At 43.9% G+C, this 126,907-nt stretch overlaps 1 protein-coding gene across 1 annotated transcript; it reads left to right on the forward strand.

Moving 5' to 3' along the window:
• The first annotated feature begins 4,158 nt into the window (after positions 1 to 4,158).
• On the forward strand, positions 4,159 to 108,669 carry LOC106591847 (pituitary adenylate cyclase-activating polypeptide type I receptor). The gene is made up of 15 exons (XM_045714366.2): positions 4,159 to 4,293; positions 44,907 to 45,054; positions 47,140 to 47,245; positions 52,880 to 52,990; positions 53,116 to 53,216; positions 56,525 to 56,622; positions 70,542 to 70,674; positions 71,290 to 71,443; positions 77,652 to 77,712; positions 78,354 to 78,423; positions 83,754 to 83,845; positions 85,810 to 85,893; positions 103,214 to 103,343; positions 103,745 to 103,786; positions 103,966 to 108,669. The coding sequence occupies exons 2-15, from the start codon at positions 45,013 to 45,015 to the stop codon at positions 104,182 to 104,184; spliced, it is 1,443 nt and encodes a 480-aa protein (XP_045570322.1). The 5' UTR covers positions 4,159 to 4,293; positions 44,907 to 45,012; the 3' UTR covers positions 104,185 to 108,669.
• Positions 108,670 to 126,907: the final 18,238 nt, after the last annotated feature.

The following is a 126,907-nucleotide window of genomic DNA, read 5'->3' on the forward strand; positions in this document are numbered from 1 at the left end:
GTTTTGGTGTTTTTGGTTTCGGTTCTATGTTTTCTATTTCTGTGTTTAAATCTAGTTTTCTATTTCTATGTTGGGGTTTTGGCAATGACCTCCAATTAGAGGCAGCTGGTTGTCGTTGTCTCTAATTGGAGGCCATATTTAGTGGGGTTTGTTTCCCTTGTGTTTTGTGGCTGGATATTTTCTGTATAGCCTGGGAGCCTTATGGAACTGTTATCGTCTTTTGTTTATTTTGTTTAAGTGTTTTCTTTAAGTAAATTAAGAAGATGAGCACTTTACCCGCTGCGCCTTGGTCCAATCCTTACGACACCCAGGACAATATTGCTCAAATAAACAGCAAACCTGGTTTCAAAAAAACAGATAAAGCAACACCTCACGGCACAACGCCTCTCCCCTATTTGACCTGGATAGTTTGTGTGTATGGATTGATATGTAGGCTACGTGTGCCTTTTTAAACATGTATGTAGTTCTGTCCTTGAGCTGTTCTTGTCTATTGATTTTCTGTATTATGTCATTCTGTATTACGTTTCGTGTTTTCTGTGGAACCCCAGGAAGAGGGGCTGCTGCTTTCGCAACAGGATCCTACTAAAATACCAAATGGAAACACCCTGAGTTTCGAGTCTCATAGCAAAGGGTCTCTGAATACTTATGTAAATAAGGTATTATTTTTAATACATTTGCAAACATTTCTAAAATCCTGTTTTTGCTTTGTCATTGTGGGGTATTGTACGTAGATTACTGAGGACATTTTTTTTATTAATCCTTTTAAGAATAAGCCTGTAACGTAACAAAATGTGGAAAAGGTTGTCTGAATACTTTCCAAAGCCACTGTAGTTGTTCAGCTGTAGCTACTGTACTACCAGTCAAAAGTTTGGACAGCTACTCATTTCCTACATTGTAGAATAATAGTGAAGACATCAAAACTATGAAATAACACGTCTTAACAATGTCTTAACCAAAAAAGTGTTATACAAATCAAAATATATTTGAGATTCTTCAAATTAGCCACCCTTTAACTTGATGACAGCTTTGGAAAGTCTTGGCCTTCTCTCAACCAGCTTCACCTGGAATGCTTTTCCAACAGTCTTGAAGGAGTTCCCACATATAATGAGTACTTTTTTTGCTGCTTTTCCTTCACTCTGCGGTCCAACTCATCCCAAACCATCTCAATTGGGTTGAGGTCGGTGATTGTGGAGGCCAGGTCAGGAGTCATCTGATGGATTACCAGGACGTGTACTCAAAGCATGCGCGGAACGACTGCCAAGTGTCTTCACTGACATTTTCAACCTCTCCCTGACTGAGTCTGTAATACCTACATGTTTCAATCAGACCACCATAGTCCCTGTGCCCAAGGAAGCGAAGGTAACCTGCCTGAATGACTACAGACCCGTAGCACTCAGGTCTGTAGCCATGAAGTGCTTTCAGAGGCTGGTCATGGCTCACATCAACACCATCACGCCAGAAACCCTAGACCCACTCCAATTTGCATACCGACCCAACAGATCCACAGATGACGCAATCTCTATTGCACTCCACACTGCCCTTTCCCACCTGGACAAAAGGAACACCTACGTGAGAATGCTATTCATTGACTACAGCTCAGCGTTCAACACCATAGTACCCTCAAAGCTCATCACTAAGCTAAGGACCCTGGGACTAAACACCTCCCTCTGCAACTGGATCCTGGACTTCCTGACGGGCCGCCCCCAGGTGGTGAGGGTAGGTAGCAACACATCTGCCACGCTGATCCTCAACACTGGAGCCCCTCAGGGGTGCGTGCTCAGTCCCCTCCTGTACTCCCTGTTCACCCACGACTGCGTCGCCAAACATGACTCCAACACCATCATTAAGTTTGCTGACGACACAAGAGTGGTAGTAGGCCTGATCACCGATAACGATGAGAGCCTATAGGGAGGAGGTCAGAGACCTGGCAGTGTGGTGCCAGGACAACAACCTCTGTCTCAATGTGAGCAAGACAAAGGAGCTGATCCTGGACTATAGGACAAGGAGGGCCGAACAGGCCCCCATGAACATCGACTGGACTGAAGTGGAGCGGGTCAAGAGTTTCAATATCCTTGGCACAGACGCATTAAGAAGGAAAGAAATTCCACAAACTAACTTTTAACAAGGCACACTTGTTATTTGAAATGCATTCCACGTGACTACCTCCCAAGCTGGTTGAGAGAATGTCATGAGTGTGCAAAGATATCATCAAGGAAAAGGGTGGCTACTTTGAAGAATCTCAAGTATAAAATATATTTTAATTTATTTAACACTTTTTTGGGTTACTACATGATTCCATATGTGTTATTTCATAGTTTTGATGTCTTCACTATTATTCTACAATGTAGAAAATAGTAAAAATAAAGAAAACCCCTTGAATGAGTCAGTGTCCAAACCTTTGACTGGTCCTGTATATTTATTTTTCGTAAACCTCTGTGCTTGGTTATGTTCTTTGCTAAATATGCATTTTGAGTGTATAATTGAACTTCTGTAGAATTTGAAAAGTAAAATTTTTTGTTGTTGCTAAAATAATATAATATAAAATAACATTCGGGACTAGCATTCCTAGGCGTTAGCCACTTTAGCATGGTGATGAAAAATGATGTTTCATAAAGAAAGTACGCATATTTTCCCCTGTTTTTTCCCCTCCGTGAAATCTAGTTAAGGAGGAAATCAAGTTCTTTGCAGCAGACTGGATGGAGAATGTTTTAGGTACGAACCAGTCCACTGGGGATACGAGTTTATTGCCGGTAAGACTCATAATATGCGGATTCACATCAACCCAACGGACTAGTCAGAGTTTTGTCTTCTCAGTCTCCTCAACCCCGCTTCCCTAAAATACCGTATTTACATTTATGCAGCAACAAACAGGGTTTGCTACCGTAGCCTACAGTTAGCCTACAGTTAGCCTCCTACAGTTAGCCTACAGTTAGCCTACAGTTAGGCTACAGTTAGCCTACAGTTAGCCTACAGTTAGCTTACAGTTAGCCTACAGTTAGGCTACCGTTAGCCTACAGTTAGGCTACAGTTAGCTTACAGTTAGCCTACAGTTAGGCTACAGTTAGGCTACAGTTAGGCTACAGTTAGCCTACAGTTAGCCTACAGTTAGCCTACAGTTAGCCTACAGTTAGGCTACAGTTAGCCTACAGTTAGGCTACAGTTAGGCTACAGTTAGGCTACAGTTAGCCTACCGTAGCCTACAGTTAGGCTACAGTTAGCCTACAGTTAGGCTACAGTTAGCCTACAGTTAGCCTACAGTTAGCCTACAGTTAGGCTACAGTTAGCCTACAGTTAGCCTACAGTTAGGCTACAGTTAGGCTACAGTTAGGCTACAGTTAGCCTACAGTTAGCCTACAGTTAGCCTACAGTTAGGCTACAGTTAGCCTACAGTTAGCCTACAGTTAGGCTACAGTTAGCCTACAGTTAGCCTACAGTTAGGCTACAGTTAGCCTACAGTTAGCCTACAGTTAGGCTACAGTTAGCCTACAGTTAGCCTACAGTTAGGCTACAGTTAGCCTACAGTTAGCCTACAGTTAGGCTACCGTAAAGATCTGAGTAGGATCTGTCCTGCTGTCTCCTCTCTGTCCCGCTGTCTCATGTCTGTCTGTCCCGCTGTCTCCTCTCTGTCCCATGTCTGTCTGTCTCCTGTCTGTCCCGCTGTCTCCTGTCTGTCCCGCTGTCTCCTGTCTGTCCCGCTGTCTCATGTCTGTCTGTCCCGCTGTCTCCTCTCTGTCCCATGTCTGTCTGTCTCCTGTCTGTCCCTCTGTCTCATGTCTGTCTGTCTCCTGTCTGCCTCTCTGTCTCATGTCTGTCTGTCTCCTGTCTGTCCCTCTGTCTCATGTCTGTCTGTCTCCTGTCTGTGAAGGTAAAGACGTCTCCTGTCTGTGAAGGTAAAGACGTCTCAGGTCTCCTGTCTGTGAAGGTAAAGACGTCTCAGGTCTCCTGTCTGTGAAGGTAAAAACGTCTCAGGTCTCCTGTCTGTGAAGGTAAAGACGTCTCAGGTCTCCTGTCTGTGAAGGTAAAGACGCCGGCTCCGTCGGGGAGCGTCTCCTGTCTGTGAAGGTAAAGACGTCTCCTGTCTGTGAAGGTAAAGACGTCTCAGGTCGAGCTGGAATATCTGGTACCGTCTCCCCTCGTGCGCAGCAGGGTGCACGTTGAGCGCGTGCTGCGGCTGCAGTGATTAAATATCTGTCATCTCGCTGCGCTGCGTGCTTGATATTACCGACTGAAACGGAAGATTTACTGGGAACATACCGGATAAAACCCCTCCGACCGGACACCGATGGCTTCATGGTAAGAGAGAGAGGGTTTTTTATAGTTTTATTCTGCGCTGGGATGTTTACTCTGCGTGATCACGGCTGGAAGGGGCTACATGGTCAATCCGATTTCTGCATTGGCCATCCAGCATTTAGTGGTACGGCCTCTGCAGAAGTCTGGGCATGAAATACCTGCTCTTTTTGTCGAGCAGCACATTAGTGTTGTGAAGGAAGATGTCAAGGAAGTGAGTTTGCGTTTATACAGGACCTCCCGCCCTCACCTACGGTCAACTAACGAATCATGTCAATGCGGAGCTATACGGAGCCCTCCACATTGATACAACATTTGAGAGGCGCATGGTCCGGAGCTCAATGTGGCCTCTGCTTTCCTCTGGAGGCTCCGCTTTGAGTCAAACCATCCATCCTTCGACCACATTTCGGATCAAGCATAAGTTGTCTCTTACCTACACATGCTATCTATATAGTTTAGGCATGGCTGTGTGCGCGCAACGTCCATAGGGTGATACATGGGAGGTAGTGTAGTGCGTTGGATAGTAGCCTATAGGATGCTTATATACTACATAGTTACTATTACCTGATTGGTTAAACTGATTGGTTATTATAGCCTATTTACCTAATAGTGTAGCTTCGGGAATATGCTCTCTTCAGTTCAATTTCAATCTCTCTCACAATTCAATTTCATTTAAGAGCTTTATTGTCATGGGAAACATATGTTAACGTTGCCAAAGCAAGTGAAGTAGATAATAAACACAAGTGTAATAAACAAAAATGAACAGTAAAACATTACACTCACAAAATGTAAAAAAGAATAAAGACATTATAAATGTCATATGTGCAAATAGTTAAAGTACAAAAGGAAAAATAAATAAACATAAATATGGGTTGTATTTACAATGGTGTTTGTTCTTCACTGGTTGCCCTTTTCTTGGGGCAACAGGTCACGTATCTTGCTGCTGTGATGGAACACTGTGGTATTTCACCCAATAGATATGGGAGTTTATCAGAATTGGGTTTGTTTTCGAATTCTTTGTGGGTCTGTGTAATCTGAGGGAAATATGTGTCTCTAATATGGTCATACATTCGGCAGGAGGTTAGGAAGTGCAGCTCAGTTTCCACCTCATTTTGTGGGCAGTATTGCACATAGCCTGTCTTCTCTTGAGAGCCAGGTCTGCCTTCGTAGGCCTTTCTCAATAGCAAGGCTACGCTCACTGAGTCTGTACATAGTCGAAGCTTTCCTTAAGTTTGGGTCAGTCACAGTGGTCAGGTATTCTGCCACTGTGTACTCTCTGTTTAGGGACAAATAGCATTCTAGTTTGCTCCATTTTTTTGTTAATGCTTTCCAATGTGTCAAGTAATTATCTTTTTGTTTTCTCATGATTTGGTTGGGTTTAATTGTGTTGCTGTCCTGGGGCTCTGTGGGGTCTGTTTGTGAACAGAGCCCCAGGACCAGCTTGCTTAGGGGACTCTTCTCCAGGTTCATCTCTCTGTAGGTGATGGCTTTGTTATGGAAGGTTTGGGAATCGCTTCCTTTTAGTTGGTTGTAGAATTTATTGGCTTTTAACTGGATTTTGATAATTAGCGGGTATCGTCCTAATTCTCCTCTGCATGCATTATTTGGTGTTTTACGTTGTACACAGAGGATATTTTTTGCAGAATTCTGCATGCAGAGTCTCAATTTAAAAGGCAATGGGTTCTATAACTGATTCAATTATCCAGATCCGAATTGGTATGTCAAATTTGATGTTCCTTTTGATGGCATAGAAGGCCCTTCTTGCCTTGTCTCTCAGATCGTTCACAGCTTTGTGGAAGTTACCTGTGGTGCTGATGTTTAGGCCAAGGTATGTATAGTTTTTTGTGTGCTCTAGGGCAACAGTATCTAGATGGAATTTGTATTTCTGGTCCTGGGAACTGGGCCTTATTTGGAACACCATTATTTTAGTCTTACTGAGATTGATCTGAACATTCTAACCTCAAAACAGCAGTCAAACACCAGAGCTAACATTGGCTAGCTTGCTAGCTACTTCCAGACACATAATGAGAGAACACCCCACTCAGACCTTTTTACTCTCCCTAGCAGAGCTGGTTAGGCTGTTTTCATGTTATCCAGAGTGTTGGTGACTGTAACTGTGCTCCTGGCAACAATTTAATTAGCAATATTTTGCTGATGTTTACTGACATCGGCCATATTCAACGGGTGTTGAGCGTTCGTAAATTCATCAGTTATTCTGCACTCTGGTAGTCAGACGAGAGGGCTCTGAAATCGGAGTAGATGGCCAGACTGAATTTACGAACGCCCCCGAAACGGTTACTTGCATATTGGAGTATTTTGTTAAGACGTGTAGCTAGCTAGCTAGCTCTGCAGGTAACTAACCAACCAGGTTCAATATTAACTAGCTACACATTAGCTAAGCAAATGGCTCTGAGATACGAATAATGTCATACACGTAATGTTAGCTAGCAAGCCATCCAGCTAACGTTAGCTAGGTAAACAATGAACCATAATCACAACTCATGACGTTACTACCCTGCATGATTTTGCAGGTAGCTAACCAACCTGGTTAAATGTTAGCTAGCTAACCTTAGGCTATAGCTAGCCAAGCAAAGGGCTCTTTCTGTCAAAATTAGAAATGTGTAATATCTGGAAATATAGCTAGCTAGCTCTACAGGTAGCTAACCAACCAGGTTCAATGTTAGCTAGCTAGCTAACAGTACATTTTAACTTGAAATGAAAACAACTTTGTCAAATTTAGAAATGTGTAATATCTGGAAACATAGCTAGCTAGGCTATGGATGGACGTTTCTCCCTGTCACAGATGCCACGCTTTCCCTTAGTTTGAAGATGTAATCCGGAGACAGGTGTTTTCTCAATCTCCTTAGCTATCATACTCGAATTCCACTGATTTCAAAACTCAGTCCTCCAGAAAGTGGAGAGCAACACTTATGCAGTTTTAATACACAATACATTAAAAAAGCTGTGTTAGACAGGATTACCTAGAGATACTGACCAGCTCAAATAGACAGAAGTGTGCTACATGGCAGACCAATCCCAACTCATCTCTCGGCATGTCCAGCCCACTCATCATCTCAGCCAATCATGGCTAGCGGGAAAGTTGCTGTCCTTTTTCTGTGGCTAAACCAACTAGGCTCATAATTGAACAGTTGTATTCGTATTTACAGTTGGCCTACAAGTTTGTTATTAAGGCACACGAAAGTTCACATGTTTGAGAAGGCATTTCTGACAAAAAACGCATTTTGAAAAAAATGATATATGTTCAAATGGCTCTCCTGTGAAATAGTGACTCGCGACATACTCCTAGTTTCCTGAAACGGGTTGAATTTTCAATTCAATCTTTCCCCCTCTCTTAATTTTCAATTAAATCTGTCTCTCAATTTTCAATAAATTTTCTCTCAATTTTAAATTCAAAAATTCAAAATTCAAAGCTATACTTTGCCAAGGAAGGTTTTTCATACAAGTCTGATAATCAGAGCACAAACAAATAAGCACAAATAATCTAGCGAGCGTCCTTGGCTGCTATTAGCCAATTAGCTTCCCCAACTAATGTTAGCCAGTAGCTACAAGCCAATGTTACTAACAGTAGCTGTATCAAATCATGCACCACAACTCAATGTTGACAATATATCCCACATTCTTCCACAAAGCATAAGTAAGTTCAGTTCATAGTCAAGACCAAACTTTGGGAACTTTGGGAAAAACTGCCACGCTGCTAATTTATAATGCACACTCCAGGCAGACGTGTCACTGTTAGAAGTTCCAGAACAAATTCTTATCTTATGCATTAATTCATTCTGTTCCCTCCTCTCTCAATTACATGTTTTCCCCCTGTTGTCATTATAATCCAAAATGGATGCAAAATGGACACAGTCAGCGTACATTTGAAGTCGCTATCCACAAGTAAAAAGTAATGATCATTGCTTACTTGCGCGGCCTGTACGCAGTCAAAATAAAATGCCATGCTTGCTAACTTGGTTAGCTATGTGATAAAATGGAACAGTTCACAACACATCAACTGTTTTTAGACACAACATTTTTTTTTACCAAGCAAGTACTGCGTGAATGAACAACAACAACCATTTTGGAATAAACACATGCTGACATCATAAAATCCAATTAAATAGAGTGTTGATGTATTTATAACAGCGTTCAAGTCACCACCTTAAGATTGTGAAGGTCCTGGGTTCACCTACCAGTGGAGATATTTTGACTATTCTCTTTCGTGTAGAGGTTTTGACCCCCCCCCCCCCCCCCCCTTCCTCCCAGTATGCACGATGTGTGCTTATTTTCATTTATTAGGGGTCTCTCAAAAGAGCCTGGAAATTAAAAACAAAAAAATGTATGTTTTAAGTGAGTCTTGGTCTGAAGCTGGAAAAAAAGGAAATTCACATGAGGACAACAAGGCCTCTTCCACCCATGCTCTACCAAGGTTTATCAGCACCACAATGCCTCTTCCACCCATGCTCTACCAAGGTTTATCAGCACCACAATGCCTACTCCACCCATGCTCTACCAAGGTTTATCAGCACCACAAGGCCTATTCCACCCATGCTCTACCAAGGTTTATCAGCACCACAATGCCTCTTCCACCCATGCTCTACCAAGGTTTATCAGCACCACAATGCCTCTTCCACCCATGCTCTACCAAGGTTTATCAGCACCACAAGGCCTATTCCACCCATGCTCTACCAAGGTTTATCCGACTACAGCAGCCATCTTGTTCTATTATACTTCAGACTATATGTGGGCAGGTTGCTTAGGATTCAAACCTTCTCAAACAGCCCGTTTGAAGTTTTAATGTACAATGTAGAGTGAAATGCCTTTCTTGCTCTAAACCCAACAATGCACTAATCAATATCAATGTAATACAACAAATAGCATAAGGTAGAACAAAAACACAATAAGTAAAAATAAGCAATAAGAAAAACACGAGGGGGTAAGGTGACTATATACAGGGTCAGTACCATATTAACAATGGACAGGGATACTGGAGTGATGGAGGTCAGTACCATATTAACAATGTACAGGGATACTGGAGTGATGGAGGTCAGTACCATATTAACAATGTACAGGGATACTGGAGTGATGGAGGTCAGTACCATATTAACACTGGACAGGGATACTGGAGTGATGGAGGTCAGTACCATATTAACAATGTACAGGGATACTGGAGTGATGGAGGTCAGTACCATATTAACAATGTACAGGGATACTGGAGTGATGGAGGTCAGTACCATATTAACAATGTACAGGGATACTGGAGTGATGGAGGTAGATATGTATAGGGGGAAGGGGACAGGGATACTGGAGTGATGGAGGTAGATATGTATAGGGGGAAGGGGACAGGGATACTGGAGTGATGGAGGTAGATATGTATAGGGGGAAGGGGACAGGGATACTGGAGTGATGGAGGTAGATATGTATAGGGGGAAGGAGACAGGGATACTGGAGTGATGGAGGTAGATATGTATAGGGGGAAGGGGACAGGGATACTGGAGTGATGGAGGTAGATATGTATAGGGGGAAGGGGACAGGGATACTGGAGTGATGGAGGTAGATATGTATAGGGGGAAGGAGACAGGGATACTGGAGTGATGGAGGTAGATATGTATAGGGGACAGGGATACTGGAGTGATGGAGGTAGATATGTATAGGGGGAAGGAGACGGGGATACTGGAGTGATGGAGGTAGATATGTATAGGGGGAAGGGGACAGGGATACTGGAGTGATGGAGGTAGATATGTATAGGGGGAAGGAGACAGGGATACTGGAGTGATGGAGGTAGATATGTATAGGGGACAGGGGACAGGGATACTGGAGTGATGGAGGTAGATATGTATAGGGGGAAGGAGACGGGGATACTGGAGTGATGGAGGTAGATATGTATAGGGGAAGGGGACAGGGATACTGGAGTGATGGAGGTAGATATGTATAGGGGACAGGGGACAGGGATACTGGAGTGATGGAGGTAGATATGTATAGGGGGAAGGGGACAGGGATATTGGAGTGATGGAGGTAGATATGTATAGGGGGAAGGAGACGGGGATACTGGAGTGATGGAGGTAGATATGTATAGGGGGAAGGGGACAGGGATACTGGAGTGATGGAGGTAGATATGTATAGGGGGAAGGAGACGGGGATACTGGAGTGATGGAGGTAGATATGTATAGGGGGAAGGGGACAGGGATACTGGAGTGATGGAGGTAGATATGTATAGGGGGAAGGGGACAGGGATACTGGAGTGATGGAGGTAGATATGTATAGGGGACAGGGATACTGGAGTGATGGAGGTAGATATGTATAGGGGGAAGGAGACAGGGATACTGGAGTGATGGAGGTAGATATGTATAGGGGGAAGGGGACAGGGATACTGGAGTGATGGAGGTAGATATGTATAGGGGGAAGGGGACAGGGATACTGGAGTGATGGAGGTAGATATGTATAGGGGGAAGGGGACAGGGATACTGGAGTGATGGAGGTAGATATGTATAGGGGGAAGGAGACAGGGATACTGGAGTGATGGAGGTAGATATGTATAGGGGACAGGGGACAGGGATACTGGAGTGATGGAGGTAGATATGTATAGGGGGAAGGAGACGGGGATACTGGAGTGATGGAGGTAGATATGTATAGGGGAAGGGGACAGGGATACTGGAGTGATGGAGGTAGATATGTATGGGGGGAAGGAGACAGGGATACTGGAGTGATGGAGGTAGATATGTATAGGGGACAGGGGACAGGGATACTGGAGTGATGGAGGTAGATATGTATAGGGGGAAGGAGACGGGGATACTGGAGTGATGGAGGTAGATATGTATAGGGGACAGGGATACTGGAGTGATGGAGGTAGATATGTATAGGGGGAAGGGGACAGGGATACTGGAGTGATGGAGGTAGATATGTATAGGGGGAAGGAGACGGGGATACTGGAGTGATGGAGGTAGATATGTATAGGGGGAAGGGGACAGGGATACTGGAGTGATGGAGGTAGATATGTATAGGGGGAAGGGGACAGGGATACTGGAGTGATGGAGGTAGATATGTATAGGGGGAAGGAGACGGGGATACTGGAGTGATGGAGGTAGATATGTATAGGGGGAAGGGGACAGGGATACTGGAGTGATGGAGGTAGATATGTATAGGGGACAGGGATACTGGAGTGATGGAGGTAGATATGTATAGGGGGAAGGGGACAGGGATACTGGAGTGATGGAGGTAGATATGTATAGGGGGAAGGAGACAGGGATACTGGAGTGATGGAGGTAGATATGTATAGGGGGAAGGGGACAGGGATACTGGAGTGATGGAGGTAGATATGTATAGGGGAAGGGGACAGGGATACTGGAGTGATGGAGGTAGATATGTATAGGGGGAAGGGGACAGGGATACTGGAGTGATGGAGGTAGATATGTATAGGGGGAAGGAGACGGGGATACTGGAGTGATGGAGGTAGATATGTATAGGGGAAGGGGACAGGGATACTGGAGTGATGGAGGTAGATATGTATAGGAGACAGGGATACTGGAGTGATGGAGGTAGATATGTATAGGGGGAAGGAGACGGGGATACTGGAGTGATGGAGGTAGATATGTATAGGGGACAGGGGACAGGGATACTGGAGGTAGATATGTACAGGGGTAAGGTGACTATATACAGGGTCAGTCCCATATGTGACTGACCACTTCGATTTGGTTTTATGTAGCAACATTTGAAATTGTGTGTTTTTTTTTTTAAAATTGATAAAAGTAGAGACTCAAAGCTAGAAATGTGTATATCAAACACTACAGTTGAGGAACAATGGGAAAGTAATTCTACTTTGAAAAGTTTATTAACCTGTAACCTCACTTTTGAGAAAATGGCCCTTGAATATTTGTGGTGCACTTACTGGAGAGCTCTTTGTCTCCACCCATTCAGCACCGTTCACACCCTCTTAAGCCTTAGCCCCACCCATCTCTTTAAGGATTCACATGTGAGGCCATGTGCTAAACAGAGTGAGCAGTGTAGTAAACAACCAAAGATTACAAGACTAAAAGTGGTAAAAGTCGTAGTTTACAATAAGGAACAACTCCAGGTTAAAATACAGTTTATCTAGTTCTTGGCCTTGATCCTAATCTGACTTTGGTGCAGGTCATGCTGTTCTTCACATTACCGTCTCTGGTAAACACACACTATATCAAATAAAATCTACGTTTATTTGTCACATGCACAGGATACAGAAGGTATAAACGATACAGTGAAATGGTAACTTCCATATTTTCATGGTAGCAATATGAAAAATAGAAAGTGTCAATATATTTAAAAAAGAACAAAAAGTGTGGATGCCAGTAGAGAGAACAAAATAATATACAGTATTCCTATACCCCAGTCCTATACCCCAGTCCTATACCCCAGTCCTATACCCCAGTCCTATACAGTATGTACAAGAACAATATCAATAACCATATCAGTGATGCTGTGTAACGGTTGTCGTCGGATTTAGACCAAAATGCAGCTTGGAAATGTGCACTCATCTTCTTTATTAATAAACGGACAAGAAGGAGAACCAAAACAAACACGTACACAAAGAAAACACAACGACTAATCACAGGCTGGTCAGGCACAAGGCTATACACAGCATAATCTCCCACAAAGCACTCAACAAACACATACGTATATATAGGACTCTCAATCGGAGGCAACTAGAAAACACCTGCCTCCTATTGAGAGTCCAACACCCAATAAACAAAACATAGAAATACAAAAGACTAGACAGAACATAGAAATACACTAACATAGAACAGTGCCCAAAAACCCCCGGAATACATAAATCAAATACCCTACTAAACAAACCACCACCCCGAACCACATAAAACAAATACCCCTCTGCCACGTCCTGACCAAACTACAATAACAAATAACCCCTATTACTGGTCAGGACGTGACATGCAGGTGATAGATAACTTAGTTATATGGAGTTATACAGTATGCATACAATAAAGGGTGAAGTGGCTGAGCAGCAGGATAAACAGATCAACAGTAGCAGCAATGTGTGTGTGTTAGGAGAGAGCAGTGGCGATTTTAGCATGTAAATCTTGGTGGGGCAAAATAATAAAAAAATAAGTGGGATGCATGCCAGCAAAGCCACTACGCTAAACAAAACATGAATTGCACTATAACGGTGACAAACGGTGCCCACAAACTGTTAGGGCCTCTACATAAAGCTGTTAGGGCCTCTACATAAAGCTGTTAGGGCCTCTACATAAAGCTGTTAGGGCCTCTACATAAAGCTGTTAGGGCCTCTACATAAAGCTGTTAGGGTCTCTACATAAAGCTGTTAGGGCCTCTACATAAAGCTGTCCCAACAGCAGAGCTTTCTTTTCAGCACCATGGAGTGAATCCTTACCACCGCTACACCTGGTTATCAGCAGAGCCTCATCTGGCAGAGAAACAGTTCATTCAGCCTCATTTACTGCCTTTAAAAAAACATGGCTGATATGGCTGACTTGCTTAAACAAATGTGGTTTCTACTGACAATTGAGATGTACAAACTCTGGCATAAGAGGACGACGAGCAGATAAGAGGCAATCTGTAATTTCGATTAAGACATTAATGAGCGAGCTAGGATGGACGTAGTCAATAGAACTATTTGTTCAGCACTTTTGAAATGTACAGCGACATAATTCAGAACATGGGCCGGCCGTTCTTACAGTGTTCTCCCTGTACACCAAGTCAGACCCGTATGATAAATAAAGGGGGCATATAAGTAGTCAATGAAAGCTCTTACAAAATTTGATGATTACATTGCTCTAAAACAGGTTATAGGCTACATGTGCACCACCAAGTCAGAACAGTAGGTGAAATGAAGAGGTGTAAATAGACCAAATGATTAGGGTGAGGCACATGGGCTACTAACATCTTAATACACAACATACACTTAGTATTACTTTCTTAGCTACAGTATACATATCTCCTTCACTTGAAAAGGAAGGTGGCACGGCGGTCCTTCGTGGGAAAATTCTGTCATCAAAGTCTGTCGTTCTCTGGATTTATGGTGCTTTCAAGACAACTTACAATTCCGAGTTGGACGACCGTTCAAAACGTATTTCCCAGTCGGAGCTCATTTTTTTCTGGAATTCCGAAGTTCTCAGTTCCGAGTTAACAGTTGTTTTGAGCGCAGCACAAATCATGTTTCACTGACATCATGGCCAATGTTGAATGTTTATCATTTTAAACTAGCAGGCTTGTGATTGCTTTGCACTGCTTGCAGTTAGCCACTGATTCCTTCCAAACCACTCATTGTTGAATTTGTGATTCCCAACTTGTTGTGTAATGTTTATGTCCAATGGCCGATGAGCACTGATACGTTTTATCTACAATTTCTCTTCAATAATTTCTCTTCATATGACAAGGATTAAAAAGGATTTGCCAGTAGATTGTTGACTTGATAGATGCTAGCTAAGATTTTGAAAGTATAATGTTGACATGATCAGTCCAATCAAAGTTACAGTAGATATAACGTGATTTGATGTCATTTTATCTGTGGCCAATGACTTTGAGCCTTCTTGGATGGGCACTTCTAATTTAACTCTATGGCAGCACCCAAGGGGCTCTAATTTTCGAGGTCTACCCTTAGTCTTGGCGGTAACGTACTGTCCCGACGAGTGACAGAACACTGAGCCAATCACGGCGCAACTAGAGAAGATTACCAACCCCTACGCTCCGTATTGTCCGCTGGCTGCCCCTCCACCACAGAAAGCACTGAGCTGGGCTGAAACACCTGCATTATGGAAAGTAAAAAATATTTGTATCCGTCTTTATTAACTCAATGTTTCTGTCCTTCCCTTGACTTTGGTGCAGGACATGTGATGTCCCTGGCCTCTTTGTCTCAAAACTCCCTGATCTTCTCAAAAAATATTAGTTTGTCTAGTTGTGTCCAGTCCGGCGGTGGAAAAAGTACTCAATTGAAAAGTAAAGATACCTTAATAAAAAATTACTCCAGTAAAAGTGAAAGTCACACAGTAAAATACTACTTCAGTAAAAGTCTAAAGGTATTTGGTTTTAAATGTACTTAAGTATCAAAAGTTAATGGAATTGCTCAAATATACTTCAGTATTGAAAGTAAAAGTTAAAGTATAAATAATTTCAAATTCCTTATATTAAGCAAACCAGACAGATAGCCAGGGGCACACTCCATAACTCAGACACCCTTTACAAACAAATAATTTGTGTTTACTGAGTCCGTCAGATCAAATCAAATCAAACTTTATTTGTCACATGCGCCGAACACAACAAGTGTACAACAAGCGAATACAACATCCTACCGATCCTTGACTTCGGCGATGTCATTTATAAAATAGCCTCCAACACTCTACTCAGCTAATTGGATGCAGTCTATCACAATGCCATCCGTTTTGTCACCAAAGCCCCATATACTTTGCGCAATTTCTAGCTAGATACTATTTGTAACTGTGACGTGTGTGTCAGCCTGTCAGTCACTGTCTGACCTCGTACATTTGTATTTATACGTACTTTCAAAATATATGTTCCACAAGCGGTGGGAGTTAAATTGTTTCACAAAGGCGAGTATTCATTGGGCTGTTAATTTGAACAACAAATACGTTTTTCAAAACTTTAATATCGCAAATTCTTTATGTGATCTGAGCATGATTCTGCGGGCTGTATTGAATCAGGTCGCGGGCCTCATACGGCCCCCGGGCCTGGTATAGACAGAAGGTGCTACTATATATGAATTGACATGCAATTTTCTGTTCCTCCTGAAAGCCCCAACAGTCAAATGCATTCTCTGCGTTGCTACAGATGCTGGTTCGATACCCATGCCGGCCGTGACCGGGAGATCCATGAGGCAACGCACAATTGGCCCAGCATCGTCGGGTTAGGGGAGGGTTTGGCCGGCCAGGATGTCCTTGTCCAAAAACCAACAGATGGAGAGAACATACACCAGTTGAGCAATTCATTTCAACAATAATCTTCATTTTAATTTGACTTTACAAACAACAAGAGGGCTTGATTGGAGTCTATTTCTTTGGAGCCTAGACCTATATAAAATAACTGGCTGAGGTAGGCTATGAGGCTTAACAGTCTAATGGAAGTAGGATTTTGTTTTATTAGGCCTACTAACAATTGCAACTGATCAAAAATGTAGCATCCTACATAAAACAATTATTTAAAGAAAAAAAATACTGTCTGTGCCAGCTCCTCTAACGACCAGAACATTCTAACGACCAGAACAAACAGAACATACTGTCAGCTTGAGACGTAAAATATCCCTGGATAACCTCTCACAATAATATTAGAATTTACTAAATACAGTCATACAGGCCACTAAGTTACTTATTCAATGAGAAAAGTTGAATTTCCCCTCGGACACAATCTTGTGAATGTCGAGTTTGATGGATGGATGTGATTTTGAGGCAGGCAGTCCTCGATTGAAAGCCGTTTCCTGTCGTGAGTCTATATTATATATTTCATAGAGGAAAATGAGGACTCCCAGGTGTAAGTCAATCCAAACATTGTTAGCACATAAAATGCAAGTTTGTTTATTGTCCTCTGAGAATGCCACCCACAACGCACACAGGGACTCGGCATCCCTGATTTTGCTCGTTGTCTGGAATTCAATCAGCTCAGTTTGAATTGCGGCCTCATCTGTTTTCTTAGCAAAGGAGGAGAATTCTGTGAGAGGATCACGTACAAACGCAATGATATCCTTGGGCATGCTGTAGTCTTCAAATCTGTTGGAGAAGTTGTCTCTCAGCTGCTTGATGAAATCTTCCATCACCTCTGTGATAATGCTGCGGCCAAATCAAATCAAATCAAATCAAGCCTTCTAGCCTTCTAGCGAAGGCCTCAAATTTCCCCACCATGTCCATGAGTAATCAGATCAAAATGATTATCTTATTGTCACTGAATTTATTATGTACTAATCATATGTGTTAAACATGTTACATTTGTAGTGTAGGCCAATTAATTGGCCTAATATTATATACTTAATATATTCTGGCCCGCCGACTATTGGCTCAGAAACAATTTGGCCCAAGGCCAAACCTAGTTGACGAACCCTGATATATAATATATAGACCGATCGTAACAGGAAGTGGAATTCTGAATTGCGGACTCAACTTCATCACTTTGCCTATAAATCACACCGTGAGCAATGGTTCATTGAGCACTTCCTATTGCTTCCACTAGATGTCCCCAGTCTTTACAAAGTGGTTTGAGTCTCCTACTGTGAAAACTGACAGAATGAGACGCTGTGGAAAGTGGTCACATGGAGAGGGCCATCACCATTATGACGCCGGCACCCCTGGCTACCCTCCCCTTTCGAAACGTTTAGAAAGACAATGCAATCGTCCCCCTTGAATCTTATTGGAGCTCTGGTTGAAAAAGGCCCTAAAGATTTATGTTATACAACGTTTGACATGTTTGAACGAACCTAAATAAAAAAAAAAAGCATTTTATTGAAAGAGGAGTCCCACGTCCGACGGAACTTTTGGAGCAGCCTTCAGAACGCGCTAACAAGAACAAGCTATTGGGACGTAAAGGATTAACTTTTTCGAATGAAAATACATTTGTTGTGGACCTGGGATCCCTGGAAGTGCTTTCTGATGAAGATAATCAAAGGTAAGGGATTATTGACAATAGTATACAAGAGTAGATTTGATATGCGATTGTTCCAAGATGGCGCTGACCTGTAACGGTAGTCTATTTTTCTGAGTATCGCATCCCCTTTTATCGCAAAGTGTGATTACCCAGTAAAGTTATTTTTAAATCTGGCATTACAGGTGCTTTCAAGAGATATTCATCTATAAATCTTAAAATGACAATATTACATTTTAAAAATGTTTTCGAATAGTAATTTAGTAAATTGTAGCGCTGTTTCACAGGATGCATTTGAGGGAAAATAGTTAGTCAACGTTACGCGCCAATGTAAAATGCTGTTTTTATATATAAATATGAACTTTATCGAACAAAAGAATGCATGTATTGTGTAACATGATGTCCTAGGAGTGTCATCTGATGAAGATTGTCAAAGGTTAGTGCTGCATTTAGCTGTTTTTTGGTTATTTGTGATGCATGTGGTTGGTCGGAAAATGGCTATGTGGCTACTTTTACGATATACTCCTCTAACATAATCTAATGTTTTGCTTTTTCTGTAAAGCCTTTTTGAAATCGGACAACGTGGTTCGATTCAGGAGAGGTGTATCTATAAAACGATATAACATAGTCCTATATTTGAAAAAAAATATATTAAATTTTGTTATGCTAATGGAGATAGGATTTTTCGCTGGATGTCCGCTGGATGTCCGTACCGCATACGGGACGAGCCCGACAAGAGGTTAGATATTCTTACATACAAGAAGGGCACGTTTTGGCATTTGCTGTATGATTGATGAGAATCTCCATATTGCAAATGTACGGTCCCTTACTAGACGTCCGCGAATGTTTGTAAAATTCGCCGACAGCGGCGGGCCGTTTACCGGGGCCAGATTTTCCGGGAAGTCATCGAACAAAGTCTCTCGAACATTCGGTTTCCGTTTTATAAAATGTTCACATTTTGGTAATTTTTCCGCTGTCCCGGTAAATTCCAGCAGATGGCGAATGGAATCTTATTGCAAATGTACAAAACATCACCAATCACGACATGGCCATTTCTCCTAAATGGAAAAGACTTCGAAGACGAATCTTGGTGAGTGTAGGTTTGGCATAATGGGCTGTTAGCCCAGAAACAAGATGGCGTCGAGGCCTCAACGATTTTTGAGTTAAGGCCATTTTTCTGGGATTAAAGGTTCAAAAAACTAAAATAGAGTGCTAATTTGACCACTTCACGTCAAAGTACATGAACCTACGGTGTCAGGAAAAAAAGAACCAGACATTTATCTATCGTCATTTAAGAGAAATCGTACAATGTACAATTGGTGATAGTCAAACAAATGTTTTTTTCTAAAAAGTTACAGATCCAGCTGCAGTTGCAGCGTGTTCAGACGAATCCGGTAAGGCGGGATTCGGAGCTCTGCGAGATTTCTGTGATTTTCTGAAATCACACACACTCATTCAACCCTCTGTAAATCAGTCAGTTCTTAACGTAAAGACTTTAAACTCTGGATTCTGTAAAAGCTTACCACAGTGAGGATATGTGTTTACTTTAAGCTTCCTGTGCCAACTCGGAAATGCCTTTAATTGGGGTCACAGGGGCTGTTTCGAAGGGTTAAAAAGGTCAGATATTTTCAAAACTTCATATGTGTGATTAGGCAACCCTCATGAACTGTAAATCAGTCATTTCTCCCAACAGATGTCAAAGAAAAGCTCTCTCTCACACACACACACACACACACACACAGACACACACACAGCAAGGATGGAGTGACACAGTACTGGGCTTAAAGACACACAGAGCCTGCAATGGCATTACCATAATCTCTAGGCTGTGCCGAGATCAACGAGATGCCCCGCTGTGACCGTGAAAAAAAGTAGGCCCATAATGAAGCCTGGCCCTAAATTTCAGGTGCTTTTGGGTGACAGTGAGAGAACCGTTAGGGTTAGAAGCACATTTCGACCTCAGGAACGTTCCTGAGGTCCTCCAGATCTGTGCAAGCCTAATGTTGACCGTGTGGCATTAACCTGTAACAGTGAAAAGAATGTGTTTACATCAAACAGTTTGCATTGACTTCTCTCCCCATAGGAATACATTGCCTGCTCACCTAAATTCAACCTGAAGCCTATGTGGGTTATGAATGCCTTATGAACCTGTCTTCTATAACAATCCATCAGGCTACTGTGAGGTCTACCTGTGTTGATTCTAAGCTTCCTGGAGCAACCGGAAGTTGTTAAAAACACTCTAAAGGTGATTTGATATACCAAACCGGCAGATTCTGAAAATCACTGCATTCAACCCTGTGTAGATCAGTCAATACTTAACCTGTTGGGTCTAGGGGGCAGCATTTGCACGTCTGGATAAAAAAAATGTACCCGATTTAATCTGGTTACTAATCCTACCCAGTAACTAGAATATGCATATACTTATTATATATGGATAGAAAACACTCTAAAGTTTCCAAAACTGTTTGAATGGTGTCTGTGAGTATAACAGAACTCATTTGGCAGGCAAAACCCTGAGACATTTTCTGACAGGAAGTGGATACCTGATGTGTTGTATTGACTTTAAACCTATCCCATTGAAAAACACAGGGGTTTAGGAATATTTTGGCACTTCCTATTGCTTCCACTAGATGTCACCAGCCTTTACAAAGTGTTTTGAGTCTTCTGGAGGGAGATCTGACCGAACAAGAGCCATGGAACGATGATGTCCCACTAGACACCTGGCGCGCGAGTTCATGTTGGGTACCCTCGTTCCAATACGTTATAAAAGAGTATGCATTCGTCCACCTTGAATATTATTCATGTTCTGGTTAAAAAAGGCCCTAATGATTTATGCTATACAACGTTTGACATGTTTGAACGAACGGAAATATATTTTTTCCCCTCGTTCATGACGAGAAGTCCGGCTGGCTTACATCATGTGCTAACGAGACGGAGATTTTTGGACATAAATGATGAGCTTTTTTGAACAAAACTACATTCGTTATGGACCTGTGATACCTGGAAGTGACATCTGATGAAGAGAATCAAAGGTAATGGATTATTTACATAGTATTTTCGATTTTAGATCTCCCCAACATGACGTCTAGTCTGTATCGCAACGCGTATTTTTCTGGGCGCAGTGCTCAGATTATTGCAAAGTGTGATTTCCCAGTAAGGTTATTTTTAAATCTGGCAAGTTGATTGCGTTCAAGAGATGTAAATCTATAATTCTTTAAATGACAATATAATATTTTACCAATGTTTTCTAATTTTAATTATTTAATTTGTTACGCTGACTTGACTGCCGGTTATTGGAGGGAAACGATTTCCTCAACATCAATGCCATAGTAAAACGCTGTTTTTGGATATAAATATGAACTTGATAGAACTAAAAATGCATGCATTGTCTAACATAATGTCCTAGGAGTGTCATCTGATGGAGATTGTAAAAGGTTAGTGCATCATTTTAGCTGGTTTTATGGTTTTGGTGACCCTGTCTTTGACTTGACAAAACATTACACACAACTCTTGTAAATGTACTGTCCTAACATACTCTAAATTTATGCTTTCGCCGTAAAACCTTTTTGAAATCGTAAAACGTGGTTAGATTAAGGAGATGTTTATCTTTCAAATGGTGTAAAATAGTTGTATTTTTAAAAAATTTGAATTTTGACATTTATTTGGATTCAAATTTGCCGCTCTTGAAATGCACCTGCTGTTGATGGAGTGCACCACGGGTGGCACGCTAGCGTCCCACCTAGCCCCAAGAGGTTAACGTAAAGACTTTAAACTCAGGATTCTGTAAAAGCCTACCCAAATGAGGATATGTGTTTACGTTTAGCTTCCTGTGCCAACCGGAAGTGCCTTCAATTGGGGTCATAAGGGATGTTTCAAAGGGTTAAAAAAGTCAGATCTTTCCAAAACTTTATATGTGTGACTCGGTAACCCTCATGAACTGTAAATCAGTCATTTTTCCCATCAGATTTCCAAGAAAAGCTCACACACACACAGCAAGGACGGAGTGACAGTGTGGGGCTTACAGACACACAGAGCAGAGCCTACAATAGTTTTGTTCGAACTGTCAAAGAATCGTCAGACCTAGAGCTCTGAAACTTTAGAAACCTGTTCTAGAGCTCAAGTCGATATTGCACTTGAGGTCGACCGATTAATCGGAATGGCCGATTAATTAGGGCCGATTTCAAGTTTTCATAACAATCGGTAATCGGTATTTTTGGCCACCAATTTGCCGATTAAAAAATATAGATATATTATTATTTTATTTTTAATTTTTTTACACCTTTATTTAACTAGGCAAGTCAGATTAAGAACACATTCTTATTTTCAATGATGGCCTAGGAACAGTGGGTTAACTGCCTTGTTCAGGGGCAGAACAACAGATATTTACCTTGTCACCTCGGGGATTCATTTTTGCAACCTTCCGGTTACTAGTCCAACGCTCTAACCACCTGCCTTACATTGCACTCCACGAGGAGCCTGCATGGCAGGCTGACTACCTGTTACGCAAGGGCAGCAAAAATCCAAGGTAAGTTGCTAGCTAGCATTAAACTTATCTTATAAAAAACGATCAATCATAATATAAATCACTAGTTAACTACACATGGTTGATGATATTACTAGTTTATCTAACGTGTCCTGTGTTGCATATAATCGATGCAGTGCCTGTTAATTTCTCATCGAATCACAGCCTACTTCGCCAAACGGGTGATTTAACAAGCGCATTTGCGAAAAAAGCACTGTCATTGCACCAATGTAGCTAACCATAAACATCAATGCCTTTCTTTAAAATCAATACACAAGTATATATTTTTAAACCTGCATATTTAGTTAATATTGCCTGCTAACATGAATTTCTTATAACTAGGGGAGTTGTGTCACTTCTCTTGTGTTCCGTGCAAGCAGTCAGGGTATATACAGCAGTTTGGGCCGCCTGGCTCATTGCGAAATGTGAAGTCCATTTATTCCTAACAAAGGCCATAATTCATTTGCCAGAATTGTACATAATTATGACATAACATTGAAGGTTGTGCAATGTAACAGGAATATTTAGACTTAGGGATGCCACCCGTTAGATAAAATACGGAACGGTTCCGTATTTCACTGAAATAATAAACTTTTCGTTTTCTAAATGATAGTTTCTGGCTTCGACCATATTAATGACCTAAGGCTCGTATTTCTGTGTGTTATTATGTTATAATTAAGTCTATGATTTGATATTTGATAGAGCAGTCTGACTGAGCGATGGTAGGCAGTAGCATTCATTCAAACAGCACCTTCGTGCGTTTTTCCAGCAGCTCTTCGCTGTGCTTCAAGCATTGAGCTGTTTATGACTTCAAGCCTATCAACCCCCGAGATTAGGCTGGTGTAACCGATGTGAAATGACTAGCTAGTTAGCGGGGTGCGCGCTAATAGCGTTTCAAACGTCACTCGCTCTGAGACTTGGAGTAGTTGTTCCCCTTGCTCTGCATGGGTAACGCTGCTTCGAGGGTGGCTGTTGTCGATGTGTTCCTGGTTCGAGCCCAGGTAGGAGCGAGGAGAGGGACGGAAGCTATACTGTTACACTGGCAATAATAAAGTGCCTATAAGAACATCCAATAGTCAAAGGTATATGAAATACAAATCCTATAGAGAGAAATAGTCCTATAATTCTTATAATAACTACAACCTAAAACTTCTTACCTGGGAATATTGAAGACTCATGTTAAAAGGAACCACCAGCTTTCATATGTTCTCATGTTCTGAGCAAGGAACTTAAACGTTAGCTTTTTTACATGGCAAATATTGCACTTTTACTTTCTTCTTTCTTCTCCAACACTTTGTTTTTGCATTATTTAAACCAAATTGAACATGTTTCATTATTTATTTGAGGCTAAATTGATAGTATTTATGTATTATATTAAGTTAAAATAAGTGTTCATTCAGTATTGTTGTAATTGTCATTATTACAAATAAAAAATAAATAAAAAATTGGGTGATTAATCGGTATCGGCTTTTTTGGTCCTCCAATAATCGGTATCGGCGTTGAAAAATCCTAATCGGTCGACCTCTATATTGCATGGTGAGTTATGTGTCTCTAAAAGGTTCTCAGTCCGAGAAACAGCCTCTTACATTTTCAATAACTTACATTAATTTTGACCATCACAAAAATGACGACATTTAGAAAAGTCCCAGAGTCGCAAGACTAGGTGCATTGAAACCGCCTCGGCCCATAGAGACGGACCCCAATGTTTCTGTCCGATAGCTCATTCAATGACCCTGTAGCTGTGCCCGGAAAATGTGGATTTTCAGCACCAATTAAGGTCGCTGCTTGGGCTCCAAATGACCTATCGAGCCGAAACTTGGGATTCGGGGTCGCCTCAGCTAGACCTACACATAAAGTCAGAGCTGGACCCGCAGCTAGAACATAACTACGTGTTTTATGTTTTTATTATTGTTTAAACAGAAGGTGCTGTGAATTATGGGCCTGCTCTGAAATATGTGAGAGTTGGCTTCTAAACAAGTTGGAAAAAGTGGGTGTGGTATCAGTTTGTATCAGTTTGGTGTCAGAATGATATCTAATTGACTGATGGACAGTGACTTGCTGGCTGACTTTTTTTCCATTTGCAATATGTTTAAACAGTGATAGACCATCACCAAATTGACATTCTGAAATCAACACCAATGAGTGATGGAGAGGAACCAGAATCACTCCCAGGCCATCCCGAGTTCATCGGGCCAGTCAAGTTCGCATTCATGCAGTATATTTGAGCATGTAAAATTCATGAAGGTAAATGCCCATTGAAACATATTGCAAATGGACAGCCGTGCGCCTGGTGATTGGAACGGGTTACCAGGAGCATATTTTTTAAATGGTTTTGAATGCCTTTAGGGGGGAGCAAGGGGTCTACGTTTGGGTAGGGAGCACCTCCCACCCGTGCCCATCCAATAGGGGGCGCCCTCTGGTCATTTTGGATGTTTTTCAAAAAATTGGTAAAGAAACGACAGAGTCCCACTTCTCTCATCTCACCATCGAGCGATGGAGAGGAACCACTATCACTGCTCGGCCATCCCGTGTTCATCGGGCCAGTCAATGTTCCATTTCTGCAGTATTTCTGAGAATGTCAAATTCGTGATGGTAAATGCCCATTGAAACATATTGCAAATGGACAGTCGTGCACAGTGATAGACCATCACCAAATTGACATTCTGAAATCAACACCATTGAGCGATGGAGAGGAACCAGAATCACTGCCCGGCCATCCCGAGTTCATCGGGCCAGTCATCAGGATGCCTTTAGGTGATTGGAATGGGTTACCAGGAGCACATTTAAAAAAGTTTTTTTAATGACTTTAGGGGGGAGCAAGGGGTCTACGGTTGGGTAGGGAGCACCCCCCACCTGTGCCCATCCAATAGGGGGTGCCCTGGTCATTTTAGATGTTTTTCAAAAAATCGTTAAAAAACAAGAGTCCCACTTCTCCCTCATCATTCATGACAAATAGACCATCTAGGTTGATTCATGGCTTAACATAGGGCTATATATCATTTGGGCAGTATAAATGCCATTTGGACATGGTTCACTGACTTTTGACTTCGACTTTTGACTTCCTATGAAATTATATTGCAAATGGACAAAACATATGCCTTATGGACAAATAAAAAAGTTATGACAATAAAATATGACAAAAGTATGTTCATACAGATCTTAAACATGTAGAATTGACAAAAATAATCGAAAGAATTTCAAAAAAACGGTCCAGAAAGCACTTTTTTAAGGGTGTGATACGTTTTTGAATTTTTTAGTAGAGGACTGTAGAGTAGGGGACTGTAGAAGACTGTAGAGGACTAAACAGTAGAGTAGAGGACTGTAGAGGACTAAACAGTAGAGTAGAGGACTGTAGAGTAGAGGTTTATTATGTTTTTTACCTTTATACCTATGTTAGGTCTAATGGAAAAGTAGAGTAGAGTATACCCTATGTTAGGGCTAATGGAACAGTAGGGTATACCCTATGTTATGTCTAATGGCAGGTCCTGTAGAGTAGAGTATACCCTATGTTAGGTCTAATGGCAGGTCCTGTAGAGTAGAGTATACCCTATGTTAGGTCTAATGGAACAGTAGAGTATACCCTATGTTAGGTCTAATGGAAGTAGAGTAGAGTATACCCTATGTTAGGTCTAATGGAACAGTAGAGTAGAGTATACCCTATGTTAGGGCAAATGGAACAGTAGAGTAGAGTATACCCTATGTTAGGTCTAATGGAACAGTAGAGTAGAGTATACCCTATGTTAGGTCTAATGGAACAGTAGAGTATACCCTATGTTAGGTCTAATGGAACAGTAGAGTATACCCTATGTTAGGTCTAATGGAACAGTAGGGTATACCCTATGTTAGGTCTAATGGAACAGTAGAGTATACCCTATGTTAGGGCTAATGGAACAGTAGAGTAGAGTATACCCTATGTTAGGTCTAATGGAACAGTAGAGTATACCCTATGTTAGGTCCTAATGGAACAGTAGAGTATACCCTATGTTAGGTCTAATGGAACAGTAGAGTAGAGTATACCCTATGTTAGGTCTAATGGAACTGTAGAGTAGAGTATACCCTATGTTAGGGCTAATGGAACAGTAGAGTAGAGTATACCCTATGTTAGGTCTAATGGAACTGTAGAGTAGAGTATACCCTATGTTAGGTCTAATGGAACAGTAGAGTAGGTATACCCTATGTTAGGTCTAATGGAACAGTAGGAGTATACCCTATGTTAGGTCTGAACTGGAAGTAGAGTATACCCTATGTTAGGGCTAATGGAACAGTAGAGTATACCCTATGTTAGGTCTAATGGAACAGTAGAGTATACCCTATGTTAGGTCTAATGGAACAGTAGAGTAGAGTATACCCTATGTTAGGTCTAATGGAACAGTAGAGTAGAGTATACCCTATGTTAGGGCTAATGGAACAGTAGAGTATACCCTATGTTAGGGCTAATGGAACAGTAGAGTATACCCTATGTTAGGTCTAATGGAACAGTAGAGTATACCCTATGTTAGGTCTAATGGAACTGTAGAGTAGAGTATACCCTATGTTAGGTCTAATGGAACAGTAGGGTATACCCTATGTTAGGTCTAATGGAACAGTAGAGTAGAGTATACCCTATGTTAGGTCTAATGGAACAGTAGAGTATACCCTATGTTAGGTCTAATGGAACAGTAGAGTATACCCTATGTTAGGTCTAATGGAACTGTAGAGTAGAGTATACCCTATGTTAGGTCTAATGGAACAGTAGAGTAGAGTATACCCTATGTTAGGGCTAATGGAACAGTAGAGTATACCCTATGTTAGGTCTAATGGAACAGTAGGGTATACCCTATGTTAGGTCTAATGGAACAGTAGAGTATACCCTATGTTAGGTCTAATGGAACAGTAGAGTATACCCTATGTTAGGGCTAATGGAACAGTAGAGTATACCCTATGTTAGGTCTAATGGAACAGTAGAGTATACCCTATGTTAGGTCTAATGGAACAGTAGAGTAGAGTATACCCTATGTTAGGTCTAATGGAACTGTAGAGTAGAGTATACCCTATGTTAGGTCTAATGGAACAGTAGAGTATACCCTATGTTAGGTCTAATGGAACTGTAGAGTAGAGTATACCCTATGTTAGGTCTAATGGAACAGTAGAGTATACCCTATGTTAGGTCTAATGGAACTGTAGAGTAGAGTATACCCTATGTTAGGTCTAATGGAACTGTAGAGTAGAGTATACCCTATGTTAGGTCTAATGGAACAGTAGGGTATACCCTATGTTAGGTCTAATGGAACAGTAGAGTAGAGTATACCCTATGTTAGGTCTAATGGAACTGTAGAGTAGAGTATACCCTATGTTAGGGCTAATGGAACAGTAGAGTATACCCTATGTTAGGGCTAATGGAACAGTAGAGTATACCCTATGTTAGGTCTAATGGAACAGTAGAGTATACCCTATGTTAGGTCTAATGGAACAGTAGAGTATACCCTATGTTAGGGCTAATGGAACAGTAGAGTAGAGTATACCCTATGTTAGGTCTAATGGAACAGTAGAGTAGAGTATACCCTATGTTAGGGCTAATGGAACAGTAGAGTAGAGTATACCCTATGTTAGGTCTAATGGAACAGTAGAGTATACCCTATGTTAGGTCTAATGGAACAGTAGAGTATACCCTATGTTAGGGCTAATGGAACAGTAGAGTAGAGTATACCCTATGTTAGGGCTAATGGAACAGTAGGGTATACCCTATGTTAGGTCTAATGGAACAGTAGAGTATACCCTATGTTAGGTCTAATGGAACAGTAGAGTAGAGTATACCCTATGTTAGGGCTAATGGAACAGTAGAGTATGTATACCCTATGTTAGGACTAATGGAACAGTAGAGTAGAGTATACCCTATGTTAGGTCTAATGGAACAGTAGAGTAGAGTATACCCTATGTTAGGTCTAATGGAACAGTAGAGTATACCCTATGTTAGGTCTAATGGAACAGTAGAGTAGAGTATACTACCCTATGTTAGGTCTAATGGAACAGTAGAGTAGAGTATACCCTATGTTAGGTCTAATGGAACAGTAGAGTATACCCTATGTTAGGTCTAATGGAACAGTAGAGTAGAGTATACCCTATGTTAGGTCTAATGGAACAGTAGAGTATACCCTATGTTAGGTCTAATGGAACAGTAGAGTAGAGTATACCCTATGTTAGGTCTAATGGCAGGTCCTGTAGAGTAGAGTATACCCTATGTTAGGTCTAATGGAACAGTAGAGTATACCCTATGTTAGGTCTAATGGAACAGTAGAGTAGAGTATACCCTATGTTAGGTCTAATGGAACAGTAGAGTAGAGTATACCCTATGTTAGGTCTAATGGAACAGTAGAGTATACCCTATGTTAGGTCTAATGGAACAGTAGAGTAGAGTATACCCTATGTTAGGTCTAATGGAGCCGTAGAGTAGAGTATACCCTATGTTAGGGCTAATGGAACAGTAGAGTAGAGTATACCCTATGTTAGGTCTAATGGAACAGTAGAGTATACCCTATGTTAGGTCTAATGGAACAGTAGAGTAGAGTATACCCTATGTTAGGTCTAATGGAACAGTAGAGTATACCCTATGTTAGGTCTAATGGAACAGTAGAGTAGAGTATACCCTATGTTAGGTCTAATGGAACCGTAGAGTAGAGTATACCCTATGTTAGGTCTAATGGAACAGTAGAGTATACCCTATGTTAGGTCTAATGGAACAGTAGAGTAGAGTATACCCTATGTTAGGTCTAATGGAACAGTAGAGTAGAGTATACCCTATGTTAGGGCTAATGGAACAGTAGAGTAGAGTATACCCTATGTTAGGTCTAATGGAACAGTAGAGTATACCCTATGTTAGGTCTAATGGAACAGTAGAGTAGAGTATACCCTATGTTAGGGCTAATGGAACAGTAGAGTAGAGTATACCCTATGTTAGGGCTAATGGAACAGTAGGGTATACCCTATGTTAGGTCTAATGGAACAGTAGAGTATACCCTATGTTAGGTCTAATGGAACAGTAGAGTAGAGTATACCCTATGTTAGGGCTAATGGAACAGTAGGGTATACCCTATGTTAGGTCTAATGGAACAGTAGAGTATACCCTATGTTAGGTCTAATGGAACAGTAGAGTAGAGTATACCCTATTTTAGGTCTAATGGAACAGTAGAGTATACCCTATGTTAGGTCTAATGGAACAGTAGAGTAGAGTATACCTACCCTATGTTAGGTCTAATGGAACAGTAGAGTAGAGTATACCCTATGTTAGGTCTAATGGAACAGTAGAGTATACCCTATGTTAGGTCTAATGGCAGGTCCTGTAGAGTAGAGTATACCCTATGTTAGGTCTAATGGAACAGTAGTGGATACCCTATGTTAGGTCTAATGGAACAGTAGAGTAGAGTATACCCTATGTTAGGTCTAATGGAACAGTAGAGTAGAGTATACCCTATGTTAGGTCTAATGGAACAGTAGAGTATACCCTATGTTAGGTCTAATGGAACAGTAGAGTAGATTATACCCTATGTTAGGTCTAATGGCAGGTCCTGTAGAGTAGAGTATACCCTATGTTAGGGCTAATGGAACAGTAGAGTATACCCTATGTTAGGTCTAATGGAACAGTAGAGTATACCCTATGTTAGGTCTAATGGAACAGTAGAGTAGAGTATACCCTATGTTAGGTCTAATGGAACAGTAGAGTATACCCTATGTTAGGTCTAATGGAACAGTAGAGTAGAGTATACCCTATGTTAGGTCTAATGGCAGGTCCTGTAGAGTAGAGTATACCCTATGTTAGGTCTAATGGAACAGTAGAGTATACCCTATGTTAGGTCTAATGGAACAGTAGAGTAGAGTATACCCTATGTTAGGTCTAATGGAACAGTAGAGTAGAGTATACCCTATGTTAGGTCTAATGGAACAGTAGAGTATACCCTATGTTAGGTCTAATGGAACAGTAGAGTAGAGTATACCCTATGTTAGGTCTAATGGAACAGTAGAGTAGAGTATACCCTATGTTAGGTCTGATGGCAGGTCCTGTAGAGTAGAGTATACCCTATGTTAGGTCTAATGGAACAGTAGAGTAGAGTATACCCTATGTTAGGTCTAATGGCAGGTCCTGTAGAGTAGAGTATACCCTATGTTAGGTCTAATGGCAGGTCCTGTAGAGTAGAGTATACCCTATGTTAGGTCTAATGGCAGGTCCTGTAGAGTAGAGTATACCCTATGTTAGGTCTAATGGCAGGTCCTGTAGAGTAGAGTATACCCTATGTTAGGTCTAATGGCAGGTCCTGTAGAGTAGAGTATACCCTATGTTAGGTCTAATGGCAGGTCCTGTAGAGTAGAGTATACCCTATGTTAGGTCTAATGGCAGGTCCTGTAGAGTAGAGTATACCCTATGTTAGGTCTAATGGCAGGTCCTGTAGAGTAGAGTATACCCTATGTTAGGTCTAATGGCAGGTCCTGTAGAGTAGAGTATACCCTATGTTAGGTCTAATGGCAGGTCCTGTAGAGTAGAGTATACCCTATGTTAGGGCTAATGGAACAGTAGGGTATACCCTATGTTAGGTCTAATGGAACAGTAGAGTAGAGTATACCCTATGTTAGGTCTAATGGAACAGTAGAGTATACCCTATGTTAGGTCTAATGGAACAGTAGAGTAGAGTATACCCTATGTTAGGGCTAATGGAACAGTAGAGTAGAGTATACCCTATGTTAGGGCTAATGGAACAGTAGGGTATACCCTATGTTAGGTCTAATGGAACAGTAGAGTATACCCTATGTTAGGTCTAATGGAACAGTAGAGTAGAGTATACCCTATGTTAGGGCTAATGGAACAGTAGGGTATACCCTATATTAGGTCTAATGGAACAGTAGAGTATACCCTATGTTAGGTCTAATGGAACAGTAGAGTAGAGTATACCCTATTTTAGGTCTAATGGAACAGTAGAGTATACCCTATGTTAGGTCTAATGGAACAGTAGAGTAGAGTATACCTACCCTATGTTAGGTCTAATGGAACAGTAGAGTAGAGTATACCCTATGTTAGGTCTAATGGAACAGTAGAGTATACCCTATGTTAGGGCTAATGGAACAGTAGAGTAGAGTATACCCTATGTTAGGTCTAATGGAACAGTAGAGTATACCCTATGTTAGGTCTAATGGAACAGTAGAGTAGAGTATACCCTATGTTAGGTCTAATGGCAGGTCCTGTAGAGTAGAGTATACCCTATGTTAGGTCTAATGGAACAGTAGTGGATACCCTATGTTAGGTCTAATGGAACAGTAGAGTAGAGTATACCCTATGTTAGGTCTAATGGAACAGTAGAGTAGAGTATACCCTATGTTAGGTCTAATGGAACAGTAGAGTATACCCTATGTTAGGTCTAATGGAACAGTAGAGTAGAGTATACCCTATGTTAGGTCTAATGGCAGGTCCTGTAGAGTAGAGTATACCCTATGTTAGGGCTAATGGAACAGTAGAGTATACCCTATGTTAGGTCTAATGGAACAGTAGAGTATACCCTATGTTAGGTCTAATGGAACAGTAGAGTAGAGTATACCCTATGTTAGGTCTAATGGAACAGTAGAGTATACCCTATGTTAGGTCTAATGGAACAGTAGAGTAGAGTATACCCTATGTTAGGTCTAATGGCAGGTCCTGTAGAGTAGAGTATACCCTATGTTAGGTCTAATGGAACAGTAGAGTATACCCTATGTTAGGTCTAATGGAACAGTAGAGTAGAGTATACCCTATGTTAGGTCTAATGGAACAGTAGAGTAGAGTATACCCTATGTTAGGTCTAATGGAACAGTAGAGTATACCCTATGTTAGGTCTAATGGAACAGTAGAGTAGAGTATACCCTATGTTAGGTCTAATGGAACAGTAGAGTAGAGTATACCCTATGTTAGGTCTGATGGCAGGTCCTGTAGAGTAGAGTATACCCTATGTTAGGTCTAATGGAACAGTAGAGTAGAGTATACCCTATGTTAGGTCTAATGGCAGGTCCTGTAGAGTAGAGTATACCCTATGTTAGGTCTAATGGCAGGTCCTGTAGAGTAGAGTATACCCTATGTTAGGTCTAATGGCAGGTCCTGTAGAGTAGAGTATACCCTATGTTAGGTCTAATGGCAGGTCCTGTAGAGTAGAGTATACCCTATGTTAGGTCTAATGGCAGGTCCTATAGAGTAGAGTATACCCTATGTTAGGTCTAATGGCAGGTCCTGTAGAGTAGAGTATACCCTATGTTAGGTCTAATGGCAGGTCCTGTAGAGTAGAGTATACCCTATGTTAGGTCTAATGGCAGGTCCTGTAGAGTAGAGTATACCCTATGTTAGGTCTAATGGCAGGTCCTGTAGAGTAGAGTATACCCTATGTTAGGTCTAATGGCAGGTCCTGTAGAGTAGAGTATACCCTATGTTAGGGCTAATGGAACAGTAGGGTATACCCTATGTTAGGTCTAATGGAACAGTAGAGTAGAGTATACCCTATGTTAGGTCTAATGGAACAGTAGAGTATACCCTATGTTAGGTCTAATGGAACAGTAGAGTAGAGTATACCCTATGTTAGGGCTAATGGAACAGTAGAGTAGAGTATACCCTATGTTAGGGCTAATGGAACAGTAGGGTATACCCTATGTTAGGTCTAATGGAACAGTAGAGTATACCCTATGTTAGGTCTAATGGAACAGTAGAGTAGAGTATACCCTATGTTAGGGCTAATGGAACAGTAGGGTATACCCTATATTAGGTCTAATGGAACAGTAGAGTATACCCTATGTTAGGTCTAATGGAACAGTAGAGTAGAGTATACCCTATGTTAGGTCTAATGGAACAGTAGAGTATACCCTATGTTAGGTCTAATGGAACAGTAGAGTAGAGTATACCCCCTATGTTAGGTCTAATGGAACAGTAGAGTAGAGTATACCCTATGTTAGGTCTAATGGAACAGTAGAGTATACCCTATGTTAGGGCTAATGGAACAGTAGAGTAGAGTATACCCTATGTTAGGTCTAATGGAACAGTAGAGTATACCCTATGTTAGGTCTAATGGAACAGTAGAGTAGAGTATACCCTATGTTAGGTCTAATGGCAGGTCCTGTAGAGTAGAGTATACCCTATGTTAGGTCTAATGGAACAGTAGAGTATACCCTATGTTAGGTCTAATGGAACAGTAGAGTAGAGTATACCCTATGTTAGGTCTAATGGAACAGTAGAGTAGAGTATACCCTATGTTAGGTCTAATGGAACAGTAGAGTATACCCTATGTTAGGTCTAATGGAACAGTAGAGTAGAGTATACCCTATGTTAGGTCTAATGGAACAGTAGAGTAGAGTATACCCTATGTTAGGTCTGATGGCAGGTCCTGTAGAGTAGAGTATACCCTATGTTAGGTCTAATGGAACAGTAGAGTAGAGTATACCCTATGTTAGGTCTAATGGCAGGTCCTGTAGAGTAGAGTATACCCTATGTTAGGTCTAATGGCAGGTCCTGTAGAGTAGAGTATACCCTATGTTAGGTCTAATGGCAGGTCCTGTAGAGTAGAGTATACCCTATGTTAGGTCTAATGGCAGGTCCTGTAGAGTAGAGTATACCCTATGTTAGGTCTAATGGCAGGTCCTGTAGAGTAGAGTATACCCTATGTTAGGTCTAATGGCAGGTCCTGTAGAGTAGAGTATACCCTATGTTAGGTCTAATGGCAGGTCCTGTAGAGTAGAGTATACCCTATGTTAGGTCTAATGGCAGGTCCTGTAGAGTAGAGTATACCCTATGTTAGGTCTAATGGCAGGTCCTGTAGAGTAGAGTATACCCTATGTTAGGTCTAATGGCAGGTCCTGTAGAGTAGAGTATACCCTATGTTAGGGCTAATGGAACAGTAGGGTATACCCTATGTTAGGTCTAATGGAACAGTAGAGTAGAGTATACCCTATGTTAGGTCTAATGGAACAGTAGAGTATACCCTATGTTAGGGCTAATGGAACAGTAGAGTATACCCTATGTTAGGTCTAATGGCAGGTCCTGTAGAGTAGAGTATACCCTATGTTAGGTCTAATGGAACTGTAGAGTAGAGTATACCCTATGTTAGGGCTAATGGAACAGTAGAGTATACCCTATGTTAGGTCTAATGGAACAGTAGAGTATACCCTATGTTAGGTCTAATGGAACAGTAGAGTATACCCTATGTTAGGGCTAATGGAACAGTAGAGTAGAGTATACCCTATGTTAGGTCTAATGGAACAGTAGAGTAGAGTATACCCTATGTTAGGGCTAATGGAACAGTAGAGTAGAGTATACCCTATGTTAGGTCTAATGGAACAGTAGAGTATACCCTATGTTAGGTCTAATGGAACAGTAGAGTAGAGTATACCCTATGTTAGGGCTAATGGAACAGTAGAGTAGAGTATACCCTATGTTAGGGCTAATGGAACAGTAGGGTATACCCTATGTTAGGTCTAATGGAACAGTAGAGTATACCCTATGTTAGGTCTAATGGAACAGTAGAGTAGAGTATACCCTATGTTAGGGCTAATGGAACAGTAGGGTATACCCTATATTAGGTCTAATGGAACAGTAGAGTATACCCTATGTGAGGTCTAATGGAACAGTAGAGTATACCCTATGTTAGGTCTAATGGAACAGTAGAGTAGAGTATACCTACCCTATGTTAGGTCTAATGGAACAGTAGAGTAGAGTATACCCTATGTTAGGTCTAATGGAACAGTAGAGTATACCCTATGTTAGGGCTAATGGAACAGTAGAGTAGAGTATACCCTATGTTAGGTCTAATGGAACAGTAGAGTATACCCTATGTTAGGTCTAATGGAACAGTAGAGTAGAGTATACCCTATGTTAGGTCTAATGGCAGGTCCTGTAGAGTAGAGTATACCCTATGTTAGGTCTAATGGAACAGTAGTGAGTATACCCTATGTTAGGTCTAATGGAACAGTAGAGTAGAGTATACCCTATGTTAGGTCTAATGGAACAGTAGAGTAGAGTATACCCTATGTTAGGTCTAATGGAACAGTAGAGTATACCCTATGTTAGGTCTAATGGAACAGTAGAGTAGAGTATACCCTATGTTAGGTCTAATGGCAGGTCCTGTAGAGTAGAGTATACCCTATGTTAGGTCTAATGGAACAGTAGAGTATACCCTATGTTAGGTCTAATGGAACAGTAGAGTAGAGTATACCCTATGTTAGGTCTAATGGAACAGTAGAGTAGAGTATACCCTATGTTAGGTCTAATGGAACAGTAGAGTATACCCTATGTTAGGTCTAATGGAACAGTAGAGTAGAGTATACCCTATGTTAGGTCTAATGGAACAGTAGAGTAGAGTATACCCTATGTTAGGTCTGATGGCAGGTCCTGTAGAGTAGAGTATACCCTATGTTAGGTCTAATGGAACAGTAGAGTAGAGTATACCCTATGTTAGGTCTAATGGCAGGTCCTGTAGAGTAGAGTATACCCTATGTTAGGTCTAATGGCAGGTCCTGTAGAGTAGAGTATACCCTATGTTAGGTCTAATGGCAGGTCCTGTAGAGTAGAGTATACCCTATGTTAGGTCTAATGGCAGGTCCTGTAGAGTAGAGTATACCCTATGTTAGGTCTAATGGCAGGTCCTGTAGAGTAGAGTATACCCTATGTTAGGTCTAATGGCAGGTCCTGTAGAGTAGAGTATACCCTATGTTAGGTCTAATGGCAGGTCCTGTAGAGTAGAGTATACCCTATGTTAGGTCTAATGGCAGGTCCTGTAGAGTAGAGTATACCCTATGTTAGGTCTAATGGCAGGTCCTGTAGAGTAGAGTATACCCTATGTTAGGTCTAATGGAACTGTAGAGTAGAGTATACCCTATGTTAGGGCTAATGGAACAGTAGAGTATACCCTATGTTAGGTCTAATGGAACAGTAGAGTATACCCTATGTTAGGTCTAATGGAACAGTAGAGTATACCCTATGTTAGGTCTAATGGAACAGTAGAGTATACCCTATGTTAGGGCTAATGGAACAGTAGAGTAGAGTATACCCTATGTTAGGTCTAATGGAACAGTAGAGTAGAGTATACCCTATGTTAGGGCTAATGGAACAGTAGAGTAGAGTATACCCTATGTTAGGTCTAATGGAACAGTAGAGTATACCCTATGTTAGGTCTAATGGAACAGTAGAGTAGAGTATACCCTATGTTAGGTCTAATGGAACAGTAGAGTAGAGTATACCCTATGTTAGGGCTAATGGAACAGTAGAGTAGAGTATACCCTATGTTAGGGCTAATGGAACAGTAGCGTATAGCCTATGTTAGGTCTAATGGAACAGTAGAGTATACCCTATGTTAGGTCTAATGGAACAGTAGAGTAGAGTATACCCTATGTTAGGGCTAATGGAACAGTAGGGTATACCCTATATTAGGTCTAATGGAACAGTAGAGTATACCCTATGTTAGGTCTAATGGAACAGTAGAGTAGAGTATACCCTATTTTAGGTCTAATGGAACAGTAGAGTATACCCTATGTTAGGTCTAATGGAACAGTAGAGTAGAGTATACCTACCCTATGTTAGGTCTAATGGAACAGTAGAGTAGAGTATACCCTATGTTAGGTCTAATGGAACAGTAGAGTATACCCTATGTTAGGGCTAATGGAATAGTAGAGTAGAGTATACCCTATGTTAGGTCTAATGGCAGGTCCTGTAGAGTAGAGTATACCCTATGTTAGGTCTAATGGAACAGTAGTGGATACCCTATGTTAGGTCTAATGGAACAGTAGAGTAGAGTATACCCTATGTTAGGTCTAATGGAACAGTAGAGTAGAGTATACCCTATGTTAGGTCTAATGGAACAGTAGAGTATACCCTATGTTAGGTCTAATGGAACAGTAGAGTAGAGTATACCCTATGTTAGGTCTAATGGCAGGTCCTGTAGAGTAGAGTATACCCTATGTTAGGTCTAATGGAACAGTAGAGTATACCCTATGTTAGGGCTAATGGAACAGTAGAGTATACCCTATGTTAGGTCTAATGGAACAGTAGAGTATACCCTATGTTAGGTCTAATGGAACAGTAGAGTAGAGTATACCCTATGTTAGGTCTAATGGAACAGTAGAGTATACCCTATGTTAGGTCTAATGGAACAGTAGAGTAGAGTATACCCTATGTTAGGTCTAATGGCAGGTCCTGTAGAGTAGAGTATACCCTATGTTAGGTCTAATGGAACAGTAGAGTATACCCTATGTTAGGTCTAATGGAACAGTAGAGTAGAGTATACCCTATGTTAGGTCTAATGGAACAGTAGAGTAGAGTATACCCTATGTTAGGTCTAATGGAACAGTAGAGTATACCCTATGTTAGGTCTAATGGAACAGTAGAGTAGAGTATACCCTATGTTAGGTCTAATGGAACAGTAGAGTAGAGTATACCCTATGTTAGGTCTAATGGCAGGTCCTGTAGAGTAGAGTATACCCTATGTTAGGTCTAATGGAACAGTAGAGTAGAGTATACCCTATGTTAGGTCTAATGGCAGGTCCTGTAGAGTAGAGTATACCCTATGTTAGGTCTAATGGCAGGTCCTGTAGAGTAGAGTATACCCTATGTTAGGTCTAATGGCAGGTCCTGTAGAGTAGAGTATACCCTATGTTAGGTCTAATGGCAGGTCCTGTAGAGTAGAGTATACCCTATGTTAGGTCTAATGGCAGGTCCTGTAGAGTAGAGTATACCCTATGTTAGGTCTAATGGCAGGTCCTGTAGAGTAGAGTATACCCTATGTTAGGTCTAATGGCAGGTCCTGTAGAGTAGAGTATACCCTATGTTAGGTCTAATGGCAGGTCCTGTAGAGTAGAGTATACCCTATGTTAGGTCTAATGGCAGGTCCTGTAGAGTAGAGTATACCCTATGTTAGGGCTAATGGAACAGTAGGGTATACCCTATGTTAGGTCTAATGGAACAGTAGAGTAGAGTATACCCTATGTTAGATCTAATGGAACAGTAGAGTATACCCTATGTTAGGGCTAATGGAACAGTAGAGTATACCCTATGTTAGGTCTAATGGCAGGTCCTGTAGAGTAGAGTATACCCTATGTTAGGTCTAATGGCAGGTCCTGTAGAGTAGAGTATACCCTATGTTAGGTCTAATGGCAGGTCCTGTAGAGTAGAGTATACCCTATGTTAGGTCTAATGGCAGGTCCTGTAGAGTAGAGTATACCCTATGTTAGGGCTAATGGAACAGTAGGGTATACCCTATGTTAGGTCTAATGGAACAGTAGAGTAGAGTATACCCTATGTTAGGTCTAATGGAACAGTAGAGTATACCCTATGTTAGGGCTAATGGAACAGTAGAGTATACCCTATGTTAGGTCTAATGGCAGGTCCTGTAGAGTAGAGTATACCCTATGTTAGGGCTAATGGAACAGTAGAGTATACCCTATGTTAGGGCTAATGGAACAGTAGAGTATACCCTATGTTAGGTCTAATGGCAGGTCCTGTAGAGTAGAGTATACCCTATGTTAGGTCTAATGGCAGGTCCTGTAGAGTTGAGTATACCCTATGTTAGGTCTAATGGCAGGTCCTGTAGAGTAGAGTATACCCTATGTTAGGTCTAATGGCAGGTCCTGTAGAGTAGAGTATACCCTATGTTAGGTCTAATGGCAGGTCCTGTAGAGTAGAGTATACCCTATGTTAGGGCTAATGGCAGGTCCTGTAGAGTAGAGTATACCCTATGTTAGGTCTAATGGCAGGTCCTGTAGAGTAGAGTATACCCTATGTTAGGTCTAATGGCAGGTCCTGTAGAGTAGAGTATACCCTATGTTAGGTCTAATGGCAGGTCCTGTAGAGTAGAGTATACCCTATGTTAGGGCTAATGGCAGGTCCTGTAGAGTAGAGTATACCCTATGTTAGGGCTAATGGAACAGTAGAGTATACCCTATGTTAGGTCTAATGGAACAGTAGAGGATACCCTATGTTAGGGCTAATGGAACAGTAGAGTATACCCTATGTTAGGGCTAATGGCAGGTCCTGTAGAGTAGAGTATACCCTATGTTAGGGCTAATGGCAGGTCCTGTAGAGTAGAGTATACCCTATGTTAGGGCTAATGGCAGGTCCTGTAGAGTAGAGTATACCCTATGTTAGGGCTAATGGCAGGTCCTGTAGAGTAGAGTATACCCTATGTTAGGGCTAATGGAACAGTAGAGTAGAGTATACCCTATGTTAGGTCTAATGGAACAGTAGAGTAGAGTATACCCTATGTTAGGTCTAATGGAACAGTAGAGTAGAGTATACCCTATGTTAGGTCTAATGGCAGGTCCTGTAGAGTAGAGTATACCCTATGTTAGGTCTAATGGAACAGTAGAGTAGAGTATACCCTATGTTAGGTCTAATGGAACAGTAGAGTAGAGTATACCCTATGTTAGGTCTAATGGAACAGTAGAGTAGAGTATACCCTATGTTAGGTCTAATGGAAGCTGTAGAGTAGAGTATACCCTATGTTAGGTCTAATGGAACAGTAGAGTAGAGTATACCCTATGTTAGGTCTAATGGAACAGTAGAGTAGAGTATACCCTATGTTAGGTCTAATGGAACCGTAGAGTAGAGTATACCCTATGTTAGGGCTAATGGAACAGTAGAGTAGAGTATACCCTATGTTAGGTCTAATGGAACAGTAGAGTAGAGTATACCCTATGTTAGGTCTAATGGCAGGTCCTGTAGAGTAGAGTATACCCTATGTTAGGGCTAATGGAACAGTAGAGTATACCCTATGTTAGGGCTAATGGCAGGTCCTGTAGAGTAGAGTATACCCTATGTTAGGTCTAATGGAACAGTAGAGTAGAGTATACCCTATGTTAGGGCTAATGGCAGGTCCTGTAGAGTAGAGTATACCCTATGTTAGGTCTAATGGAACAGTAGAGTAGAGTATACCCTATGTTAGGTCTAATGGCAGGTCCTGTAGAGTAGAGTATACCCTATGTTAGGGCTAATGGCAGGTCCTGTAGAGTAGAGTATACCCTATGTTAGGGCTAATGGCAGGTCCTGTAGAGTAGAGTATACCCTATGTTAGGTCTAATGGAACAGTAGAGTAGAGTATACCCTATGTTAGGTCTAATGGCAGGTCCTGTAGAGTAGAGTATACCCTATGTTAGGTCTAATGGCAGGTCCTGTAGAGTAGAGTATACCCTATGTTAGGGCTAATGGCAGGTCCTGTAGAGTAGAGTATACCCTATGTTAGGGCTAATGGCAGGTCCTGTAGAGTAGAGTATACCCTATGTTAGGTCTAATGGAACAGTAGAGTAGAGTATACCCTATGTTAGGTCTAATGGAACAGTAGAGTAGAGTATACCCTATGTTAGGTCTAATGGCAGGTCCTGTAGAGTAGAGTATACCCTATGTTAGGTCTAATGGCAGGTCCTGTAGAGTAGAGTATACCCTATGTTAGGTCTAATGGCAGGTCCTGTAGAGTAGAGTATACCCTATGTTAGGTCTAATGGCAGGTCCTGTAGAGTAGAGTATACCCTATGTTAGGGCTAATGGAACAGTAGAGTAGAGTATACCCTATGTTAGGTCTAATGGAACAGTAGAGTAGAGTATACCCTATGTTAGGTCTAATGGAACAGTAGAGTAGAGTATACCCTATGTTAGGTCTAATGGAACAGTAGAGTAGAGTATACCCTATGTTATGGCTAATGGAACAGTAGAGTAGAGTATACCCTATGTTAGGTCTAATGGAACAGTAGAGTAGAGTATACCCTATGTTAGGTCTAATGGCAGGTCCTGTAGAGTAGAGTATACCCTATGTTAGGTCTAATGGCAGGTCCTGTAGAGTAGAGTATACCCTATGTTAGGTCTAATGGCAGGTCCTGTAGAGTAGAGTATACCCTATGTTAGGGCTAATGGAACAGTAGAGTAGAGTATACCCTATGTTAGGGCTAATGGAACAGTAGAGTAGAGTATACCCTATGTTAGGTCTAATGGCAGGTCCTGTAGAGTAGAGTATACCCTATGTTAGGTCTAATGGAACAGTAGAGTATACCCTATGTTAGGGCTAATGGCAGGTCCTGTAGAGTAGAGTATACCCTATGTTAGGTCTAATGGAACAGTAGAGTAGAGTATACCCTATGTTAGGGCTAATGGAACAGTAGAGTAGAGTATACCCTATGTTAGGTCTAATGGCAGGTCCTGTAGAGTAGAGTATACCCTATGTTAGGTCTAATGGAACAGTAGAGTATACCCTATGTTAGGGCTAATGGCAGGTCCTGTAGAGTAGAGTATACCCTATGTTAGGTCTAATGGAACAGTAGAGTAGAGTATACCCTATGTTAGGGCTAATGGAACAGTAGAGTAGAGTATACCCTATGTTAGGGCTAATGGCAGGTCCTGTAGAGTAGAGTATACCCTATGTTAGGTCTAATGGCAGGTCCTGTAGAGTAGAGTATACCCTATGTTAGGGCTAATGGAACAGTAGAGTAGAGTATACCCTATGTTAGGTCTAATGGAACAGTAGAGTAGAGTATACCCTATGTTAGGGCTAATGGCAGGTCCTGTAGAGTAGAGTATACCCTATGTTAGGTCTAATGGCAGGTCCTGTAGAGTAGAGTATACCCTATGTTAGGGCTAATGGAACAGTAGGGTATACCCTATGTTAGGTCTAATGGAACAGTAGAGTAGAGTATACCCTATGTTAGGGCTAATGGAACAGTAGAGTAGAGTATACCCTATGTTAGGTCTAATGGCAGGTCCTGTAGAGTAGAGTATACCCTATGTTAGGGCTAATGGAACAGTAGGGTATACCCTATGTTAGGTCTAATGGAACAGTAGAGTAGAGTATACCCTATGTTAGGTCTAATGGAACAGTAGGGTATACCCTATGTTAGGTCTAATGGAACAGTAGAGTAGAGTATACCCTATGTTAGGTCTAATGGAACAGTAGAGTAGAGTATACCCTATGTTAGGTCTAATGGAACAGTAGAGTATACCCTATGTTAGGTCTAATGGAACAGTAGAGTAGAGTATACCCTATGTTAGGGCTAATGGAACAGTAGAGTAGAGTATACCCTATGTTAGGTCTAATGGAACAGTAGAGTAGAGTATACCCTATGTTAGGTCTAATGGAACAGTAGAGTATACCCTATGTTAGGTCTAATGGAACAGTAGAGTAGAGTATACCCTATGTTAGGTCTAATGGCAGGTCCTGTAGAGTAGAGTATACCCTATGTTAGGGCTAATGGAACAGTAGGGTATACCCTATGTTAGGTCTAATGGAACAGTAGAGTAGAGTATACCCTATGTTAGGGCTAATGGAACAGTAGAGTAGAGTATACCCTATGTTAGGTCTAATGGCAGGTCCTGTAGAGTAGAGTATACCCTATGTTAGGGCTAATGGAACAGTAGAGGTATACCCTATGTTAGGTCTAATGGAACAGTAGAGTAGAGTATACCCTATGTTAGGTCTAATGGAACAGTAGGGTATACCCTATGTTAGGTCTAATGGAACAGTAGAGTAGAGTATACCCTATGTTAGGTCTAATGGAACAGTAGAGTAGAGTATACCCTATGTTAGGTCTAATGGAACAGTAGAGTATACCCTATGTTAGGTCTAATGGAACAGTAGAGTAGAGTATACCCTATGTTAGGTCTAATGGAACTGTAGAGTAGAGTATACCCTATGTTAGGTCTAATGGAACAGTAGAGTATACCCTATGTTAGGTCTAATGGAACAGTAGAGTATACCCTATGTTAGGTCTAATGGAACAGTAGAGTAGAGTATACCCTATGTTAGGTCTAATGGAACAGTAGAGTATACCCTATGTTAGGTCTAATGGAACTGTAGAGTAGAGTATACCCTATGTTAGGGCTAATGGAACAGTAGAGTAGAGTATACCCTATGTTAGGTCTAATGGAACAGTAGAGTAGAGTATACCCTATGTTAGGTCTAATGGAACAGTAGAGTAGAGTATACCCTATGTTAGGTCTAATGGAACAGTAGGGTATACCCTATGTTAGGTCTAATGGAACAGTAGAGTAGAGTATACCCTATGTTAGGTCTAATGGAACAGTAGAGTAGAGTATACCCTATGTTAGGTCTAATGGAACAGTAGAGTATACCCTATGTTAGGTCTAATGGAACAGTAGAGTAGAGTATACCCTATGTTAGGTCTAATGGAACTGTAGAGTAGAGTATACCCTATGTTAGGTCTAATGGAACAGTAGAGTATACCCTATGTTAGGTCTAATGGAACAGTAGAGTATACCCTATGTTAGGTCTAATGGAACAGTAGAGTAGAGTATACCCTATGTTAGGTCTAATGGAACAGTAGAGTATACCCTATGTTAGGTCTAATGGAACAGTAGAGTAGAGTATACCCTATGTTAGGTCTAATGGAACAGTAGAGTATACCCTATGTTAGGTCTAATGGAACAGTAGAGTAGAGTATACCCTATGTTAGGTCTAATGGAACTGTAGAGTAGAGTATACCCTATGTTAGGTCTAATGGAACAGTAGAGTATACCCTATGTTAGGTCTAATGGAACAGTAGAGTATACCCTATGTTAGGTCTAATGGAACAGTAGAGTAGAGTATACCCTATGTTAGGTCTAATGGAACGGAGTAGAGTATACCCTATGTTAGGGCTAATGGAACAGTAGAGTAGAGTATACCCTATGTTAGGTCTAATGGAACAGTAGAGTAGAGTATACCCTATGTTAGGTCTAATGGAACAGTAGAGTAGAGTATACCCTATGTTAGGGCTAATGGAACAGTAGAGTAGAGTATACCCTATGTTAGGGCTAATGGAACAGTAGAGTATACCCTATGTTAGGTCTAATGGAACAGTAGAGTAGAGTATACCCTATGTTAGGTCTAATGGAACAGTAGAGTAGAGTATACCCTATGTTAGGTCTAATGGAACAGTAGAGTAGAGTATACCCTATGTTAGGGCTAATGGAACTGTAGAGTAGAGTATACCCTATGTTAGGTCTAATGGAACAGTAGAGTAGAGTATACCCTATGTTAGGTCTAATGGAACAGTAGAGTAGAGTATACCCTATGTTAGGTCTAATGGCAGGTCCTGTAGAGTAGAGTATACCCTATGTTAGGTCTAATGGAACTGTAGAGTAGAGTATACCCTATGTTAGGTCTAATGGCAGGTCCTGTAGAGTAGAGTATACCCTATGTTAGGTCTAATGGCAGGTCCTGTAGAGTAGAGTATACCCTATGTTAGGTCTAATGGAACAGTAGAGTAGAGTATACCCTATGTTAGGTCTAATGGCAGGTCCTGTAGAGTAGAGTATACCCTATGTTAGGTCTAATGGAACAGTAGAGTAGAGTATACCCTATGTTAGGGCTAATGGCAGGTCCTGTAGAGTAGAGTATACCCTATGTTAGGTCTAATGGAACAGTAGAGTAGAGTATACCCTATGTTAGGTCTAATGGAACAGTAGAGTATACCCTATGTTAGGTCTAATGGCAGGTCCTGTAGAGTAGAGTATACCCTATGTTAGGGCTAATGGCAGGTCCTCTTCTCTCTGTTTCAGACTCTCTGTTTTCTAATGGCTGTTAGACTGCAGTCGAGCTGACAGGAGCTTTATCTGTGGATCACACACACACACACACACCTTGCTGTACACCTCTCTGGTCGAGATGCGAGGCCTCCTGCTGATTGCCATTCTCCTCCTGCCGGTGGTGAGTAAACCAGGACAGACACACACACACACACACACACACACAGTGGAGAAGGACTGGATCGGAAACACAGTGGAGAAGGACTGGATAGGAAACACACAGTGGAGAAGATAAACACACAGTGGAGAGGGACTGGATAGGAAACACAGTGGCGAAGATAAACACACAGTGGAGAGGGACTGGATAGGAAACACAGTGGAGAGGGACTGGATAGGAAACACACAGTGGAGAGGGACTGGATAGGAAACACAGTGGAGAGGGACTGGATAGAAACACGCAGTGGCGAAGATAAACACACAGTAGAGGGCTGATAATACGAGAGGGCTGATAATACAGTAGAGGGTTGATAATACAGTAGAGGGCTGATAATACAGTAGAGGGCTGATAATACAGTAGAGGGCTGACAGTACAGAGGGCTGATAATACAGTAGAGGGTTGATAATACAGTAGAGGGTTGATAATACAGTAGAGGGTTGATAATACAGTAGAGGGTTGATAAACAGTAGATACAGTAGAGGGCTGATAATACAGTAGAGGGTTGATAATACAGTAGAGGGCTGATAATACAGTAGAGGGTTGATAATACAGTAGATACAGTAGAGGGCTGATAATACAGTAGAGGGCTGATAATACAGTAGAGGGCTGATAATACAGTAGAGGGCTGATAATACAGTAGAGGGTTGATAATACAGTAGAGGGCTGATAATACAGTAGAGGGTTGATAATACAGTAGAGGGCTGATAATACAGTAGAGGGCTGATAATACAGTAGAGGGCTGATAATACAGTAGAGGGCTGAGAGATTCTCAGAGAGAACATGAATGATCAGCAGCACTATTTACTATTCTGCACATTATTGTTTCTGGGAAAGCCTGACTGGCTGATTGACTGGCTGGCTGGCTGATTAACTGGCTGGCTGATTAACTGGCTGGCTGGCTGACTGACTGACTGGTTGGCTGGCTGACTGATTGACTGGCTGGCTGATTGACTGGCTGGCTGATTGACTGGCTGGCTGGCTGGCTGATTGACTGGCTGGCTGATTAACTGGCTGGCTGGCTGATTGACTGGCTGGCTGATTGACTGGCTGGCTGGCTGATGAACTGGCTGGCTGATTGACTGGCTGGCTGGCTGATTAACTGGCTGGCTGGCTGACTAGCTGATAAACTGGCTGGCTGGCTGGCTGACTGGTTGGCTGACTGGTTGGCTGGCTGACTGACTGGTTGGCTGACTGCTTGGCTGGCTGACTGACTAACTGTCTGGTTGATTGACTGGCTGACTGACTGACTGGATGACTGGCTGTCTGGTTGGCTGACTAACAGGATGGCTGGCTGGCTGACTGGCTGGTTGGCTGACTGGATGGCTGACTGACTGGCTGACTGGCTGATTAACTGGCTGGCTGTTTAACTGGCTGGCTGACTGGATGGCTGGCTGGCTGACTGACTGGCTGATTAACAGGCTGGCTGACTGACTGGTTGGCTGGCTGACGAATTAGCTGGCTGGCTGATTGACTGGCTGGCTGGATGGCTGACTGGTTGGCTGACTAGTTGGCTGATTAAATAGCTGGCTTTTAACTGTCTGGCTGACTGGTTGCTGGCTGACTGGAAGGCTGACTGACTGGTTGGCTGACCGGAAGGCTGGCTGGCTGGCTGGCTGACTGGTTGGCTGACTGACTGGTTGGCTGACCGGAAGGCTAGCTGGCTGGCTGGCTGACCGGTTGGCTGACTGACTGGCTGGTTTGCTGACTGACTGGCTGACTGGTTGGCTGACTGACTGGCTGGTTTGCTGACTAATTTGGTTGACTGGTTGGCTGACTGACTGGCTGGTTTGCTGACTAATTGGTTGACTGGCTGGCTGGTTCCCTGCTTCTAGGCAATTTGCAAACTGTTTCCATAAATAGACAGATGACATTAACAACAGCTACATGGTTCAAGTCCATTTGAATTTACTCGGTGTGTGTGCGTGTGTTTGTATGTGTGCGTGTGTGTGTGTGTGTGTGTGTGCGTGTGTGTGTGTGTGTGTGTGTGTGCGTGTGTGTGTGTGTGTGTGTGTGTGTGTGTGTGTGTGTGTGTGTGTGTGTGAGTTCCAGGTTTGCTCCATGTATTCTGAGAACTCAAACTGTGTGGTCAAAAGACAGCAGGAGAGATGTATGGAGAGGATCGCCCTGCACAACCTAACACACTACCTGGACGATGGTAGGACTGTGTGCTTGTGGGGGTGTTTGTGCTTGCATGTGTATAATCACACTCCTCTGAGTGTCTCATCCTCCTCCACACTCTCCAGGTCGCATTGTCTCTCTTTCCCATGTTTCCCTTCCAAGGAACTCTGGGAGGAGAAATCTGGAAACAATCATGGAAGAGGAAAGGATGGTGGGAGAGAGGAGGAGGATGGGGAGAGGATGGTGGAGAGGAGAGGAGAGGAGAGGAGAGGAGAGGAGAGGAGAGGAGAGGAGAGGAGGGGGAGAGGATGGGAGAGGATGGGAGAGGATGGGAGAGGAGGAGAGGATGATGGAGAAGAGGATGATGGGAGAGGAAAGGAGAGGAGAGGATGGTGGAGAGGAGAGGATGGGAGAGGATGGGAGAGGAGGAGAGGATGATGGAGAAGAGGATGATGGGAGAGGAAAGGATAGGAGAGGATGGGAGAGGATGATGGAGAAGAGGATGATGGGAGAGGAAAGGATAGGAGAGGATGGTGGAGAGGAGAGGAGAGGAGAGGAGAGAAGTCTGACAGTCTGTTCTGCTTCCTGACTCAGTCTGAAAACAACCAATTTAAACAGGAAAACAGTCATTCTAAGAGCAGAGAAGGAGCAGTGGGGTTTGTCTCTATGGTTCTGTATATCCCATTAAATGGTTTCTCTAGATCAGTGTGGATCTTTATAGGAAGCCTGCGGTAAGCTGATCACGTTACCCAGTGAATATCACTGAGAGTTTATAGGAAGCCTGCGGTAAGCTGATCACGTTACCCAGTGAATATCACTGAGAGTTTATAGGAAGCCTGCGGTAAGCTGATCACGTTACCCAGTGAATATCACTGAGAGTTTATAGGAAGCCTGCGGTAAGCTGATCACGTTACCCAGTGAATATCACTGAGAGTTTATAGGAAGCCTGCGGTAAGCTGATCACGTTACCCAGTGAATATCACTGAGAGTTTATAGGAAGCCTGCGGTAAGCTGATCACGTTACCCAGTGAATATCACTGAGAGTTTATAGGAAGCCTGCGGTAAGCTGATCACGTTACCCAGTGAATATCACTGAGAGTTTATAGGAAGCCTGCGGTAAGCTGATCACGTTACCCAGTGAATATCACTGAGAGTTTATAGGAAGCCTGCGGTAAGCTGATCACGTTACCCAGTGAATATCACTGAGAGTTTATAGGAAGCCTGCGGTAAGCTGATCACGTTACCCAGTGAATATCACTGAGAGTTTATAGGAAGCCTGCGGTAAGCTGATCACGTTACCCAGTGAATATCACTGAGAGTTTATAGGAAGCCTGCGGTAAGCTGATCACGTTACCCAGTGAATATCACTGAGAGTTTATAGGAAGCCTGCGGTAAGCTGATCACGTTACCCAGTGAATATCACTGAGAGTTTATAGGAAGCCTGCGGTAAGCTGATCACGTTACCCAGTGAATATCACTGAGAGTTTATAGGAAGCCTGCGGTAAGCTGATCACGTTACCCAGTGAATATCACTGAGAGTTTATAGGAAGCCTGCGGTAAGCTGATCACGTTACCCAGTGAATATCACTGAGAGTTTATAGGAAGCCTGCGGTAAGCTGATCACGTTACCCAGTGAATATCACTGAGAGAATGAATATCACTGAGAGATACAGACTCTTGGATCTGATTTTGGTGTTTAAAAATGAAGAAAAATCCCAAGATTCATGTCGCTTCGGACAACAACAAAAAAAGCGTCTGTTTTCACTGTTTCAAACCATGTCCCACGTCTTCCTGTACACTGTAATCATCTCTCCTGTCCCTATGGTAGTGTTACTGTCTTCCTGTACACTGTAATCATCTCTCCTGTCCCTATGGTAGTGTTACTGTCTTCCTGTACACTGTAATCATCTCTCCTGTCCCTATGGTAGTGTTACTGTCTTCCTGTACACTGTAATCATCTATCCTGTCCCTATGGTAGTGCTACTGTCTTCCTGTACACTGTAATCATCTCTCCTGTCCCTATGGTAGTGTTACTGTCTTCCTGTACACTGTAATCGTCTCTCCTGTCCCTATGGTAGTGCTACTGTCTTCCTGTACACTGTAATCATCTCTCCTGTCCCTATGGTAGTGTTACTGTCTTCCTGTACACTGTAATCATCTCTCCTGTCCCTATGGTAGTGTTACTGTCTTCCTGTACGCTGTAATCATCTCTCCTGTCCCTATGGTAGTGTTACTGTCTTCCTGTACACTGTAATCATCTATCCTGTCCCTATGGTAGTGTTACTGTCTTCCTGTACACTGTAATCATCTCTCCTGTCCCTATGGTAGTGTTTACTGTCTTCCTGTACACTGTAATCATCTCTCCTGTCCCTATGGTAGTGCTACTGTCTTCCTGTACACTGTAATCATCTCTCCTGTCCCTATGGTAGTGTTACTGTCTTCCTGTACACTGTAATCATCTCTCCTGTCCCTATGGTAGTGCTACTGTCTTCCTGTACACTGTAATCATCTCTCCTGTCCCTATGGTAGTGCTACTGTCTTCCTGTACACTGTAATCGTCTCTCCTGTCCCTATGGTAGTGTTACGGTCTTCCTGTAAGGTCTCTATAATAGCTCTGTAAAGCAACATTCTCTCTGCCTCTGTTTCTGTTGACAACAGACACATCAGTGTGGAGGAGAAACATCAGTCAGCCTCAGACTGACTGGAGGAGAGAGAGAGAGAGAGAGAGAGAGAGAGAGGAGTTTAGCAGAGATGGTGGACAGACTTATCTTATTAGCTTGTCTGGTTGAGCTACAGCTTAAAGCTACAGTATCAGGTTGGCTGTAGTCCAGCTGTCTCAGACTTCTCTAGGGCATCATGGTGGTGGATGTCAGTCTCTAGGGCATCATGGTGGTGGATGTCAGTCTCTAGGGCATCATGGTGGTGGATGTCAGTCTCTAGGGCATCATGGTGGTGGATGTCAGTCTCTAGGGCATCATGGTGGTGGATGTCAGTCTCTAGGGCATCATGGTGGTGGATGTCAGTCTCTAGGGCATCATGGTGGTGGATGTCAGTCTCTAGGGCATCATGGTGGTGGATGTCAGTCTCTAGGGCATCATGGTGGTGGATGTCAGTCTCTAGGGCATCATGGTGGTGGATGTCAGTCTCTAGGGCATCATGGTGGTGGATGTCAGTCTCTAGGGCATCATGGTGGTGGATGTCAGTCTCTAGGGCATCATGGTGGTGGATGTCAGTCTCTAGGGCATCATGGTGGTGGATGTCAGTCTCTAGGGCATCATGGTGGTGGATGTCAGTCTCTAGGGCATCATGGTGGTGGATGTCAGTCTCTAGGGCATCATGGTGGTGGATGTCAGTCTCTAGGGCATCATGGTGGTGGATGTCAGTCTCTAGGGCATCATGGTGGTGGATGTCAGTCTCTAGGGCATCATGGTGGTGGATGTCAGTCTCTAGGGCATCATGGTGGTGGATGTCAGTCTCTAGGGCATCATGGTGGTGGATGTCAGTCTCTAGGGCATCATGGTGGTGGATGTCAGTCTCTAGGGCATCATGGTGGTGGATGTCAGTCTCTAGGGCATCATGGTGGTGGATGTCAGTCTCTAGGGCATCATGGTGGTGGATGTCAGTCTCTAGGGCATCATGGTGGTGGATGTCAGTCTCTAGGGCATCATGGTGGTGGATGTCAGTCTCTAGGGCATCATGGTGGTGGATGTCAGTCTCTAGGGCATCATGGTGGTGGATGTCAGTCGGGTTTTGTTGTTTTTATGCTGTTTCTATGGTCATTTAAAGGAATACTGTGAAATTGGCAGCGAGGCCCTTTATCTACTGACCCAGAGTCAGATGAGGCCCTTTATCTACTGACCCAGAGTCAGATGAGGCCCTTTATCTACTGACCCAGAGTCAGATGAGGCCCTTTATCTACTGACCCAGAGTCAGATGAGGTCCTTTATCTACTGACCCAGAGTCAGATGAGGTCCTTTATCTACTGACCCAGAGTCAGATGAGGTCCTTTATCTACTGACCCAGAGTCAGATGAGGCCCTTTATCTACTGACCCAGAGTCAGATGAAGCCCTTTATCTACTGACCCAGAGTCAGATGAGGTCCTTTATCTACTGACCCAGAGTCAGATGAGGTCCTTTATCTACTGACCCAGAGTCAGATGAGGTCCTTTATCTACTGACCCAGAGTCAGATGAAGCCCTTTATCTACTGACCCAGAGTCAGATGAGGCCCTTTATCTACTGACCCAGAGTCAGATGAGGTCCTTTATCTACTGACCCAGAGTCAGATGAGGTCCTTTATCTACTGACCCAGAGTCAGATGAGGCCCTTTATCTACTGACCCAGAGTCAGATGAGGCCCTTTATCTACTGACCCAGAGTCAGATGAGGCCCTTTATCTACTGACCCAGAGTCAGATGAGGCCCTTTATCTACTGACCCAGAGTCAGATGAGGTCCTTTATCTACTGACCCAGAGTCAGATGAGGTCCTTTATCTACTGACCCAGAGTCAGATGAGGTCCTTTATCTACTGACCCAGAGTCAGATGAGGCCCTTTATCTACTGACCCAGAGTCAGATGAAGCCCTTTATCTACTGACCCAGAGTCAGATGAGGTCCTTTATCTACTGACCCAGAGTCAGATGAGGTCCTTTATCTACTGACCCAGAGTCAGATGAGGTCCTTTATCTACTGACCCAGAGTCAGATGAAGCCCTTTATCTACTGACCCAGAGTCAGATGAGGCCCTTTATCTACTGACCCAGAGTCAGATGAGGTCCTTTATCTACTGACCCAGAGTCAGATGAGGTCCTTTATCTACTGACCCAGAGTCAGATGAGGCCCTTTATCTACTGACCCAGAGTCAGATGAGGCCCTTTATCTACTGACCCAGAGTCAGATGAGGCCCTTTATCTACTGACCCAGAGTCAGATGAAGCCCTTTATCTACTGACCCAGAGTCAGATGAACTCCTTTATCTACTGACCCAGAGTCAGATGAGGCCCTTTATCTACTGACCCAGAGTCAGATGAGGTCCTTTATCTACTGACCCAGAGTCAGATGAGGCCCTTTATCTACTGACCCAGAGTCAGATGAGGCCCTTTATCTACTGACCCAGAGTCAGATGAGGTCCTTTATCTACTGACCCAGAGTCAGATGAGGTCCTTTATCTACTGACCCAGAGTCAGATGAACTTGTGGATGCCACTTTTTTTGTCTCTGTGTCCAGTATGAAGGAAGTTACAGGAAGTTGCACTAACCAATTGCTGGAAGTCTATGGGTATCTAGCAGATATGCATAGCGCTAACTCTAGTTAGCATTGGCTCCCGAAACTACCTCTACTTTCCTTCATACTGGACACAGAATCCGGAAATATTATTCAGATAAAACACTAGTCATTCCCCTCAAGAGGGATTGCATTATCACTTGTGTGTGTGTGTGTGTGTGTGTGTGTGTGTGTGTGTGTGTGTGTGTGTGTGTGTGTGTGTGTGTGTGTTATTCAGAGTGATAGTGTAGGCAGGTTTAATTGGTTAGCTCTGGGTCTGTCTGTCTGTCTGGCTGGCTCGGTGTGCTTCGCTCGTCTCAGGTCTTTAAAAGGTAATTGGCTTCATCCAGACCACCAGACAGAGATCCTGCTACTGTATGAGATACTGGGTATAATATGCCCTGTGTGTTGCAGGCTGTCCGTGGATGTGGGATTACCTGGCTTGTTGGCAGGCCGCAGCCGTAGGCGAAGTGGTATCAGTCAGATGTCCTGACGTCTTCCACGACTTCCTGAGTCCTGACGATGGTTTGTAGCACGGCTTCTACCGTACTAGTGATTCAAACGGTATGGCTTGGCATGTTTATATGGGTTGAAGTGCTATGGTTCACAGCATTTTGTAGATTGACATGTCTGTTGACTGTGTGTTTCAGAGATTGGTTGGGTCAGTAGGAACTGTACAGCAGAGGGCTGGTCAGAAACATTTCCTCACTACATTGACGCCTGTCTGTCAGACGATAACACCACCAGACCGGTAAGAACCTAGAAATTAAAACCTAGAACCAGACCGGTAAGAACCTAGAACCTAACCTCTAGAACCTAGAACTAGACAGGTAAGAACCTAGAACCTAACCTCTAAAACCTAGCACCAGACAGGTAAGAACTTAGAACCTAACCTCTAGAACCTAGAACCAGACAGGTAAGAACCTAGAACCTACCCTCTAAAACCAGACAGGTAAGAACTTAGAACTGAACCAGACAGGTAAGAACTTAGAACCTTAACCTCTGGAACCTAGAACCAGACAGGTAAGAACCTAGAACCTAACCTCTAGAACCTAGAACTAGACCGGTAAGAACCTAGAACCTAACCTCTAGAACCTAGAACCAGACAGGTAAGAACCTAGAACCTAACTTCTCGAACTAGACAGGTAAGAACCTAACCTCTAGAACTAGACCGGTAAGAACCTAGAACCTAACATCTAGAACCTAGAACTAGACAGGTAAGAACATAGAACCTAACCTCTAGAACCTAGAACCAGACAGGTAAGAACCTAGAACCTAACTTCTCGAACTAGACAGGTAAGAACCTAACCTCTAGAACTAGACCGGTAAGAACCTAGAACCTAACGTCTAGAACCTAGAACTAGACAGGTAAGAACATAGAACCTAACCTCTAGAACCTAGAACTAGACAGGTAAGAACCTAGAACCTAACCTCTAGAACCTAGAACCAGACAGGTAAGAACCTAGAACCTAACTTCTCAAACTAGACAGGTAAGAACCTAGAACCTAACTTCTAGAACCAGACAGGTAACAACCTAGAACCTCTAAAACCTAGTTTATAGAGCCTAGAACATGACATTCTTTCACAATTTATACTTCCGTTGAACACTGCAAACAGTAGAACCGTGTGATATGCTGTCTCTCTTGCAGGACATATACTATGTACTATAACGGTGTCTGTCTCTTGCAGGACATACTGAGCCTTATAAAAGTTTTCACCCCCTTGGCATTTATCCTATTTTGTTGCATTACATCCTGTAATTTAAATTGATTTTTATTTGGATTTCGTGTAATGGACATACACAAAATAGTCCAAATTGGTGAAGTGAAATGAAAAAAATTACTTGTTTCAAAAGATTATAAAAAACAGAAATGGGGTGCGTCCATATGTATTCACCCCCTTTGCTATGAAGCCCCTAAATAATATCTGGTGCAACCAATTACCTTCAGAAGTCACATAATTAGTTAAATAAAGTCCACCTGTGTGCAATCTAATTGTCACATGATCTGTCACATGATCTCAGTATGTATACACCTGTTCTGAAAGGCCCCAGAGTCTGCAACACCACCAAGCAAGGGGCACCACCAAGCAAGGGGCACCACCAAGCAAGGGGCACCACCAAGCAAGGGGCACCACCAAGCAAGGGGCACCACCAAGCAAGGGGAACCACCAAGCAAGGGGCACCACCAAGCAAGGGGCACCACCAAGCAAGGGGCACCACCAAGCAAGGGGCACCACCAAGCAAGGGGCACCACCAAGCAAGGGGCACCACCAAGCAAGGGGCACCACGAAGACCAAGGGGCACCACCAAGCAAGGGGCACCACCAAGCAAGGGGCACCACCAAGCAGGTCATGGAAAAAGTTGTGGAGAAGTACTGATCAGAAACTTTGTATAAAAACATATATATAAATATATCAGAAACTTTGAACATCCAATGGAGCACCATTAAATCCATTATTATAACATGGAAAGAATATGGCACCACAACAAACCTGCCAAGAGAGGGCCGCCCACCAAAACTCACGGACCAGGCAAGGAGGGCATTAATCAGAGAGGTAACAAAGAGACCAGAGCTGCAAACCTCCACAGCGGAGATTGGAGTATCTGTTCATAGGACCACTTTAAGCCGTGCACTCCACAGAGCTGGGCTTTACGGAAGAGTGGCCAGAAAGAAAATAAGCAAACATGTTTGGTGTTCTCCAAAAGGCATGTGGGAGACTCCCCAGACATATGGAAGAAGGTACTCTGTCAGATGAGACACAAATTTTGCTTTTTGGCCATCAAGGAAAATGCTATGTCTGGCGCAAACCCAACACCTCACATCACCCCGAGAACACCATCCCCACAGTGAAGCATGGTGGTGGCAGCATCATGCTGTGGGGATGTTTTTCATCGGCAGGGATTGGGAAACTGGTCAGAATTGAAGGGATGGCGCTAAATACAGGGAAATTCTTGAAGGAAACCTGTTTCAATCTTCCAGAGATTTGAGACTGGGACGGAGGTTCACCTTCCAGCAGGACAATGACCCTAAGCATGCTGCTAAAGCAACACTCGAGTGGTTTAATGGGAAACATTTAAATGTCTTGGAATGGCCAAGTCAAAGCCCAGACCTCAATCCAATTTAAAGATTGCTGTACACCAGCGGAACCCATCCAACTTGAAGGAGCTGGAGCAGTTTTGCCTTGAAGAATGGGCAAAAATCCCAGTGGCTAGATGTGCCAAGCTTATAGAGACATACCCCAAGAGACTTGCAGCTGTAACTGCTGCAAAAGGTGGCTCTACAAAGTATTGACTTTGGGGGGGTGAATCAGTTATGCACGCTCAAGTTTTCAGTTTTTTTTTTGTCTTATTTCTTGTTTGTTTCACAAAAAATGTCTCTCTCATGCATAACAAATACTATGTACTATAACAGTGTCTCTCTGTCTCTTCCAGGACATGTACTATACACTGTCTCTCTGTCTCTTCCAGGACATGTACTATAACACTGTCTCTCTGTCTCTTCCAGGACATGCACTATAACACTGTCTCTCTGTCTCTTCCAGGACATGTACTATAACACTGTCTCTCTGTCTCTTCCAGGACATGTACTATAACTGTCTCTCTGTCTCTTCCAGGACATGTACTATAACACTGTCTCTCTGTCTCTTCCAGGACATGTTCTATATCACTGTCTCTCTGTCTCTTCCAGGACATGTACTATATCACTGTCTCTCTGTCTCTTCCAGGACATGCACTATAACACTGTCTCTCTGTCTCTTCCAGGACATGTACTATAACACTGTCTCTCTGTCTCTTCCAGGACATGTACTATAACACTGTCTCTCTGTCTCTTCCAGGACATGTACTATATCACTGTCTCTCTGTCTCTTCCAGGACATGTACTATAACACTGTCTCTCTGTCTCTTCCAGGACATGTTCTATATCACTGTTTCTCTGTCTCTTCCAGGACATGTTCTATATCACTGTCTCTCTGTCTCTTCCAGGACATGTACTATAACACTGTCTCTCTGTCTCTTCCAGGACATGTACTATAACACTGTCTCTCTGTCTCTTCCAGGAGATGCACTACGCGTCTGTGAAAGCTCTGTACACAGTAGGATACAGCAGCTCTCTGGTCTCTCTCTCCACCGCCATGGCTCTACTCTGCAGGTTCAGGTTAGATCTGGTCTCTCTCCACCTCCATGACTCTACTGTTCAGGTTAGATCTGGTCTCTCTCCACCTCCATGACTCTACTCTGTTCAGGTTAGATCTGGTCTCTCTCCACCTCCATGACTCTACTGTTCAGGTTAGATCTGGTCTCTCTCCACCTCCATGACTCTACTCTGCAGGTTCAGGTTAGATCTGGTCTCTCTCCACCTCCATGACTCTACTGTTCAGGTTAGATCTGGTCTCTCTCCACCTCCATGGCTCTACTCTGCAGGTTCAGGTTAGATCTGGTCTCTCTCCACCTCCATGACTCTACTGTTCAGGTTAGATCTGGTCTCTCTCCACCTCCATGACTCTACTGTTCAGGTTAGATCTGGTCTCTCTCCACCTCCATGACTCTACTGTTCAGGTTAGATCTGGTCTCTCTCCACCTCCATGACTCTACTCTGCAGGTTCAGGTTAGATCTGGTCTCTCTCCACCGCCATGACTCTACTGTTCAGGTTAGATCTGGTCTCTCTCCACCTCCATGACTCTACTCTGCAGGTTCAGGTTAGATCTGGTCTCTCTCCACCTCCATGACTCTACTCTGCAGGTTCAGGTTAGATCTGGTCTCTCTCCACCTCCATGACTCTACTGTGCAGGTTGCCACTAGGGGGCATCGGTTAGCACCATTACCATAGAGTAGGCTTTTTGCTTGCTAGGGTGTTTTAGACAGGGATGGCGTATTTAAATGTTTTTGCCTTTCCCAAACTATTTAACCTCTATGGGCTAGGTGGGACGCTAGCATGCCACCCGTGGTGCACTCCATCAACAGCAGGTGCATTTCAAGAGCGGCAAATTTGAATCCAAATAAATGTCAAAATTCAAATTTTTCAAACATACAACTATTTTACACCCTTTGAAAGATAAACATCTCCTTAATCTAACCACGTTTTACGATTTCAAAAAGGTTTTACGGCGAAAGCATAAATTTAGAGTATGTTAGGACAGTACATTTACAAGAGTTGTGTGTAATGTTTTGTCAATTCAAAGACAGGGTCACCAAAACCATAAAACCAGCTAAAATGATGCACTAACCTTTTACAATCTCCATCAGATGACACTCCTAGGACATTATGTTAGACAATGCATGCATTTTTAGTTCTATCAAGTTCATATTTATATCCAAAAACAGCGTTTTACTATGGCATTGATGTTGAGGAAATCGTTTCCCTCCAATAACCGGCAGTCAAGTCAGCATCACAAATTAAATAATTAAAATTAGAAAACATTGGTAAAATATTATATTGTCATTTAAAGAATTATAGATTTACATCTCTTGAACGCAATCAACTTGCCAGATTTAAAAATAACCTTACTGGGAAATCACACTTTGCAATAATCTGAGCACTGCGCCCAGAAAAATACGCGTTGCGATACAGACTAGACGTCATGTTGGGGAGATCTAAAATCGAAAATACTATGTAAATAATCCATTACCTTTGATTCTCTTCATCAGATGTCACTTCCAGGTATCACAGGTCCATAACGAATGTAGTTTTGTTCAAAAAAGCTCATAATTTATGTCCAAAAATCTCCGTCTTGTTAGCACATGATCTAAGCCAGCCGGACTTCTCGTCATGAACGAGGGGAAAAAATATATTTACGTTCGTTCAAACATGTCAAACGTTGTATAGCATAAATCATTAGGGCCTTTTTTAACCAGAACATGAATAATATTCAAGGTGGACGAATGCATACTCTTTTTTATAACGTATTGGAACGAGGGTACCCAACATGAACGAGGGTACCCAACATGAACGAGGGTACCCAACATGAACGAGGGTACCCAACATGAACTAGATGATGTCTAATGGGCCATCATCGTTCCATGGCTCTTGTTCGGTCAGATCTCCCTCCAGAAGACTCAAAACACTTTGTAAAGGCTGGTGACATCTAGTGGAAGCAATAGGAAGTGCCAAAATATTCCTCAGCCCCTGTGTTTTTCAATGGGATAGGTTTAAAGGTAATACAACACATCAGGTATCCACTTCCTGTCAGAAAATGTCTCAGGGTTTTGCCTGCCAAATGAGTTCTGTTATACTCAGACACCATTCAAACAGTTTTAGAAAATTTAGGGTGTTTTCTATCCATATGTAATAAGTATATGCATATTCTAGTTACTGGGTAGGAGTGGTAACCAGATTAAATCGGGTATGTTTTTTTATCCAGCCGTGTCAATACTGCCCCCTAGCCCTAACAGGTTAACTTAAACTCTCGGAATTAATTCCTAAACTTACCCGTCAAGTTGTTAGTGTTTTTAATTTTAAGTTGGAATTTTTTATGATTATACAGATAAGACAGAACACCCAGATCCCCTATCAACCCCCCCCAACCCCCCCATGCTCTAACAGAACACCCAGATCCCCTATCCAACCCCCCATGCTCTAACAGAGCCCCACCCCAAAACCAGACTTAAAGCGGCATGAGTAATATAACCAAATAGTAAAAAAAAAAAAAAAAATACAAAGATATAATAAAACAAAAAGTACTAATAAAATAATGATACAAATTCTAATTTGTGTTGGTTTTTGGAGTTGTGAAAATGGCAATGTTGCACAGCTTCCTTTTTCTAATGGTTAAAAGTAGGAGGAAACCGACCCTTCCACTTAAATAGTAGAGAAGACGTCTAGCTAGAAGAGTAGTACATACCAGCCTGTTGCCCATAGAACTGTTTAGAGGGGCCTCCTGCGGTGCCACTGCATAGAACTGTTTAGAGGGGGCCTCCTGCGGTGCCAACTGCCTGTCTCCAAATACACTATTGTGAAACCTTCTCAAAAAATCTGCAAACAGTTAAGGCGATCGTCTGCCCCATTATTAAAGAACCATACAATAGGGTTTTTAATGTATTTAGAAACAGGCTCAGCTAGTTTAGAGCAGAGTAAGGCTGCTAAGGAGATGGGGCCACAGGATGAGATCTCCAAGGTCAACCATTTTCTTATATTAGCTGCCCAGTAATAATATTGAAAGTTTGGAAATGCTAGACCACCTTCGGGACGAGATCTCTGCAATACGCTCTTACGTGTCCAAGGGTTTTTCTTATTCCAGATAAAAGCAGATATCAGTTTATCTATGGAAATAAAAAATATATTTTGTCAGAAAGATAGTAATACATTTGAAATGAGTATAAAAACGTAGGAAATACCTTCATTCCGCCCAAAGAAAAAGTTGAAGTTGAGTGTGTGACTCAAATTCCCAAATACAGTTTCCGTGTAGTGACTCTGAAGGGCACATGACTAAAATAAGTTTGCCTGTCAGAAGGATTAATAGACATCAATTCATGTTTTTTTGTAGATGAACCTTATACCCAGATATTTACCAACTGTCTTTAGTAGAACCTGGATCTCTGGTGTTAAAAGGTCAGACATATATAATATCATGTCATCTGCATAGCATGAGACTTTATGCTCTAAACTCCCCTCTTCTAATGCCTTTTGGTAGTGGTGTTATTCACATATTGTTATGGCTAAAGGCTCAATTGCAAAAGCAAACAGCTGAGGGGATAGAGGACAACCCTGTCTTATTCCATGTTGGAAATAGGATGAAGGTTAATATTTGTGCACACTGCAGGCGTAAAGGAGGAATAAAGGACTTTGATCCAGGACATAAAATTGGGACCGAATCCAAAACAGATAATCCCACTCAACCCGATCAAACGCCTTCTCCGCATCAAGTGATAACAATATCTCTGGAGTGTCAGATGAAGAGGGGTTATAAAGTATATTATAAAGATGTCTTTTGTTGAAAAAATAATGACAATTTTTTTTTTAAGGATAATTGAGGGAAGAACTGACTCAGAATGGCAGGCAATCACAGAAAGTATCTTTATATTTCAATTAAGTAAAGAAATTGATGATTGATTGATATGAACCACACTGAAGTTTTTTTTCTTCCTTTTTCGAGGAATACAGCTTGTCTGATTGTTGAGGGTAAAGAGTTTGAGGAGAATGATTCCTCAAATACGGAAAGAGAGGAGAGCGTTGATCTGAGAAAAAAAATATATATGTTCCTTTGTTTTTTTTATATATATATATATATATATATATATATATATATATATACTGCTCAAAAAAATAAAGGGAACACTTAAACAAAACATCCTAGATCTGAATGAAAGAAATAATCTTATTAAATACTTTTTTCTTTACATAGTTGAATGTGCTGACAACAAAATCACACAAAAATGATCAATGGAAATCCAATTTATCAACCCATGGAGGTCTGGATTTGGAGTCACACTCAAAATTAAAGTGGAAAACCACACTACAGGCTGATCCAACTTTGATGTAATGTCCTTAAAACAAGTCAAAATGAGTCTCAGTAGTGTGTGTGGCCTCCACGTGCCTGTATGACCTCCCTACAACGCCTGGGCATGCTCCTGATGAGGTGGCGGATGGTCTCCTGACGGATCTCCTCCCAGACCTGGACTAAAGCATCTGCCAACTCCTGGACAGTCTGTGGTGCAACGTGGCGTTGGTGGATGGAGCGAATTTGCCAATCTTGGTGTTCTCTGGCAAATGCCAAACGTCCTGCACGGTGTTGGGCTGTAAGCACAACCCCCACCTGTGGACGTCGGGCCCTCATACCACCCTCATGGAGTCTGTTTCTGACCGTTTGAGCAGACACATGCACATTTGTGGCCTGCTGGAGGTCATTTTGCAGGGCTCTGGCAGTGCTTCTCCTGCTCCTCCTTGCACAAAGGCGGAGGTAGCGGTCCTGCTGCTGGGTTGTTGGCCTCCTCCACGTCTCCTGATGTACTGGCCTGTCTCCTGGTAGCGCCTCCATGCTCTGGACACTACGCTGACAGACACAGCAAACCTTCTTGCCACAGCTCGCATTGATGTGCCATCCTGGATGAGCTGCACTACCTGAGCCACTTGTGTGGGTTGTAGACTCCGTCTCATGCTACCACTAGAGTGAAAGCACCGCCAGCATTCAAAAGTGACCAAAACATCAGCCAGGAAGCATAGGAACTGAGAAGTGGTCTGTGGTCCCCACCTGCAGAACCACTCCTTTATTGGGGGTGTCTTGCTAATTGCCTATAATTTCCACCTGTTGTCTATTCCATTTGCACAACAGCATGTGAAATTTATTGTCAATCAGTGTTGCTTCCTAAGTGGACAGTTTGATTTCACAGAAGTGTGATTGACTTGGAGTTACATTGTGTTGTTTAAGTGTTCCCTTTATTTTTTTGAGCAGTATATATATATATATTACCCCTTTTTCTCCCCAATTTTGTGGTATCCAAATGCTAGTTACAGTCTTGTCTCATCGCTGAGAAATAACCCTTTACCTTTCACTGGGTGATTTAAAGATGTAAAATCACAGCTCCGTAGGCAAGCACCATGGTCTTGTAGCAGATGCGAGCTTCAACTGGAAGCCAGTGGAGAGAGCGGAGGAGCGGGGTGACGTGAGAGAACTTGGGAAGGTTGAACACCAGACGGGCTGCGGCGTTCTGGATGAGTTGTAGGGGTTTAATGGCACAGGCAGGGAGCCCCGCCAACAGTAATCCAGACGGGAGATGACAAGTGCCTGGATTAGGACCTGCGCCCTAGTGAACTCCCTCTATCCTGGACAAAGTCTATGAATCCCTAGTGAACATCACAGTTAAAAACATCTTAATTGAGGAGAACATACTGAGCGGGGTTTAGTCTGGCTTTAGGTCGGGGCACAGCACCACAACTGCAGCTATGGCAGTGGCAAACGACATCATTAATGCACTTGATATAAAAAGCAACATCGTGCTGCTCTGTTTGTGGATTGATCAAAAGGCCTTTGATTCAGTTGACCATGAATTGTTGCTAGCTAGTCTCAGTAACATTGGTCTCAGTGAAGGGGCAGTAAATTGGTTTTGGAACTATCTTTCTGACAGAACACAATGTGTATATACTGACAATCACAAGTCTAGCTTTCTAGAGATTAATAGAGGTGTCCCCCAGGGTTCCATTTTAGCTCCTGTGTTGTTCTCCCTTTGTATTAATGATTTGGGAAATGGGATGCAACCAGCAAAGTTACATCTATATGCAGATGATACAGTCATATATTCATGTGCTCCTTCTCTGGTTCAGGCTGTTGAAGAGCTCCAGACTGCTTTTCAGTCACTGCAGGCCTCCCTTTATGGTCTCAAACTGGTCTTGAATGTAGAAAAAACTAAATTCATGACCTTTACCAGAGCTAGAACTCTGCCAGAGAACGTTAGCATTGTCACATCTGGTGGCTTATCCATTTAAAAAGTGTCATCCTACAAATATCCAGGTATATGGTTGGATGAGAAGTGCATGTGGATAATCTTGTGACAAAGCTTCAATGTAAATTGGGTTTTTATTTTTGTAATAAGGCTTGCTTCCCGCTTATGGCTAGACAGAAGCTTGTTCAGGACACTTTTCTCTCTGTAATTGATTATGGTGACTTGTTGTATATGCATGTAGCCTCCTCTGTCTACCAGAGACTGGACTCTGTTTATCATACAGCCTCCTCTGTCTTATAGAGACTGGACTCTGTTTATCATAAGCCTCCTCTGTCTAAGAGACTGGACTCTGTTTATCATACAGCCTCCTCTGTCTAAGAGACTGGACTCTGTTTATCATCAGCCTCCTCTGTCTACCAGAGACTGGACTCTGTTTATCATACAGCCTCCTCTGTCTACCAGAGACTGGACTCTGTTTATCATACAGCCTCCTCTGTCTTATAGAGACTGGACTCTGTTTATCATACAGCCTCCTCTGTCTTATAGAGACTGGACTCTGTTTATCATACAGCCTCCTCTGTCTTAGAGAGACTGGACTCTGTTTATCATACAGCCTCCTCTGTCTACCAGAGACTGGACTCTGTTTATCATGCAGCCTCCTCTGTCTACCAGAGACTGGACTCTGTTTATCATACAGCCTCCTCTGTCTACCAGAGACTGGACTCTGTTTATCATACAGCCTCCTCTGTCTTATAGAGACTGGACTCTGTTTATCATACAGCCTCCTCTGTCTTATAGAGACTGGACTCTGTTTATCATACAGCCTCCTCTGTCTACCAGAGACTGGACTCTGTTTATCATACAGCCTCCTCTGTCTACCAGAGACTGGACTCTGTTTATCATACAGCCTCCTCTGTCTACCAGAGACTGGACTCTGTTTATCATACAGCCTCCTCTGTCTACCAGAGACTGGACTCTGTTTATCATACAGCCTCCTCTGTCTTATGGAGACTGGACTCTGTTTATCATACAGCCTCCTCTGTCTACCAGAGACTGGACTCTGTTTATCATACAGCCTCCACTGTCTACCAGAGACTGGACTCTGTTTATCATGCATCCTTGAGCTTTATTACAAATGCCAAGTCACTCACCCACAATTGCACATTGTACCAAATTGTAGGTTGGACTTCACTTTATATGCGCAGAAAGATACATTTGTATGTGTTCATCCACAAAGGCCTTTTGGGTAAACTCCCTCTTTACCTCTATAGTCTGGGCTCCTTCACCACCAGCAGTTACCATACCTGGTCTGCTAGGCGGTTGCTATGTTACCATACCTGGTCTGCTAGGCGGTTGCTATGTTACCATACCCAGTCTGCTAGGTGGTTGCTATGTTACCATACCCGGTCTGCTAGGAGGTTGCTGTGTTACCATACCCGGTCTGCTAGGTGGTTGCTGTGTTACCATACCCGGTCTGCTAGGTGGTTGCTGTGTTACCATACCTGGTCTGCTAGGCGGTTGCTATGTTACCATACCTGGTCTGCTAGGTGGTTGCTATGTTACCATACCCGGTCTGCTAGGTGGTTGCTATGTTACCATACCCAGTCTGCTAGGCGGTTGCTATGTTACCATACCTGGTCTGCTAGGCGGTTGCTATGTTACCATACCTGGTCTGCTAGGCGGTTGCTATGTTACCATACCCGGTCTGCTAGGTGGTTGCTATGTTACCATACCCGGTCTGCTAGGAGGTTGCTATGTTACCATACCCGGTCTGCTAGGTGGTTGCTGTGTTACCATACCCGGTCTGCTAGGTGGTTGCTGTGTTACCATACCTGGTCTGCTAGGTGGTTGCTATGTTACCATACCTGGTCTGCTAGGCGGTTGCTATGTTACCATACCTGGTCTGCTAGGTGGTTGCTATGTTACCATACCCGGTCTGCTAGGTGGTTGCTATGTTACCATACCCGGTCTGCTAGGCGGTTGCTGTGTTACCATACCCGGTCTGCTAGGCGGTTGCTGTGTTACCATACCCGGTCTGCTAGGCGGTTGCTATGTTACCATACCTGGTCTGCTAGGCGGTTGCTGTGTTACCATACCCAGTCTGCTAGGAGGTTGCTATGTTACCATACCCCGTCTGCTAGGAGGTTGCTATGTTACCATACCCAGTCTGCTAGGAGGTTGCTATGTTACCATACCCAGTCTGCTAGCTGGTTGCTACTTCAAGTCCCCAGGACATTCACAGTATTAGGGAAGACTGCCTTCTCTTCTTGTCCACCAGAGGCATGGAATAGTCTACAAGCCATGCTTCATCCAGTTATGTTAGTGCCACTGAATGAATTTAAAATATTGATGGGAGACTGTTACGGAGGAGTGTAAATGCTTTTTTAGGCTGGATCATGTTGTTGTATGTTTTAATTCTGTAATATACTGATTGTTGCTGCCTTCTTGGCCAGGTCTCCCTTGAAAAAAAGAGATTTCCTGGTTAAATAAAAAAATAAAACATTTGAAAATGGATTAAATAAAATATATACACAACAATACCTTATTTACATAAGTATTCAGAACCGTTGCTATGAGACTAAAAATTGAGCTCAGGTGAATCCGTCCATTGATTATCCTTGAGATGTTTCTACAAACATGATTGGAGTCCAACTGTTGTAAATTCAATGAATTGGAAAAGATTTGGAAAGGCACACACCGGTCTATATAAGGTCCCACAGTTCACAGTACATGTCAGAGAAAAAACCAAGCCATGACGTCAAAGGAATTGTCCGTTGAGAGACAGGATTGTCTCGAGGCACAGATCTGGGAAAATGTTTAATGGACCAGTTGTTATTGTAATCTGGTATTTATCGTTTTCCCACCTGACTTTACATGGCTAGGCCTGATATCATGAGAGGGACAGCTGGTTACTTTACATGGCTAGGCCTGATATCATGAGAGGGACAGCTGGTTACTTTACATGGCTAGGCCTGATATCATGAGAGGGACAGCTGGTTACTTTACATGGCTAGGCCTGATATCATGAGAGGGACAGCTGGTTACTTTACATGGCTAGGCCTGATATCATGAGAGGGACAGCTGGTTACTTTACATGGATAGGGAGTTCAATAGGGATTCATAGACTTTGTCCAGGATAGGGAGTTCACTAGGGGTTCATAGACTTTGTCCAGGATAGGGAGATTAGAGAGAAGACGGTAGTTATTAGCATCTGAGGGATCTCCACCCTTTAGCAGGAGGACATCAGCTGGGACCACACCATTATCAAAAACTGAACCAGCAGATATGAAGTGCTTGTTAAAAACCCCTACAGTATCGGCTTTATCCTTCACTTCATTAGAATCCATCATTAAATGGTCAGGAAGGCCAGAGGAGACATTAGAACCTGACACTGATTTGATTAGCTTCCAGAACCTGGTAGGGTTGTTTAGGTTCTCTGTGACTGCATCTAAATAGTCATCTGATTTGATTAGCTTCCAGAACTTGGTAGGGTTGTTTAGGTTCTCTGTGACTGCATCTAAATAGTCATCTGATTTGATTAGCTTCCAGAACCTGGTAGGGTTCTTTAGGTTCTCTGTGACTGCATCTAAATAGTAATCTGATTTGATTAGCTTCCAGAACCTGGTAGGGTTCTTTAGGTTCTCTGTGACTGCATCTAAATAGTAATCTGATTTGATTAGCTTCCAGAACTTGGTAGGGTTGTTTAGGTTCTCTGTGACTGCATCTAAATAGTCATCTGATTTGATTAGCTTCCAGAACCTGGTAGGGTTGTTTAGGTTCTCTGTGACTGCATCTAAATAGTCATCTGATTTGATTAGCTTCCAGAACTTGGTAGGGTTGTTTAGGTTCTCTGTGACTGCATCTAAATAGTCATCTGATTTGATTAGCTTCCAGAACCTGGTAGGGTTCTTTAGGTTCTCTGTGACTGCATCTAAATAGTAATCTGATTTGATTAGCTTCCAGAACCTGGTAGGGTTCTTTAGGTTCTCTGTGACTGCATCTAAATAGTAATCTGATTTGATTAGCTTCCAGAACTTGGTAGGGTTGTTTAGGTTCTCTGTGACTGCATCTAAATAGTCATCTGATTTGATTAGCTTCCAGAACCTGGTAGGGTTGTTTAGGTTCTCTGTGACTGCATCTAAATAGTCATCTGATTTGATTAGCTTCCAGAACTTGGTAGGGTTGTTTAGGTTCTCTGTGACTGCATCTAAATAGTCATCTGATTTGATTAGCTTCCAGAACCTGGTAGGGTTGTTTAGGTTCTCTGTGACTGCATCTAAATAGTCATCTGATTTGATTAGCTTCCAGAACTTGGTAGGGTTGTTTAGGTTCTCTGTGACTGTATTTAGATAGTAATCTGATTTGGACTTCCTGATCAATCCTGTGAATTTGTTTCTTAGCGCTCTGAAGGAGGCCCAGTCAACATGAGCATTTGTATGTCTAGCTTGAGCCCCAAGAGATATTTCTCTTTCTAATTAATTCTGCCAAGTTATCTGAAAACCAGGGATTGTCCCTTCCACCTAATTCTAAATTTCTTCACAGGGGCATGCTTATCACACATCAACACAAATGTCATATAAAAATAGTCCCAGGCAGTGTCAACATCGGGAATCAAACTTACTCTGTCAATATTATGGTACAGATCATATAAGAACGCTTGTTCATCAAACTGTCTAAAATGTCTTTTAAAAATATAACCGAGTTTGGCTTTGGTCATTTTTGTATTTCTAACGCAAGCAATTGCACAGTGATCACTGACATCATTACAGAATAAGGCTGTAACATAATAAAATGTAGAAACGAATCAAGGGGTCTGAATACTTTCTGAATGTGCTGTATATATATATATATAATATATACAGTACCAGTCAACAGTTTGGACACACCTTCTCATTCCAGGGTTTTTCTTTATTTTTACTATTTTCTACATTGTAGAATAATAGTGAAGACATCAAAACTATGAAATAACACATATGGAATCATGTAGTAACCAAAAAAAGTGTTAAACAAATCAAAATGTATTTCATATTTGAGATTCTTCAAAGTAGCCACCCTTTGCCTTGATGACAGCTTTGCACATTCTTGGCACATTAACTCATTGCAACTTTTATTGATCCTAGTGATTCAGGAGTAACATTAAAACAGGTTAATGTGCCCCACAAACATTACACAACTATACAGAAAACCCTTAAATTGCTGAAATACCTTAATAAAATCAATGATGAGAGAATAGTCAGATGAATTGATACCTGACAAACATGGAGGCGTAACAGGAAGACGTGAATGCCATGAACCAAGAGGTTGTGAGTTCAAATCCCAGGAGAGGACATGTTGTATAATAATTACTGTATAAATGAACAGTTGAAAAACACTATGTTAAAAGCACTGTGTGTGTGTGTGTATCCTTGACAACAGACAAAGAGCTATGACAGGAGCAGTAGTTCACCAATCAGGGTCTTGATTGGCTCAGGAATAATAAAGTGATGTGTAATGCATTCTGAAACCATGGAAACCATGTTCTGTGTATGTTTGGTGGGACTTGGATGGAATATTCTCCTAACCCACTGAGAACTGGACGCATGAATGTTCTTGCAGCATTCTCATTTTAAGTTGTCTATAACATTAATATCTCTTCTGAAAACATGGTAACCACATTCTGGGGAAATTCTATTCAACATTAAGCGAACGGTCTCTTGGAAACATTCCTTGCACATCTCAGGAACATTCCTATGAAAACCAAAGTTAATGACCTAATGAGAATCTAAAGGGAACGTTCTCTAAAGTTGTGGGAATGATTGTTGTTAGCTAGGTATGTGAAAACAGATGAGAAAAAACTGGGGATTTTGTCATATATGCGAAAATGTAGAGTTAGTAACTAGAGTAGTCAAGGATGCAATGATCATGTAATGTTTGGGTAATATTACCGCTCTACATTCCAGACCAGTATTACCGCTCTACATTCCAGACCGACCAGTATTACCGCTCTACATTCCGGATAGACCAGTATTACCGCTCTACATTCCGGATAGACCAGTATTACCGCTCTACATTCCGGATAGACCAGTATTACCGCTCTACATTCCAGACAGACCAGTATTACCGCTCTACATTCCGGATAGACCAGTATTACCGCTCTACATTCCGGATAGACCAGTATTACCGCTCTACATTCCGGATAGAACAGTATTACCGCTCTACATTCCGGATAGACCAGTATTACCGCTCTACATTCCGGATAGACCAGTATTACCGCTCTACATTCCGGATAGACCAGTATTACCGCTCTACATTCCGGATAGACCAGTATTACCGCTCTACATTCCGGATAGACCAGTATTACCGCTCTACATTCCGGATAGACCAGTATTACCGCTCTACATTCCGGATAGACCAGTATTACCGCTCTACATTCCGGATAGACCAGTATTACCGCTCTGTGAAGTGAAGGGCATCTTTGACCTCCTGCTTTGAAAGGACAGGAAGTGTTGTCTGTGCGTTTGACCAGCAACTGGTTCTGTGTCTAATGTTAATATGGACCCATCTGGTTCTGTATGTAATGTTAGTTTGGACCCATCTGGTTCTGTGTCTAATGTTAATATGGACACATCTGGTTCTGTATGTAATGTTAATATGGACACATCTGGTTCTGTATGTAATGTTAGTATGGACCCAACTGGTTCTGTGTCTAATGTTAATATGGACCCATCTGGTTCTGTATGGACCCATCTGGTTCTGTGTCTAATGTTAATATGGACCCAACTGGTTCTGTGTCTAATGTTAATATGGACCCATCTGGTTCTGTATGGACCCATCTGGTTCTGTGTGTAATGTTAGTATGGACCCAACTGGTTCTGTGTGTAATGTTAATATGGACCCATCTGGTTCTGTGTGTAATGTTAATATGGACCCATCTGGTTCTGTATGTAATGTTAGTATGGACCCAACTGGTTCTGTGTCTAATGTTAATATGGACCCATCTGGTTCTGTATGGACCCATCTGGTTCTGTGTGTAATGTTAGTATGGACCCAACTGGTTCTGTGTGTAATGTTAATATGGACCCATCTGGTTCTGTGTGTAATGTTAATATGGACCCATCTGGTTCTATGTGTTTTAGAACTGCAGGAAATTATCTTTAGAACTCTGCTGTCAAGAATTTGACCACTAAAATGTTATGCCCGTGAGGTGGGACCCCCTAACCAATTCTCACTTATGGCCCCCAAAAGGCTGTGGCCGGCCCTGACCATATGCATTTAACGGCATTGGCCCCCAAAAGGCTGGGGCCGGCCCTGACCATATGCATTTAACAGCATTGGCCCCCAAAAGGCTGCGGCCGGCCCTGACCATAGGCTACATGACTGGACATATGAATGTAGGAATAGACTACATGACTGGACATATCCATATATCTCTCCCTGTGTACCTCTAGCCATTTGAATGTGACAGGCTGAACAACTGAATAGGTGAAATATTCTCCTATGAGGTTGTCTGAGTTTGCTGTTGCTTACTGGTGTTGTTGGCTGTGTCAAATGAAATGTGGACAAAACCATATTTTTTTTTATTAGATAATTAAAGTAATGAAAATATACTAGATCTCAGCTCAGCCTGGTTCTCATTGGAATCATAGGGGCCGGGTCTCGGACCCGGCCGGACCCAGCCCAATTTAACCCCTGCTTCGCTCTCTCTCTGTCTCCTCCCTCAGGAAGCTCCACTGTACCAGGAACTATATTCATATGAACCTGTTCTTTTCCTTCATGCTGAGAGCGGTGTCTGTCTTCATCAAGGACTGGGTTCTCTATACACAGGAGGATGAAAACCACTGCTTCACACACACCGTGGGTCACACACACACACCGTGGGTTACATACACACACACACACACACACCACCGTGGGTTACCACACACACACACACCGTGGGTTACACACACACACACACCGTGGGTTACACACACACACACACCGTGGGTTACACACACACACACACCGTGGGTTACACACACACACACACCGTGGGTTACACACATACACACACCGTGGGTTACACACACACACCGTGGGTTACACACACACACACAGCGTGGGTTACAGACACACAGTCATGGTGTTATACTGTATGTGTCCACTAGGTGGAGTATAAAGCAGTGAGGGTGTTATACTGTATGTGTCCACTAGGTGGAGTGTAAAGCAGTGATGGTGTTATACTGTATGTGTCCACTAGGTGGAGTGTAAAGCAGTCATGGTGTTATACTGTATGTGTCCACTAGGTGGAGTGTAAAGCAGTGGGGGTGTTATACTGTATGTGTCCACTAGGTGGAGTGTAAAGCAGTGAGGCTGTTATACTGTATGTGTCCACTAGGTGGAGTGTAAAGCAGTGATGGTGTTATACTGTATGTGTCCACTAGGTGGAGTGTAAAGCAGTGAGGCTGTTATACTGTATGTGTCCACTAGGTGGAGTGTAAAGCAGTGATGGTATTATTCCACTACTGTGTGATGTCCAACTACTTCTGGCTGTTCATCGAAGGCCTGTACCTCTTCACCCTGCTGGTCCAAACCTTCTTCCCAGAGAGACGATACTTCTACTGGTACACCGTGGTAGGATGGGGTGAGTAGAATAAATTGCTACCAACTGGGTTTGATCTCTGCTAGCCCACAGCTACGTTTTTCTGAAGATTGGCTGTTACAGCTTTTGGTTCCTGGTTGGCTTTGTTCCTGGTCCATTATTACAGGGTGGCAGGCAGCCTTGAGGTTAAGAGTGTTTCGGCCAACAACCGAAAGGTCGCTGGTTTGAATTCCCGACTCGACTCTTTGATTAATCTGCCGATAGGCTCTTGAGCAAGGCACTTAACCATAATTGCTCCTGTAAGTCGCTCTAGATAACAGCGTCTGTTAAATTACTAAAATGTAATAATTACAATGTCACTGCCCTTATCTGCTGGTTGAACCCAATGTCATGTCCCTTATCTGCTGGTTGAACCCAATGTCATGTCCCTTATCTGCTGGTTGAAACCAATGTCATGTCCCTTATCTGCTGGTTGAACCCAATGTCATGTCCCTTATCTGCTGGTTGAACCCAATGTCACTGCCCTTATCTGCTGGTTGAACCCAATGTCACTGCCCTTATCTTACTTACTGACTTTATTGTCCCCATGAGGAAATTTTGTTTACAGTGTCATGTACACGTTTAAAGTGGCGTTTAAAAACAAAACAAAATTGAAAATACAACTTTCATAACAGTTACATAACAATAAAACATTTAAAAAAGACTAGCCTGCTGACCTTACTGGGTGGATAGGAACATTAGCCTGCTGGCCTTACAGGGTGGATAGGAACATTAGCCTGCTGGCCTTACTGGGTCTATAGGAACATTAGCCTGTTAGCCTTACTGGGTCTGTAGGAACATTAGCCTGCTAGCCTTACTGGGTCTATAGGAACATTAGCCTGCTGACCTTACTGGGTGGATAGGAACATTAGCCTGCTGGCCTTACAGGGTGGATAGGAACATTAGCCTGTTAGCCTTACTGGGTGGATAGGAACATTAGCCTGTTAGCCTTACTGGGTGGATGGGAACATTAGCCTGAGCTATTTAGGAGGGATATCACACCTGGCACAAATTATTGTCTAGTTGTGTTTTTCCTGCTGAGGGCTGCCCTATACCTACACCCAGAGGGGAGGAGTTCAAAGTCTGGGTACAGGGGGTGGCTTGGGTCTAAAATGATTTTGTGAGCCTCTCGGAGGGCCCTGACCTTAAAGATCTCATCCAGGCCTGTCTGTTGGACTCCAAGTACCTTGGGGAGGAACCTTAAAGATCTCATCCAGGCCTGTCTGTTTGACTCCCAGTACCTTGGGGAGGAACCTGACCTTAAAGATCTCATCCAGGCCTGTCTGTTTGACTCCCAGTACCTTGGGGAGGAACCTGACCTTAAAGATCTCATCCAGGCCTGTCTGTTGGACTCCAAGTACCTTGGGGAGGAACCTGACCTTAAAGATCTCATCCAGGCCTGTCTGTTGGACTCCAAGTACCTTGGGGAGGAACCTGACCTTAAAGATCTCCTCCAGGCCTGTCTGTTGGACTCCTAGTACCTTGCTGAGGGCCCTGACCTTAAAGATCTCATCCAGGCCTGTCTGTTGGACTCCAAGTACCTTGCTTGCTGTGGTTATAATCCTTCTCAGCATATTTCTCTGGCTGACAGTGGCATTGCCAAACCAACAGACAATACAAAAAGTTAAAATACTGTCAATGAAAGATTAGTAAAACAAAGTCAGTATAGTACAGTCAGCATTAAAAGATCCCAGCGTTTTGACAAAGTACAGTCTCTGTTGGCTCTTTTTGTAGATCAGGTCTGTACATTTACTCCTCTGAAGCTTATTGTCCAAGAGGACAGACAGATATCTCTATTCCTCTACAATGTCTATGTTCTGACCTCTGATAGATGTTGCAGAGGTATGTGTTGTACGCTTCCTGAAGTCTATGCACATCTCTTTGGTCTTGTTGGTATTGAGGACCAAGTGTGATTGGTCACACCACTCTACAAAGTCATCTAGGACCGGGCCATGATGTTCCTCGTCATCAAGCAACAGGCTGATCAAGGCAGTGTCATCAGCGAACTTAACGAGGTGTCTGTCAGGATGGGAACTAGTACAACTATTAGTGTACAAGATGTACAGGAGTGGTGACAAAACACATCCCTGAGGAGAGCCTGTGGTGGTGGTGGAGTGGAGACAAAACACATCCCTGAGGAGGATGCCTCCTTGTCCACCAGTATCTGTCTTTTGATCTCACGGTGTCCATCTCTTAAAGCCTGTCTATCACCCTCAGCATTAACTGATCTCACGTTGTACATCTCTTAAAGCCTGTCTATCACCCTCAGCATAAACTGATCTCACGTTGTCCATCTCTTAAAGCCTGTCTATCACCCTCAGCATAAACTGATCTCACGGTGTCCATCTCTTAAAGCCTGTCTATCACCCTCAGCATGAACTGCCTTCTTCCTATCAAGTAGTGATTTTAGATGTTTTGATACCCAAGGCTTATTGTTAGGGAAGATTTTACAGGTTTTTGTAGGCACAACTGCCTCAACACAGAAGTTTACAGTCTGAAACAACATCTGTGAGTTCCTCAAGATCAGAGCTGCTGTCCTCAAATACCTCCCACATAGTACAGTCAAAACACCAAATACCTCCCACATGGTACAGTCAAAACACCAAATACCTCCCACATGGTACAGTCAAAACACCAAATACCTCCCACATAGTACAGTCAAAACACCAAATACCTCCCACATAGTACAGTCAAAACACCAAATACCTCCCACATAGTACAGTCAAAACACCAAATACCTCCCACATGGTACAGTCAAAACACCAAATACCTCCCACATAGTACAGTCAAAACACCAAATACCTCCCACATAGTACAGTCAAAACACCCCTGGACACCAGATACCTCCCACATAGTAGAGTCAAAACATCCCTGGAGACCAAATACCTCCCACATAGTACAGTCAAAACACCAAATACCTCCCACACAGTACAGTCAAAACACCAAATACCTCCCACATAGTACAGTCAAAACACCAAATACCTCCCACATAGTACAGTCAAAACACCAAATACCTCCCACATAGTACAGTCAAAACACCAAATACCTCCCACATAGTACAGTCAAAACACCAAATACCTCCCACATAGTACAGTCAAAACACCCCTGGACACCAGATACCTCCCACATAGTAGAGTCAAAACATCCCTGGAGACCAAATACCTCCCACATAGTACAGTCAAAACACCAAATACCTCCCACACAGTACAGTCAAAACACCAAATACCTCCCACATAGTACAGTCAAAACACCAAATACCTCCCACATAGTACAGTCAAAACACCCCTGGACACCAGATACCTCCCACATAGTAGAGTCAAAACATCCCTGGAGACCAAATACCTCCCACATAGTACAGTCAAAACACCAAATACCTCCCACATAGTACAGTCAAAACACCAAATACCTCCCACACAGTACAGTCAAAACACCCCTGGAGACCAAATACCTCCCACATAGTAGAGTCAAAACACCAAATACCTCCCACACAGTACAGTCAAAACACCCCTGGAGACAGGTGATACTGTTGTCATTCCAGATCTGGACAGTTTGAACTGTGGGTTTTTCCCTCTCCAGGGGCCGCCAGTAGGTTGGCCTGAGGTAGACCACATTGTGGTCTGATGTCCCCAGGGGAGGTCTGGTGGTGGCAGAGAAATCATTTGGTATTGTCCCATAGCACAAATCAAGAGTCCTATTTTTCCTAGTGTGACATTTCACATATTGGTGGTATGTGCGCAGGACTTTGTGCAAGGTACAGTTGTTAAAATCCCCTAAAATAAATGTGTGTGCGTCGGGGAGATGGATTCCAGTTTCTGTGACAGATTATAAATAATCTCTGATGCCTTTGTTATATTAGCTTTCGGTTGAATGTACACAACGGTAACAAAGTTCCATTGGTGGAACTCGCTGGGCAGATAGTGAGGTCGCAGTGACACAGACAGCAGTTCAATGTCGGGGGTACAGAGTCTCTCTCTTACCAGGATCCATTTACACCACTGGTCCCTGACCAGCAGGCAGACGCCCCGCCGTGAGGATCCATTTACACCACTGGTCCCTGACCAGCAGGCAGACGCCCCGCCGTGAAGATCCATTTACACCACTGGTCCCTGACCAGCAGGCAGACGCCCCGCCGTGAAGATCCATTTACACCACTGGTCCCTGGCCAGCAGGCAGACGCCCCGCCGTGAGGATCCATTTACACCACTGGTCCCTGGCCAGCAGGCAGACACCCCCGCCGTGAAGATCCATTTACACCACTGGTCCCTGGCCAGCAGGCAGACGCCCCGCCGTGAGGATCCATTTACACCACTGGTCCCTGACCAGCAGGCAGACGCCCCGCCGTGAGGATCCATTTACACCACTGGTCCCTGACCAGCTGGCAGACGCCCCGCCGTGAGGATCCATTTACACCACTGGTCCCTGACCAGCAGGCAGACGCCCCGCCGTGAGGATCCATTTACACCACTGGTCCCTGACCAGCAGGCAGACGCCCCGCTGTGAGGATCCATTTACACCACTGGTCCCTGGCCAGCAGGCAGACGCCCCGCCATGAAGTTTCCCTGTGACTGTCAGATCACGGTCCGCTCTGACCAGAGTGAAGTTGGCCGGCTCCACTTCTCTGTCCGGGACTGTGTCGCCCAGCCAAGTCTCAGTAAATACCAGTAAACAGGCCTCCCGATATTCGTGTTGGAAGCGCAGAGTCGCTGACAGCTCATCCGCTTTCCCCCTCAGTGACTGGGCATTAATCAGCAAGGTGGTGGGTAAGGGAAGTTTGTTGTTTAATTTTTTAAGTCTTTGTCTGATTCCCCCGCTTTTTCCACTTTTGCATTTGGGTTTGTAGTCCACTCGCAGACATTCAGGGATTAGATGGTCCATTGGGATATCCATGGCGTTTGCATTTGGGTTTGTAGTCCACTCGCAGACATTCAGGGATTAGATGGTCCATTGGGATATCCATGGCGTTTGTGTTTGGGTTTGTAGTCCACTCGCAGACATTCAGGGATTAGATGGTCCATTGGGATATCCATGGCGTTTGTGTTTGAGTTGCATTGTAGTAGGAACTCCCTGCTGTATTGGATTCAGCTGCCAGCAGCGTTTTCATCATTTAGTCCGTTTGTAGCGGGTATGTAGACGATCAACAAGATCAGTCCAACACCCCACCACTGTCAATCCATGGGTTGGCAGATAGTTTGTAAACTAAGTGTACAAATTAAAAACATAAAAGAAAGCCACACCAAACGTCAAACACACTGCAGGATGCAACAGAGCCGCGCCCAATAAATTCACTGCTGGTTGAGCCCAATGTAACAGACCTTATCTGCTGGTTGAGCCCAATGTAAGGGACCTTATCTGCTGGTTGAGCCCAATGTAACAGACCTTATCTGCTGGTTGAGCTCAATGTAACGGTCCTTATCTGCTGGTTGAGCCCAATGTAACAGACCTTATCTGCTGGTTGAGCCCAATGTAAGGGACCTTATCTGCTGGTTGAGCCCAATGTAAGGGACCTTATCTGCTGGTTGAGCCCAATGTAACAGACCTTATCTGCTGGTTGAGCCCAATGTAACAGACCTTATCTGCTGGTTGAGCCCAATGTAACAGACCTTATCTGCTGGTTGAGCCCAATGTAACAGACCTTATCTGCTGGTTGAGCCCAATGTAACAGACCTTATCTGCTGGTTGAGCCCAATGTAACAGACCTTATCTGCTGGTTGAGCCCAATGTAACAGACCTTATCTGCTGGTTGAGCCCAATGTAACGGACCTTATCTGCTGGTTGAGCCCAATGTAACGGACCTTATCTGCTGGTTGAGCCCAATGTAACGGACCTTATCTGCTGGTTGAGCCCAATGTAACGGACCTTATCTGCTGGTTGAGCCCAATGTAACGGACCTTATCTGCTGGTTGAGCCCAATGTAACGGACCTTATCTGCTGGTTGAGCCCAATGTAACGGACCTTATCTGCTGGTTGAGCCCAATGTAACAGACCTTATCTGCTGGTTGAGCCCAATGTAACAGACCTTATCTGCTGGTTGAGCCCAATGTAACAGACCTTATCTGCTGGTTGTAAGTCTTATCAATGTGTTCAGGTTTCAGATCAGATTCCTCATCTGTTCTCTCCGTCTTCAGGTTTCAGATCAGATTCCTCATCTGTTCTCTCTGTCTTCAGGTTTCAGATCAGATTCCTCATCTGTTCTCTCTGTATGTGTGTTTAGGTACTCCCACCATTTGTGTGACTGTCTGGGCTACTCTGAGGCTTCACTTTGACGACACAAGGTACTTCCAAACCACAGTTACATCTTTACATGACTGAATATTTACAACAGACAGACAAACTGCACATTGACTGTCTGTTTATACCTCCATAAAAAAACGTGTGACCTTGTGCTTTTGAATAAAGAAAGTCTGCACATGACATATGCTGCTCCCAAGCCCTTTAATGTAATTCCTTTAGCCTGTACCAGGTATTTTAATGTAATTCCTTTACCTGTACCAGGTCTTTTAATGTAATTCCTTTAGCCTGTACCAGGTTTTTTAATGTAATTCCTTTAGCTTGTACCAGGTCTTTTAATGTAATTCCTTTAGCCTGTACCAGGTATTTTAATGTAATTCCTTTAGCTTGTACCAGGTCTTTTAATGTAATTCCTTTAGCCTGTACCAGGTTGAGGCTATATCAAATCACAGCCTAATATATATTTATTTATTATCGCTGATGTGACGTCATAGTTTAGATCCTTATAATATGCATAATAATATATGTGTCCCAAACGGCGTCCTATTCCCTATATAGTGCCCTATTCCCTATATAGTGCCCTATTCCCTATGGGCCCTGGTCATACGCACTATAAAGGGCATAGGTTGCCTTTTGGGAAAATATCACTCTCACCCCCTGCTGTCTCTTGTCCTGTACCCTGTAGTTGCTGGGATACCAACAACACCACTGCCCTCTGGTGGGTGATCAAGGGACCTACGGTCGTCTGCATCATGGTGGGTGGAACAGGCTTTATCACGGCTGACCAGAAATGGAACCTTTTTCCCCAGATCAGTGGTTCTCAAACTGTGGGTCAAAGGGTCGGCGGGGGGCGCGCTGAGTTTAAGGAACTCAGTCAGGCTTTCAACTTCCTCTTGAAAGTAGTAATAGTAGAATACACAAGGTGAAATGTAGTTTTTCCTCTTAGACCTTCGAGAGCTATTATATAACGGTGGTAGACCTGACAATCAACGACGATGAGAGCCTATAGGGAGGAGGTCAGAGACCTGGCAGTATGGTTCCAGGACAACAACCTCTCCCTCAACGTCAGCAAGACAAAGGAGCTGATTGTGGACTACATGAAACGGAGGGCCGAGCACGCCCCCATCCACATTGACGAGGCTGTGGTGGATCGGATCGAGAGATTCAAGTTCTTCGGGGCTCCCGAGTGGCGCAGCGGTCTATGGCACTGCATCTCAGTGCTGGATCCAGGCTGTATCACAACCGGCCGTGTTTGGGAGTCCATTAGGACGGCGCACAATTGGCCCAGCGTCGTCTGGGTTTGGCCGGTGTAGGCCGTCATTGTAAATAAGAATTTGTTCTTAACTGACTTGCCTAGTTAAATAAAAGTAACATTTTTTTTTTTTTTTTTTAACAAATTAAAACATCACTAAGAAATTAACATTGTCTACACACCAACACAGTCGTGAAGAAGGCATGACAACGCCTCTTCCCCCCTCAGGAGGCTGAAAAGATTTGGCATGGGTCCTCAGATCCTCAAAAAGTTCTACAGCTGCACCATTGAGTGTATCCTGACTGGCTGCATCACCGCTTGGTATGTCAACTGTTTGGCATTCCTCCGCAAGGCGCTACAGAGGGTTAGGGCGTACAGACCAGTACATCACTGGGGCCAAGCTTCCTGCCATCCAGAACCTCTATACCAGGCGGTGTCGGAGGAAGGCCCAAGTCATAGACTGTTCTCTCTGCTACCGCACAGCAGGCGGTACCAATGTACCAAGTCTGGAACCAACAGGACCCTGAACAGCTTCTACCCCCAACCCTTTAAGTCTGCTAAATAGTTAACCAACAGCTACCCGGACTATCTGCATTGACCCTTTTTGCACTAACTATTTTGATTCATTTATTAAAATCACATTTTATTGGGCCGAATAGAACAGGTAAAGTAAAGTAAAAAAGTGTAAAAAGTAACACAATAAAATAACAATAATGAGGCTATAAACTGGGGGTACCGGTACAATGTGCAGGGGTACAGGTTAGTCGAGGTAATTTGTACTTGTAGGTAGGGATAAAGTGACTATGCATAGATAATAAACAGCGAGTAGCAGCAGTGTACAAACAAATGGAGGAGGGAGGGGGGTGTCAATGTAAATAGTCCAGGTGGCTAATTGATTAATTGTTCAGCAGTCTTATGGCTTTGGGGTAGAAGGTGTTAAGGAGCTTTTTGGTCCTAGACTTGGTGCTCCGGTAAGGCTTGCTGTGCGGTAGCAGAGAGAACAGTCTATGACTTGGGCCTTCCTCTGACACCACCTAGTATATAGGTCCTGGATGGCAGGAAGCTTGGCCCCAGTGTTGTACTGGTTCATGTGCACTGCCCTCTGTAGCGCCTTACAGTCAGATGCCGAGCAGTTACCATACCAGGCGGTGATGCCAGTGGTCAGGATGCTCTCGATGGTGCAGCTGTAGAACTTTTTGAGGATCTGGGGACCCATGCCAATCTCCTGAAGGGGAAAAAGCATTGTCATGCCCACTTCACGTCTGTCTTGGTGTGCTTGGACCATGATAGCTCATTGGTGATGTGGACACCAAGGAACTTGAAACTCTCGACCCGCTCCACTACAGCCCCGTCGATGTTAATGGGGGCCTGTTCAGCCCGCCTTTTCCTGTAGTCCACGATCAGCTCCTTTGTCTAGCTCACATTAAGGGAGAGGTTGTTGTCCTGGCACCACACTGCCAGGTCTCTGACTTCCTCCCCATAGGCTGTCTCATCGTTGTCGGTGATCAGACCTACCACTGTTTTGTCATCATCAAACTTAATAATGGCATTAGAGTCGTGTTTGGCGACGCAGTCGTGGGTGAACAGGGACTACAGGAGGGGACTAAGTACACACCCCTGAGGGGCCCCAGTGTTGAGGATCAGCATGGCAGATGTGTTGTTGCCTACCCTTACCACCTGGGGGCGACCCGTCAGGAAGTCAATGATCAAGTTGCAGAGAGAGATGTTTAGTCCCAGGGTCCTTAGCTTAGTGATGAGCTTTGAGGGCACTATGGTGTTGAACACTGAGCTGTAGTCAATGAACATCATTCTCACATAGGTGTTCCTCTTGTCCAGGTGGGAAAGGGCAGTGTGGGGTGCAATAGAGATTGCGTCGTCTGTGGATCTGTTAGGGCAGTATGCGAATTGGAGTGGGTCTAGGGTTTCCGGGATGATGGTGTTGATGTGAGCCATGACCAGCCTTTCGAAGCACTTCATGGCTACCGACGTGAGTGCTACGAGGCGGTAATCATTTAGGCAGGTCAGAATGGTCGGTGATCTGTTTATTAACTTGGCTTTCGAAGACCTTAGAAAGGCAGGGCAGGATAGATATAGGTCTATAACAGTTTGGGCCTAGAGTGTCTCCCCCTTTGAAGAGGGTGATTACTGCGCCAGACTACCAATCTTTGGGGATGAAGGAGAGGTTGAATAGGCTAGTAATAGGGGTTGCAACAATTTCGGCGGATAATTTTACAAAGAGAGGGTCCAGATTGTCCAGCCCAGCTGATTTGTAGGGATCCAGATTTTGCAGCTCTTTCAGAACATCAGCTATTTATATATGGATTTGGGTGAAGGAGTGTGGGGGGGGTTGCTGCAGGGGGTGTTGAGTTGTTGGCCGGGGTAGGGGTGGCCAGGTGGAAAGCATGGCCAGCGGTGGAAGAATTGCTTTTTGAAATGATCGATTATCGTGGATTTATCGGTGGTGACAGTGTTTTCTATCCACAGTGCAGTGGGCAGCTGGGAGGATGTGCTCTTATTCTCCATGGACTTTACAGTCTCCCAAAACTTTTGGGATTTAGTGCTACAGGAAGCAAATTTCTGTTTGAGAAAGCTATCCTTTGCTTTCCTAACTGACTGAGTATATTGGTTCCTGACTTCCCTGAAAAGTTGCATATCGCTGGGGCTATTCGATGCTAATGCAGAACGCCACAGGATGTTTTTGTGCTGTCAAGGGCAGTCAAGTCTGGGGTGAACTAAGGGCTATATCTGTTCTTAGTTCTACATTTTTTGAATGGGGCATGCTTATTTAAGATGGTGAGGAACGCACTTTAAAAGAACGACCAGGCATCCTCTACTGATGGGATGAGGTCAATACCCTTCCAGGATACCCGGGCCAGGTTGATTAGAAAGGCCTGCTCGCTGAAATGTTTTAGGGAGCGTTTGACAAGGATGAGGGGTGGTCGTTTGACTGCAGACCCATTACGCACACAGGCAATGAGGCCGTGATCGCTGAGATCCTGGTTGAAGACAGCAGAGGTGTATTTAGAGGGCAGGTTGGTCAGGATGATATCTAAGAGGGTGCCTATGGTTACGGATTTCAGGTTGTACCTGGTAGGTTCTTGATAATTTGTGTCGGATTGAGGGTATCTAGCTTAGATTGTAGGACGGCCGGGGTGTTAAGTATGTCCCAGTTTAGGTCACCTAACAGTACGAACTCCGAAGATGGATGGGGGGCAATCAATTCACATATGGTGTCCAGGGCACAGCTGGGGGCTGAAGGGGCTCTATAACAAGTGACATTAGTGAGAGACTTGTTTCTGGAAAGGGGGATTTTTAAAAGTAGAAGCTCGAATTGTTTGGGCACAGACCTGGATAGTATGACAGAACTCTGCAGGCTATCTCTGCAGTAGATTGCAACTCGGCCCCCTTTGGCAGTTCTATCTTGGTGGAAAATGTTCAAGTTTGGGATGGAGATGTTATGATTTTTGGTGGTCTTCCTAAGCCAGGATTCAGACACGGCTAGGACATCCGGGTTGGTGGAGTGTGCTAAAGCAGTGAATAAAACAAACTTAGGGAGGAGGCTTCTAATGTTAACATGCATGAAACCAAGGCTTTTACGGTTACAGAAGTCAACAAATGAGACCACCTGGGGAATGGGAGTCATGCTGGGGGCTGCAGGGCCTGGATTAACCTCTACATCACCAGAGGAACAGAGGAGGAGTAGGATAAGTGTACGGCTAAGGGCTAAAAGAACTGGTCATCTAGTGCGTTCAGAACAGAAAGTAAAAGGAGCAGGTTTCTGGGCGCGGAAGAATAGATTCAAGGCATAATGTACAGACAAGGGTATGGTAGGATGTGAGTACAGTTAAGGTAAGCCTAGGCATTGAGTGACGATGAGAGAGGTTTTGTCTCTAGAGGAACATTTTAAGCCAGGTGCGGTCACCGCATGTGTGGGGGAGTGGAACTAAACTAAGCTAAGGCATAATGAGCAGGGCTGGAGGTGAAATAACGGTCCAGGCCAATTGATAAAAGAGGTAATTGAAGCCTAGGAATTGCTTGATTGATCTCTTCGGCTAGCCGGGAGATGGGCCTAGCTCCAGGCTAGCTCCAGGCTAACTGGTGCTTGCTTTGGGACAGAGATGTTAGCCAGGAGTAGCCACTTGGATAGCGAGCTCTATAAGGCCATAGGCAAACGAGAAAATGCTCATCCAGAGGCGGTGCTCCTAGTGGCCGGGGACTTTATTGCAAGGAAACTGACATTTGTTTTACCTTATTTCTGTGCAACCAGAGGAAAAAAAATTGTAGACCACTTTTACTCACCCTCCATTTGGTAAATCTGACGATAGTTCTACTCAAACAAGGTCTACACTTGTTGTATTCGGCGCATGTGACAAATAACATTTGATTTGAAAGTAGTGCACTATATAGGGAGTAGGGTGCCATTTCTCAATTACCACACTATTATCATGTTGTCAAGTTGTGTTGCTACCATGCTGTGTTGTCTTAGGTCTCTCTTTATGTAGTGTTGTCTCTCTTGTCGTGATGTGTGTTTTGTCCTATATTTATATTGTTTTTATTTTTAATCCCAGTCCCCGTCCCCAGGAGGTTTTTTGCCTTTTGGTAGGCCGTCATTGTAAATAAGAATCTGACTTGCCTAGTTAAATAAAAGGTTAAATAAAATGAAATAGAGAATATATTATATTTCCTCCCCACATTATTACAACTTGGTCTGACCGGCATTTTTGTTGATTGAGTTTTGGTGTGTATTCTTGTGTTAAAACTTGAAAAGTAATGATGATAACAGTAATATATATTAACTATAATCATCCTTCTCCTTGCTATGTGCTTCTCTAGATCAACTTTGTCCTGTTTGTTGGGATCATAGTCATTCTGGTCCAGAAGCTCCAGTCGCCTGACATCAGAGGGAATGAGTCCAGTATCTACCTGTAAGTACCTGGTCTTAACCCTGGTCTTAACCCTACCTCTATATCCAGTGTCTTCCTGTATGTAACTGGTCTTAACCCTACCTCTATATCCAGTATCTCTACCTGTAAGTACCTGGTCTTAACCCTACCTCTATATCCAGTATCTCTACCTGTAAGTACCTGGTCTTAACCCTACCTCTATATCCAGTGTCTACCTGTGTACCTGGTCTTAACCCTGGTCTTAACCCTATCTCTATATCCAGTATCTCTACCTGTAAGTACCTGGTCTTAACCCTATCTCTATATCCAGTATCTCTACCTGTAAGTACCTGGTCTTAACCCTACCTCTATATCCAGTATCTCTACCTGTAAGTACCTGGTCTTAACCCTACCTCTATATCCAGTATCTCTACCTGTAAGTACCTGGTCTTAACCCTACCTCTATATCCAGTATCTCTACCTGTAAGTACCTGGTCTTAACCCTACCTCTATATCCAGTGTCTACCTGTGTACCTGGTCTTAACCCTACCTCTATATCCAGTGTCTACCTGTGTACCTGGTCTTAACCCTACCTCTATATCCAGTGTCTACCTGTAAGTACCTGGTCTTAACCCTGGTCTTAACCCTATCTCTATATCCAGTATCTTCCTGTATGTAACTGGTCTTAACCCTACCTCTATATCCAGTATCTCTACCTGTAAGTACCTGGTCTTAACCCTATCTCTATATCCAGTATCTACCTGTAAGTACCTGGTCTTAACCCTATCTCTATATCCAGTATCTACCTGTAAGTACCTGGTCTTAACCCTACCTCTATATCCAGTATCTCTACCTGTAAGTACCTGGTCTTAACCCTACCTCTATATCCAGTATCTCTACCTGTAAGTACCTGGTCTTAACCCTACCTCTATATCCAGTATCTCTACCTGTAAGTACCTGGTCTTAACCCTACCTCTATATCCAGTATCTCTACCTGTAAGTACCTGGTCTTAACCCTACCTCTATATCCAGTATCTCTACCTGTAAGTACCTGGTCTTAGCCCTACCTCTATATCCAGTATCTCTACCTGTAAGTACCTGGTCTTAGCCCTACCTATATATCCAGTATCTCTACCTGTAAGTACCTGGTCTTAGCCCTAACTCTATATCCAGTATCTCTACCTGTAAGTACCTGGTCTTAACCCTACCTCTATATCCAGTATCTCTACCTGTAAGTACCTGGTCTTAGCCCTACCTCTATATCCAGTATCTCTACCTGTAAGTACCTGGTCTTAGCCCTACCTCTATATCCAGTATCTCTACCTGTAAGTACCTGGTCTTAGCCCTACCTCTATATCCAGTATCTCTACCTGTAAGTACCTGGTCTTAGCCCTACCTCTATATCCAGTATCTCTACCTGTAAGTACCTGGTCTTAGCCCTAACTCTATATCCAGTATCTCTACCTGTAAGTACCTGGTCTTAACCCTACCTCTATATCCAGTATCTCTACCTGTAAGTACCTGGTCTTAACCCTACCTCTATATCCAGTATCTCTACCTGTAAGTACCTGGTCTTAACCCTACCTCTATATCCAGTATCTCTACCTGTAAGTACCTGGTCTTAACCCTACCTCTATATCCAGTATCTCTACCTGTAAGTACCTGGTCTTAACCCTACCTCTATATCCAGTATCTCTACCTGTAAGTACCTGGTCTTAACCCTACCTATATATCCAGTATCTCTACCTGTAAGTACCTGGTCTTAACCCTATCTCTAAAGCCACATGTCTATGAAGGCTGCTGGAATCTTCATCTCATCGCCATAATGTGGTCTGTTTATATTAGCCGCGGTGTAATCTTTTATAAGGTGTTTTATGAGACTGTCTGATGTACCGTATAGTTAAGACGTGTGTGACTGTGTGTGTTTTACTTGTGGTGTCTGTGTGTCTTTGGGTCTGTCTGCCTGTCTGTCTATCTGTCTGTCTGCCTGTCTGTCTCTATTGTAGCAGCTGTGCTCAGAAATGCTTCAGTGAGCCCACTCAGGCTGTGCAACATTCCTGCAGGATGTCAGAGCTATCAGCCATCACACTGTAAGTCTGTCTGTGTGTGATTCTGTCTGTTTGTTTTGTTTGTGAGTTTCATCATATGTTAAAGTCTGAGTGCTATTCTTAGTCAGGTCAAATCAAATTTTGTTCTTCGCATACACATGTTTAGCAGATGTTATAGTTCAATGTCTGTGTTCCTAGCTCCAACAGTGCAGTAATATCAAATGTATTTATAAAGCCCTTCTTACATCAGCTGATGTCTCAAAGTTCTATACAGAAACCCAGCCTAAAACCCCAAACAGCAAACAATGCAGGTGTAGAAGCACGGTGGCTAGGAAAAACTCCCTAGAAAGGCCAAAACCTAGGAAGAAACCTAGAGAGGAACCAGGCTATGAGGGGTGGCCAGTCCTCTTCTGGCTGTGCCGGGTGGAGATTATAACAGAACATGGCCAAGATGTTCAAATGTTCATAGATGACCAGCAGGGTCAAATAATAATAATCACAGTGGATGTCGAGGGTGCAACAGGTCAGCACCTCAGGAGTAAATGTCAGTTGGCTTTTTCATAGCCGATCATTCAGAGTATCTCTACCGCTCCTGCTGTCTCTAGAGAGTTGAAAACAGCAGGTCTGGGACAGGTAGCACGTCTGGTGAACAGGTCAGGATTCCATAGCCGCAGGCAAAACAGTTGAAACTGGAGCAGCAGCATGGCCAGGTGGACTGGGGACAGCAAGGAGTCATCAGGCATGGTCCTAGGGGAGAGAGGGAGAACTTAAATTCACACAGGACACCGGATAAGACAGGAGAAATACTCCAGATATAACAGACTGACCCTAAACTACTGCAGCATAAATACTGGAGGCTGAGACAGCAGTGGTCGGGAGAGACTGTGGCCCCATCCGACGATACTTTGCCAAAGCACAGCCCCCACACCACTAGAGGGATATCTTCAACCACCAACCTGCTATCCTGAGACAAGGCCGAGTATAGCCCACAAAGATCTCCGCCACGGCACAACCCAAGGGGGGGCGCCAACCCAGACAGGAAGATCACGTCAGTGACTCAACCCACTAAAGTGACGCACCCCTCCCAGGGACAGCATGGAAGAACACCAGTAGGCCAGTGACTCAGCCCCTGTAAAAGGGTTAGAGGCAGAGAATCCCAGTGGAAAGAGGGGAACCGGCAAGGCAGAGACAGCAAGGGCGGTTCGTTGCTCCAGCCTTTCCGTTCACCTTCACACTCCTGGGCCAGACTATACTTAATCATAGGACCTACTGAAGAGATAAGTCTTCAGTAAAGACTTAAAGGTTGAGACTGAGTCTGCGTCTCTCACATTGGTAGGCAGACCATTCCATAAAAATTGAGCTCTATAGGAGAAAGCCCTGCCTCCAGCTGTTTGCTTAGAAATTCTAGGGACAATTAGGAGGCCTGCATCTTGTGACCGTAGCGTACGTGTAGGTATGTACGACAGGACCAAATCGGAAAGATAGGTAGGAGCAAGCCCATATAATGCTTTGTAGGTTAGCAGTAAAACCTTGAAATCAGCCCTTGCCTTAACAGGAAGCCAGTGTAGGGAGGCTAGCACTGGAGTAATATGATCACATTTTTTGGTTCTAGTTAGGATTCTAGCAGCCGTATTTAGCACTAACTGAAGTTTATTTAGTGCTTTATCCGGGTAGCCGGAAAGTAGAGCATTGCGGTAGTCTAACCTAGAAGTAACAAAAGCATGGATTAATTTTTCTGCGTCATTTTTGGACAGAAAGTTTCTGATTTTTGCAATGTTACGTAGATGGAAAAAAGCTGTCCTTGAAACAGTCTTGATATGTTCTTCAAAAGAGAGATCGGGGTCCAGAGTAACGCCGAGGTCCTTCACAGTTTTTTATTTGAGACGACTGTACAACCATCCAGATTAATTGTCAGATTCAACAGAAGATCTCTTTGTTTCTTGGGACCTAGAACAAGCATCTCTGTTTTGTCCGAGTTTAAGAGTAGAAAGTTTGCAGCCATCCACTTCCTTATGTCTGAAACACAGGCTTCCAGCGAGGGCAATTTTGGGGCTTCACCATGTTTCATTGAAATGTACAGCTGTGTGTCGTCCGCATAGCAGTGAAAGTTAACATTATGTTTCCGAATGACATCACCAAGAGGTAAAATATATAGTGAAAACAATAGTGGTCCTAAAACGGAACCTTGAGGAACACCGAAATTTACAATTGATTTGTCAGAGGACAAACCATTCACAGAGACAAACTGATATCTTTCCGACAGATAAGATCTAAACCAGGCCAGAACTTGTCCATGTAGACCAATTTGGGTTTCCAATCTCTCCAAAAGAATGTGGTGATCGATGGTATCAAAAGCAGCACTAAGGTCTAGGAGTACGAGGACTGATGCATAGCCTCGGTCTGACGCCATTAAAAGGTCATTTACCACCGTCACAAGTGCAGTCTCAGTGCTATGATGGGGTCTAGAACCAGACTGAAGCATTTCGTATACATTGTTTGTCTTCAGGAAGGCAGTGAGTTGCTGAACAACAGCTTTTTCAAAAAAATTTGAGAGGATTGGGAGATTCGATATAGGCCGATAGTTTTTTATATTTTCTGAGTCAAGGTTTGGCTTTTTCAAGACAGGCTTTATTACTGCCACTTTTAGTGAGTTTGGTACACATCTGGTGGATAGAGAGCCGTTTATTATGTTCAACATAGGAGGTCCAAGCACAGGAAGCAGCAGTAGTTCAGTTGGAATAGGGTCCAGTATGCAGCTTGAAGATTTAGAGGCCATGATTATTTTCATAATTGTGTCGAGATATAGTACTAAAACACTTGAGTGTCTCCCTTGATCCTAGGTCCTGGCAGAGTTGTGCAGACTCAGGACAACTGAGCTTAGGATGAATACGCAGATTTAAAGAGGAGTCCGTAATTTGCTTTCTAATGATCATGATCTTTTCCTCAAAGAAGTTCATGAATTTATCACTGCTGAAGTGAAAGCCATCCTCTTTTGGGGAATGCTGCTTTTTAGTTGGCTTTGCGACAGTATCAAAAATACATTTTGGATTGTTCTTATTTTCCTCAATTAGGTTGGAAAAATAGGATGATCGAGCAGCAGTGAGGGCTCTTCGATACTGCACGGTACTGCCTTTCCAAGCTAGTCGGAAGACTTCCAGTTTGGTGTAGCGCCATTTCCGTTACAATTTTCTGGAAGCTTGCTTCAGAGCTCGGGTATTTTCTGTATACCAGGGAGCTAGTTTCTTATGACAAATGTTTTTTGTTTTTAGGGGTGCGACTGCATCTGAGGGTATTGTGTAAGGTTAAATTGAGTTCCTCAGTTAGGTGGTTAACCTCTCTGGGATCGTTCGGGACGGTAGCGTCCCACCTCGCCAACAGCCAGTGAAATTGCAGGGCGCCAAATTCAAACAACAGAAATCTCATAATTAAAATTCCTCAATCATACAATATTATACACCATTTTAAAGAAACTTATTTTTAATCCAGCCACAGTGTCCGATTTCAAAAAGGCTTTATGGCGAAAGCACACCATGCGATTATGTTAGGTCAGCGCCTAGCCACAGAAACCCATACAGCCATTTTCCAAAGAAGGAGAGGTGTCACAAAAGTCAGAAATTGCGTTAAAATGAATCACTAACCTTTGATGATCTTCACCAGATGGCACTCCCAGGACTCCATGTTAGACAAATGTTTGTTTTGTTCGATAAAGTTCATCTTTATGTCCAAATACCTCCTTTTTGTTTGCGCGTTTAGTCCAGTAATCCAAATGCACAAAGTGCGAGCACAAAGTCCAGAAGAAAAGTACAAAAAGTTCCATTACAGTTCGTAGAAACATGTCAAACGATGTTTTTATCATAAATCTTCAATAATATTCCAACCGGACAATTCCGTTGTCATTAGAAAGGAAAGGGAACGGAGCTCGCGCTCACGGCCGCGCGCGATAAACAACTAAAAGCTTTCAGCTGAGCCACCTGCTTAGAGTGGTCTCATTATCTCCCCTTTCACAATAGAAGCCTGAAACTACTTTCTAAAGACTGTTGACATCTAGTGGAAGCCTTAGGAAGTGCAATCCGACCCCATAGACACAGGATATTGGAAAGGCAATCACTTAACCTCTTACATCTAGACGTTCCGCTAGCGGAACACCTGCTCCAATATCCAATGATGGGCGTGGCGCGAAATACAAACTCCTCTAAAATCCGAAAACTTCCATTTTTCAAACATATGACTATTTTACAGCATTTTAAAGACAAGACTCTCGTTAATCTAACCACACTGTCCGATTTCAAAAAGGCTTTACAACGAAAGCAAAACATTACATTATGTCAGCAGAGTACCCAGCCAGAAATAATCAGACACCCATTTTTCAAGCTAGCATATAATGTCACAAAAAACAAAACCACAGCTAAATGCAGCACTAACCTTTGATGCTCTTCATCAGATGACAACCCTAGGACATTATGTTATACAATGCATGCATGTTTTGTTCAATCAAGTTCATATTTATATCAAAAAACTGCTTTTTTACATTAGCATGTGACGTTCAGAACTAGCATACCCCCCGCAAACATCCGGTGAATGTACTAAATTACTCACGATAAACGTTCACAAAAAACATAACAATTATTTTAAGAATTATAGATACAGAACTCCTCTATGCACTCGATATGTCCGATTTTTAAAATAGCTTTTCGGTGAAAGCACATTTTGCAATATTCTCAGTAGATAGCCCAACCATCACGGCTAGCCATTTAGACACCGACCAAGTTTAGCCCTGACCAAACTCCGATTTACTATTACAAAAATTTGATTACCTTTGTTGTCTTCGTCAGAATGCACTCCCAGGACTGCTACTTCAATAACAAATGTTGGTTTGGTCCAAAATAATCCATCGTTATATCCAAATAGCGGCGTTTTGTTCGTGCGTTCTAGACACTATCCGAAGTGTAAATAAGGGTCACGAGCATGGCGCAATTCGTGACAAAAGATTTCTAAATATTCCATTACTGTACTTCGAAGCATGTCAACCGCTGTTTAAAATCCATTTTTATGGCATTTTTCTCGTAAAAAAGCGATAATATTCCGACCGGGAATCTGCATTTAGGTAAACAGAGGAAAGAAAACAAAGCTTTCGGTCGACGCGGGCACGCGCATGAGTCTCACAGTACTGTAACCAGCCACTACCCAAACGTGCTACTTTGTTTCAGCCAGAGCCTGCAAAGCCACGATTCAGCTTTTTGCCGCTTCTGAGAGCCCATGGGAGACGTAGGAAGTGTCACGTAACAGCAGAGATCCTCTGTAATGGATAGAGATGGCAAAGAAGGCCAAGAAATGGTCAGACAGGGTACTTCCTGTACAGAATCTTCTCAGGTTTTGGCCTGCCAAATGAGTTCTGTTATACTCACAGACACCATTCAAACAGTTTTAGAAACTTTGGAGTGTTTTCTATCCAAAGCTAATAATTATATGCATATTATAGTTTCTGGGCAGGAGTAATAATCAGATTAAATCGGGTACGTTTTTTATCCGGCTGTGAAAATACTGCCCCCTATCCATAACAGGTTAAACTACAAACCTCAGATTTCCCACTTCCTGGTTGGATTTGTCTCAGGTTTTTGCCTGCCATATGAGTTCTGTTATACTCACAGACATTATTTTAACAGTTTTGGAAACTTTAGAGTGTTTCCTATCCAAATCGACAGATTTATTCCAGTTTCTTATGACAAATGTTTTTTGTTTTCAGAGGTGCAACTGCATCTAGAGTATTACAAAAGGTTAAATTGAGTTCCTCAGTTAGGTCGTTAACTGATTTTTGTCCTCTGACGTCGTTGGGTTGATGATCCTTGGTTTGGGTCTGAGCAGATTATTTGTTGCGATTGCAAACGTAATAAAATGGTGGTCCGATTGTCCAGGATTATGAGGAAAAACATTAAGATCCACAATATTTATTCCACGGGACAAAACTAGGTCCAGAGTATGACTGTGGAAGTGAGTAGGTCCGGAGACATGTTGGACAAAACCCACTGAGTCGATGATGGCTCCGAAAGCCTTTTGGAGTGGGTCTGTGGACTTTTCCATGTGAATATTAAAGTCACCAAAAATGTGAATATTATCTGCCATGACTACAAGGTCCGATAGGAATTCAGGGAACTCAGTGAGGAATGCTGTATATGGCCCAGGAGGCCTGTAAACAGTAGCTATAAAAAGTGATTGAGTAGCTGCATAGATTTCATTACTAGAAGCTCAATAGACAAAAACGTCGTTTTTTTTAAGGTAAATTGAAATTTGCTGTAGTAAATGTTAACAACACCTCCGTCTTTGCCGGATGCACGGGGGGTATGGTCACTAGTGTAACCAGGGGGTGAGGCCTCATTTAACACAGTAAACTCATCAGGCTTAAGCCATGTTTCAGTCAGGCCAATCACATCAAGATTATGATCAGTGATTAGTTCATTGACCATAACTTCCTTGGAAGTGAGGGATCTAACATTAAGTAGCCCTTTTTTGAGATGTGAGGTTTCACAATCTCTTTCAATAATGACAGGAATGGAGGAGGTCTTTGTTCCATGTTTAGTTTTGCCCAACCTAGATCGAGGCACAGACACGGTCTCAATGGGGATAGCTGAGCTGACTACGCTGACTGTGCTAGTGGCAGACTCCACTAAGCTGGCAGGCTGGCTAACAGCCTGCTGCCTGGCCTGCACCCTATTTCATTTTGGAGCTAGGGGAGTTAGAGCCCTGTCTATGTTCGTAGATAAGATGAGAGCACCCCTCCAGCTAGGATGGAGTCCGTCACTCCTCAGCAGGCCAGGCTTGGTCCTGTTTGTGGGTGAGTCCCAGACAGAGGGCCAATTATCTACAAATTCTATATTTTGGGAGGGGCAGAAAACAGTTTTCAACCAGCGATTGAGTTGTGAGACTCTGCTGTAGAGCTCATCACTCCCCCTATCTGGGAGGGGGCCAGAGACAATTAATCGATGCCGACACATCTTTCTAGCTGATTTACACGCTGAAGCTATGTTGCGCTTGGTGACCTCTGACTGTTTCATCCTAACATCGTTGGTGCCGACGTGGATAACAATATCTCTATACTCTCTACACTCGCCAGTTTTGGCTTTAGCCAGCACCATCTTCAGATTAGCCTTAACGTCGGTAGCCCTGCCCCCTGGTAAACTGTGTATGATCGCTGGATGATTCGTTTTAAGTCTAATACTGCGGGTAATGGAGTCGCCAATGACTAGGGTTTTCAATTTTGTCAGAGCTAATGGTGGGAGTCTTCAGCGTCTCAGACCCCGTAACGGGAGGAGTAGAGACCAGAGAAGTCTCGGCCTCCGACTAGCTGCTTAATGGGGAGAACCGGTTGAACGTTTCCGTCGGTCCTACAGCATTTCCTTCCAGAAGCCTTGAGAACATTTTCCGGCTGCTGAGACCGTGCGAGGGAATTTATACTACTATCTGTACTTACTGGTGGCACAGACGCTGTTTCATCCTTTCCTACACTGAAATTACCCTTGCCTAACGATTGCGTCTGAAGCTGGGCTTGCAGCACAGCTATCCTCGCCGTAAGGCGATCGTTCTCCTGTATATTATGATGTACAGCGACTGCAATTAGAAGGCATCATGTTAATGTTACTACTGAGCTTCGGCTGGTGGAGGTCCTGACAAACCAGATAAAACCTTACGAGGTGAAAAAGTTGAATGAAAAAAAGTCAAGCGAGGGAAAAACTAAAAATATAAACAGTAATTAAAAAGTAAAAACCGTCAAGTTGTCAGGTAGCAAAGTAAGGTTAGGCTGCCCAATACCATAACCCCACCTCCACCACGGGGCCCAATACCATAACCCCACCTCCACCACGGGGCCCATACCATAACCCCACCTCCACCACGGGGCCCATACCATAACCCCACCTCCACCACGGGGCCCAATACCATAACCCCACCTCCACCACGGGGCCCATACCATAACCCCACCTCCACCACGGGGCCCATACCATAACCCCACCTCCACCACGGGGCCCAATACCATAACCCCACCTCCACCACGGGGCCCAATACCATAACCCCACCTCCACCACGGGGCCCATACCATAACCCCACCTCCACCACGGGGCCCATACCATAACCCCACCTCCACCACGGGGCCCATACCATAACCCCACCTCCACCACGGGGCCCATACCATAACCCCACCTCCACCACGGGGCCCATACCATAACCCCACCTCCACCATGGGGCCCAATACCATAACCCCACCTAGCTCTAGTTGGCAGTTAGGGGTTAGGGTCAAAGTAAGGTTAGCTCTAGTTGGCAGTTAGGGGTTAGGGTCAAAGTAAGGTTAGCTCTATTTGGCAGTTAGGGGTTAGGGGTTAGGGTCAAAGTAAGGTTAGCTCTAGTTAGGGGTTAGGGGTTAGGGTCAAAGTAAGGTTAGCTCTAGTTAGGGGTTAGGGGTTAGGGTCAAAGTAAGGTTAGCTCTAGTTGGCAGTTAGGGGTTAGGGGTTAGGGTCAAAGTAAGGTTAGCTCTAGTTGGCAGTTAGGGGTTAGGGTCAAAGTAAGGTTAGCTCTAGTTGGCAGTTAGGGGTTAGGGTTAGGGTCAAAGTAAGGTTAGCTCTAGTTGGCAGTTAGGGGTTAGGGGTTAGGGTCAAAGTAAGGTTAGCTCTAGTTGGCAGTTAGGGGTTAGGGGTTAGGGTCAAAGTAAGGTTAGCTCTAGTTGGCAGTTAGGGGTTAGGGTCAAAGTAAGGTTAGCTCTAGTTGGCAGTTAGGGGTTAGGGTTAGGGTCAAAGTAAGGTTAGCTCTAGTTGGCAGTTAGGGGTTAGGGGTTAGGGTCAAAGTAAGGTTAGCTCTAGTTGGTATTTAGGGGTTAGGGTCAAAGTAAGGTTAGCTCTAGTTGGCAGTTAGGGGTTAGGGGTTAGGGTCAAAGTAAGGTTAGCTCTAGTTGGCAGTTAGGGGTTAGGGGTTAGGGTCAAAGTAAGGTTAGCTCTAGTTGGCAGTTAGGGGTTAGGGTCAAAGTAAGGTTAGCTCTAGTTGGCAGTTAGGGGTTAGGGTCAAAGTAAGGTTAGCTCTAGTTGGCAGTTAGGGGTTAGGGGTTAGGGTCAAAGTAAGGTTAGCTCTAGTTGGCAGTTAGGGGTTAGGGGTTAGGGTCAAAGTAAGGTTAGCTCTAGTTGGCAGTTAGGGGTTAGGGTCAAAGTAAGGTTAGCTCTAGTTGGCAGTTAGGGGTTAGGGGTTAGGGTCAAAGTAAGGTTAGCTCTAGTTGGCAGTTAGGGGTTAGGGTCAAAGTAAGGTTAGCTCTAGTTGGCAGTTAGGGGTTAGGGTCAAAGTAAGGTTAGCTCTAGTTGGCAGTTAGGGGTTAGGGGTTAGGGTCAAAGTAAGGTTAGCTCTAGTTGGCAGTTAGGGGTTAGGGTCAAAGTAAGGTTAGCTCTAGTTGGCAGTTAGGGGTTAGGGGTTAGGGTCAAAGTAAGGTTAGCTCTAGTTGGCAGTTAGGGGTTAGGGTCAAAGTAAGGTTAGCTCTAGTTGGCAGTTAGGGGTTAGGGTCAAAGTAAGGTTAGCTCTAGTTGGCAGTTAGGGGTTAGGGGTTAGGGTCAAAGTAAGGTTAGCTCTAGTTGGCAGTTAGGGGTTAGGGTCAAAGTAAGGTTAGCTCTAGTTGGCAGTTAGGGGTTAGGGTCAAAGTAAGGTTAGCTCTAGTTGGCAGTTAGGGGTTAGGGTCAAAGTAAGGTTAGCTCTAGTTGGTAGTTAGGGGTTAGGGTCAAAGTAAGGTTAGCTCTAGTTGGCAGTTAGGGGTTAGGGGTTAGGGTCAAAGTAAGGTTAGCTCTAGTTGGCAGTTAGGGGTTAGGGGTTAGGGTCAAAGTAAGGTTAGCTCTAGTTGGCAGTTAGGGGTTAGGGTCAAAGTAAGGTTAGCTCTAGTTGGCAGTTAGGGGTTAGGGTCAAAGTAAGGTTAGCTCTAGTTGTCAGTTAGGGGTTAGGGGTTAGGGTCAAAGTAAGGTTAGCTCTAGTTGGCAGTTAGGGGTTAGGGTTAGGGTCAAAGTAAGGTTAGCTCTAGTTGGCAGTTAGGGGTTAGGGTCAAAGTAAGGTTAGCTCTAGTTGGCAGTTAGGGGTTAGGGTCAAAGTAAGGTTAGCTCTAGTTGGCAGTTAGGGGTTAGGGGTTAGGGTCAAAGTAAGGTTAGCTCTAGTTGGCAGTTAGGGTCAAAGTAAGGTTAGCTCTAGTTGGCAGTTAGGGGTTAGGGTCAAAGTAAGGTTAGCTCTAGTTGGCAGTTAGGGGTTAGGGTCAAAGTAAGGTTAGCTCTAGTTGGCATATCGGAAATGAGCAAGCAGCAAGCGCAAGCAAGATGACAGGGGCTTTGCGTTGAGAGCCAGTAATATCTAACAATTCACAACAAAACACAAATCTAAAAGAAAAATAATGGAATTAAGAAATATATAAATATTAGGACGAGAAATGTCGGAGTGTAAATATATACAGTACCAGTCAAAGGTGTGGACACTCCTTTTTTCTTTATTTTTTACTATTTTCTACATTGTAGAATAATAGTGAAAACATCACAACTATGAAATTACAGATGTGGAATCATGTAGTAACCAAAAAAGTGTTAAACAAATCAAAATATATTTGAGATTCTTCAAAGTAGCCACTCTGGGCATTCTCTCAACCAGCTTCACCTGGAATGCTTTTGCAACAATCTTGAAGGAGTTCCCACATTGTCACGGTCGTCGTCGGTAATGGAGGACCAAAATGCCGCAGGTATGTATAAACTCATCTTCTTTATTATATTGAAAGAAGGAAAACCCAAAATAAACACGTATACAAACGAAACACACCGACAATAAACAGTCCTGTAAGGCTTGATGCTATACACGGAACAATCTCCCACAATTAAACAGACAAACACACCCAACTAATATAGGACTTCCAATCAAAGGCAACACCACACAGCTGCCTTCAATTGGAAGTCCACCCCAATTAACCAAACATAGACATACAACCAACTAGATCAACATAGAAATACGTAAACATGGAACAGTGCCCAAAAACCCCGGAATACTTAAATCAAATGCCCTTTTTAGAAAAACACCACCCCTAACCACATAAAACAAATACCCTCTGCCACGTCCTGACCAAACTACAATACCAATTAACCCTTATACTGGCCAGGACGTGACACACATATACTGAGCACTTGTTGGCTGCTTTTCCTTCACTCTGCGGTCCAACTCATCCCAAACCATCTCAATTGGGTTGAGGTCGGATGATTGTGGAGGCCAGGTCATCTGATGCAGCACTCCATCACTCTCCTTCTTGGTCAAATAGCCCTTACACAGCCTGGAGGTGTGTTTTGGGTCATTGTCCTGTGGAAAAACAAATGATAGTCCCACTAAGCCCGAACCAGATGGGATGGCGTATCGCTGCAGAATGCTGCGGTAGCCATGCTGGTTAAGTGTGCCTTGATTTCTAAATAAATCACACAGTGTCACCAGCAAAGCACCATCACACTTCCTCCTCCATGCTTCACAGTGGGAACCACACATGCGGAGATCATCCGTTCACCTACTCTGTGTGGGAACCAAAAAATCATCAGACCAAAGGACAGATTTCCACCGGTCTAATGTCCATTGCTCGTGTTTCTTGGCCCAAGCAAGTCTCTTCTTCTGTTTGTGTCCTTTAGTAGTGGTTTCTTTGCAGAAATTCGACCATGAAGGCCTGATTCACACAGTCTCCTCGGAACAGTTGTCACAACCTTGTCACAACACAACTGATTGGCTCAAGCATTTTAAGAAGGTGACTACCTCATGAAGCTGGTTGAGAGAATGCCAAGAGTTTGCAAAGCAGTCATCAAGGCAAAGGGTGACTACTTTGAAGAATCTCAAATATAAAATATATTTTGATTTGTTTAACACTTTTTTGGTTACTACATGATTCCATGTGTGTCACATAGAGTAGGCTAAACTGAATACAACAGGTGTAGACCTCACAGTGAAATGCTGAATACAACAGGGGTCGACCTCCCAGTTAAATGCTGATTACAACAGGTGTAGGTAGACCTTACAGTTAAATGCTTACTGACAAGCCCTTAAGCAACAATGCAGGTTTAAGAAAAGTAAGTGTTAAGTAATTAAAAAAAAAAAAAAAGTCACAAATAATTAAGGAGCAGCAGTAAAATAACAATAACGAGACTATATACAGGGGTACCGGTACAGAGTCAATGAGGAGGCTATATACAGGGGGTACCAGTACAGAGTCAATGTGGAGGCTATATACATGGGGGTACCGGTACTGAGTCAATGTGTAGGGGCACCGGTTAGTCAAGGTAATTGACGTAATATGTACATGTAGGTAGAGTTAAAGTGACTATGCATAGATAATAACAGAGTAGCAGCGATGTAAAAGAGGGGGGGGCGGGGGCAATGCAAATAGTGTAGGTAGCCATTTGATTAGCTGTTCAGGAGTCTTACGGCTTGAAGCTGTTAAGAAGCCTCTTGGACCTAGACTTACATTTTTTACATTTTAGTCATTTAGCAGACGCTCTTATCCAGAGCGACTTACAGTAGTGAATACATACATATCATACATTTATTTTTATTATTATTATTTTTTTTGTACTGGCCCCCCGTGGGAATCGAACCCACAACCCTGGCGTTGCACACACCATGCTCTACCAACTGAGCCACAGGGAAGGCTTGGCACTCCGGTACCGCTTGCCTTGCAGTAGCAGAGAGACTGGAGTCTTTGACAATTTTTTGGGCCTTCCTCTGACACCGCCTAGTATATAGGTCCTGGATGACAGGAAGCTTGGCCCCAGTGATGTACTGGGCCGTTCGCACTACCCTCTGTAGCGCCTTGCGGTCGGAGGCCGAGCAGTTGCCGTAACAGGCAGTGATGCAACCAGCCAGGATGCTCTCGATGGTGCAACTGTAGAAATTTTTGAGAATCTGAGGACCCATGCCAAATATTTTTAGTCTCCTGTTGGGGAAAAGGCTTTGTTGTTTCCTCTTCACGACTGTCTTGGTGTGTTTTGTACCATGATAGTTTGTTGTTGATGTGGACACAAAGAAACTTGAAGCTCTCAACCTGCTTCACTGCAGCCCCGTCGATGAGAATGGGAGGTTGTTGTCCTGGTACCACAATCCTTTTCTTGTAGTCCACAATCATCTCTTTTGTCTTGATCATGTTGAGGTTGTTGTCCTGGTACCACACGGCCAGGTCTCTGACCTACTCCCTATAGGCTGTCTTATCGTTGTCGGTGATCAGACCTAATACTGTTGTGTTGTCTGAAAACGTAATGATTGAGTTGGAGGCGTGCCTGGCCATGCAGTCATGAGTGAACAGGAGTGGACTGAGCACGCACCCTTGTGGGGCCCCTGTGTTGAGGAATAGTGAAGTGGACCTGTTGTTTCCTACCTTCACCACCTGGTGGCGGCCCATCAGGAAGTCCAGGACCCAGTTGCAGACGGTGGGTTTCAGACCTAGGGCCCCGAGCTTAATGATGAGCTTGTAGGGGACTATGGTGTTGAAGGCTGAGCTGAAGTCAATGAACAGCATTCTTACCTAGGTATTCCTCTTGTCCAGATGGGATAGGGCAGTGTACAATACGATGGCGATTGCATCGTCTGTGGATCTATTGGGGCGGTATGCAAATTGTAGTGGGTCTAGGGTGCCTCTCAAAGCACGTCATGATGACAGAAGTGAGTGTAAATGGGGCGATAGGCACTTAGTTCAGTTACCTTTTGTTTTTCTTGGGTACAGGAACGATGGTGGACATATTGATGCAAGTGGGGACAGCAGACTGGGATAGGGAGAGATTGAATATATCTGTAAACACTCCAACCAGCTGGTCTGCGCATTCTCTGAGGACGCGGCTAGGGATGCCTTCTGGGCCGGCAGCCTTGCGAGGGTTAACACTCTTAAGCGTCTTACTCACATTGGCCATGCAGAACGAGAGCCCACAGTCTTCGGGAGTGGCCCGCGTCGGTGGCACTGTGTTATCCTCAAAGCAAGTGAAGAAGGAGTTTAGCTTGCCCGGGAGCATGACGTCGGTGTCCGCGAAGTGGCTGGTTTTCCCTTTGTAATCCGTGATTGTCTGGAGTCTCTGCCTCTTAGGTCTTGTGTCTGAGCCGTTGAATTGCCACTCCACTTTATCTCTATACTGACGTTTTGCCTGTTTTTTTTATTGCCTTACGGACTGTTTGTATTCAACCATGTTCTCAGTCTCCGTTAAATGCACTTGTTAGCGCTTTCAGTTTTGCGCGAATGCTGCCATCTATCCACAGTTTCTGGTTAGGGTAGGTTTTAATAGTCACAGTGGGAACAACATCCCCTATACACTTCCTGATGAACTCAGTCACTGTGTCAGTGTATACGTCAATGTTATTCTCAGAAGAAAACCCGGAGTGTTTTACTTGCTATATTGTATTTACTTCGCCACCATGGCCTTTTTATTGCCTTTACCTCCCTTACCTCACCTCATTTACTCACAATGTATATAGACTTATTTTTCTACTGTATTATTGACTGTATGTTTGTTTTACTCCATGTGTATCTCTGTGTTGTTGTATGTTGTCGAGCTGCTTTGCTTTATCTTGGCCAGGTCGCAATTGTAAATGAGGACTTGTTCTCAACTAGACACGTGGTTAAATAAAGGTGAAATACATACAAATAAATTAAAAATCTTGAATGTTATTTTGTAGTAGTGTTGTCTGGAGGATGTCTGAGGGTTAGTCAGGTTGTAGTAGTGTTGTTGTCAGGAGGATGTCTGAGGGTTAGTCAGGTTGTAGTAGTGTTGTTGTCAGGAGGATGTCTGAGGGTTAGTCAGGTTGTAGTAGTGTTGTTGTCTGGAGGATGTCTGAGTCAGGTTGTAGTAGTGTTGTTGTCAGGAGGATGTCTGAGTCAGGTTGTAGTAGTGTTGTTGTCAGGTTGTAATAGTGTTGTTGTCAGGTTGTAGTAGTGTTGTTGTCAGGTTGTAGTAGTGTTGTTGTCAGGTTGTAGTCAGGTTGTAGTAGTGTTGTTGTCAGGAGGATGTCTGAGGGTTAGTCAGGTTGTAGTAGTGTTGTTGTCAGGAGGATGTCTGAGGGTTAGTCAGGTTGTAGTGTTGTTGTCAGGTTGTAGTAGTGTTGTTGTCAGGTTGTAGTAGTGTTGTTGTAGTAGTGTTGTAGTCAGGTTGTAGTAGTGTTGTTGTCAGGTTGTAGTAGTGTTGTTGTCTGGAGGATGTCTGAGGGTTAGTCAGGTTGTAGTAGTGTTGTAGTCAGGTTGTAGTAGTGTTGTTGTCAGGTTGTAGTAGTGTTGTAGTCAGGTTGTAGTAGTGTTGTTGTCAGGTTGTAGTAGTGTTGTAGTCAGGTTGTAGTAGTGTTGTTGTCTGGAGGATGTCTGAGGGTTAGTCAGGTTGTAGTAGTGTTGTTGTCAGGTTGTAGTAGTGTTGTTGTCAGGTTGTAGTAGTGTTGTAGTCAGGTTGTAGTAGTGTTGTTGTCAGGTTGTAGTAGTGTTGTAGTCAGGTTGTAGTAGTGTTGTTGTCTGGAGGATGTCTGAGGGTTAGTCAGGTTGTAGTCAGGTTGTAGTAGTGTTGTTGTCAGGTTGTAGTAGTGTTGTTGTCAGGTTGTGGTAGTGTTGTTGTCAGGTTGTAGTAGTGTTGTTGTCAGGTTGTAGTAGTGTTGTTGTCAGGTTGTAGTAGTGTTGTTGTCAGGAGGATGTCTGAGGGTTAGTCAGGTTGTAGTAGTGTTGTTGTCAGGTTGTAGTAGTGTTGTTGTCAGGTTGTAGTAGTGTTGTTGTCAGGTTGTAGTAGTGTTGTTGTCAGGAGGATGTCTGAGTCAGGTTGTAGTAGTGTTGTTGTGAGGAGGATGTCTGAGGGTTGTCAGGTTGTAGTAGTGTTGTTGTCAGGTTGTAGTAGTGTTGTTGTCAGGTTGTAGTAGTGTTGTTGTCAGGTTGTAGTAGTGTTGTTGTCAGGTTGTAGTAGTGTTGTTGTCAGGTTGTAGTAGTGTTGTTGTCAGGTTGTAGTAGTGTTGTTGTCAGGTTGTAGTAGTGTTGTTGTCAGGTTGTAGTAGTGTTGTTGTCAGGTTGTAGTAGTGTTGTAGTCAGGTTGTAGTAGTGTTGTAGTCAGGTTGTAGTAGTGTTGTTGTCAGGTTGTAGTCATGTTGTAGTAGTGTTGTCAGGTTGTAGTAGTGTTGTTGTCAGGTTGTAGTAGTGTTGTTGTCAGGTTGTAGTAGTGTTGTTGTAGTAGTGTTGTAGTCAGGTTGTAGTAGTGTTGTTGTCAGGTTGTAGTAGTGTTGTTGTCAGGTTGTAGTAGTGTTGTTGTCAGGTTGTAGTAGTGTTGTTGTCAGGAGGATGTCTGAGGGTTAGTCAGGTTGTAGTAGTGTTGTTGTCAGGTTGTAGTAGTGTTGTTGTCAGGTTGTAGTAGTGTTGTCTGGAGGATGTCTGAGGGTTAGTCAGGTTGTAGCAGTGTTGTTGTCAGGTTGTAGTAGTGTTGTTGTCAGGTTGTAGTAGTGTTGTCTGGAGGATGTCTGAGGGTTAGTCAGGTTGTAGTAGTGTTGTTGTCAGGTTGTAGTAGTGTTGTTGTCAGGTTGTAGTAGTGTTGTTGTCAGGTTGTAGTAGTGTTGTTGTAGTAGTGTTGTTGTCAGGAGGATGTCTGAGGGTTAGTCAGGTTGTAGTAGTGTTGTAGTCAGGTTGTAGTAGTGTTGTAGTCAGGTTGTAGTAGTGTTGTTGTCAGGTTGTAGTAGTGTTGTTGTCAGGAGGATATATAATGTTGCCTGTTAGTTGTTTTTGTTGTGTGTTGGTTTCACTTAGGTTGTGACAGGAATGTATTCGTTATTCTACGGTTGTAAGAATGTTGTATGGTTGTTGTTCTAAGGTTGTTACAGTGTAGTGTTGTGTATTGGTTATTCTAAGGTTGTTACAGTGTTGTGTATTGGTTATTCTAAGGTTGTAACAGTGTTGTGTATTGGTTATTCTAAGGTTGTTACAGTGTTGTGTATTGGTTATTCTAAGGTTGTAACAGTGTTGTGTATTGGTTATTCTAAGGTTTTCTGCTGTAATGTGTATGTTTTGTATTGGTTATTCTAAGGTTGTAACAGTGTTGTGTATTGGTTATTCTAAGGTTGTTACAGTGTTGTGTATTGGTTATTCTAAGGTTGTAACAGTGTTGTGTATTGGTTATTCTAAGGTTTTCTGCTGTAATGTGTATGTTTTGTATTGGTTATTCTAAGGTTGTAACAGGGTTGTGTATTGGTTATTCTAAGGTTGTAACAGTGTTGTGTATTGGTTATTCTAAGGTTGTAACAGTGTTGTGTGTTGGTTTTATTATAGTTGTATTCGTTGTTCTAAGGTTGTGACAATGTTGTGTATTGGGTTTTTGTATAAGTAGTAACAATTATGATTTGTTGTTGTCAGGCGCCTGGCTCGGTCCACCCTTTTACTCATCCCCCTCTTCGGGATCCACTACACTGTGTTTGCCTTCTCACCAGAGGACGTCAGCAAGAACGAGAGGCTGGTGTTTGAGCTGGGCCTGGGATCTTTCCAGGTAACACACTCGCTTCTAAGACTTAAATCAAATGGTATTTGTCACGTACACATGGTTAGCAGGTGTTAATGCGAGTGTAGCGAAATGCTTGTGCTTCTAGTTTTCGACCGTGCAGTAATATCTAACAAGTAATCTAACAATTTCACAACAACTACCTTATACACACACATCTAAAGGGGTGAATGAGAATATGTACATATAAATATATGAATGAGTGATGGCCGAACGGCATAGGCAAGATGCAGTAGATGGTATAGAGTACAGTATATACATATGAGATGAGTAATGCAGGGTATGAGAACATTATATGTGGGTTAGTGTGATAACAGTAACTCTGAGAGCATTGTTGAAAAGTCCAATCGAACTGCTCATCTCTCCTCTCTTCTTCTTTTCCTTTCCAGGGTTTTGTTGTGGCTGTCCTCTATTGTTTTCTCAATGGAGAGGTAGGAGGCTTCTTTACCCTCTCTAGACATGGCATCTGATGGGAATGTTGATTATAGCCCAGTGTCATTAAGAATAACTGCCTAGTGGACTAGACTGTTTACATTATAACTCTGTTATTGTTTAGGAACCACCAAGTGGACTAGACCGTTAATAACTCTGTTATTGTCTGTTATTCCAGGTGCAGTCTGAGATCAAGAGGAAGTGGCATAGCTGGAGGAGGAACCGGTATTTTGCCGTGAATCTGAAGCACCAGCAGCGCCACCCGTCCCTGGTCAGCAGCGCGGCCAACGGGGGAACACAGCTCTCCATGCTCAGTTCCAAGAGCTCCTCCGCCTTACAGATACGCATGGGGGGCCCCCTGGCCGAGACGCCGTCCACACTCAGCCTGCCCACCTGATTGGCTGAGACACCTAGCTGAGACCTCGCCCACCCTTAAGCAGAACACCTGATTGGCTGAGACCCCACTGGCCCACCGGATTGTGTAATTGGCTCAGACCCCTCACCAACCAATTATCTTCCCAGACAATTCAGATCCATGTTCTTTATCTTTAGAAAAGAAGAAGAGTTGATGCTCTTTTACAACTAATATGTTCAAACAGAGTAACTAACTCCTCCCACTAGCCAGGCTCCTCCCATAGAGTAACTCCTCCCACTAGCCAGGCTCCTCCCATAGAGTAACACCTCCCACTAGCCAGGCTCCTCCAATAGAGTAACTAACTCCTCCCACTAGCCAGGCTCCTCCCATAGAGTAACTCCTCCCACTAGCCAGGCTCCTCCCATAGAGTAACACCTCCCACTAGCCAGGCTCCTCCCATAGAGTAACACCTCCCACTAGCCAGGCTCCTCCCATAGAGTAACACCTCCCACTAGCCAGGCTCCTCCCATAGAGTAACTCCTCCCACTAGCCAGGCTCCTCCCATAGAGTAACTCCTCCCACTAGCCAGGCTCCTCCCATAGAGTAACTAACTCCTCCCACTAGCCAGGCTCCTCCCATAGAGTAACACCTCCCACTAGCCAGGCTCCTCCCATAGAGTAACTCCTCCCACTAGCCAGGCTCCTCCCATAGAGTAACTCCTCCCACTAGCCAGGCTCCTCCCATAGAGTAACTCCTCCCACTAGCCAGGCTCTCTCATAGAGTAACTAACTCCTCCCACTAGCCAGGCTCCTCCCATAGAGTAACTAACTCCTCCCACTAGCCAGGCTCCTCCCATAGAGTAACTAACTCCTCCCACTAGCCAGGCTCCTCCCATAGAGTAACTAACTCCTCCCACCAGCCAGGCTCCTCCCATAGAGTAACTAACTCCTCCCACTATCCAGGCTCCTCCCATAGAGTAACTAACTCCTCCCACTAGCCAGGCTCCTCCCATAGAGTAACTAACTCCTCCCACTAGTCAGGCTCCTCCCATAGAGTAACTAACTCCTCCCACTAGTCAGGCTCCTCCCATAGAGTAACTAACTCCTCCCACTAGCCAGGCTCTCTCATAGAGTAACTAACTCCTCCCACTAGCCAGGCCCCTCCCATAGAGTAACTAACTCCTCCCACTAGCCAGGCTCCTCCCATAGAGTAACTAACTCCTCCCACTAGCCAGGCCCCTCCCATAGAGTAACTAACTCCTCCCACTAGCCAGGCTCCTCCCATAGAGTAACTAACTCCTCCCACTAGCCAGGCCCCTCCCATAGAGTAACTAACTCCTCCCACTAGCCAGGCTCTCTCATATAATGTGAGATTAATGTATTCTTTGACATGAACAATATATTCACCAAATAATGTCAATATTGGGGGGGGGGGGAAATTGTAAAATGTGATGCCATATTGTGTCTTTCGCTGTTATTCTACATCATGTAGTGCCATACAGGTTGTCTCCTCTGACACAGAGCCATATACACAGTATATTTCCAGAGCCATATACACAGTATATCTCCAGAGCCATATATTTAATGGGGTTCTAACATGGCTGTTATAGAATGTTGTTGTGTCATGTTAATGTGGTTCTAACATGGCTGTTATAGAATGTTGTCGTGTCATGTTAATGGGGTTCTAACATGGCTGTTATAGAATGTTGTAGTGCCATGTTAATGGGGTTCTAACATGGCTGCTATAGAATGTTGTAGTGTCCTGTTAATGGGGTTCTAACATGGCTGTTATAGAATGTTGTAGTGCCATGTTAATGGGGTTCTAACATGGCTGCTATAGAATGTTGTAGTGCCATGTTAATGGGGTTCTAACATGGCTGCTATAGAATGTTGTCGTGTCATGTTAATGAATAGTTAACATGGCTGTTATAGAATGTTGTAGTGTCATGTTAATGGGGGTCTAACATGGCTGTTATAGAATGTTGTTATGTTAATGAGCTCTAACATGGCTGTTGTAGAATGTTTTAGTGTCATGTTAATGGGGGTCTAACATGGCTGCTATAGAATGTTGTCATGTTAATGGGGGTTCTAACATGGCTGCTATAGAATGTTGTAGTGTCATGTTAATGGGGTTCTAACATGGCTGCTATAGAATGTTGTCATGTTAATGGGGTTCTAACATGGCTGCTATAGAATGTTGTCATGTTAATGGGGTTCTAACATGGATGTTATAGAATGTTGTAGTGTCATGTTAATGGGGTTCTAACATGGATGTTATAGAATGTTGTAGTGTCATGTTAATGGGGTTCTAACATGGATGTTATAGAATGTTGTAGTGTCGTGTTAATGGGGTTCTAACATGGCTGTTATAGAATGTTGTAGTGTCGTGTTAATGGGGTTCTAACATGGCTGTTATAGAATGTTGTTGTGTCATGTTAATGGGGGTTCTAACATGGCTGTTATAGAATGTTGTAGTGTCATGTTAATGGGGTTCTAACATGGCTGTTATAGAATGTTGTCATGTTAATGGGGTTCTAACATGGCTGTTTCTAATGTTGTAGTGTCGTGTTAATGGGGTTGTAACATGGCTGTTATAGAATGTTGTCATGTTAATGGGGTTCTAACATGGCTGTTATAGAATGTTGTCATGTTAATGGGGTTCTAACATGGCTGTTTCTAATGTTGTAGTGTCGTGTTAATGGGGTTCTAACATGGCTGTTATAGAATGTTGTCATGTTAATGGGGTTCTAACATGGCTGTTATAGAATGTCATAATGCAGAAACCTTGATTGCGCTAACTCTCTACAATGTAAATGCATGGCTATAACTCTCTACAATGTAAATGCATGTCTCTAACTCTCTACATTCTAAATGCATAGCTCTAACTCTCTACAATGTAAATGCATGGCTATAACTCTCGACAATGTAAATGCATGGCTATAACTCTCTACATTGTAAATGCATGTCTCTAACTCTCTACAATGTAAATGCATGGCTATAACTCTCTACAATGTAAATACATGGCTCTGGATATTTATATCTATGACCAGGCTTCAGAGAGACCAGCTATAGCTCTGATATGACCAGGCTCCAGAGAGACCAGCTATAGCTCTGATATGACCAGGCTCCAGAGAGACCAGCTATAGCTCTGATATGACCAGGCTCCAGAGAGACCAGCTATAGCTCTGATATGACCAGGCTCCAGAGAGACCAGCTATAGCTCTGATATGACCAGGCTCCAGAGAGACCAGCTATAGCTCTGATATGACCAGGCTCCAGAGAGACCAGCTATAGCTCTGATATGACCAGGCTCCAGAGAGACCAACCAGATCTCAGACATGTCTGTAAAACGCTTCAGTAACTATTTTTAACGTAGATGCTTTATGTCTTTGATAAATAAGGTGGTGAAATGTGGTCCTTTATTTTCTATATCAGCCATCAGTACACAGTATGTCAACACAATGAAAACAGCTCATGGATCAATGTGGACAAAACATGTAGGAACACCTGCTCTTTCCATGACAAACTGACCAGGTGAATCCAGGTGAAAGCTATGATCCCTTATTGATGTCACTTGTTAAATCCACTTCAATCAGTGTAGATGAAGGGGAGGAGACAGGTTAAAGAAGGATTTTTAAGCCTTGAGGCATGGATTGTGTGTTTGTGTCATTCAGAGGGTGAATGGGTAAGACTAAATATTTAAGAGCCTTAGAACGGGGTGTGGTAGTATGTGCCAGGCGCACCGGTTTGAGTGTGTCAAGAACTGCAACGCTGCTGGGTTTTTCACGCTCAACAGTTTCCCGTGTGTATCAAGAAACGGTCCACCACCCGAAGGACATCCAGCCAACTGGACACAACTGTGGGGAAGCATTGGAGTCAACATGGGGCCAGCATCCCTGTGGAACGATTTCAACGCCTTGTAGATTCCATGCCCCGACGAATTGAGGCTGTTCTGAGGGCAAAAGGAGGTGCAACTCAATATTAGGAAGGTGTTCATAATGTTTTGTTTACTCAGTGTAGTATGTAATAGCTGTTTTTGCTGCTTTGTTATGATGTGGTGTTATGATGATTTCAATCAGCGGCGTTAATAAGGACGAAACAAGACGGCGTTGACGAATGGTTGAAAGCAGCGGGGAAGGCTGTGTTCATTTCCTGGTAATTTTCAGACGAATCTCCGTGTTGAATCACCAGCTTTTATTCGACACCCAGCAGGTGATCTGCTGGACACAGCCGCCGTTCGTTAGGATGTGTGTTGTCCTTCATGATGACATTTCATCTAAGGAACTGGAGTCCTGATCTGTGGAGTTCATCCTGTATTATTTAAGATGGAAATATAAAACATCCTTCCTCTCTTTCTCTTCTACTCTCAAATAGAAATATGGTTTTAGCATTTATGTTTTATAATATCAAGCTCTTTCTTTCTTAAAAAAAAAAAAGATTTTTATAGAGGAGACCAGGTTGTCCAAATGTATTTTCTTTAATTCGACATTTATAGATTCCCATTCCAAAGTGCCTGTTGGTCACCATAGGACAGAAGGCTGTTGGTCACCATAGGACTGAAGGCTGTTGGTCACCATAGGACAGAAGGCTGTTGGTCACCATAGGACAGAAGGCTGTTGGTCACCATAGGACAGAAGGCTGTTGGTCACCATAGGGCTGTTGGTCACCATAGGGCTGTTGGTCACCATAGGGCTGTTGGTCACCATAGGGCTGAAGGCTGTTGGTCACCACAGGACAGAAGGCTGTTGGTCACCATAGGGCTGAAGGCTGTTGGTCACCACAGGACTGAAGGCTGTTGGTCACCATAGGGCTGTTGGTCACCATAGGACTGAAGGCTGTTGGTCACCATAGGACAGAAGGCTGTTGGTCACCACAGGACAGAAGGCTGTTGGTCACCATAGGACAGAAGGCTGTTGGTCACCATAGGACTGAAGGCTGTTGGTCACCACAGGACAGAAGGCTGTTGGTCACCATAGGACAGAAGGCTGTTGGTCACCATAGGACAGAAGGCTGTTGGTCACCATAGGACAGAAGGCTGTTGGTCACCATACGACAGAAGGCTGTTGGTCACCACAGGACAGAAGGCTGTTGGTCACCACAGGACAGAAGGCTGTTGGTCACCATAGGACAGAAGGCTGTTGGTCACCATAGGGCTGTTGGTCACCACAGGACTGAAGGCTGTTGGTCACCATAGGGCTGTTGGTCACCATAGGACAGAAGGCTGTTGGTCACCATAGGACAGAAGGCTGTTGGTCACCATACGGCAGAAGGCTGTTGGTCACCATAGGACAGAAGGCTGTTGGTCACCACAGGACAGAAGGCTGTTGGTCACCATAGGACAGAAGGCTGTTGGTCACCACAGGACAGAAGGCTGTTGGTCACCATAGGACAGAAGGCTGTTGGTCACCATACGACAGAAGGCTGTTGGTCACCATACGGCAGAAGGCTGTTGGTCACCATAGGACAGAAGGCTGTTGGTCACCATAGGACAGAAGGCTTTGGTCACCATAGGACAGAAGGCTGTTGGTCACCACAGGACAGAAGGCTGTTGGTCACCATAGGACAGAAGGCTGTTGGTCACCACAGGACAGAAGGCTGTTGGTCACCATAGGACAGAAGGCTGTTGGTCACCACAGGACAGAAGGCTGTTGGTCACCATACGACAGAAGGCTGTTGGTCACCATAGGGCTGTTGGTCACCACAGGACAGAAGGCTGTTGGTCACCACAGGACAGAAGGCTGTTGGTCACCATAGGACAGAAGGCTGTTGGTCACCATAGGACAGAAGGCTGTTGGTCACCATAGGACAGAAGGCTGTTGGTCACCATAGGACAGAAGGCTGTTGGTCACCATAGGGCTGTTGGTCACCACAGGACAGAAGGCTGTTGGTCACCATAGGACAGAAGGCTGTTGGTCACCATAGGACAGAAGGCTGTTGGTCACCATAGGACTGAAGGCTGTTGGTCACCATAGGACAGAAGGCTGTTGGTCACCACAGGACAGAAGGCTGTTGGTCACCATAGGACAGAAGGCTGTTGGTCACCACAGGACAGAAGGCTGTTGGTCACCACAGGACAGAAGGCTGTTGGTCACCATAGGACAGAAGGCTGTTGGTCACCATAGGACAGAAGGCTGTTGGTCACCACAGGACAGAAGGCTGTTGGTCACCATAGGACAGAAGGCTGTTGGTCACCATAGGACAGAAGGCTGTTGGTCACCATAGGGCTGTTGGTCACCACAGGACAGAAGGCTGTTGGTCACCATAGGACAGAAGGCTGTTGGTCACCATAGGACAGAAGGCTGTTGGTCACCATAGGGCTGTTGGTCACCACAGGACAGAAGGCTGTTGGTCACCATAGGGCTGTTGGTCACCACAGGACAGAAGGCTGTTGGTCACCATAGGACAGAAGGCTGTTGGTCACCACAGGACAGAAGGCTGCTGGTCACCATAGGACAGAAGGCTGTTGGTCACCATAGGACAGAAGGCTGTTGGTCACCACAGGACAGAAGGCTGTTGGTCACCATACGGCAGAAGGCTGTTGGTCACCATAGGGCTGTTGGTCACCATAGGACAGAAGGCTGTTGGTCACCATAGGACAGAAGGCTGTTGGTCACCATACGGCAGAAGGCTGTTGGTCACCATAGGACAGAAGGCTGTTGGTCACCACAGGACAGAAGGCTGTTGGTCACCACAGGACAGAAGGCTGTTGGTCACCATAGGGCTGTTGGTCACCACAGGACAGAAGGCTGTTGGTCACCATAGGACAGAAGGCTGTTGGTCACCATAGGACAGAAGGCTGTTGGTCACCATAGGACTGAAGGCTGTTGGTCACCATACGACAGAAGGCTGTTGGTCACCACAGGACAGAAGGCTGTTGGTCACCATAGGGCTGTTGGTCACCATAGGGCTGTTGGTCACCATAGGACATAAGGCTGTTGGTCACCATAGGACAGAAGGCTGTTGGTCACCATAGGACAGAAGGCTGTTGGTCACCATAGGACAGAAGGCTGTTGGTCACCACAGGACAGAAGGCTGTTGGTCACCATAGGACAGAAGGCTGTTGGTCACCATAGGACAGAAGGCTGTTGGTCACCATAGGGCTGTTGGTCACCATACGACAGAAGGCTGTTGGTCACCACAGGACAGAAGGCTGTTGGTCACCATAGGACAGAAGGCTGTTGGTCACCATAGGACAGAAGGCTGTTGGTCACCATAGGACAGAAGGCTGTTGGTCACCACAGGACAGAAGGCTGTTGGTCACCATAGGACAGAAGGCTGTTGGTCACCACAGGACAGAAGGCTGTTGGTCACCATAGGACAGAAGGCTGTTGGTCACCATAGGACAGAAGGCTGTTGGTCACCATAGGACAGAAGGCTGTTGGTCACCACAGGACAGAAGGCTGTTGGTCACCATACGACAGAAGGCTGTTGGTCACCACAGGACAGAAGGCTGTTGGTCACCATAGGACAGAAGGCTGTTGGTCACCATAGGGCTGTTGGTCACCACAGGACAGAAGGCTGTTGGTCACCATAGGACTGAAGGCTGTTGGTCACCATAGGACTGAAGGCTGTTGGTCACCACAGGACAGAAGGCTGTTGGTCACCATAGGACAGAAGGCTGTTGGTCACCATAGGACAGAAGGCTGTTGGTCACCATAGGACAGAAGGCTGTTGGTCACCACAGGACAGAAGGCTGTTGGTCACCATAGGACAGAAGGCTGTTGGTCACCATAGGGCTGTTGGTCACCACAGGGCAGAAGGCTGTTGGTCACCACAGGACAGAAGGCTGTTGGTCACCACAGGACAGAAGGCTGTTGGTCACCATAGGACAGAAGGCTGTTGGTCACCACAGGACAGAAGGCTGTTGGTCACCATAGGACAGAAGGCTGTTGGTCACCATAGGGCTGTTGGTCACCACAGGACAGAAGGCTGTTGGTCACCATACGACAGAAGGCTGTTGGTCACCATACGACAGAAGGCTGTTGGTCACCATACGACAGAAGGCTGTTGGTCACCATAGGGCTGTTGGTCACCACAGGACAGAAGGCTGTTGGTCACCATACGACAGAAGGCTGTTGGTCACCATAGGACAGAAGGCTGTTGGTCACCACAGGACAGAAGGCTGTTGGTCACCACAGGACAGAAGGCTGTTGGTCACCACAGGACAGAAGGCTGTTGGTCACCATAGGGCTGTTGGTCACCATAGGACTGAAGGCTGTTGGTCACCATAGGACAGAAGGCTGTTGGTCACCACAGGACAGAAGGCTGTTGGTCACCATAGGACAGAAGGCTGTTGGTCACCATAGGACTGAAGGCTGTTGGTCACCACAGGACAGAAGGCTGTTGGTCACCATAGGACAGAAGGCTGTTGGTCACCATAGGACAGAAGGCTGTTGGTCACCATAGGACAGAAGGCTGTTGGTCACCATACGACAGAAGGCTGTTGGTCACCACAGGACAGAAGGCTGTTGGTCACCACAGGACAGAAGGCTGTTGGTCACCATAGGACAGAAGGCTGTTGGTCACCATAGGGCTGTTGGTCACCACAGGACTGAAGGCTGTTGGTCACCATAGGGCTGTTGGTCACCATAGGACAGAAGGCTGTTGGTCACCATAGGACAGAAGGCTGTTGGTCACCATACGGCAGAAGGCTGTTGGTCACCATACGGCAGAAGGCTGTTGGTCACCACAGGACAGAAGGCTGTTGGTCACCATAGGACAGAAGGCTGTTGGTCACCACAGGACAGAAGGCTGTTGGTCACCATAGGACAGAAGGCTGTTGGTCACCATACGACAGAAGGCTGTTGGTCACCATACGGCAGAAGGCTGTTGGTCACCATAGGACAGAAGGCTGTTGGTCACCATAGGACAGAAGGCTGTTGGTCACCATAGGACAGAAGGCTGTTGGTCACCACAGGACAGAAGGCTGTTGGTCACCATAGGACAGAAGGCTGTTGGTCACCACAGGACAGAAGGCTGTTGGTCACCATACGACAGAAGGCTGTTGGTCACCATAGGGCTGTTGGTCACCACAGGACAGAAGGCTGTTGGTCACCACAGGACAGAAGGCTGTTGGTCACCATACGACAGAAGGCTGTTGGTCACCATAGGACAGAAGGCTGTTGGTCACCATAGGACAGAAGGCTGTTGGTCACCATAGGACAGAAGGCTGTTGGTCACCACAGGACAGAAGGCTGTTGGTCACCATAGGGCTGTTGGTCACCACAGGACAGAAGGCTGTTGGTCACCATAGGACAGAAGGCTGTTGGTCACCATAGGACAGAAGGCTGTTGGTCACCATAGGACTGAAGGCTGTTGGTCACCATAGGACAGAAGGCTGTTGGTCACCACAGGACAGAAGGCTGTTGGTCACCATAGGACAGAAGGCTGTTGGTCACCACAGGACAGAAGGCTGTTGGTCACCACAGGACAGAAGGCTGTTGGTCACCATAGGACAGAAGGCTGTTGGTCACCATAGGACAGAAGGCTGTTGGTCACCACAGGACAGAAGGCTGTTGGTCACCATAGGACAGAAGGCTGTTGGTCACCATAGGACAGAAGGCTGTTGGTCACCATAGGGCTGTTGGTCACCACAGGACAGAAGGCTGTTGGTCACCATAGGACAGAAGGCTGTTGGTCACCATAGGACAGAAGGCTGTTGGTCACCATAGGGCTGTTGGTCACCACAGGACAGAAGGCTGTTGGTCACCATAGGGCTGTTGGTCACCACAGGACAGAAGGCTGTTGGTCACCATAGGACAGAAGGCTGTTGGTCACCACAGGACAGAAGGCTGTTGGTCACCATAGGACAGAAGGCTGTTGGTCACCATAGGACAGAAGGCTGTTGGTCACCACAGGACAGAAGGCTGTTGGTCACCATACGGCAGAAGGCTGTTGGTCACCATAGGGCTGTTGGTCACCATAGGACAGAAGGCTGTTGGTCACCATAGGACAGAAGGCTGTTGGTCACCATACGGCAGAAGGCTGTTGGTCACCATAGGACAGAAGGCTGTTGGTCACCACAGGACAGAAGGCTGTTGGTCACCACAGGACAGAAGGCTGTTGGTCACCATAGGGCTGTTGGTCACCACAGGACAGAAGGCTGTTGGTCACCATAGGACAGAAGGCTGTTGGTCACCATAGGACAGAAGGCTGTTGGTCACCATAGGACTGAAGGCTGTTGGTCACCATACGACAGAAGGCTGTTGGTCACCACAGGACAGAAGGCTGTTGGTCACCATAGGGCTGTTGGTCACCATAGGGCTGTTGGTCACCATAGGACATAAGGCTGTTGGTCACCATAGGACAGAAGGCTGTTGGTCACCATAGGACAGAAGGCTGTTGGTCACCATAGGACAGAAGGCTGTTGGTCACCACAGGACAGAAGGCTGTTGGTCACCATAGGACAGAAGGCTGTTGGTCACCATAGGACAGAAGGCTGTTGGTCACCATAGGGCTGTTGGTCACCATACGACAGAAGGCTGTTGGTCACCACAGGACAGAAGGCTGTTGGTCACCATAGGACAGAAGGCTGTTGGTCACCATAGGACAGAAGGCTGTTGGTCACCATAGGACAGAAGGCTGTTGGTCACCACAGGACAGAAGGCTGTTGGTCACCATAGGACAGAAGGCTGTTGGTCACCACAGGACAGAAGGCTGTTGGTCACCATAGGACAGAAGGCTGTTGGTCACCATAGGACAGAAGGCTGTTGGTCACCATAGGACAGAAGGCTGTTGGTCACCACAGGACAGAAGGCTGTTGGTCACCATACGACAGAAGGCTGTTGGTCACCACAGGACAGAAGGCTGTTGGTCACCATAGGACAGAAGGCTGTTGGTCACCATAGGGCTGTTGGTCACCACAGGACAGAAGGCTGTTGGTCACCATAGGACTGAAGGCTGTTGGTCACCATAGGACTGAAGGCTGTTGGTCACCACAGGACAGAAGGCTGTTGGTCACCATAGGACAGAAGGCTGTTGGTCACCATAGGACAGAAGGCTGTTGGTCACCATAGGACAGAAGGCTGTTGGTCACCACAGGACAGAAGGCTGTTGGTCACCATAGGACAGAAGGCTGTTGGTCACCATAGGGCTGTTGGTCACCACAGGGCAGAAGGCTGTTGGTCACCACAGGACAGAAGGCTGTTGGTCACCACAGGACAGAAGGCTGTTGGTCACCATAGGACAGAAGGCTGTTGGTCACCACAGGACAGAAGGCTGTTGGTCACCATAGGACAGAAGGCTGTTGGTCACCATAGGGCTGTTGGTCACCACAGGACAGAAGGCTGTTGGTCACCATACGACAGAAGGCTGTTGGTCACCATACGACAGAAGGCTGTTGGTCACCATACGACAGAAGGCTGTTGGTCACCATAGGGCTGTTGGTCACCACAGGACAGAAGGCTGTTGGTCACCATACGACAGAAGGCTGTTGGTCACCATAGGACAGAAGGCTGTTGGTCACCACAGGACAGAAGGCTGTTGGTCACCACAGGACAGAAGGCTGTTGGTCACCACAGGACAGAAGGCTGTTGGTCACCATAGGGCTGTTGGTCACCACAGGACAGAAGGCTGTTGGTCACCATACGACAGAAGGCTGTTGGTCACCACAGGACAGAAGGCTGTTGGTCACCATACGACAGAAGGCTGTTGGTCACCATAGGACAGAAGGCTGTTGGTCACCACAGGACGGAAGGCTGTTGGTCACCATAGGACAGAAGGCTGTTGGTCACCACAGGACAGAAGGCTGTTGGTCACCATAGGACAGAAGGCTGTTGGTCACCATAGGACAGAAGGCTGTTGGTCACCATAGGACAGAAGGCTGTTGGTCACCATAGGACAGAAGGCTGTTGGTCACCATACGACAGAAGGCTGTTGGTCACCATAGGACAGAAGGCTGTTGGTCACCATACGGCAGAAGGCTGTTGGTCACCATAGGACAGAAGGCTGTTGGTCACCATAGGACTGAAGGCTCCTCGATGTATCTATTTGCTTTATTTCTGCAAAGAACGTAAAGAGTAGAACACATTCCTTTTGCTGAAATGATTCCAAAATGTCTGCCAATAAAAAGGACAAAGTCTAGAATGGAAATCATAGATCACTGCAGTGTATATAATCGTTGTATCCAAAAATTATTTATTTTCTCTGTATATGAATGTAAAAAATATCTTTATGAACTGAAAAGATATGCTGGTCTGAACTGATGTCATGAAACATGTCTGAACCTTTAGTAGTATTATATATATATATATACTAACCTGTAGTATTTTTTATACTAACCTGTAGTATTATATATATATATATATATATACTAACCTGTAGTATTCAAATCAAATCAAACTTTGTCACGTGCTGAATACAACAGGGGTAGACCTTACCGTGAAATGCTTACTTACAAGCCCTTAACTCTTTTTCTTGAACTGAATTGTTGGTTAAGAAAATAATAAAAAGTAACACAATAATATAGCAATAATGAGGCTGTATACAGGGGGTACCGGTACAGAGTCAATGTGGAGGCTATATACAGGGGGTACCGGTATAGAGTCAATGTGGAGACTATATACAGGGGGTACCGGTACAGAGTCAATGTGGAGGCTATATACAGGGGGTACCGGTACAGAGTCAATGTGGAGGCTATATACAGGGGGTACCGGTACAGAGTCAATGTGGAGGCTATATACAGGGGGTACCGGTACAGAGTCAATGTGGAGGCTATATACAGGGGGTACCGGTACAGAGTCAATGTGGAGGCTATATACAGGGGGTACCGGTACCGAGTCAATGTGGAGGCTATATACAGGGGGTACCGGTACAGAGTCAATGTGGAGGCTATATACAGGGGGTACCGGTACAGAGTCAATGTGGAGGCTATATACAGGGGGTACCGGGTACCGAGTCAATGTGTGGGGGTACAGGTTAGTTGAGGAAATTTGTACATGTAGGTAGGGGTGAAGTGACTATGCATAGATAATTAACAGCGAGTAGCAGCAGTGTGAAAACAAATGAGGTGGGGGGTGTCAATGTAAATAGTACAGGTGGCCATTTGATTAATTGTTCAGCAGTCTTATGGCTTGGGGGTAGAAGCTCGTTAAGGAGCCTCTTGGACCTAGACTTGGCGCTCCGGTACCGCTTGCCGTGCGGTAGCAGAGAGAACAGTCTATGACTTGGGTGACTGGAGTTTTTGACAATTTATGGGCCTTCCTCTGACACCACCTAGTATATAGGTCCTGGATGGCAGGAAGCTTAGCCCCAGTGATGTACTGGGCCGTTCGCACTACCCTCTGTAGCGCCTTACGGTCAGATGTCGAGCAGCTGCCATACCAGGCGGGGACGCAACCGGTCAGGATGCTCTCGATGGTGCGGCTGTAGAACTTTTTGAGGATCTGGGGACCCATGTCAAAACTTTTCAGTCTCATGAGGGGTAAAAGGTGTTGTCGTGCCCTCTTCACAACTGTCTTGGTGTGTTTGGACCATGATATTTTGTTGGTGATGTAGACACCAAGGAACTTGAAGCTCTCAACCTGCTCCACTACAGCCCCGTTGATGTTAATGGGGGCCTGTTCGGCCCTCCTTTTCCTGTAGTCCACAATCGGCTCCTTTGTCTTGCTCACTTTGAGGGAGAGGTTGTTGTCCTGGCACCACACTGTCAGATCTATGAGCTGTTGCACATGAAAATGTTCCAGAAGGAATCTCTGGCCAAAAAAAACGCATTTTGATAAAAATAATTTTAAGAAACGTTCAAATGTCTCTCCTGTGAAGTAGTGACATGCGCCTAGTTTCATGAGACAAGTCACATATTTTATATTGAACAAAAATATAAATCTATTCTATTGATTTCACAGGACTGGAAATACAGTTGGTCACAGATACCTTTAAATAAAAAGAGTAGGGGCGTGGATCAGAAAACCAGTCAGCATCTGGTGTGACCACCATTTGCCTCATGCAGCACGTCGGTCAGGCTGTTGGTTGTGGCCTGTGGAATGTTGTCCCCACTCCTCTTCAATGACTGTATGAAGTTGATGGATATTGGAATTGGAACACGCTGTCGAACACATCGATCCAGAGCATCCCAAACATGAGTAGAATAGTACTGATCTACTATATACTGTCACTGTCACGGTTGTCGTCGGGAATAGAGGACCAAAACGCAGCAGGAATGTGGATGCTCATCTTATCATTTATTTTAAAATAAAGAGAACACCAAAAACAACAAAAATGAAGAACGCACGAACAACAAAACAGTCTTGTCAGGCTCACACAGGCAAAACAAGAAACAATCTCCCACAAACACTAAACCAAACAATTACCCAGATATAGGACTCTCAATCAGAGGCAACGAGAAAGCACCTGCCTCCAATTGAGAGTCCAACCCCCCATTAACCTACACATAGAAATACACCAACCCAGAAAGAACATAGAAGTACAAAACATAGAACATAAACCAAAACCCGGAAAATAATAAATCAAACGCCCTACTAAATAAACCACCACCCCGAACCACATAAAACAAATACCCTCTGCCACGTCCTGACCAAACTACAATAACAAATAACCCCTATTACTGGTCAGGACGTGACAATCACGGCTGTCGTAAGGAAGAGCGGACCAAAGTGCAGTGTGTGTCGATCCATATTTTATTTACACTGTGAAACTATGCAATACATATAAATAAACTAAAGAACAAACCGTGACAGAGAGGTAAAACATACACATACTCAAACCTAATCTCCCACAAACACCAGGTGGGAAAAAAAAAAACCCTACTTAAGTATGATCTCCAATTAGAGACAACGAGTACCAGCTGCCTCTAATTGGAGATCATCTCAAACAAAACCCAACATAGAAATACAAAAACTAGAACAACCCAACATAGAAATACAAAACTAGAACATGACATAGAAAAACTAAACTAGAAAGAAAAACCTGTCACGCCCTGACCTACTCTACCATAGAAAATAACTGCTTACCATGGTCAGGACGTGACATATACTTTACTTTCATTTATTTTTACAATCAACAAACAATAGACAACTTAACATTTACACCTTAACGACATTAATAACATAACCCACCGTATACACACCCAATGCTGTTTGTAATGCTTTTGAGATTTTTCCCTATATGGATTCAAATTGTGTTATGTTGAAGCCAGACAAACAATTACTTTTCCATTGCAGTTAAGTCTGGTTAACACCTAACTCTCGAAGTCCTCCTGACTTCAGAGTCTGGAATGGCTCTTTGATGTTGTTGTCACGATGCATTGATAATGAAGGGGGCTGGGCTTTTACTGGTTGGCCACACACAGCCCCTGAGCCCCGCCCCGTTTTCTATTACAACGTTTGGAGATGTCAAACCAGAAACCTTTCAATATATAAATGTAAACATTATTTTAAAACGATTTAAATATAATACACAGAAATGTTGTGGGATTACAGTAGATGAAGAATCAATATTTTTTAGATTGAGTATTTATTGGTTCATTATGTTAGTATATTATGTATGTTTGTAATAGTGTGTTATATGTGAAAATGTGTTCGTATATAAATTGTATTTTAATGTTTAAGGACTCATGGAAGATTAGTCCAAATGAGGACTAAAAGAGATCCAAATAAAATCAAATCCCTAAGGAAAAAATTACATTTGAGTGAACCAATGAAACCCCGTCGCACAATTTATGAGCAAATATAGCGTTAATAAACTGCCTCCTTTCTGGACCAGTGTGGTTACAGCTCTCCCTACGCTGTGAGTCACGTGGGTCCCGTCAGACAGGCAAACAGAATCAAATTCAAGTCTAATGTTTTTGTTAACAAAAAAAAAACTACCCACCATGCCTGGAGTATCCAGCAGACGCTGATACAGACGTCATCTTGACCGTCCCATTCTGTCTGGTCCACTGAGCCCTCTGGATCACAGTCTCTTTCATGTCCTCCGCATCCTGGTTGGCCAGCCAGATGATGTTCAGCCACTTGGTCATCTGGTCTGCTCTCTCACATTTGACTCTGTTGTGAGCACTAAGTATTCAATTCATTATAAATTCATTTTTAATCAGTTTTTAAAAAATACACAAATCTTTCAACGTGTACCTGGCAAGACTTGGCTACTGCTCAAGTTTGTTGTGTCGCTTGGTGTGTCCACAGTCCTATGTGTGTGTCTTGAGGACCTCTCCTTGTGTATAAAAAAAAGGTGATGTTTACAGAAAACTCACTGCGTCTTTCATGTTCTTCTTTAACTTCAGGCTATAGTGTGGGGCGGCAGGTAGTCTAGTGGTTAAAGCGTTGGACTAGTAACCAGCAGGTAGCCTAGTGGTTAAAGCGTTGGACTAGTAACCAGCAGGTAGCCTAGTGGTTAAAGCGTTGGACTAGTAACCAGCAGGTAGCCTAGTGGTTAAAGCGTTGGACTAGTAACCAGCAGGTAGTCTAGTGGTTAAAGCGTTGGACTAGTAACCAGCAGGTAGCCTAGTGGTTAGAGCGTTGGACTAGTAACCAGCAGGTAGCCTAGTGGTTAAAGCGTTGGACTAGTAACCAGCAGGTAGCCTAGTGGTTAAAGCGTTGGACTAGTAACCAGCAGGTAGCCTAGTGGTTAAAGCGTTGGACTAGTAACCAGCAGGTAGCCTAGTGGTTAGAGCGTTGGACTAGTAACCAGCAGGTAGCCTAGTGGTTAAAGCGTTGGACTAGTAACCAGCAGGTAGCCTAGTGGTTAAAGCGTTGGACTAGTAACCAGCAGGTAGCCTAGTGGTTAAAGCGTTGGACTAGTAACCAGCAGGTAGCCTAGTGGTTAGAGCGTTGGACTAGTAACCAGCAGGTAGCCTAGTGGTTAAAGCGTTGGACTAGTAACCAGCAGGTAGCCTAGTGGTTAAAGCGTTGGACTAGTAACCAGCAGGTAGCCTAGTGGTTAGAGCGTTGGACTAGTAACCAGCAGGTAGCCTAGTGGTTAGAGCGTTGGACTAGTAACCAGCAGGTAGCCTAGTGGTTAGAGCGTTGGACTAGTAACCAGCAGGTAGTCTAGTGGTTAGAGCGTTGGACTAGTAACCAGCAGGTAGCCTAGTGGTTAGAGCGTTGGACTAGTAACCAGCAGGTAGCCTAGTGGTTAGAGTGTTGGACTAGTAACCAGCAGGTAGCCTAGTGGTTAGAGCGTTGAACTAGTAACCAGCAGGTAGCCTAGTGGTTAGAGCGTTGGACTAGTAACCAGCAGGTAGCCTAGTGGTTAGAGCGTTGGACCAGTAACCAGCAGGTAGCCTAGTGGTTAGAGCGTTGGACTAGTAACCAGCAGGTAGCCTAGTGGTTAGAGCGTTGGACTAGTAACCAGCAGGTAGCCTAGTGGTTAGAGCGTTGGACTAGTAACCAGCAGGTAGCCTAGTGGTTAGAGCGTTGGACTAGTAACCAGCAGGTAGCCTAGTGGTTAGAGCGTTGGACTAGTAACAGAAAGGTTGCAAAATCGAATCCCCGAGCTGACAAGGTAAAAATCTATTGAACTGACTTGCCTAGCCCCTGAACTGACTTGCCTAGCCCCTGAACTGACTTGCCTAGCCCCTGAACTGACTTGCCTAGCCCCTGAACTGACTTGCCTAGCCCCTGAACTGACTTGCCTAGCCCCTGAACTGACTTGCCTAGCCCCTGAACTGACTTGCCTAGCCCCTGAACTGACTTGCCTAGCCCCTGAACTGACTTGCCTAGCCCCTGAACTGACTTGCCTAGCCCCTGAACTGACTTGCCTAGCCCCTGAACTGACTTGCCTAGCCCCTGAACTGACTTGCCTAGCCCCTGAACTGACTTGCCTAGCCCCTGAACTGACTTGCCTAGCCCCTGAACTGACTTGCCTAGCCCCTGAACTGACTTGCCTAGCCCCTGAATTGACTTGCCTAGCCCCTGAACTGACTTGCCTAGCCCCTGAACTGACTTGCCTAGTTAAATAAAGGTAAAAAAAAAAAAAAAGTAAAAGTGTTTCCTGGCCTATCACTTCGTGGTCTATCACTTCCTGGCCTATCACTTCCTGGTCTATCACTTCCTGGTCTATCACTTCCTGGTCTATCACTTCCAATGCAAATCAGAAAGGGGATACCTTGTCAGATGCACAACTGAATGCAGTCAACTGAAATGTGTCTTCTGCATTTAACCTCTGAATCAGAGAGGTGCAGGGGGGCTGCCTTAATCGACCTCCACGGCGCCCGGGGAGCAGTTGTTGTTGGGGGTTAACTGCATTGCTCAAGGGTAGAATGGCAGGTTTTTCCACCTTTGATGGCTCTGGGATTTGAACCAACGACCTTTCAGTTACTGGCCCAATGCTCTTAACCGCTAGGGGGGAGATCTTAAGGAATAATATCACCCACATTTCTAAATTAAATACTTTGAGGGAAGGGTTGATACAGCAGTTACATTATCTCTGTTCCCCCAAATGCCCATGAGCTGATCCCAGCCTGTGTTGTGTGTTAGGTTGGTCACAGTGACAGAATATCTGTGCAAATGACCAATAAAGCAAGTATGGTGAAATGAAGGCTAGACTATCTATGGTAGCTGTGCATGTAATGTATCTAGTTTCAAAGTGGCTGCATGGTTCAAAAGAGGCTCTGGGTGAAGTTTAGTCTTTCAAGTTTACATTAAGGTTGTACTATTGGTTATCGATAACAATCCGGAAGACGTAGATGCTGTTTTACACAGGGTCAACGGAAATCAGTGCCCCCAAAGCTCTGTCCCCACTCTCAAAAAAGAAATGTATCGCTTTTACTTACGCTCCAACTTTGGAATAAAAGAGGCCAGGTTGCACTCATTCATCCTTTTACAAAGCCGTCCATTCATTGGCTTTGACCTCTGCATTTAAGTACAGAATAAATAAATGTTAGAAACACAGGTAGCGATACCAGCTTGGCTACATCAAATGTAAGGTAAACTAATGTTAGTCAGCTAACAGAATTTGCATCAATTCCTCCTCAACTTCACAAGTCCGACTAAAGCTGCCGCTGTCAGAAATCATCGAAAACCAATACAGTAACACTCACTAACTCAATAAATCACCATGCAAGCATGAGATAAGCCTGCCATATAGCTTGGTTAAAATAACCCAGATGGAGAATAAGTCAAATCTAACTATGGTAACTTAACTAACGAGTGAAACAGAAGTACAGAAGGGAAGTGTCAGTGTCACGTCTGTCTGAAGAATGGAACCAAAGCGCAGCGTGTGTATCGTTCCACATTTTATTTAAACTGTGAAACTATGCAATAGATACAAATAAACTAATAAACAAAACAACAAACCGTGACGAAGGGGTGCAACATACACTAACTCAAAATAATCTCCCACAACAACCAGGTGGGAAAAAACAACTACTTAAGTATGATCTCTAATTAGAGACAACGATGACCAGCTGTCTCTAATTGGAGATCATCCCAAAAAACAACAACATAGAAATACAGAAACAAGAACATGACAACATAGAAAATCTAAACTAGACACAACCCCGTCACGCCCTGACCTACTCTACCATAGAAAATAAAAGCTTCTATGGTCAGGACGTGACAGTCAGACTAAGCTACCTAAGGTAGCTAGGTAACTAGCTACATTGAAATAGTTAGCTAGCCAAACATTGACAAAAAAATAAACGTAATAACCCAACCTTAACAACCCAACCTTAATAACCCAGCACCAACAACCCAACCTTAATAGCCCAACCTTAACAACCCAACCTTAATAACCCAGCACCAACAACCCAACCTTAATAACCCAACCTTAACAACCCAACCTTAACAACCCAACCGTAATAGCCCAGCACCAACAACCCAACCTTAATAACCCAGCACCAACAACCCAACCTTAACAACCCAACCGTAATAACCCAACCTTAATAACCCAACCTTAACAACCCAACCTTAACAACCCAACCGTAATAGCCCAGCACCAACAACCCAACCTTAATAATCCAACCTTAATAACCCAGCACCAACAACCCAACCTTAATAACCCAACCTTAACAACCAAACCTTAATAACCCAGCACCAACAACCCAACCTTAATAACCCAGCACCAACAACCCAACCTTAATAACCCAACCTTAACAACCAAACCTTAATAACCCATTTAGCAGACACTCTTATTCAGAGCAATTAGGGTTAAGTGCTTTGCTCAAGGGCACATTGACAGATTTTTAATCTAGCCAGCTCAGGGTTTCTAAACCTTGACCTTTTGGTCCAACGCTCTTAACCGCTAGGCAACCTGCCACCCAGAGTTAACATGATTGGCTAGTGTACTACTTCCTACTACCGGTATTTAGCAACTAGATCTTCAAAGTGTTAATTGATTATATGTATAATATAAACTATATAAACTCAGCAAAATAAGAAACGTGCTCTCACTGTCAACTGCGTTTTATTTTCAGCAAACTTAACACGTGTAAATATTTGTATGAACATAAGATAAAACAACCGAGACATAAACTGAACAAGTTCCACAGACATGTGACTAACAGAAATGGATTAATGTGTCCCTGAACAAAGGGGGGGTCAAAATCAAAAGTAACAGTCAGTATCTGATGTGGCCACCAGATGTATTAAGTACTGCAGCGCATCTCGTCCTCATGGACTGCACCAGATTTGCCAGTTCTTTCTGTGAGATGTTACCCCACTCTTCCACCAAGGCACCTGCAAGTTCCCGCACATTTCTGGGGGGGATGGCCCTAGCCCTCACCCTCCGATCCAACAGGTCCCAGACGTGCTCAATGGGATTGAGATCCGGGCTCTTCGCTGACCATGGCAAAACACACTGACATTCCTGTCTTGCAGGAAATCACACACAGAACGAGCAGTATGGCTGGTGGCATTGTCATGCTGGAGGGTCATGTCAGGATGAGCCTGCAGGTGTAGGAGAAAATCTATGACATCATGGGGATTTTCCAGTATCTATATTGTTTTCGCAGAAGTAGAGAGCATAATCAATACGGGGTTAATCATTAGACATGTGTCAGCATAACGTAGGCTGGATCCATGTGGATGTATAAAGCTGGACCAATATAAAGCTAACTGTTAGACGTAAAAACAGAACGTAAGCAGAATCTACGTGAATGTGCCAAGCTGGAACAACATAGACTCGACCGTCTTGGTCCGAGTCTGATCTTTCGAAGGCTACTGGACACGTGTATGGGTTAATCATTCATAGGCAACATAGGCCTGATCTTGTGAAGGCTACTGGACACGTGTATGGGTTAATCATTCATAGGCCTGAACTTGTGAAGGCCAGCGACTGTGTACTTTAATCAATACTAGAAACGCAAGCCACGTATATGTATTGGGAAGACATGTTATGTATTGGGAAGACATGTCATGTACTGAAAGACATGTTATGTGTTGGGAAGACATGTTATGTACTGAAAGACATGTTATGTGTTGGGAAGACATATTATGTATTATATTGGGAATATATATATGCAATAAATGTATTATTTTTGTATAATCTTTTATTTTGAACATTGAGATATTAAAGACATGATAGATCAGACGCATAGTATATTAATGTTGAGGACAGACGTTCTGCTAGCGGGACCCCTCGCCAACAGCCAATGGAATAGCAGGGCGCGAAATACAAAACAACAAATCTCATAATTCAATTCCTCAAACAATCAATTATTTTACACCATTTCAAAGATAAACTTCTCGTTAATCCAACCACATTGTCCGATTTCAAAAAGGCTTTACGGCGAAAGCATAAAATTAGATTATGTTAGGAAAGCACCTTGACAAGAAAAACCACACAGCCATTTTCCAAGCAAGGAGAGGCGTCACAAAAACCAGAAATACAGCTAAAATTAATCACTAACCTTTGACGATCTTCATCAGATGACACTCCCAGGCCTCAATGTTACACCAGACGTATGTTTTGTTCGATAAAGTTCATATTTATATCCAAAAACCCCATTTTACATTGGCGCGTGATGTTCAGAAAATGTTTTGCCTCCTCCATTTACAAAAATACTCATCATAAACGTTGATAAAATTTACAACAGTTATTGAAAGAATTATAGATACACTTCTCCTTAATGCAACCGCTGTGTCAGATTTCAAAACAGCTTTACGGCGAAAGCACATTGTTCAATATTCTGAGTACAGAGCTCAGCCATCAAAGCAAGCTATACAGTTACCCGCCAAGTTCTGGAGTCAACAAAACTCAGAAATAGTATTATAAATCTTCACTTACCTTTGCTGATCTTTGTCAGAATGCACTCCCAGGACTCCCACTTCCACAAGAAATGTTCGTTTTGTTCGATAAAGTCCATCATTTATGTCCAAATACCTCCGTTTTGTTCGCGCGTTCAGATCACTATTCCAAAGGCACAATGCGCGAGCGCAAAACCCTAGACGAAAAGTCAAAAAGTTCCATTACCGTTCGTAGAAACATGTCAAACGATGTTTACAATCAATCCTTAGGGTCTTTTTATCATAAATCTTTGATAATATTCCAACCGGACAATAGCGTATTCATTACAGAGGAAAAAGAAGGAAGGGTGCACCTGCGTGACCGCGCAGTAAACAACTCATTGGCCTCAGCCTAGTCCACTTGTTGAGTCAGCTCTTATTCTCTCCCCATTCACAGTAGAGGCATGAAACAAGGTTCTAAAGACTGTTGACATCTAGTGGAAGCCTTAGGAAGTGCAAAATGACCCCACAGACACTGTAGTTTGGATAGGCAATCACTTGAAAAACTACAAACCTCAGATTTCCCACTTCCTGGTTGGATTTTTCTCAGGTTTTTGCCTGCCTTATAAGTTCTGTTATACTCACAGACAT

This window comes from Salmo salar, chromosome 03, assembly GCF_965601325.2.
Source record: "Salmo salar chromosome 03, fSalSal1, whole genome shotgun sequence".
NCBI classification, from domain to species: Eukaryota; Metazoa; Chordata; class Actinopteri; order Salmoniformes; family Salmonidae; genus Salmo; species Salmo salar.

Excerpts from the sequence above, each read along its gene's own strand:
- LOC106591847 (XM_045714366.2), top strand. The coding sequence starts at position 45,013 with ATGCGAGGCCTCCTGCTGATTGCCATTCTCCTCCTGCCGGTG. Across the intron at positions 53,217-56,524 it reads ACGATAACACCACCAGACCG|GAGATGCACTACGCGTCTGT; the intron begins GTAAGAACCTAG and ends TGTCTCTTCCAG. Across the intron at positions 103,344-103,744 it reads TGGGCCTGGGATCTTTCCAG|GGTTTTGTTGTGGCTGTCCT; the intron begins GTAACACACTCG and ends TTTCCTTTCCAG.